Source organism: Pinus tabuliformis, chromosome J, assembly GCF_031772625.1.
Source record: "Pinus tabuliformis cultivar Carrire ecotype Pingquan chromosome J, CPIR1, whole genome shotgun sequence".
NCBI lineage: Eukaryota > Viridiplantae > Streptophyta > Pinopsida > Pinales > Pinaceae > Pinus > Pinus tabuliformis.
Window position 1 is genome coordinate 504587168 of NC_142295.1, and position 144179 is coordinate 504731346.

General features: G+C 38.1%; 1 protein-coding gene across 1 annotated transcript; it reads left to right on the forward strand.

Annotated features, from left to right (window-relative positions):
• Positions 1–141102: 141102 nt before the first annotated feature.
• LOC149227984 (uncharacterized) lies at positions 141103–142082 on the forward strand. Its single transcript, XM_089375613.1, has 3 exons — positions 141103–141257; positions 141337–141416; positions 141792–142082. The coding sequence occupies exons 1-3, from the start codon at positions 141188–141190 to the stop codon at positions 141975–141977; spliced, it is 336 nt and encodes a 111-aa protein (XP_089231739.1). The 5' UTR covers positions 141103–141187; the 3' UTR covers positions 141978–142082.
• The last annotated feature ends 2097 nt before the right edge of the window (positions 142083–144179 follow it).

Here is a 144179-nt window from a genome sequence, read left to right on the forward strand (position 1 = left end):
GGATGTCCCCGAGAAAGCCACAGCCTTCACCCAGCGGCCATACCACTTCAGGGTATGTACCTACTTCACCCAGTGCAAGAACCCCCTCTAAACCATCAGCTACCCTCGAAAAGGGGAGCCCAAAAATAACTTCCTGGACACGAAAGATAGGCCAGTCGCCTTCTGAAGCCCGACTCAAAGAAATAGAAAAAGGGAAGGAAGCATCACCCTCATCACCATCAGGGGCAGAAAAGGCAGGGCCATCAAAAGCAGAAAAGAAACAGCCTGTTCCGGTCCCGAGTCCTTGGCCAAGGACGAGGAGCAGGGGCAAGGTTGCTCAAGGATGAGCAAATGGTTCAGCTGGGGGGTGATGATGAGCCCCAATTTTGGTACAATTTGGGCTCATTTTTGGCCTATTTTGCTTGCTCAAACCATTCATTTTTATTGTTTATGCATACACTTCTTAGTTTATTCATGTTGTTTGTAGGAGAAAGGATAGGCACTTTATCTATGTAGCTAATGCATTGTGATTCCAGGTTTTGGCATTAAAAGGGAGCAAAAGACAACGAAAAGGTGGCAAGGAGACAACGAGTTGGCATTGCTGACGTAAGGAGAGGTTGTCCACGGTCTTGGGGGACATTCCTCGTGATCCTCACCAAGAACTCCAAGCCCCACTCCATCCTCCCTCCGAGCTTAATACACGGCCAGCTGTTCTACAGGAACAGCAGTTCAAAACTGCTCTACAGGAAACAACATTTATGATCATCCTACAGGATCAGCAGTTAAACTATAGATTGAACATCCGAGCTCCTAGAATCATGGATACTTGTTGGAGCATCGTTTTGTATAAGTATAGAGGCCTTAGCCTTGGTTAGGTTGTTGAAACTCTCGTATTACTATTGTAATTTTGGAGCACAGCTCAAGTTTCGTTCTCTTTTGTAAGCCAATTTGGCATGATATCAGATTATGAATAAAGAAGACAGTTTGTGATCTAGTTCTGAGTTTCTTAAGGAGACTATAGCTCTCAGGTTAGGGCCCAACCTGAGAGCCATAGATCCCCTCTGCTGTAGTGTTGTTCCCATTTCATTTCCAACACTTTGAGCTTTTCATTTGTACATGCAATTCGAATTACAGGTTGTTAAGTTGGTATTTTTCATGAGTAGATAGGATTTGCTTATGGTGAGTTTGTTTACAGTCGTTTAGTGTAGTAGAGGATAGATAGAGTCCATTGGAGCTCCAACAAAAAGGTTGTTAGGACTCACTGCCATCTTTCTTGAAGATTGGGGTGCAGCCCATAGCTAGCCACCAAAAACATGCATTTCTTCACTTGATGATTGCTGCAATACAGTCACTGTTACGTTAGATGCTTCCTTGTCATCCACTCATGCACTGCACTCCTTTACCACAGCTTCATGCACATTCTCCTTCGCGTTTTTGACTGCTGATCATTGAATTTATAAGCACAGGTAGTTAGGTTGATGCACTTTCGGTTTGATAACAGTCATAAGCATTTGATACATTTACACTTCTCCTTCTCGGCCCATTACCTTCTCCTCCACCTTGATCACGCATGCAACCACATCTTCTCGACCTTTACTCTGCTTTGCTATTTCCCCAAAGACTTTCACTCCTCGCATAGCTCCATTCTCTAGCCCCTCGTTGTTGACCTAGTCCTCTATCTTCCAATCTACTCCCTACAGTCACTCCCTATCCCATTCCTTCACTTCTACATCCATCACCAGCCTCATCCCCACCTTGCACATCTCCCCCTACCATTCCATTACTCCTCCATCACTCCAACCACTCACGGTAGGTCATCCTGTAGCCATTTGTAGACATCCTGTAGAAAACAGAGTATCCTGTAGCAACTTGTCCTATACCCTCCTGCCCAACCCTCTTTAGAGCATGACTTACCACTCTGGTTGGAAGAAGGAGAAGAAGACGAGGTGTATTCAGCACCTCTATGTACCATAGAAACCAATAGAAGAAATCCCCCAACCAAGGATGATTTGATCGAGAACTTGATCCAAAACCCACCTACCAGTGCACTACCTTTAGAAAAATTGGTGGAGGATGCCCAAGCCAGCACCTTAGTGGATCTTTGTACAACCAACCCTGTCACTCCCAGAGTTAAGAATGTGGAGTTCGGCCCTGAGAGAGCATTAAAGATCAGCTCCTCTCTATCTCCTTCCCAGGAGAAGGAGTTGTGTAGCCTATTGGCCAGCCACTTAGATGCTTTTGCTTGGAGCTATAAGGAGATGAAAGGAGTCCACCCCTCGGTCTGTACCCATCATATATACATCAAAGAGGATTGTAAACCAGTTAGGCAACCCCAGAGGAGAATGAATCCAACCCTTAAGGACATTGTCAAGGAAGAATTGCAAAAATTGTTGGATGCCGGATTCATTTACCCAATCTCAGATAGTGAATGGGTGTCCCCTCTAGTGTTGGTTCCCAAGAAGAATGGGAAGTGGAGGATCTGTGTAGATTACCGGGAGCTGAACAAATCTACCAAGAAGGACCATTTCCCTCTACCTTTCATAGATCAAGTGTTGGATGGACTGGCAGGAAAGAAGTTCTTCTCTTTCCTGGATGGGTTCAGCGGGTATAATCAAATCCAAATCAGCCCGGAAGACCAAGATAAGACCACCTTGACTTGTCCTTGGGGTACCTTTGCCTACCGAGTCCTTCCCTTTGGGCTATGCAATGCTCCTGCTACTTTCCAGAGAGCTGTCTTGAGCATCTTCTCGGAGTTGGTCCATGATGCAGTGGAAATCTACATGGATGACTTTACCCCTTATGGGGCCAACTTCCAGGAAGCATTGTCCAACTTGGGAAAGGTCCTAACCAAGTGCATCGAGATGAACTTGTCCCTCAGCCCTAAGAAATGTGAATTCCTAATGACTGAAGGGACAGTGTTAGGCCATACCATTTCTTCCCAAGGATTGCAGGTGGATCCTAACAAAATTGCTCTCATCAAGAGGGTTCCACCTCCTCAAAAAGTAAGGAATGTCCGGGGTTTCTTGGGATTAGCAGGATACTACCGGAGGTTCATTAAAGACTTCAGCAAGTTAGCCTCACCATTGTTTGGTTTGTTGGCAAAAGATGTGGAGTTTAATTGGACTGACGATTGTCAGAAGAGTTTGAATGAATTAAAAGACAAGTTAGTGTCAGCTCCAATCCTAAGAGGTCCAAACTGGGCCCTACCTTTCCACATCCACACTGATGCCTCGAACAAAGCCATAGGTGCAGCCTTAGGACAAGTTGAGCAAAAACTCCCATATGCCATTTACTTCGTTAGCAAAAACTTGTCCAAAGCAGGGCTGAATTACACTGTAACCGAGAAGGAATTCTTAGCTGTGGTTCATGCACTGAACAAGTTCCGACATTACATTACTGGTTACCAGACTTTTGTACATACTGACCATGCTGCTATTAGATACTTGATGAATAAACCAGATGTGAATGCTCGTATTATTAGATGGTTACTTTTATTGCAGCAGTTTGATCTAACCATTGTTGATAAACCAGGAAAAGAAAATGTTGTTGCTGACTTCTTGTCTAGATTGGATTTGTCTGCAGATGAAGATGGGACGGTGGATGACCAGATGCCTGATGAGCATCTGTTTTCTATCTCAGTACTCTCTCCATGGTTTGCTGATATAGCAAACTACCTTGTTTCAGCTCAGTTTCCTCTGCACCTCTCTTCAAAAGAGAAGAGCAAAATCATCAGAAAGAGTGCCTCATTTACATGGATTGGGGGCAACCTGTTCAAGCTTGGCCCCGATCAGATCTTAAGGCGTTGTGTAAGGGAGGAGGAAGTCTTTGACATTCTCCTCACCTGTCATGATGGGCCTTGTGGAGGACATTTTGCAGCAAAGAGAACTGCCTTCAAGATCCTGCAGGCAGGCTACTATTGGCCCACACTTCATCAAGATGTCAGGAGATATGTTAGCCAGTGTGACCAATGCCAAAGAATGGGGAAACCGACCCAAAGGGATGAGATGCCTCTCCAACCTCAAGTGACTCTCGAGCCATTTGAGAAGTGGGGCATGGACTTTGTGGGCCCAATCAATCCCTCTTCGAGGCAGAGATCCTACATCATAGTGTGTACTGACTACTTGACAAAGTGGGCAGAGACTAAAGCAATCAAAGCAGCAACTGAAGAAAAGGTGGTCGAATTCTTAAGAGAGAACATCTTCTACAAATTTGGCTACCCAAGAGAGCTGGTGACCGATCAAGGGAGCCAGTTCACCTCCAACTTGGTTGAAGATCTATTAGCTCATCACAAGATCAAGCATAGGACTTCCACCCCCTATCATCCTCAAGCAAATGGGCAGGTGGAAGTCACCAATAGAGCTCTAGAAGGGATCTTGACCAAAGTGGTAAACAGCAGCAGAAAAGACTGGGCAGATCACCTAGTTGAAGCCACATGGGCTTACAACACCACTTGGAAGACCACCACCGGTTTCACACCTTATGAGCTGGTCTATGGGAATAAAGCTTTGCTGTCCATTGAGTTTGAGTATAACACTTTGAGGTTGGCAGCTCAGCTGGACCTAGATCTCAGCCATGCACAGCAAGAAAGGTTATTGCAGCTGAATGGACTGGATGAACACCGCATGCAGGCCCTCCTTCACTCAGAAGTGGTTCAACTTCAGAGGAAGGTGTGGCATGACCAACATCTCCATGACAAGCAATTTCAGCCGGGAGATTGGGCTTTGTTGTATGATTCCAGATTCAAAGATTTCAAGGGGAAGTTGAGAACCAGATGGCTAGGACCATATGTGGTGGAACAGTGCCATGACAATGGATCTGTCCTCATTCGAACCATTGATGAGGAATCCATTCCCATGCTTGTCAATGGGCACCGATTGAAGATCTATAGAAGATCTCTCTCAAGACAAGAGTTTATCAGCACTATGGAGAAATCTGTTTTGGTCATAGAGAAGGGTTCTGCCTCCACTTTGGGCATACCCTGAAGGATCTAAAACACAAAAAAAAAAAAAAAAAAAAAAGAGAAAAAAGAAAAAAAGAAAAATAAAGATCCTTGGGTGAAAACCTCTCTGAGGCGCCCAAGGCAGGCAGTAGGGGTGAAAACCTCATTGAGGCGCTCCTATTGTCTTTCGAAAAAGAAAAGAGAGAAAAATAAAGATCCTTGGGTGAAAACCTCTCTGAGGCGCCCAAGGCAGGCAGTAGGGGTGAAAACCTCATTGAGGCGCTCCTATTGTCTTTCTAAAAAAAAAAAAAAAAGAAAAAAGAAAGAAAAAAGGAAAAAGCAATCAACACCATAAAAGGTTTGCATGCAGATGTTCTATGGAGGAGAAAAAGCCTCTCCACTCCAAGCCAGGGGCCTTCATCATGCTAGCAAAGGATGTCATCAGCACCTCCTCCAAGAACAGCAATTTTTTTTAAGGTATGTGCAATTATTATCATGCTTTGGATCTTCTACAGGAGGATACAGTTTTTCTACAGGAACAGACAGTCTTCCTACAGGAAGACGCGGATCTTCTACAGGAAAGTGCCAATTTTCTACAGGAAGCTCTGTGTTCTACAGGAAACTTCCTGTAGAAGGTTACGATGGCCGAAATGTGTTTCAAATGAAGATCTAGCGACTGAGGAGTGGATTGAATGCATGCATGCCAATGATGGCACCCCTGAACATTGCCATTATCGTCCTCCACCATCCTCGTCGCCATGCAACCAAGATCCCTGCAGCAGCACAACAAAGTAATCAGTTCTCGTGAGAAAGCATCTGTCAAAGAAAAACTAGGCACCGAGAACCATACCACATCCACGTTGATACATCAGAAGCGCTGGGATCGTGATCGAGAAGCCAGAACCGCCAGCATGCAGCATACACCCGAGGAGAAAGAACGGTGACAAGACCCCTCGCGGGGATCCTGTAACAGTTCAACCTGCTCAAGTGAAGACCGTTCACAGCACCACCATCTGAGATCAAACACGGGCGCATGAACGTAGAACCATTCACTCCATCGCCAGCATCCTGTAACCATGAGCCTACAGGAATGTGCAGCCACATGCGGCAGGTAGATCCATCGCTCAAAAAACTGGAAATCATGTGCAGCCGCGCGCAGGTAAGTGTTCTAATCCTTCTCTCCATCAAACTGCATGATTATTACTTCGATTTGTTTTGCATGGCATAAAGGTGAATGGTTGAGTGGCCTAAAGGCCAGTGATTGGCCACGTCGGTTAGTAAAGGGATAGTCAGAGGACGAGGTGGCAGCCACGACGAAAGAAACACGCAGCAAGCACGTGAAGATCAGTCCCGTCAACCGAGAAGTGAAGTTTAACCGAAAAGGGCGGCGACAGATCTGTGGGAATGAATGCGGCAACAAACAAATGTGCAGGCGGATGATGGGTGACGTCACCCAACGGTCCGGCGGGAACAGCTCACCCCCGCGCCACGAGCTGCGCCGATTCAAAATCTAATCGGCTCGATTAAGCGTGTATCTCCATCAACCTCACTTCAAAACTCGAGTAGATCCTCTGCTTACCTCTGCATGTTGATACGCCGAGCTCTCGGCTACCTGAACGCTGGTAAAGCACCTCTCAATCGCCAGCCAACTAAATCTCTTCCCGAAGCCTGCGCACTGCTCCTACAGGAACAGTTTCTATAGGAACGCCGTCCTACAGGAAGCAGTTTCTACAGGAACGCGGCTCTACAGGAAGGTGAAGTCTTCACGTAAAAAAAGGTGGCAGAAAAGAGGTAACCCTGCAACTCCTTCCGCAATTGTTTTTTAAAGGTGGCAAGGCCATTAGTCACAGTGTGGTCATAAAAAAATTGGATTGCCGTGCCTATACTATCGCTCCTACAGGATAGCTGTATAATCAACTGTGGTCTGAAAATTCATTGCATGTTCTGTCTTTAAGACCGAATTTCCTGTGTATCCACCACCTCTGGTATAAACCACTGTGTTCATCATGCCTGGCGGGTTTATCAGGCGAGAGCCCACTAATTCAAATGCATTAAGGAGAAACCCGGCAGTGGTTGAGCTCTTCACTAGAGCGCAATGGATGCCTTTCTGTGATAAACTACAGGGCTACGATGATGAAGTAGCCGAGGAATTTTTGCAGGCTCTGCAGCCTAAATCACAGACATTGGCCACGATAACCTTCAGAGGTCTCAGCCTCGAACTCACCCCAGAGCATATCAGTCGGATTACAGAGCTGCCCATGGGTCTGCCGTGGGACAAAGAAGAGCGGAAGATGAGCCAGCAAGCAAAGAAGGATTTCTTCCCACCTGAGGAAGAATTCTCAGAGGATAAAAATGGGGTAAGAAGGACGAGCCTAACACCACCGTGGAATGAAGTCAGTTTGCAAATAATGAAGTATATTATGTGTGAAGGCCGGTTCAGTATAGTATATGCATATCATTTCCGGCTCCTCACTGAGTTAAGGCACGGAATTGACGATCCTCTAGACCAAAAACTAAGCATCCCTTATTATCTTCTACAGTCCCTCATGGAGTGTGCTACCAAACTAAGACAGGGCATCCCTGATCAGATAGCCCATCATGGGTTAATAAAATTGCTTGTGGAAGATGCCTTGCACTCATATAAAGTTCCCCTCTCCTGGGAGTCGTTTAGGAATCTGACACGAGATGGAGACATTAAAATGCTGATCGAAGAGAGTGGCTCCTCCAGCACTGAAGACAAGGAAGAGGTGGCTGAGGAAGAAGAGGCTAAAGAAAAAGTTGACTCCCCCATCCTGTCAGCAAGAGAAATAAGGTCAAAAAGCAGAAGAGACAGAGTCGGGGAAAGCCACGTCAGCCCAATTACCTCTCCAGCACTCGCAAGCAAACAAAAGGATCAAACCACCGTAGAAAAAAAAGAAAAAGGGAAGACACCTACCGCTACAGGAAAGGAAAAGCAGGCTTCTACAGGAAGCCCAAAAGCAAAGACCAAGGCTTCTACAGGAAGCCCAAAAGCAAAGACCAAGGCTTCTAAAGGAAGCCCGACACCAGCGTCTACAGGAAGCACAAGGGTGCAAGAACAGGCTTCTACAGGAAGCCATGCACAACCAAAATCTGAGAAGCAGAAGGTGGACGTTTTAGCCAGAGAGGCAGCGGCCGTATTAGCTGGCCTCAGTACGCCACCTAAGCCAAAGAGAAAAAGGAAGAGGGACCCTCCTCTCTACTTCAAAGCACGAAGGAGTGTTCGGATAAAAACAGGGAAACCACAGCAGCAGTCCAGCAGCCCAATTGTCATTGAGGACACCCCTGTTTCTCCCAAAGACAAATCCCCCTCAAAGGTCACAGTTACCTATGAAAAGGGCAGCCCGAAGAAGAGCACATGGCAAGACCGAGTGGACCTGTTGGACGAGAAAACCAGGCTACAGGAAGCTGAGAACATCCTACAGGATACCTTAGCTCGACTACAGGAAACCGAACAGAAAGAAGAAGGAGGACCTTCATCACCCAGGGTGGATGAGGCAGAACCCCCTCAAGAAACAGCAAGAGAGCATATACCTGTACCTAGTCCTTCACCCAATCTGAATTCATATTACACTTTCTTGGAGGCAGGCAAGATCATCCCACAAAAATTCACCGTACCTCTATTCTTCGAATTGGAGAAAGAAAGAGTCCGCTCCCATACCTGGATGCAAATTGCCAAATCAAAGGGGGTGGGGGACATAGGCCCTCTACAAGATCAGCTCAGGGAGGTCAGAAGTGAGTTCACTATGGCTAAACATGTGGCTAGCTGCCAGCAGGCACTTCTACAGGAAGAAAACCAAAAGCTACGGTTGCAGCTGCAAGAACTCCAGGCAAAGGTAGGACTATCCTCCAAGGGCATCACATCTGAACAAGAAGGCAAGAAGGAGCTGACCACCAATATTGAAGGACCAAAAACAGTTCTACAGGAAGAAGAACAGCAGTTAAGAATTGAGGTGCAAGCCTTAGAGGAGCAGCTGCAACAAAAGGGGACGCAATTGGCTTGCATGGCTAGTTGGGCCATGGAAGCCTTGCAGTGCAGACATCCTGCAAAGTCCTATGGGCTGTACTTAAAGGATCAGTGGCTACAATTCCAGATCAACACCCTAGCACAAAGAGGTATTGAGCAAATTCATGACCCACAGCAGTTTACTGAAGTATGCAACACTAGCTCAGCAGAGGATAAAGCTAAGCTAGCAGAATTTTATATCCACAATCTAATTCTGCCCAATGAGGTCTCTTGGGATCCCAATATCGCCTTGGGCGATATGCAACTAATGGCTTTTGCATCATGGCTGAATCATGAGAATCAGAGAGCCACTGAAGAGAAATCGGTCATGAACCGGGAAGTGAGTGAACCACTGTATATTCGGGCAGAACTAGAAGATCCGGTTGCCCTCACCTCAGCCCGCCAACAGTTATCCAATGATCCTGCAGCTTCCTTGAGATTTATAGACCAGCAAGCCCAAGCAATAGCCCATTTTGAAGACATGGACAGACTCTTGGGAGAAACTGCTGGCCATGCTTGTGCACGTAGATGGCATGCTTTGGCACATAGCTTGAAAATCAGGGAATACCATACCCCGACCAGAATGAGGGAAGCATTTGCAAGGGTGGACCTGTACAAGAAATCAGTGCAAAGACTTCAGGCCAGCTGGATTGGCCTCAAACTCAGCCCTCCATTGTTGCTAGGATTGGCTGAAGGAGGTACAGGAAAGGAAGAAAGGGCACAATGGGAAAAAGTGGAAAATACAACAGGGTTTCATATCAACCATGAAGACATCACCACAGAAGCTTGGGATGTAAGGGGAGCAGTAAAGGCCATGAAGGATGAGGATCTTGACTAAGTTGCTCAAGGATGAGCAAATGGTTCAGCTGGGGGGTGATGATGAGCCCCAATTTTGGTACAATTTGGGCTCATTTTTGGCCTATTTTGCTTGCTCAAACCATTCATTTTTATTGTTTATGCATACACTTCTTAGTTTATTCATGTTGTTTGTAGGAGAAAGGATAGGCACTTTATCTACGTAGCTAATGCATTGTGATTCTAGGTTTTGGCATTAAAAGGGAGCAAAAGACAACAAAAAGGTGGCAAGGAGACAACGAGTTGGCATTGCTGACGTAAGGAGAGGTTGTCCACGGTCTTGGGGGACATTCCTCGTGATCCTCACCAAGAACTCCGAGCCCCACTCCATCCTCCCTCCGAGCTTAATACACGGCCAGCTGTTCTACAGGAACAGCAGTTCAAAACTGCTCTACAGGAAACAAAATTTATGATCATCCTACAGGATCAGCAGTTAAACTATAGATTGAACAGCCGAGCTCCTAGAATCATGGATACTTGTTGGAGCATCGTTTTGTATAAGTATAGAGGCCTTAGCCTTGGTTAGGTTGTTGAAACTCTCGTATTACTATTGTAATTTTGGAGCACAGCTCAAGTTTCGTTCTCTTTTGTAAGCCAATTTGGCATGTTATCAGATTATGAATAAAGAAGGCCACTTTTGAGTTAGTTCTGAGTTTTCTCAAGGAGCTATAGCTCTCAGGTTAGGGCCCAACCTGAGAGCCATAGACCTCCTCAGTGTTGTAATGCATTTACCATTAGTTCCAGCACTTGAGTTTGTTTAGTTTCCTATGCAATTCGGATTTCCAGCTTGTTAGTTTAATTGTTTTCATTAGCATAGATAGGACTGGTATGATGCTTTGCTTTCAGTATTCAAGTTTGATAGGTTGGTAGAATAAATCTCTTGGAGCTCCAACAAAAACAGGTTGTAAAGGTTCACTGCCATCTCACTGTTTGGGATTGGGGTGTAGACCATGATCAGCCACCAAAAAGAACAGCAGTCGTTTCATCTCCACGCAAGCTGCCACATGAACGTTTGTATTGAAGATCCATTCATACATTCTCGACATTGATCCATACTGCACTCTCACGCATTAGTTTCATTTCTTGTTTTCCATTTCGGATTTATAGGTTTCATGGCATAATAGGTTAATGAATTTCTTGTTTTGATGCACAGGTCATTTGTTTCATTTACACTGCTCTTTCTCAAGCCACTTCCTTCATCGTTTTCTCCATCCACCTGCAAGTTCTATTCACCTTCTATCTCACTCACTTGCCCTCCAACTCTCTCATTTCACGTACAGCTCCATCTCCTTCACTCTCGTTGATTCCACCTTTCCAAAACATCAACCCATTGCATGCACCCTTCCTTCGTCTGACTTTCCATTTCCTGAGACATCATCAGGTCCATCTCCATCTCCCTTAGCCTCCCACACCACTCCAACACTCCATCAACTCCTAAAAACCTCCACGGCCAATCATCCTGTAGATGTGCACAGCCATCCTGTAGAAAACAGAGTATCTGTAGGATCCCCTGCAGCCTCCCTGTAGGAGGCCACTCACTTCGTTGCTGAGCTTCTGAATGTGAGGGACCTCTGTGGATGGGTGCTAAGGATCCCTAGGGACCTTTCCTAGCCTCCCCAACCTGTCCCACACTTTCCTTCCTTCTACATCCCACCTGCACAATCGAACCCTAATTAGGCCAAGTTCACACTCATTCCACACACCTAAAGGAAAAACACAAAAACACATTTCTCATGATGCAAGTAGCTTAGACCCATGCATTTACACTTGTTAGAGGTAATGACAGCATTCATAAGAGTTGCATCCACATTCTTTGCATTATAGAGGATAGACTAGTTAAATTAGGGTTTCATAGATTCACATGCTTTAAATTGCTTTTGATTCAGTTTGTCAAGTAGAGTAGCCTTCCTTTGAGTTAGCTTTCGTCCATCATTGATAAAGCTTCTTCTGTGAGCCTATAGAAGTTGGCTTAAGCCCTAGCAGACTTGTGCCAGCTGACCAAGTGACAGCTGCGACAAGGGCTAGTACTTGTGCATACAACACCGTCGCTTCCAAGTTTGTACGAACTACCGGGTTGATAAAATTAAGAGACAGGAAGCCCTAGGAGTTGTAGCATTATTGCTACAATACTGGAGCTCACCAACTTGGTTACCAAAGGATGGATAGAAACCTAGTTTTGTCCTCCCATATATACTCGAAAGTATGTGGAGGCCCAATCCGTATAAGCATTGTCTAATGCAAAACCACACAGTAAGAGCATTCCCATATACTTTACGTACTGTAACACCACCCTATATACCCGAAGGTACGTGGACAAGTTACGATATACTCATGTATGTGGAATAAGGTATCACACTCGAGATGTATTGCAGAAAAGTTAGCGACAACTGCGTTGTTTTACGACATTGGAACACGCCTCTAGCCTAGACCTCTAAATGTTTTTTGTTAGGTGACAAGGCTCCATTAGGTAAATTCAGATAAATTTTAAGTTGATATTCTTTAGAATTTCCCTTTTAAGGTTCACCACGTGATGTATGTTTGCAATTTCTAAAATGCAACTAATATGATAAGCATTCTTTCCATTCAAGTTAACAATGAAAATCCTTAGCTAGTAGGGATAGAGCAATCAGATCTTTGAGAAGGAGAAAATAGCATAACTAATGCAATTTCCCTAGCTATTCCTTTCAAGCGTTCACAAACTACAATATGAATGATGCAAGTTTTTCTTTTTGATTTCCTTAATGTGAATATGAACAAAAGAAAATATGTACATACAACCAATCAATCTTTAATAAGAACAAAGAATTTGATGACAGTTCTATTTCGAAGGAAAATAAGACTTTACGACACTTTCTTTCGATCAAAGATTAATCAACTATATTCTAAATTTGACTATAGACTGATAATGACAAAGAAAACATTAAAGAAACATTAATCAATCAAATCAAAGTAGGGCTGGCAAAGGAGATAAAAATTTGTTCTCTGAGACATGACATTCATTGATCAATCAACAAGCAAACAAACAGAGAAAATTTGGAAAAAATACTTTCCAAAGGTGGGAATTTAACCTAAGGTTGATCAGCGTAGGTCAAAGAGGGCCTAACTACACTATAGAGCACTGTCTCTCACTCAAGGGTGCTCTATAGATAATTGTCCCCTGACCAAGCCTCCGCTGATTTCTGAGAGGCCACTCAAGAGTCATTTAACGTCAAATTTTGACCAAAATTCAATGTAAAAGAGCTAAAATATAGTCAATGAACACAAGTAGGGTCTACAAGAATGTCTTGGGAGGTGAATAAGCTACTAGGAAAGGTGATAGTTCCCCAGTATGGTCGCCAATTTGTTTTGGAGAATTTAGTATCTACGAATAAATACCAAATCCCTAGATAAGTCGTTGTATCTAGAACAATAGTTTAAAGTGTTTTAGACTTTTCCTATAAGAAATATATAAGACGAGAAGATAGAAGGCCTACCTATAGTTCCGTTTTCCTCTCGTATCCCTTGTATTGATTCCGTCACTCCTTCCCATACTTAATCTGCTTGAGAAGTACCCTGTAAACACAACAAAAGAAAAAACCGATCAAAGCATATGATCTATTGAATATAAGTGAAAGGAATCGGATATAATTCACACACATAAGCATTATGAAACAATAAAAACATATGGGAAAAAGGTTCAAACTCTTTATTACATAGAAGAAGGAATTACAACCATCGGTGTCTGATTCAAAGCCATTCCTCCAGCTTGGATCCCATTCACATCACATCAAAAGCATGACAAACTTGTAGCATCACAATACTTGCTTCAAAGCCAAATCTCATAGCAACATTATCTCCTTACAATTCAACATAATCTAGCCCCTCATCACATAGATGAGTGGTCAATTTATAGGAATATGAAGGAGGTTTTATCATTAATGGTGGCATTGAATGGCCTTCCATACTTAGAAATAGTTCCATGGAGGAAGGGATGAGAGGATAGGATGCACCTTAACTCATTCATCATCCATTTTTGAGCTCATAGGAGTTGATAAGTGAGGAAAGCTTCTAGATGACTCCAAAATATAACAATATTCCCCAAACCCTATGTGAATTTCACTCATTCTCGCCCAACGCGGGTGAAAGGAAGCCTAAGTGCTCTGTAGAGCACCCTGGTAGTGGACTTAACTAATTTGCACCGCACCTTCATAAGGGATTGCCTGCACTGGTCCCTCTAGAGGCTATTTCTGGATGTCTTCAAGTCATGAAACTGTCTGGGAAGGAGGCATTCAAAGGGGTGGCTTGTCTAGGGCATGAAGCAACTGAAATTAGGGTTTGTTGAGCCCTAAGACAATAATCTAAATGTTGGGATTTGATGTGCCCAAATGGATATGTAACAACAAGATGTTCTTTGGCCCACCTATTTAGATAGTTGGTCATAGTGATTATAAATCTTTTTCCTTGGTGGATTGGTCGGTCTCACGAAATCAATAGCCCATTTGTCAAAAGCTTGTAATGTCACTTGTGGTACTAGTGACAATTCATCTCTTCTTGAAGGTTTTCTTGTTCTTTGGCAGATATCACAAGATTGAAAGTATTCCTTTGCATCTTTGTGTAATGTAGGCTACCATAGTCATGTTCTTAAAATTTTATTCGCTATGGTTTTCCCTTCATAATGTCCACCAGCTGTGCCACTATGAGATTCTGTCAAAATTATGTCTTTCATGCTTAGGAACATATCTGAATAGTGTTTCATCTGGTCCCAATCTATACAAATTCTCTGTTATTAGTGAAAAATCTATTGCTTTAAACACCAACTCTTTCTTCTGTTGTGTAGTGTATTATGAAGGGGCCATTCCTATGGTTAAGAACTGAATAATATCACTGAAGTTCTCATCTGCTACTCAGATCAAAAACAATTGCAGATCAAGAAGAATATCCTCTATATTTTTTGGTTCTTCTCCTATTTCTATCCCTGACAAATGATCAGCTCCAACATTTAGTCTTCTCAGCTTAACAATAACTTAAAAGTCATAGTTTTGAAATAATAATAGCCACCTGCAAATTTTTCCTCCTAAAACAGGCTTGTTTACCAAATATTTTAGTGTGGAGTGATTTGTGAACATATTGAAATGTGATCCCAACAAAGAATGTCTGAACTTCTATAATGCATATATCATGGCTAGACCTTCTCTTTTTATAGTTGTATATTTCTTCTTTGCTTTAGATAGTTTCCTACTTGCAAAAGCTATGGGGTGATCTATTTCTCATGCACCATGTTGTGCCAATACCACTCCTAAAGCCATGCATGAAGCATCCACATGAACATGAAATTCCTTATTCCATTATGGGAAAACCAAAATAGGTGCAACTACCATATTTTATTTTAGTGTGTCGAGGCTCTTTTGACACTCTTCATTCCATAGAAATGTTACATCTTTCTTCAATAATTTTTCCATTGGTGCAATGATATACACAAAACCTTTGATAAAATTTCTGTAATATCTTGTATGTCTCAGTGTGGTGCGAAGATTCCTAACTGTATTTGGTGGAGGTAAACTCACAATAATATCAATCTTCACAGGATCCAACCTCAATCCCTACTTGCAAACAATATGTCCTAACAATATACCAAAAGGTGTTGGAATTATGATACAAGTGTTGTCCTTGATGGCAACTCACTCACAGGTCAGTTCAGTTTTGATAAAAGGAAACTCACAGTGTAATAGGTTTGTTCAGAGGTAACATGGCATTGGTACAAAAGAAAAGGAAGATGGAACTAAAGTCTACTTATCAGAATGAAGAATTTGAAGGAAAAGGATGGTGTAAATCAGTTTAATATGTATATGGAGGTCCACTTCATCAAAACAACATATACACATTGGTTCACAACACAAAAGGAGCGTATACGTATACATGCACTTTCACAAGAAGAAAAGCACGTTTATGAGGGAAAATCAAGGAGATTCAAGAGTAAACAATACCAGGGGTCAATACCATGGTATTAACCCAGTGTATTGAGTAGAGTAATGACTATTTGATCCAGTCCAAGAATACCATGTGTCCTACGTGGTTCTGGTTCAAGTTTTTGGTCTGAGGTATTGGTCTGAGGATTTTTTTCCAAGGTATTGGTCCAAGGTTTTGGTTTGAGGTTTTGGTCCAAGGTTTTTGGTCCGAGGTATTGGTCAAAGGTATTGACAAAGGATCTAAGTATATAATGAGGAGAATATCAAAGGGCTAAGTGTACAATGAATGAATATCTTATGAAGTGTTAGATCAAAAGAAAATATGCTTGTTATGGCTTTCTGATGCTTTGCTTGATCTACACTAAGTATAACCTGAGTGTTTGATGATGGATGAGATCTAATGATGGATCACGACCATAACGACTTATCATTATGTGATATGATAATGGATAGGCTAGATCTGATTACTAACACACATTTTATCCTTTATATGTGATGATCTAGGTATGTCTGAAGTCGGGAATTGCAGCGAAGTTATAAGAAAGTATTTGCAGATCTATAGGCTGGTTCACTTTGGTGAAGGTCCGTATACACACTAGTTTGGCTCTTCCAAGTAGCGTATACAAAACAAAAGCTTGATGTTCAGGGATGACTGACCTATCATATCAATGCTTCTGGTTTATTATTGTTTGTCAATGATGTTTTCTTAGATCTGGAAGTAAAACTGAGTGTATAATGAATTTGAGTCTGATTGATTGATTGATTGAGAAAGAAGGGTGATCCTTGTTGCTATCTATTTATAACTCTATAATATGACAATAGATCTTTAGAATGTCATTGATTGGTACAGTTTGTGGTTCAGAGGTTTTATGATTTAGTATCTTTAGAGGTATACACAGGTTGGGCTAAAGGAAGTAGCGTATACATGTAGGTTGGCTTCATTGAAGGAGAGTATACATTTTGAAACATGACTTTTGATGTTACAATTGGTTCTGGTAGTTGATGTAGTGTTCTGGGTTTAGATCTGTGTACTGGTTATAGTGATCTATCTGTTCTAGTTGATTGGTTGAATTTTATTAAGTTTCAATGAATGGTTGATTATGTTGTGTCAGAGGTTCGGTGATTGTTTGATTCAGTTGTGTCAGAGGTTCAGTGATTTTTTGATTAGTATTTCAGAGGTGTCAGTGGTTCATTGATTCAGTTATGGTTGATTCAAAGATTGATGATTGGGTTTCGTTATGTCATAGATTGATGATTGGGTTTTATTTATATCAGAGATTGATGATTTGGTTTCAGTGATTGGTTGATGCAGATGTATTTGGTGGTTGTATTATAGTGGTGATTGATTTTGAGCTTCATTGTTACTGATGGGTCCACTATGAAATTTTGATGAAACATGGCCTACATATTGTGTTGTTTTGTACCAGGAGTATTTAGTCTAAAAATTTATGAAACGTGGTCCCTAGAGGATACTGAGGGTTGGAGCCTTTAGTGAGGAAGTCGAAGCTTCCTGCCAGTAGTGGCTGGTGATTTGATCAGGGGGTTGGAGCTCCCTCCCAGTAGCAACTGAAGAACAAGGTTTTAGCCTTATGTAGGCTGACGCCTATGTACTAGTAAACATATTGGCTAGTACAAGAGCTAGGGGGGTTGTAGCTCCCTTCCAGTAGAAGCTGGAGAATGAGAGAAGGTTGTAGCCTTCTACAGGTGGGTGCTTGTGTACTGGTATGAGTCTGCACTAGTACAATATTGTAAACATATTATTCTTTATATTAAAAGAAGACAGAGACAACATCAGCAGGTGGTTTTCCTCCCGCATTGGGTTTCCACCTTAAATCTTGGTGTTCATGTGTGTTGCTTTTGTGTTATGGTTTATTATTTTACTATTGCACATGGTTATTGTTCAATGTTTAATAAAGTACTGATGCACTAATTAAAAATCAACATCTGATGAATTAACTAAATCATAAGTTCACTGGATATACACTGGTTGCCTTAAGAACAACTGTGTGCACACGCGAGTTCCCCTGAAGTAGCATATATAAATTTAATTATGGAAATGAAAAATTATTGATCTGATAATACTGATTCAACCCGCCCCCGCGCTTAGTAGTATTTCCAATAAAAGGTACACAAAATATACACTTTTTGATATTTAGGGAAATTTGATCCTACCTGCATGTGTTGAGCATCAACCTTAAGCTCACAACATGTTTCTTCAATAACCCAAACACTCTCTAATAATCGAAGTATAATTCCAAGTACTTGTGAATATACTCTTTGAAATTTGCAACCACTACTCTTGAAAATATGGTAGGGGCATTCTTCAACCTATAAGAAATCACTGTGTACTTATATGAAACCCATTATGTAGCAAAGGTGTTCTTATGTCAATCCTTTGGTGCAATTATAATTTGATGGTATCCTGAAAATCCATCTATAAATGAATATGTTTCCTGACCTCCTACATTGTCCAATACTTCATCAATGAAAGGAGTAGAGAATGAATCATATAGACATGCATCATTTAACTTTCATAAATCAACACAAATCCTGATTTCACATTGTGTTTTCTTTTCTTATACTACCATAGGACTTACCCATTCTGATTCTTCCACAGGTTCGATGATTCCAACAACTATCATTTTCTCAAGTTTTTTCTTCACTTTTTCTTTGTATTTTGGATTCTGTCTATAAGGCCTTTTCTTAAGTAGCTTCGCATCACTTTGCTGACTGTGTATTCATCACAATAATCTCTTATGGTTTCAAACTCTGACTCATCTTCTGACCCTATATTCACCTTCTTTGTCTTTAATGAATTTTTTATATTAGGAACTTCTATCTCAATTCCATTCAATTCATAGTAACCTTCAGATTCTGCTATGTCAATATTGCGAGCGTATTCATCTTCTTTTGTAGTGATGTTGTTGCATTCTAGTACATTCTGTAGCTACGCAACCCAATCACACTGCCAAGTGAGTGGAATTTCATTCTCAAAGATCTTCTTTTTAGATATATGAAGGGATGAATTTATATATGGATAATTATCTTCAAAGCTAAATGTCAATATAAACACATCAACCATCTTTGTCTAGCTCATAGTACCATGTCAAAGTTCTATTTCCAAATACCAGTTTTGAGGAATTGTCTCTAGTGTATGGATGAACCCATTCACCCATTCTTCTCATGGAATCTATTTCCATGCTATCATGCAAAGTTGGATGTTATCTCTAGGATCCATTTGACCATCATATTTATCTGTCAATTCTATGTCTACCTGACCAAACCTTATCGATATCAACCTTCGACATTCTTGACAAGTTACTATGTTCTTCTTATGTGTACCCCACCATCTAGCAGAAGTATCTCTTAGGGCTATATCGAGGGCTAACAATCTTTGACATTCTGGTATCCATTCTTCATATTCTTAAAGAAAAATATTTATATCACCAAAAATATCATAGTAAGGGAAAATTACATACCTCATAGGCTATACAATGAAGTGATTTAGACATTCTTGCACATCGCCTTGTAAACACTTCATGTAACTTGTTTTGCCAATTTTCTAATTCTTCTTCTAAATATGAAGTATAGGAGTTGTCATGCTCCCAACTCAACTTTCCATCTATAGTAGGGTTGATCCATTCTTCTTCTTTGGCTGTCACTTGATAGATGTCATCTATATCAATGATGTTGTACTCCTCTTTAACTAGCTCAGTATAACTTACTCCTTTTGATGGATCTAAGGGAACTATCATGCTCATATTGTTTCTTTCAAATATTTTTCCTCTTCTTCAATTTGATTATAACCATGTTAGAAAATTCCCAATCCAATCCAAGTAGTGAAGGATAGGGGTTACTGTCATCCACAATTTCTATTACCTAAAAATCTATAGTAGTGCACACCCCTTTAATGTCCATTGTAATGCCTGATAATCTTCCTAGAGGAATAATCTTCAATTTACCCATTAGTTCCCATGTTTGGTTCATTAGAACATTAGATTAAAATCCTAAATCTAAAATAACTTGGTCCATATCATATTCTCCTATTTATGCACTAAGGCTCATTTCATTTCCAGTTCTATTTTGTCTATATAAATTATTTACTTCATGCATTTCACTTCGTGGTACTTCCTTAGATGCATAGGAGTCTATCAATTCTTGCAATCCTTCTACAACTTTCTGGTTTCTCAACAACTTCATACAAATTTGTAGGAAAGATTTTAAAATACGTGGATCCATATCTTTTGTCGCAACTGCTATTATGTCACTATTATTCTTCTGCTTCGGTTGTGCACTAGATGTAAAAGCCTCTGCGTCCATAAAGCTTCACTTTGCCTCCATAGTGACTTCTTTTTCCTTGTGAATATCCAACATCGGTGCTTTCTTTGTAGTTTTTCTAACCGATGTATCTTCAACTACTTTCTTCCCATCTGCTTTGTCATTTCATGTCATAGCTCCACTACTTGTTACAATATTGATGCGAGGTTCATTTATCCTTGGTTCTGTAGTCATCATCTTAATGTTATGGGTTAGCTATGGATTCTTCTTTTATTTCTTTTTCACTATAAGTGTCAGACACTCTTCAATGACATGATCAAAATCTTTGCAATACTTACATGTCGTAGTCAGATTCTAATAGTCTCTTGTGAAGTGACTTGCTTGGCCGCAATTATAACAAATAATCTAACCTCGACCTCAACCAGCTCCGCCACCTCGACCTTTTCCTGCATAGCTACCTCAGCTACCGCGCTATCCACTTCCTTCATTCCCTTGTTCTTCAGCTTGCATTCTATATGTATCAACACCATGATTCACCATCAATTCATAGGTTCGACAGTTATCTTCATCACGACCCACCAATTTACAGAACTTACAAAATAAGTTCTTCGCAATTTGCACATGTTTTTGTAACAAATAGAAATCTTCAGAGTGATTTTCACCTCTAGTTCTGCATATCTCGCACCATAAACTAGATCCAACATTCAAAGGATTAGGTGCACCATTAGCTATGTAATTTCTAAAAATAGGACATTTCTCTTTAGAGTGACCTTCTGCTTTGCATTTTGTACACCACACTTCATCGTAAACTTCTTTACTCTTCTTCATATCCTATAATTGTAGAGTCAAATTCGCCAACTAAATCTGGATTTGCTGCATGCCAACATTTGTATCAGCTATCGGCGAAGCTTCTAACTTCATTTCCAACTCCAAAGCTTCAGCTTGAGTCTTTATTTTCTGTCATGTCAAAGGTAATTTGATGTGCGGTAGCAACGCAATTGCAGAGCTATATCAAAGCTCACTTGAGCCAACAATACCTTGAACCTTTAATTAAATTCCCACACTGACTCAACCAACCTTTGTTTGATCTCCTTTAGTTTTGTGATGCAATGTGACTCAAATATTGGTTTCTTGACTTCTCTTACCAATGCTAATTTAATGTCTATGTAATACATGATCTGGTTCTTGAATATTTCATATACCAATTTAATGTTCAATATCTGAATGTTGTGGCGAGCTGTGCCTTTTTCATATTTTCATTATGGACCCGCTTCGTGGTCCATACTGCTTCTTATAAGAACCATAACTGCTCCAAATCCTCTGATCCAGTTCCTTTAAAGTTTTTCAACTTAATATCATTGGTCATTATTCCTCTTGGAGGGGAGGGGGAGGGGGAGGAGGAGGGAAATTCATAAGGGGAGGGTGTAGGGGGGTTAGGGGTGTGGGGAAAACAAAGATTTTTCTGAATCTGGCTAGATTCGGGCTTCGACACACTTTTAGGCTTAAAGGGTGAATAATGCAGAGTTCCTTTAGGATTCTTAAGGGGGTTTCCTTCACCTTCGGATTCACTCAGTAGAGGGCTATAGTCAGTCTCTACGAAAAGATTTAGATCTTAGCCACGAGATATCTTCTTAGTGTCTACTCTATACCTTTTTCCACTTCATGTTGTTCCAGTCTCTTCTTTAGATCATTTTCCAAACATAATCTACTAATCTAACTGCATTAAAATAACTCCCTTTCCACACAAAATCATTTAATCAAGAATTTCAAAGATCTTAAGTACTTACCTTGTGGTCCCTTGAAAAATTTTCGCTCAGCTTCATTGTAGGACACCATCAAGACTACTGCGAACTCATTAATAATCCTCCAAAAATGTTGTCAACCTAGAAATCAACAAATCTTGAAATTCTGTTATCAGTTTTCCTTAGTTTCTGTATCAATTTCGGAGTCCAATGCTTAGGTTCATCTCCTTAAAAAAAATTCTTTCTCTGTGTCAATATTGAAATCCATTCGTATAGCTTGATGTGAAGTGAACCAAAGAATATTTATTATTGATATTCAAAGATATAATTCTCCAACCACCTTTTAGATGACAATTTACGGTTTTTGTTCTCCTGATCTGCAAATTCTCGTTCCTTCTTTTCTACCCACTCTTAGATTTATTTTTTCGATGGACGCCAAAAAATATCCCTCAAACAGATCTTGGTTCTGAAAATGGAGCCATTTTCTAGATTAGGTGCGTTGGACCTAGGTTCAAAGTGTGTTGTGCTTGCACAAAACCTTGAACCATTGGACCTCTCAGCAACAACCTACAAGTAGATCGTAGTCTCACCCGAAGTGATTATGGGAGGTTGGAGAACCAGGTTTCTGTAGCGTGAGGGATAATGTTGTATTCTTTTTATTCTTTAATTCTTATAAACAACTTCACCTCAAAAATTACTTCATACGTATACATTACTTTGCATAATTACATTCATCTCCTAAGAATAACATAAACATTCATAAACTATGCAAAATTGAAATAGGTACAGATAATAAACAAATGAACACTGAGACACATATTTTAACATGGTTCATCCCAATGTGGGACTACATCCATAAGAATTGTTGCTTATAATATGGAATTTGATACAACAAACAATTATTCCCTATGCACATAGCTGTAGGGTGTCTACGCACTAAGCTGTAGACGATCTGTGCACTCAGCTGTAGACCCAGGCCTCCTCACACACAACTACAGAGCCTCACCCTTCCTCCAAGTACAAACCACAAAATTATCACATAAACATAGATATGATCAATACCTCATCATATCATGCCTTCTTCTTTATTAGTCATCCCTATATATACTATTACATGAGGGATTTATGTTGCTACATTACGATGGACCCGATACCATGGTTTCCGAATACAAGGGGCTATGTACCAAAACCAACAAATTTATAATTTTTTAATGCTTTTCCATAAAGGAAGGGGCTTTGCCACAAATCCCCGATGCTGCGTGGTGAGTTTTCTACTCGACCTTCATCATGCTCCATTGCTCTGCTGCACGGTTCACTTCGTACTCCGTGACATCCTTTCTACTGCACACTTCCACAAAACCTGGATTTCTTCCCAAAATAATCCCAAGTTGGGCTGCGCCCAACAGGTATAGTGACCTTGACTACCATTGATGGTTTTGGCATTTCTTTTCTTGCTAATGGACATCGACTCCACCTATATCATCAGTCACTTACACGAGAGTCTTTCTTCCATCAGATAAGAAATGATTCCAATTCGCAGATCATAGCTGATTGGGGAGGTAACCCTGCAACTACATCTAGTTGAATTTTTTTCAAAACTCCCTTATTTTGTACACAATGTATATATTTTCATGAAATTTATGTTTCATAAATTTTTTTTAATAATAATAATAATGAAATAAGGGGAAATGGTTGTTATTCTTTTTGTGACAGTTGTTATTCCTTTGGTCACAACTATTATTCCTTCACTTCTATTCCCTTAGTTGCAACTATTGTTCCCTTTCATCACAACTTCTTGTTCCCTTTTATCACAATTGCTTTTCTTTTGTTCACAATTGTTGTTCCCTTAGTTGTAGCCGTTTTTCCCTTTCATCACAACTTGTTGTTCCCTTTTATCAAATTTTTGCCCCTTTAGTCGCAACTGTTGTTCCCTTTGGACATGGTTGCTGTTCTGTTAAGTCACAACTGCTATTCCATTATCATTTTTATTTTCTTAGTTATAACCATTTTTTTCCCCTGAAATTATTCCAATTTTGAAGTAATTTTCTAATATCATGGTGACAAAATTATTTCATCCCAATGATTATCACAAGAGAATATTTTACTTGACTTCTCAACTTCATCAAAACTTAACAATCTTGATATTTTAAGTACCTAAACTATTCATAATATATCTCTTTAATTAACACCAAAGGAGTTTTTTTTTCTTCCTTATTTTCTTGTGATCTCCTTGAAAAATAAAATTTTGGGAAACAAATATAAAACTAAAAGGATAATTTTACAATACTTTTTGCACGAAAGATTTTATGATCCACCCCATTCACTAATCTCTTATCATAATGGGAAAACTACTAATAAATCAAATCAAAGAAGAAAATTGTACCAAAAGGATAGGAGGTCTCATAAGAAGCTGACCTACCATGATCATAGGACTTAATAAGGTGACATTACTATTATGGTCACCAATCTAGGGTAAGGGCCTTCGACACTTGGGGTGAAGGACAAGAGGTCTCATCACGAGCTGACTTGTTCGTCTCATTAAGATCTGGTGAATGGAATTGTTACTTTAGTCACCATGCCATAACAATGGCCTTTTGTCTATAATAAGAAAATTAATCTATGAATACTTCTTAGTAGAATGGAATACCGACATATCAACGGGGTAAAAGGAAACCCTGTCGAGGCTTTGGACACCCACTGGCAGCGGAGGCCATACCTATGGTATTGGAGTATATCTGAAATCACCTTATAAACAATTTTCTATATTGTCTTCCCTTTCCAATAATAAAGGGGGATCATCGAGCCATTATGGAAATTTATTACATAAAAAAGATGGTAATATCGAGTATGTGTGAAAAATCATCTATTCTAAATTTCATATATCAGGAATGCAATTCTACAAAGTTGTCAAGTCTATCTTTAACTTCTTTCTTTTGGTAATATTTTGGTGTGAATTTGTCTTAGCCATGATTGGAGCTTTAATTCTATCCCCATGCTTTAATTCTCATGAATATTTAATTACGTCAGTGCATTTCAAGATTCAATTCACCCTATAATCATGTCACATGTCTCCATTGCTATTTTCATGTTTTGATGGTCATCCATTATGGCATTTAATTTGTTTATAACTAGTTAATTATGTCCACCGTCCACCACATGATTGAAGGTTGTGGTTGAACTTTAATTTGATTAGGGGGTGAAGAATCACAAACATGATAAGACATTTAAACCATCGCAGTAACTATGTTTTGTATGTGTTAACTCTTGTATTCATGGAAATCTTAATTTACTTGTAATTTCTGAACACTGTTACTCCTTGCACTTGCTACCTACTAATTTCTACTGAGCACAATTCTAAATCACTTCCTAAGAAACAACTGAGATGGGTGGTCATTCAATTTGCAGTGAACTAGCCTAATTGAGAGTTTTTGAATAGGTACATAGTATTTTGGACTGGGTGGGATGGACATAATGTTTTAACTGATTATAGGGATTTGACAATGTGATTGCTCTGAATTCACACAGAATTTTAGTAATGGGATAACCACAGTTAAGGGTAGACAAGTATAGGTCAATTTAGAAATCTTGTCAGAATTCATAGGCCTTCTTATGGAAGGAAAAAATTGGGTTGACAAACATACTCCATTACAGAGCACAACATTTTTGTTCACATACCCTAGAGAAGAATTGATTATGAAAGGTAAGGGATATAACCATACTTCATTTCCAAAACCTAGGAAGGAAATGGTAGGAGTTGTGCAAATATATATCACTTGTGATGACCGATATGATGTGGTCAGACCTCGACACTTGAAATTGATGGCAGAATCAAAGAAAAAGGTAACTTTAGACTTATCTTACTTTTTAAATTCACTTCTTCATGAGACTATTGTAAGACTTAATAAGTCTAAAGACCAAGATTTAGTGGTAAGCCACCATAGTCTCATAAAACTAATAGTCATTATAGAACTGAGCTGAGTGAACCTAAGTTGGGAAGAATTTGTGGAAAACTCTGAGGTCCCACCCGAAATTGGAATAACTACTGAAGAACCTAACTGGTTGGTAAATAATGAGGAGGACAACATGGTAGGGGAAGAAAATACATAAGAACATGCCTAGAACTTATCTCCGCAATAGCTAACCAAGGAGAAAAGTGGCTTCCCTTCAGGGCTCTTTACCTACTAAATGAAGAAGGTTGGCCATACTAGCCAAGAACTTGAGTCCCACAGATCCTATTGTACATCCAATGGAACAAAGTGAATCCTAGAGACTTCCTGACATATAGGAAACCTACCAAGAAGCCCCCCCCTAAGCACATGAAATGGAAATAGCCGAAGTATTGGAAGGACTAGGAACCCTTTTAAGTTCCGTAAATTTTGAGGAAGTTGCAGGTTGTTCAGAAAATCCACCAGAACAAACCCTATCGCCCAATTCTTCTATTTCTCCTTCCAATTCAGCAACTACTCTCATTCTAGAGTCCTCAGGAGACCCTGAAGATACCCCTATTCAAGAGAATTCAGTAGAATCCATTGCAACCAACATGGAACCTTATTCTTCCTCAGAAGAAACAAATCTACAATCTCCTGTGGGACAGGGGATTAATGTTTATTTTTCTAGTATGCCCCAGTCCGATGAGGGATTTACAACCTATAACTACTACCTCAGCTGGGGAAGTAGTGACAAAACTACTGAGGTTATCACTGCTGCTCCCTCTTCTTTAGTTGTCCAGACCAAAAATATTGTTGGAAAAAGAAGAAGGGAAATCGGTCATGAAGCAGAGTTGCTAAAAAGAGAAAATAGGAAAATGAAAAGAAAAGTGTAGTAGCTTAGCAAGTGTTTAAGAAACATAAAGGCTCAGAGGTACCACAAAGAAAATAAAGAAACCCGAACAATTGAGACTCAAAAATTAAAAAATGTTATCTCCACAGGGACTCAAATAGAAGAAACTCTTGCTGTTACCATAGGAACACAAACCAACCTAGATGTATTAAGCATTAATGTGATGATTGTTGAGGTGCGTATTAAGCATTAAAGAGGGTGAAGACTGTAAAAGGCCATCTTGATAAAGCCCTTGAATAGATAAAGGAAGCCTATTCTATCTACTCTAATGCCCTGTCTTATAGATGTCCATCAAAAAAATATGCTCTGTTTTTATTGGAACAATATATTTTGCTCAAGATCAAGGCTGTCCGGTCTGGCTAGCCTTATGAATTCAATAGTGTTTATGATTTTATTAATTCTTTCCATCAACAGGATGATAACACAAAGAATTTCTTGTGTGAGTTGTATATACACAATTTCCTTTTGGAGGAACAAATAAACGAAAACCCCATTCCTTTCATTGGAGATGTGCAATTTCAAGCATTTATTTCATTTGCCAGAAATCAAATAAAGTGGTCGAAAGCTTATAACACCTTCCACGAAAAGAGTGTGGCCTTGAACTTTAGGTCAGAGGAGAGACAAAAGGCCCTTTGCGCACACTTGTTAAACACAAAAGGCTTATAGAGCATCCTAGCTTTGTTGTTGCCTTGGCACTTATCGATAACAATGTTTTGAAGTCAGGGTTAGAATATCTTGGGGATATTAGAGTGGAAGCTTTAAGAGTTGCTAAACAAAAATGGAAAATGTAATTTAATGAAATTAAAAACAAAGAACCCTTCAGTTTCAAGAATGTCAAAGCTGCAATAAGTAGGGTGCTGGATTATCTTCATGTGGTCCTAGAAGAGGGTCCCAACTGGCTTGGATGTAGGTACAAATGCCCCATAATTTTGTACCATCTAGATGGCTATAAAGTTGAGTATGAGCTAATAGAAGAAATTAAGTTTGTAGCATTCAAGGATGTTAGAAGTAGGAATGGATTCAAACACTATGGAGAGAATCCTTACCTTTCTTACTCTTTAACCTTACTTCATGTCAACCATCTCTTTGCATGAGGTCATTGTTGGCCCTCAATTTTGGTGATTTTTGCCTATCTTAAACCCATTCATTTACCACCATACTCCATCATATTTCACTTACATATGCTTCATTTCACTCTTATTTAGCATATTCAGGTAACTAAATTAAGTTTTTCAATTTTTAGAGATTTTTGTAAAAATTGGGATTTAAGAGTAAATTTAGATTGCACTGAAAATTCCTGTAATAACTTCGTTAAAGTCATATGTGCATGACACCTGGGTGAGAGATGAAAGCATATTTGGAAATATTGGGAACCACAAATGGATGAACACCTATTGGTTCGATGAAATTGAGAAAATACAACCCCGGTCAACATTGGTCAAACTTGACTTGTCATTCAGAAATCCCTATTAAAAAGGGGCATAATATTATTTTTTGGGGTTTTTCCTAATTTTTTGAACCAGACTTAATGAGTTCAACTTGGATGGATGGATTAGGATAGATGAATACTATTAGAGCTATTGTAGCTAAGTTTGTTTATAATTGGCTTATTTAAACTGAGTTTATGAACCATTCATGTATGTAATTTGTATTCAGACTATTGGAGACCTTTTGATAATTTGAAGAATACTTTCTACTGTTCTAAGTTGTTGTTCATGTTGTGGATATTTTCATAAGTTAGCTATAGCTGAGAGCTCCTTAGGTGTACAAGGCTTGGAGGCCTCCCATACCAAGCTAAGTACACTTTGATTACATTAGCATAATTTTTATTTCAGTATTTCTTGTTTCAGATTTATGCTTCAGTTATTTATATGTGTGATGTTTCTTGTGTGATTTTGGGATGATGATAGTTTAAAACTAAATTTGTATATGAAAGGACAAACAAGAATTTAAGTTAAATTCTCTTTCTAACAAGTTATGAATCATAGCTAAAATCATCCTTTTTGCATTTTTTGTATTATTTCTTGAATTTCAATTTTTGATGCAATGGTAATGATATTGGAGCAGATCTATGAGGAAGGAAAACCAAGATCTCCTAAGTTAGGAGCCTATTCTCTTGCTTTTTGCATCTCGAACAAAAAACTTCTTAGTCTTTAAAACTTATATTATATTTGTAATATGCATTTTCTTTAACTTTACAATCTTTCCTTCCTAATTTGATTTCACCTGAAATCCGTATATTTTGGACATGCTTCCAAGTCTACAAACTTGGATTGACAAGTAAAACAAGTGTTAGTTTACTCAGTAAATTGATCTTACATTTTTGGCGTCGTTCTCGATGAAGCTTATTAAAAGTTAATCAAAATAGGAAGCATAAAATAAAAACATATAAAAAAACAAAACAAAAACATAAAAAAGTAAATAGGATTTTTCATTATGGTCATTTATGCCTAGACAAAGAGATGAAAAAGGTAGATACATAAAACAAGACCCCCCCAACTACTAAACCACTAGTAGAAGCAGGACTGCCTCCATTTGAATTAACTATGCCAATTGCTGGGAAACCAACCTTGGAAGAGTTAGAGGAAAAACAACGCCCAGGACAAAGGTTAGCTCTTGTTGAAAAACAAACTTTGTTAGCCTATGAAGTAAAGAGAAAACAAAAACATATAGGAACATCTTCCATAGGAAAAGAAAGAGAGACAAGAAAACCATTTGACCAACCTATTCTTGAACAAATAGATCAGCCTATGTTTGAACAAATAAAACAAGTTGAATCTCAAGTTGTTACTGGAACATTTGAAACTGCTAAAAAAGATATGGTAGAAGAAGGGCAAGGATAAAATATGCTCACTCTAGAACAAAGGTTACAATATGAAAAGAAACAAAAAGCATGGCAAAGAAGAAGGGACAGAAAGACAAGAAGAGAAGCAGAAAGGAAAAGAGAAGAAGATTTCAAAAGAGAATATGATTATAAGAGAAGACAAGATGTAGAAATAGAAAATGATGAAGAAGCTACTTTTGGATTTCCAATTGTAGACACTAGAGCAATTCTAGGAGAAGAGGTAAAAATGAAGAATATTCCACCTTCAGTTTTACTAATTTTTTTATGGAATGTCTTCTGAAGATCTTGATTCATTCATGTTTGAATTTTACATCTTATGTATAATTTATGGTTATACTGATGATACACATAAACTTCGTCTTTTTCCTGCTACTCTTAAAGCAACTACCTTAAAATGGTTTATGGGATTACGAGAACACTTTATTACTTCTTGAAAAGAAATGAAGAAAATTTTTCTTAAGAAATATCAAGCCTATTGCAGGACTATAGATTCAAAAGAAGATATTTTTAGAATTTCTCAACAAGAAGATGAGAGTTTGGAAGAATATTTGGAATGATTTCTTTACAATTTGCAAAAATCCAAACAACATTCTCTAAATCTTGATACCAGTAGAATAATTTTTCTTAAAGGAATAAGAGATGAGTATCTTGATATTATTAATGTAATGGGTAAAGGATATATTTCATACTTACCATTTGAGGAAATTGCTGAATTTTGTCAAAAGTACTCTAGAGGTAGATCCAAAATAGGAAGAAGAGATATAACTTCTAGAGCTTCTAAATCAGCAACATAATGAGTAACAAGAGCAGAAATAGGGAGTTTGTTAGCAAACTTTAAAACAGATCTTTTGAGCACCTTAGGAATACAAGTTGATGTATTAAAAGAAAACAAGAAACAACAAGAAGAAGAACAAACAATGTCAATCTTTTGTCCTAAGTGTAGGAAGAAACATCTTTTATGAAAATGTCCTTTGGATAATATACCTGTTTGTGGACTTTGTACAAAAAAACATGTTACAGATGATTGTCCAACATTAAAAGAGTTGAAAGCATGTCAATCAGAAGAAACTCAAGGATTTTATTTTATGAAACCAAGAAGAGCTTGGAAACCATGTTTTGTAGGTACATCTCAACAATTTCCTCAACAAATCCCCGAGAATTTTCAGTATCAAAATTCATGGAATAATCCAATGTTATGGCAGGTTTGGCCTCCTCAGCAAAACCAAAACCGACCTTCACAAAGTTGGTGAGGATATCCTTATGGAGCTCAATCTCCCCAACAATTTTACCCTCAACAATATCATTCTTATCAGCCATACCAACAACCATATCCTCAACTATCATTCCCATATCAACAATTCCAACAAACCCCTCAATCAAATCCATTCACATAAAAATCAATGCCTGCACTAACTCAACCTCAGTAGCTTCAGCTACCTTCTAACCAACCACCACCTAGACCAACTCAATTACCAGCTCAACCAATAGCAAATCCAAGTAACAGAGTGGAGAGGCCAGCTTATAATGTGGAAGAAACAACATTATTTCCTACATATTCTATTCTTCCTATTCAATATATCCACTTGAGGTCAGGGAAAGTTCTCCAAAAATATTCTCCACCAATCATAGAAGAAAAAATTGAAGAAGGAGAACAATATGAAAAATCTAATCCAAGGAATAAAATTCAAAAAGCAAAATTATTATGACTCAGACACCACCTTTCCTAGAAAAGTTAGTTGATAAAAAAGCTTCAATTTATCTTCCTGAATTTGATATGATAAATGAATTAAATAAATATTATGTCAAAATTCCTTTGTTGCAAGCTATCAAAGATATTCCAATATATGCAAAAACAATAAAGAAATTATGCATTAAGAAAACTGGAAAAAACAAAAGAGATCCACCTACAATCTAAGTCATTGGCAAACTAGCTAGTCTCATGTCTACAAAAACAACAATTGAAAAATATATTGATCCACGGATACCTATGGTTACCATTTCAATCAATATTTTCTTAGTTCCTAAAACATTAATTGATCTAGAAGTTGCTATAAATGTCATGACAATAGAAACTATGAAGTATTTAAAACTGCCAAATATCCAACCTACTACTACAATTTTAGAACTAGAAGATAGATCTAAAGTAGTACCGGAAGGAATACTTGAAGACATCATTGTTTCTTTGGATTCATGGGAATATCCAGTTGACATTCTAATCTTGCAACAAGAAACTAATCTAGGAGGCCATCCTTTAATTCTTGATAGACCATGGTTAGCCACAACAGATGCCTTCATTAGATGCAGATCCTGAAGCATGATCATAGCACATGTAGATGAAAGGAAACATATCACACTCTACCCTCCTACTCAATCAACTTCTTTACTATCATGGTTTGATGATCAAAATGAAGAAACTCTACTTGTTTTAAGTATTAAGCAAGCCTTTAATTTTAGAGAAGAAGAAGAAAATGAGGATTTAATAGACCTTTTTATCTTAGAACAAGATATTTTTGAGCAGCTAAGAATAACACAATATGAAGCTGCACATAATATTTTAAATCAATGTTTTCAAGAAAATTGTACTATTCAATCATTGCAAAATTCATTTGAAAGAATTTTCCTGTCAATTCAATTACCAATTCTCAAAGAAAAATCATTGAAATCAGTCTTGGAAATAATTTAAATATTGGTAATAATCTACAATCATCACAAGAACAACAGGTAATTGCATTATTACAAAAATATTCAAAAGCTTTTTCCTGGGACTATACAGACATGCAAGGAATCCATCCAAAAACATGTATCCATCACATTTACACAGATAAAACAATCAAACTAGTAAGACAACCACAAAGAAGAATGAATCCAATGATGAAGGAGATAGTGAAAGAAGAGTTGCAAAAACTATTACAGGTAGGATTTATCTACCCTATCTCTGATAGCCAATGGGTTTATCCTTTAGTTGTGGTACCAAAGAAAAATGGCAAATGGAGAATATGTGTATAATATAGGGAAATGAACAAAGCAACATTGAAAGATCATTTCCCACTACTATTCATTGATCAAGTACTAGACTCATTATCAAGGAAAAAGTTATTTTACTTTCTTGATGGATTTAGTGCATACAATTAGATCAAGATAGCATTGGAAGATCAGGATAAAACTACATTTACTTGTCCACGGGGAACATATGTTTATAATGTTTTACCTTTTGGACTATGTACTGCACCTGCTACATTTCAAAGAGCAGTCTTAGCTATCTTTGCAGATCTTATACATGAAAGTGTTGAAGTCTACCTGGCTAATTTTACTATTTATGGAAGTACATTTGATGATTGTTTAAATAATCTTGAAAAAGTTCTAAAAATACACATAGAAACAAACTTATCCCTCAACAATGAAAAGTGTTTTATAATGTTAACATAAGGGATAGTGTTGGGACACCACATTTCTTCTTCTGGAATTAAGGTAGACCCAGTAAAGATACAAGTCATTGTAAAATTAATGCCACCAAAAACAAAGAAAGAAGTAAGCAGTTTCTTAGGATATGCAGGCTACTAGAAAAGATTCATTGAAAGCTTCAACAAGATAGCTTTACCCTTGTTCAAACAACTTTCAAATGATATTGAATTTCAATTGGTTGCAAATTGTCGAAATGAATTTGAAAAACTGAAAGAAAAACTGTCTGTAGCACCCATTCTTAGAGGAACAAACTGGTCATTGCCATTTCACATATCCACTGATGCGTCAAACATAGCTATAGGAGCATCTCTAGGACAAAAAGAAAACCAGTTTAACTATGCCATCTATTTCATAAGCAAAAATTTAACTTTGACAAAATTAAACTACAAAGTAACTGAAAAAGAAATGCTATTTGTTGTCCATGCAGTCAATAAATTTAGGCATACATAACATGCTATGAAGTATTTATTCATGCAAATCATTCAACCATTAAATATATAATGAAAAAACAATAACTAATGGCCAAATTACTAGATGGTTGTTACTAATTCAAGAATTCAATATCACTATTCTAGATCGACCAGGAAAAGATAATCAAATGATAGATTTTCTGTCAAGACTTAATTCTCCTCATGATCTTATCCATGTTTTAGACAATTTTCCTGATGAGAATATATTTTCTCTAATAGCTAACCCAATGGTTTGTAGATATATCAAATTATTTGTCATCTGGAATATTATCATCCCATTTCATTAGCAAGAGGAAAAGGAAAATAATTAAACATAGTGATAGATATACTTGGGTCAATGGTGACCTCTTTTATACTAGTCCTTATCTTTTGATAAGAAAATGTGTGAGAGAAGATGAAATTCTTGATATACTAAAAGCATGTCATGATGAACCATTTGGTGGCCATTTTGCAGATAAATGAACAACATATAAGGTGTTCAAACTTGGCTACTACTGGCCAACAATTTTCAAAGACTCAAAGACCTATTGCAAAAGATGTGATAATTGTAAAAGAACTGGAAGACCTATAGTATTAGATGAAATTCCATTGAAACCACAAGTACTTATAGAACCATTTTAACAATGGGCTCTAGACTTTGTGGGACCAATTAACCCGTCTTCAAATGGAAAGAATTACATCCTAGTATGTACAGACTATGTTGCAAAATGGGTTGAAGCAAAAGTAGTGACAAGAGAAACAAAAGAAACAATGGTTTCTTTCCTCTTTAAAGAAATCTTTGTAAGGTTTGGAGTTCCAAGATAGATTGTTCTAGATCAAGAAACACAGTTCACTTCTAAACTTGTTCGAGATCTTACAGAAAAATATAAAATCAAGCATAGAAAGTCTACTCCCTATCATCTGCAAGAAAATGGACAAGTAGAATCCACTAATAAGGTTCTGGAAAACATCATGACAAAGACAATACAAATGAACAGAAAAGATTGGTCAGACAAATTGAAATATGCATTATGGGCATAAAGAATTACATGGAAAAACACTACTGGATTTAGTCCATATCAATTGATATATGGTATAGAAGTTTTGTTACCAATCGAATTTGAAATTCATACATTCAATATTGCAATAGAATTAGGATTGGATTTGTAAGAATCTCAATGGTAGAGGCTTATGAAATTGAATGAACTAGATGAGATCAGACAACAGGCAGTTGAACATACCTCACTAGTATAGCAATAGAGAATCAAATGGCATGACAAATTTATCAAAAACAATTTTTTTCATAAGGGAGACTCGACACTTCTTTTTTACTCCAAGTACAAATATTTCAAAGCTAAGTTCACTACTCATTGGCTTGGGCCATATGAAATAGAAGAAATCTTTGACAATGGAGCAGTCAAGATAAAAACAATTGATGAAGCAACAATTTCATTTCTAGTTAATGGTCATAGACTCAAAGTTTACAACAAACCTATCAAAAAACAATACTTTCTGAATAGAGTCTTAGTAGAAGATAATATGGAAGTATTGGAAAAGCATAGTAATATGCCTTCCCTATTTCCAGAAGAATAAAAATAAAAAAAATTTAAAAAATAATAAATGAGTTTGGTTGTGAAAATCCAGGATACTGGCACAATACAAACTCGAATTCATATAAGAAAACCAACTTGTTTGGCCAATATGAATTCTCTCTTTTATGTTTTTGATTCTTGCAGGATCATCCTCCAAAAACTTAAAGACTTGAGGACAAGTCTTAAGATCAACAAGGGGGAAGATTCATAATAAAATCAACAAACTATGCAATGGTTTAAAATCAAGCAGTTGTACTATAGTAGAGACTTGTTTCAAACATGATCAATAGTTATTAGTAAGGGACTTGTTTCAAATAAGACTAATATCATATACAGAAGGGATCTATTTCAAATCAACATCAAAGGGACTTGAAAAGCAGCTATAAGCATCTATTTACAGTCCAGTATTAACAAGAATTCATTTTGAAAAATTCAAGTGTTGACAAAAGAATCAAAGCATTGACAAGAAACTATCAAGAAAAAGGGAAAAGTATTGTAAGTTTAAAAGAATTCTTAAAGCCTTTGATTTTGAATTTTTTTTCTAAATATTGATAACTTAGTTTGAAATTTGAATATGCAATACTTCTAGCCATGTACATTGTACACTATCCTATACTACCCTACATATTCATTCATTTCATCACTTAACCACATATCCATATCTTATTTCCTCACCAAACACCATACATTTACATCTCATTACTCAATTATATCATTTGCAATTTTTGAATAATATTGTTGGCCACATCTCCTTGTGAAACTATTTTTGTGCATCATGGATAAATTTTTTGTACAACTCGAAGGATTTGTTTATGCATCTACAAAACAAGAAAAAGAAGTTAGTATCATTATAAAAATATGAAGAAAATTTGGTTTGAAATGACCTAAAACTATGGTCATTTCAAAATCAATTACATAAGGATATGATGAAAGAGGACAAAAGTTACAATGATAAAAATATGCATATGTAACATGTATATAAGTATAATAGACAAGAAAACAATGATGAGCTAAGGTTTCATGCAATACGAAATCATAAGCTAAGGTTGTATAAAAAATGAAATTATAAACTAGCATCCTAATGGTTATGAGTATTCAAAACTCTAAACATGTAAACTATGATGCAACCTTAGTGATATAACACAAGTTTCGAAGGGTGTATAAAAGGTAGCATGATCATAATTAAATGAACCATGATGAATCGTGATGCATTGACAAAAGTGGAAACCCGCATACAAAATGGACAAGACAACTAAAATAGTGAAACGATAAAAACCATTTCAAAGAGACAGAGACTCTGTGTATTCTCCTTCATCTTCATAGCCAACCTCAACTCAGAGATAGAGATAAGTATTACGCATTCACCCATAGTGTAATGTGTACAAAGTAAAGAGAGTAAACACAGAGAGTAAAGATAAATGTGTAAAGAGTAAACCCTGGGTCGTGGAGAGACTATGTGAAAGAGCAGTATGAAAAATTGAAGAGAAACATGGTGAAATAAGGAGAAGAAGAGTCCTAAACAATGCGGAGAAATAAGGAAATGAAAACCCTGTGTGCTGAAGAGAATTTAAAGGAACGTGGTTGTTTGAGGAAGGAGAAAACAATTGGGATTATCTCTACGCCAAGCTCCAAAAAAATCAATAAAATATGAAGATAACTCCTCAATCAACGTAGTAACTCAGTGATAAGGTAAGCACCAAAGACTACTTAAACAACTAGAATGATTTCGAAGAAGTTAAACTCCAGATTTGCTTAAGATGTGTCACAATGGAGAAAAATACGACTTCAGTTCCAGATTTTAATGATTTTTCATCTTCAAAATCCTCCACCACCTATAGAATCCACGATTTCTTGAGATATTAGAAAAGAGTTTAATTGAAACTATATGTTTACATAGGGAAGACAAATCATTAAAAAGAGATTTCTACGAGTTTTTCTACAAATTCTTCTTACAATTCAGGTATTAAAACCACGATTTCCTCATGCAATTTTTGTAAAAAACATTGCAAGGTGAATATTATTTCAAAAACACAGTATGCAATTTCTTAAACAGAGGAGGATTTTTCATAAATTTTATGAGGAAACACGATTTACAGAAATAATGAGAGGTTTTCTTATAGTGGAGATTTTTCTTTGGGTCTTTTTACATAGTCAGAATCTTTCTTCAATCAAGATTTATAAATAGAGAACCTTGTGTTGATACTATTTGCAATAGTAGTGAAGAAAATTGAAGATTTATAGGAAAAGGAAGTAATCTCATTTGTTTTCAAAAGCTAAGGAGATTTGGTAAGTGAATTTACCAAGATTGTTATTGCATGAATAAAAAAAACAAACATTTTGTTTATTATCTTCATAATGAGATTATTTACTGGGCAAGGTTATATAAATTGGTATACAAAGCATATGAAAATGGAAACAAAAATGGAACCCAAAGAATTCAAAGTAGAAAATTGGAGTAAGGAAGTAGTGGATAAATTGTTTCAAGCATGACTATTGGAGTTCCTTAGGAAGTTTAATGGCCACAATGACAAAATTACACAAGAATTCATAGAAAATTTTGAAAATGGGCAAACTAAAGTGGGTGAACTTCCTATACCAGCGAATCCAACTTGCATATCTCAAGTATTAGAACTTCCTCTAATAGGAGAAGAATATCATAAAGGTTTACATTTTAAGGAAAAATGATGGATATTTTTCCTAAAAAACAAAGGAAAAGGACATTTGATAGGACAAAAGAAATTTTAAGGGGATGGTTCAAAGAGCCTTAGTTAGAATTAGTTGTGATCATCCAAAAATGTTTTACTTGTGACAATAAGCACAATATAGTCTACCTTTACCATATAAAATTGTTGCAACATATAAAAGGAGACTGTAAAATCAATATTCCTTCTTTTCATAGAGCTTGACGAAAATGATAAAAATTGTTAAAAACAAAGTTGAAGATAAAGAGGCTAATGTCTGTCATTGTGGTTTGATTAAGATCCTTATGGAGTATCAGGAAAAAAACAGAGGGATACTTTGGAATGAATTTTTGGTCAAAAATCACTTTGAAGACCAATTAACATGGAATGAGGAAAGGCTTGAACAATTACATGTCACAAAAATCATCATGAATTATCCTTTATATCCAGGGACAAGATTGGAAAAGAAGAAGGATGGTGCTATTATTGAGAAAGATAATTTTTGTCCATTCCTAGGAGATCAATAGGAAAGTCACAAGAATATCCAAACAACCAAGGGAAAGACCCAGAAATTGAGATTGTTGAAACCGAACCTCCACAAACATCAAAACAAATTGATGAGATCATTCAGAGATTGGAGGAGGAAGCTAGGGAAGAGCCCATAGAAAAAGGATCTTATTTTGAGGATGCTTGGGTTGGAGCTACATCATCACATTCATATGCTAAATAGGCAAGGGAAGAATCCAAAGAATTGCACACTGAGGAATACTTGAAGAAAATAGCAGAGTTGATTAGTGAGCTAGAGGACAGTAAAATCATGGAAAGTCACTTGAAGGGAGAGAACAAAATGTACAAGGGAAACAATAAAAACATAGTCCAAGAAAACAAGAAATTGAACAGGAAAATAAAAAAGCTTGAAATACAAAACATGCTCATTTCTAAACAAGCCTATGGATGGCTACAAGAGAAGATGGTATGGCAATATAAATATGAAAAACAAAATGTAAAAGCTGACATCTACAAAGCAGAGGAACATGAGGGAATTGATATTTTACTTCAAGCTACATAGGAGGAGGCTACAAGTTCAGGTACAACAAGGTCAACATCACTCAGAAGATCTAAACAAAGGAAGCAACCATGAGGACATGCTTGAGTATCAGCAAGGGGGAGATGTTGGCCCTCAATTTTGGTCATTTTTTCCTATCCTAAACCCATCCATTTACCACTATATTCCATCATATTTCACTTACATATGCTTCATTTCTCTCTTATTTTTCATATTCAGGCAACTAAATTAAGTTTTTCAATTTTTAGAGATTTTTGTAAAAATTGGGATTTAAGAGTAAATTTGGACAACACTAAAAATTCCCGTAATAGCTCCATTAAAGTCATATGTGTAGGACACATGGGAAAGAGCTGAGTGAATATTTAGAAAGATTTGGAACCATGGATGGATGAACACCTATTGGCTCCGTCAAATTGAGCAAATATAACCCCGATCAATGCTGGTCAAACTTGACCTGTCATTTAGAAATCCCTATTAAAAAGGGGTATAATATTATTTTTTGGGATTTTGCCTAATTTTGTGAACAAGACTTAATGAGTTTGACTTGGATGGATGGATTAGGATAGATGAATAATGTTAGAGCTATTCTAGTTAATTTTGTTGATAATTTTCTTATTTAAACTGAGTTTATGAACCATTAATCTATGTAATTTGTATTCAGATTACTGGAGACCTTTTGATAATTTAAAGAACACTTTCTACTGTTCTAAGTTGTTGTTCATGCTGTGGATATTTTCATAATTTATCTGTAGCTGAGAGTTCCTCAGGTGTACAAGGCAAGGTTGGAGAGCCCCCATACCAAGCTTTGATTACATTAGCATGATTTTTATTTCAGTATTCTTGTTTCAGATTTATGCTTCACTTATTTAGATGTGTGATGTTTCTTGTGTGATTTTGGGATGATGATAGTTTAAAATAAAATTTTTCATATGAAAGGAAAAACAAGAATTTAAGCTAAATTCTCTTTCTAACAAGTTATGAATCACAGCTAAAATCATCCTTTTTGCATTTCTTGTATTATTTCTTGAATTTCAGTTTTTGATGCAATGGTAATGATATTGGAGTAGATCTGTGAGGAAGGAAAACCTAAATCTCCTAAGTTAGGAGCCTCTTCTCTTGCTATCTACACATTACAGACCATTTCTCTTTAGTTTCTCTTCTTGGGGATAGTATTGTGAGGAAGGACAACCATGATCTCCTAAGCTAGGAGCCTCTTATGTTGCTTTTTGCATCTTGAACAAGAAACTTGTTAGTCTTTAAAATTTAGATTATATTTGTAATATGCACTTCCTTTAACTTTATAGTCTTGCCTTCCTAAATTGATTTCACCTGAAATCCATATATTTTGGACATGCTTCCAAGTCTACAAACCCGGATTGACAAGTAACACACATGTTAGTTTACTTAGTAAATTGACCTTACAGTCATGCAAAAAGGTAATATTTGAGGTGATGTTGGGCCTTGGAATTGGTATAATTCTTCACCTTATTTCCTTAGTTTATAGTTATTTTTTCAAATCCTTCGAGCATATATTATAATAATTTGAATGCTAAAGAGTTATAAAAAGGAGCTAGTAACTATTTTGCTATTTTACCTCATTAGTGAATCGATTTGAATCTTGAAGATGTCATTAACTCATAATTTGGGTAAATATTTGGACATAAAATATTTGCTGTTGATTCTGGTTCCTTGAATATCTGAGGAAGGCCAAGCCATGAGGAAATCGTTCCATCTATTTGTGACCTTTTGACCATGGATTAATGTATTATGTGCACGATATGGTTGAAAAGAGTATCATGACCTACTATTCTAAGGAAAACATTGTAGATTTCACAACTTGAATTAATCATCCTAAGTCTCCTGATTCTCAAGATAGATTTACCATTTCAAATTTACGATTATTTTGTAACATAAAAGTAGGATTAAACTCCAATAAGGTAGTTAATTACCCCTGTTAATTGTAAAACGAGACTGGAGAAACAGATTGTGTAACACCTTCCTCCCACATCTACCTAAGCAAACGTCCATCAGGGGTAAACATGTATTGACAGGACACTATGATATGATTCGACCTCCTCAGTCATGTTAAGGAAGTGGAACTGAAGGAAACACACTATACCAACATTAATTATCAACACATGGTCCTCAGGAGACATGTAAACCACTTAGACAGCCTGTCCTTGGGTCCCACTAATGTTCTGGATCTCTTAGGCCACAGTAGCTCTCAAGTTATGGGCAAGGGAGCGACCAGAAACCAAAAGTCACTCTCACAGTTTTTCTTGCCAGCGACCATAGACCAAAGTTGTCAGTGCTATGATAATGACTCTAGATTTGAACCACTTTTTCTGGCCTAGAGCCCAGGTCATTGCCCATAATTGAACCATCTCTTCAAATCAGTAAAATAACATGGAAATGACAGTATTAAATAAAATACTTGTTCAATACCTTGATGGGACCTCTACTAACCATGACAGGTACTTCATCAAACATATTGCAAATGTGTAATCTACATGTGTAATTAAAAGTTCTGAACATAAGGGTCTCATACTTAGCTAAGAATCGCTAAGAACCATTGATGCCTTAACACATCAACTTCCATTCCATCCATTAGGTCATAGATAATTTCATCATTCAATTACAAGTAAAACAATATGATATCCACACATGGTTGTTGTCATAAAACACATACATAACCAACATAATAGTGACAAAATTACACATGAAAGTATAGCCATATAGACCGCATACAATCCATAAAAATGCTCATAGAAATACAAGGAGAAATAACCTTTCATTAATGATGAAAAATCCAAACTCGGGGTGGGACTTACACGTTCCACTCGACCGCAGAATGGTTGAGTCAAATATCTCTTTAGTCATTCACCCCTGTGCCATGTTCCAAGCATGAATCTGGGATCCCATAGAACAACATATCAATCAAAACTCATTCAGGGCTTCTAGAGGCCATCCACCTCAACCTATCAAATAGTAATTCCACTTCATGGTCAGACATCACAAAACCATCATTAGAATTGTCTCCATCCAAGCCTTCCAGGGTTTCCAAAGCATTTGTCCAACCAAGGCTTCTAAGACTAGTAAATCAACCCACAACTTATTCAGGGCTTCCAGAGCATTTTTCCAACTAAGGCTTCCATGACTAGTAACTCAACCCACAAAGGGCTTCCAGAGCATTTGTCCAACCAAGGGTTCTAGGAATAGTAACTCAACCCAAGCTGTTACAGGGATTCTAGAGTGTTTTTCCAACCAGGTGTTCCAGGACTAATAACTCAAACCAAGCTAAGGAAACATAAGAACCAACCAAAACAAAACAATGCAAGTAAAGCCACAATCACCATGGCTATCTAAGAAATAGAAACTCTAGGAAATCCATTGTCAATCCCAACCATCCTACATGCCAATGAAATCTCACAACAAAGAATCCACATGCATATGCCATGCATGCCAAAATTAGTGAAGGAAACATACATTCAACTTGTTACTTGCAAGAAAATATGATGTAGCTATTGTTCCCGATGCCCTCTTGCACTTTGCTGCTCTTCCTTTTCCTTCTTGCTCCAAAAATCCAAGTATGCCACACCCTCCAAGAGTGATCCAAGAAAAGCTATAAGTCTCCAAGACTCAAGAGTATGAGAGAGAGAGAGAATAATGAGAGAGCTCCAAAACTGAGCTGACAAAAGGTTACCAACTGATCCTCTAAAGCCTTTTTATGAATGGGGCCTCTATTTTCTTCATTTTCCATTATTTTCCTTCAATTTCCTCCTCACATGCAACTTGTGACCTTTCACCTCCCTTTTCTCCTAATTTCCATTATTTTCATAAATAAATGTGCCAAAAATTCCATTTTTCCTTTCTAAAGACTTAGCCATTGCCTTTGGCAATTTCCCTAGCCATAAACAATCACAAGTGATCCCCATCACTAGGATTTTTCCCAACATTTAGCTTGGAATAAATATCACATCATCTATGGTTATTATTTCACATTTATTTACTTTTATTACACGGAATTTTCACCACAGTTGTTATAGATTGTCTTGAGTTTTTATAGACTTCTCATGTAATTTACTGTGCATGTTAATGGAGATTTCAATGATTCAGTTTTAATCTAGTGCATTGAGTTAACTACAAGGCGGTTAAATTCCAGTGACTGTGGGCCCAGTCCTGGGATGAATATTGTCTTCCTCTGTATTATTATTGGTTCTTACTTGCAAATTTTGAATGATTAATCATTTCTTAGATTAAATCAGTGCTTGCCAGATTTACTGTTACTGTTTACAAGCAATTGTAGCAAATAACGTTAAATGATATTTCCTTTACATCATTATCTTTTGTTATTATTTTCTGCAACAAGTGTGAATTTTTAGCTTCAAATACGTAGCATTTTTTAGATAGATGCATTTCAGTTCCTTTATCATAGTTATCCTTCCCTCGGAAACAAATTGAATTTCTCTACCATTATCGAATAGGAACTTAACAATTTATTTTTGTTATTAGTTTGATTGTAGTTTAGAGGTAGAAAGCGAGTGTTATTTCAATAAAGATTTCGTTGTTCCTTTCATTTCTCGGCATTTTCTTCTTATCAGTTTCACCTAGATCAAGATAATCTCAACACTACCCTTTCATCAATTGTGTGGACAACCTTGCAATAAAAATATGAAATCCCAGGTTGACAATTTAATCTATAGAGGTTTAAGTTTATTCTTTAGGAACAACTTAGTTCCCAAAAACAACATTTCTCATGCAAGAGTGCATTCTAACATCTTTATTAGTGTATCATGTTAGTGTGAGCACTTGTAGATTCCTATTATTAGAGTGTGTCACTAATGTGCAAGTGCATTGCTTATGTAAGTGTGTTGAATTAATGTATGATTGTGATGCATGTTTATGGGTGAATCACTTATGTGTAGGCATATTTATCATGTGTGATTACTTCACTTATGCGAGTAGGCGTATCACTTATGTGCATGAGTGGGTTGCTTATGTTAGATGAGTCAGTTAAAAATGTAAAGAGTGTTTTGCCTATGTGTTTTATGTGTTTCTTATGTGCATCAATGCATCCATTATGTGTTATTGTATCTTATATTTGTTTGGATTCATTCATGATGATGCGAATTCTTAATTATTTTTTTCCCCAGTTTTCTAGTCAAGGAATAGGGAGACAATTTAGAGAATGAATAGGTTCTAAAAAGAGAGGTCACTACTTTATAGTGATATATTCCATCTAAAAGATAATTTATTTAATTGTGAGATTTATTTGTGTTAGTGTGTTTCTTATATGTGAGTACATTTATTATGTGTGAGTGTGTCACTTATGTTAGGGGAGATGTTTATGTGCATGAGTATGTCATGTATGAGCATGATTGTGTCATTTATGTCTTTGGTACATTCCTATATTTGTGTCAATGTGTCACTAATGTCAGGTGTGTCTTTTATGTGCATGAGTGAGTTTCTTATGTTCATGAGTGCATCACTAATAAAAATTACTACATCACTTATGTGTACTAGTACTATCACTTATGTATATTAGTAGTACATTATGCAACACTCCCTCCTACCCCCTTGTACCTTCTCGGGCTATTAAAGGTGTTACTTTATAGTTAAATTAACCCCTAGGGTCTGTTATGAAGATGGGGTTACAAAAAAAAAATCCTCTTTTTCCAACTTCATCAAAACTAAAAAAAATTGCCACCACTGCATTCGTCTCATCCAAACATTTATGGCAATATAAATTTTATCTCAATCCAACTACCAAATTGAAAATTATGCCCCTTAATGTTTAACAAATTAATCCTTGTTGTGTCAGTAGGACAATACCACGTGGAACCCACATGGTGCTTCCATATCACCATAAATAATGCCACATCACCCATAACACTGACATGCACCCACATTGACATACCCATGAATTCATGGAACTTACTACCTTATCCTAGTTCACAGGACCCATAGGGTTTGACCCCTTTGTGTTTTTCAACATTTCTACATTATATCCAATTCTAAGGGGAAATCCGAGTTCACAGGATTTTGCACTTTGGCATACTTTCTAGACCCCCAGACTTTGGATCACCACAATTCCATAAGTATATTTACTCTTGACCCACCATCCAGGGTTTCACAAGTTTTCACTATCCCTTACCAACCAAATGTTTTGGAGACTGGAGCCCACCTTGGATATACTACACTTCCTCCAAAATACAGTTAAACAAATATCTATCCCCACATAACCAATAACCCAAATGGGCCTCACATCGGATGCTTCCGCTAGTTGAATAGATATCTAGCTTCACCAAGATTTTCCATGGAAATCCGGGACCATTCACATCTGGTCCTTTTTAAATAATGCACAAGTGTTGGGTGGTCAGATGCTTAGATATTCAAATACATTTTCTAGACCTTTAATTATCTAACCATTTTATATATCTGAATGCACCTAAGTGTCGAAGCCTAAAAACACATCCAAACTTAGATACAAAACCATATCTCTTCAATACTTAGACTTATAAATTTGAGAATTTCAAAGAACTTTGCGAAGGTTCTCCTTGAAGCAGGGAATTTCTTTGAACACCCATTTTACAAAGATAAAACCATTTTTCCAATAATGATCATGCCAAATATTATACATAGCCATAATACAATCGATGGACTCATCAACATTCCTACTACTATCAAGCATTGAAACAAGTTAAGTCATAGCTAACACTACTTTGTAAATTCAAATACAAGAACAACACATTATACCACAAAGGCTGTCCCAAGAAAATATTATTAAATCTACTAATATATCAGGGGTTTCCCCAATCATATCTCCTTTCCATGAAAGATAATCACAACCTTAAAACAAACAAACAACCATAATATCCATAGCATACCAAACAATGGAATTCACACTCTATGAAATTCTAGCTAAGCACATCAAGTAATCATACATGACCATATAAATCTTCATTTCATAAAGCATCTCATCATAGACAAATAGGAATATCACATTCCTCCAATGTTGACACATTCACTGCTATAACATGTATCAAATAGTATTCATCATTCACAATGAAAACATGTATCAAATAATATTCATAATTCATAGTGCAACATATATACAAGTAAACACACTTATCTATATAACTTGAATGAATGAAAATTGAGGGAGGGACTTTAACTCTCAACACAACCATACAACAACTACACTACAATATTTCTTGTAGCTAACCATCCTCGAGCTAGATTTAGAGTCTGAGGAGTTAAGTGCTAAGGGGAATTCACACCCACACCAGTCAACTAGATCACACATGAATCTAGAGCACACAATGTATCCACCTACTAATCGCAATTGGAATCTAAAGCACAATGTCTCCACCTACTAAGCACTACAAGAATCTAGAGTCCATAGTGTCTCCACCTCTAAGAATTATAGGAGGCCAGATTCCATCGTGTCTCCACCTACTAAAAAATATAGGAATCCGTAGCACACAATATATCCACCTCATGAGCACTATAGGAATCCAGAGTCCACAACATCTCCACATACACTTTTCTTCTTCACTTCACGCCATGCCCCTCTGCATGCTCCTGCAATTTTTTATCTTCACATCGAGCTTCTCTCCTCTGTGAGCTCTCTGATATTCTTCCATATGCATATGTCATTTTGTCTCCCTTCCCATACTTATATCTCATTTTTCTTCTTATCAATATCTTTTTCTTTTGCTTGTTGACTCTCCCTACTTATCCCATGAGAATGAGCCTTGTCCTTTACTGTAGGTTACCCATACATAACTTCAATTCTTGCACCAACAAACTATTTAATCCATCAGGGAGATAGGTCGTAAAATAAATGAAGTAGATTAGGTTTAATCACTTCCCAAGCATCTCCTCCTCCTTAGACCTATGAAAGCAAGTCCACTCCTCTAGTCTAGTCATTATTTCTATTTCCACATTATATAACTGAATAAAAATTCATAGTGACATTTACAAGAGGGGTAGAAAAAAAGGGTTGTCATAGACCTCAACCCCTTAGAGGAGTACCATCCTTGGTGTTCTATACACACACAAAAAATTCAATACTGATCTTTATATACACACAACTCCTTTTACATCATTTACATAGTAAACAAAAATGGGTAAGATACCCTAATTTGATCAACCATTTCCCAAGCTTCATTTGGTCTAAAGTGCTTCCACTGTGACTCGACCTACTTGGTTACTCTATTCTAAAGCATGATATTCCTCTGATACAGAATGCACTATGGCTCTAGTTGGAATTCTCCCTTGGATTCCACAATGCATTAGAAACATATCCCATGTCCTCAATTTTCATTTCTAGTCATGTCATTCAGTGTGGTTAGGGATCCTCCAAGGAAAAAATTTAGCTCATTACTTCCTGGGACACACCTGATGAATTTATGATTTCAATGAGTATGCACATGATCCTTTGAAAAACTATTCACTCAAGTTTCATCTTCCGTGTAGTCACACACCTTCAAATTTTAGGCATCCCTGTTATGAAACCAGCTCAAGAAAAGATAGAAAAGAAAGATCAACGCCTTAGAATTCAGCCTCTTCGAGGGGGCAACCTCCTTTACATTACATAAATGAAAAATTCTTGGATGATACAAATGAAAAGACCTCCTTTCTATATATAGGAGTCTAAGGGGTTATAACATAATCAGAGCCGACATAACAATAATAATGTAAGGGCACAATAATAACAATAGTGGGATTCTATGTGGCACAATAGTAGCAATATGGTCACTACATGGGTACATCAATATAATAAGTGGGTTATACTAACAACAATAGGGGGTTACACTAGTAGTATAGGGGCCTAACATGCCCCTCTCCTTCAAAAAGCATTGTCCTCAACGCTTGAGTAGTTCTTGATGCTTCTGTATAAAATTCTTGTCCTCCCATGTGGGTAAGTTCTTCCACTTGATGAAATACTCTGAAATTGTTCGATTTCGTAGCTGTCGGGTTCTTATTTCTGTGACTGCTCCAGGTTCCAATATGATTTTTCATTCCTCTTCTATTTCTGACAATATTGCTTGAATTGGGATCTTTTGCAACTTTTGAATAAGTGGCCATACTTCTTCGTCCTTATTCCATTCATCCCTTGCTTTGTTTATCCAATTTGGTTGGATAATATAAATAGCAAAAAGCAATGCTTCCACATCCTCATCCTTGAAGAGTATTCTCATTCGATAAGGTCGCCATTTTTTAAGTGCATGTAGTATTGCCAACATTTCCTTCTCATAAATAGCTTGCTTGAGATGTAGCAGTAAAAATACCCAATCACCTACATCAAAACATTTTTCACTACGATGTTGATCTACCTGTTGTTTCGTTTGATTTTGCACCGAAGTGGTGTTATCCTTTAAAAGTTGGAGAACTTGTTGTTGATGCTTGATGTGATCTTTCTCTGCTTGAACCTTTTTCTTCTTGATATGTCCTTCTATCTTTTGAGGAGTGGTAATTTCTTCCCGTCCTTTACAAGATATGGTCGGATTCATTTCTTGATGCTCAATGTGATCTTTCACTTCTTGAACATTTTTCTTCTTGATGTGTCATTCTATCTTGATAGTTTGAGGAGTGGTAATTTCGTCCATTGAATTACAAGATATGGTTGGATTCATTTCTTCTTTCTCGATGTGATCTTTCACTACTTGCACCTTTTTCTTCTTGATATGTCCTTCTATCTTGAGAGTTTGAGGAGTGGTAATTCTTTCCAATGCTTTACAAGATATGGTCTGATTCATTTCTTCTTTCTCTGGGGTGGTGTCCTGGCGTATATCCTCTTCTTTTGATGTTTCTTGATCCTTTTCTTCCTCCTCTTCATATTCAATGTAAAATAATTTCTTCTTAGCACACCTATGACCTTTAGTGCATTTTCTATCACAATTGTACCAAAGCCCTTTTTCTCTTTTTTCTTCCAATTGTTGTGGTGTAACCCTTGTAGGTTGTGGAAGGCTCGGAGAAACAACACTTCCATCTTTATAGTTGTGAGGGGTATGCTTCCTGGTTTCCATAATTTTTCTTTCCATTATGTCACAAAGCCCTTTTACTCTTTCCAATTGTTGTGGTGTTGCTCTAAAGAAGGTGTTTCTCTTTGTATCATCATAATGTGCTATCATTTCCTCCGTGAAAATTGACCATGTAACAAGTTTTTTACGAGAACAAAGCCCTTCATACCATAAAAATTGATCTGGTTCTAAATATGAAGATGCAATACATACCTTTTGTAACAGTTGTACACCATGCAGATCAAAATATTGCTCCATTTGAAGTATCCAATTTACCGGATCCTTGCCATCAAACTTCCTCATCTTGCTTTTTCTTGATTTTAGGAGCTCGACCTTGAAATGATTGTAACTCTGTACTTTTCAATCATCTAGTTCTAAATTTGTGACCTGCAGTAGCCCTCTGTGTCCTCTTTCCAATGTTATAAGTCTGACCCAAATTGGATTCTCCAAGGAAGAGTTATGCGAAATCTCCCACAGTGACTTGATTATAGACTAGTTCAGTAGAGCGAAATTGTACGACATGCCACGAGTCACTATTTCAACCTTTGGATCTGAAAAACACCCACAAGAAACTACAGTCCGTCCTCTTTTATACCTTCTTACGAAACTTCAATCCGATCCCCAGAGAGAACGTTATGACGATTTTCCCCAGGTCACTTGTTTTGAGTGTAATTCAAGAGTCTGTAAAAAGACCAACTTACTCAGATCATATCTCCGAAAATATCACGCTAAAGGCTCTGAAATTCGGACCCAAGGTTCAGCGTGATTTCTTCTCAAATGGGTTTTTTTTGTGACTTCTGAAACGTCACAAAAAAAAAGTTATAGCGAAAATTCCATGATGACCTGTTTGGAGCAGCGAAACCCTAGAATCCAAAGCTCTGATACCAAATGTTATGAAACCAGCTCAAGAAAAGATAGAAAAGAAAGATCAACGACTTAGAATTCAGCCTCTTCGAGGGGGAAACCTCCTTTACATTACATAAATGAACAATTCTTGGATGATACAATTGAAAAGACCTCCTTTCTATATATAGGAGTCTAAGGGGTTATAACATAATCAAAGCCGACATAACAATAATAATGTAAGGGCACAATAATAACAATAGTGGGCTTCTATGTGGCACAATAGTAACAATGCGGTCACTACATGGGTACATCAATATAATAAGTGGGTTATACTAACAACAATAGGGGGTTACACTAGTAGTATAGGGGCCTAACAATCCCCTTCTCTTCTTCCTCAATCCCTCAGGTGATCCATCCCTTGGCAAATATTCCTTGCACCATAATTTCTTGATAGCCAAAAAAATCCCTCTGCCTTTCTTTCATAACACAACACATTTGTCATGGCATACCTCATGGTTTTCAATGCATACAACATGGTTTTAGTTTCACCACAATGGCCTAGTCCCGAAGTTCTTTAGCTCCATTATGCTACTACTATTCACTCAGATATAATTAAGCTAATATTGCTTTCTTTATAATCAACCTTGTATTTTTTTACTAGAGAGTTCAGTATTTCACCTACATTATAAGAACATGATTCTTATAAGACTAATCATAATTTTTTTAAAACAAATTAAACCACACTCTCATTAGAAAATTCTTCATGAGGTTAACCATAACATTTTAAATCAATTCAAATCACAACTTAAACAAAGAAATTATTTAAATTTGTGGGTTTTAACCCCGTACAAAAATTCCCTGCTTACGAATTCTAAAACACAAAAAATAAATAATGCGAGAGCATAACACATAAAACACATATACACAGATATATTCCCCTGGATCCTGAAATCAGGACTACTAGATTGATTTTTTTATTATGTTCCTTTCAATGTTACAATACATATTTATACATGCCGAAGCATCCAATACCATGGACTGAAAACCATCGTGTCCAAAACCATGGATCGAAAACCATAGGTAGGTCCACCCAACATAATATAGGGTCCAAAAACAAAAAAAAATTGGTCGCTACCCCGAACCCCATACAGTGGGGTTATTTGCACCCCTCAAACCCCCTGTGACACCCCCCCCGCTACGCACTCGACACAACAAAGGGGGGACCCTGTGCCCCTTCTACCCCCAAGTTAACTACGTGGGATAGTCATGGAAAGAATATAACACAACCCAACATTCTCCCACTTGTTGTTTTCTTTCCATAGGGGGCCACAAGAGAGCTTAGTCATTTATCCAGCCCTGCAATGCACATTGTTTCTCTACATCAAGGGAACTTCTCAGAGCTCACAGATTTTGTCAATGCTACTATAGTATTCTTCAAAGTTTCCACCTTTAACAACAACACCTTTTTGTCTCTATCATATCCCTCACAAAGTGATATTAAACATCAATGTGCTTTGTCTTTGAATGATATGCAAGGTTCTTTGTCAAGAAAATTGCACTTTGGCTGTCACAGTCTATCCTTATAGCTCCTTGTACTAACCCCATACTTGAACACAATCTCTACAACCAAACTGCTTCCTTACTTGCATGAGTGGCTACCATGTATTCTGCCTCTATAGTTGATAGTGCCACTACAAATTGTTTCTTACTCATCCAACTGACTGCACCTCCAAATAGGTTAAACACATACCCACTTGTATGTCTTCTTTGATCTAGATCTCTAGCCTAGTTTGCATCGACAAAACCATGAATATCCAATGCTCTGTCCAATCCTGGTCTTCCTTTGTAGCACAAACCATAATCACTAGTGCCACGCAAATACCTGAAAACCTGCTTCACTGATGTCCAGTGCTCCTTCCCTGGTTTTGACATAAACCTACTCAATACTCCCACTGCATGTGCAATGTTTGGTCTAGTATAGACCATCGCATACATCAGGCTACCGACTGCACTTTCATATGGAACACATGACATGTCCTCTTCCTCTTCTAGTGCCTTGGGACACTGTTCAGCATAAAAATTTACACCTATAGGAATATGAACCTTCACTAGTTTACTATTTTGCATATTAAACCTCTACAATATTGTCTCGACATACTTCCTCTGGTTTAACCAGAGCTTCCTCTTTATCTGATCTCTTTTAATTTCCATGCCCAAAATATAGTTTTCAGTGCCAATATCTTTCATGTCGAATTTAGAGGACAAATGGGTCTTCAAATCATGGATAATTTCTTTGTCATTTCCAACCAGCAACATATCATCGACATGCAAGACTAGATAAATAACACGGTCACCAATTAATTTAAAATACACACCTGTCACACAGTGATCTGCTTTGCTTCTGGTGAAGCCAAGTCCCCATATAAACGTATCAAATTTCTGATACCACATCCTTGGTACTGTTTTAAACCATGCAGAGACTTCTTTAACTTGCATACCATTTCTTTCTTACCCTTCACCGTAAAACCTTCAAGTTGCTTCATGTAGATCTCCTCTTCCAGATCCTCGTGAAGAAATGTTGTCTTCACAACCATCTATTCTACCTCAAAATCAAAGAAAACAACAATAGATCAAAGTAATCTAATAGAAGTTACCTTGGCAACAGGAAAAAAAATATCACCAAAATCAATTCCTGGCACGTGGGAATAACCTTTTGCTACCAACCAATCTTTGTATTTCTCCACCTTTCCTTTTGCATTTGTCTTCTTCTTGAACATCCATTTGCTGCCAATGGGTTTCCTTCCAGTTGGCAACTCCAATAGATACCAAGCCTCATTTTTGTGCAAAGATGTCATTTCATCAACCATGGCCTCTTTCCAGAGTTTTCCATCCTCTGAATCTACTGCTTCCTTCAGATTTCTGGGATCATCATTAGTAACAGATAAAGAAAAATTTGAATAGAAAGTAGATGGACTATACCTTTCTAGCTACCTTCTTTCTCAAACTGATCTTCTCACACCTGAAGTTTGTGGCTCTTCATGTTTGATTCCTCCTCTGCTGTAGAGTCTGATTCTTCCTCCTTAAGCTCAAACTCTATCTTCTCAGGTTCCTTTGGTTGGACTTCATGTTTAATAACATCTTTCACCTCTATGAACACCACATCTCAGCTATACACAACCTTCCTTGTTAATGGGTTCCAAAGCTTATAACCCTTTAAACCATCCTTATACCCAATAAAGATGCACTTTTCAGATTTACTATCCAACTTGGTTCTTTTCTCCTTTGGAACATGTACATATGCATCACATCCAAATACCCTCAGATGTGAAATAGAGGGTTTCTTACCAGTCCATACCTCTTGTGGAGTCTTATCTTCCAATGCTAATGAAGGTGATTTGTTGACTAGGTAACATGCAGTATCCACCGCCTTTGCCCAAAATTTTTGTCCTAACCTGACACCACTGAGCATGCTTCTTTCCCTTTCCATCAACATCTTGTTCATTCTTTCTACAACTCCATTTTTATCAGGTGTGTATGGAGTCGTCTTCTGCCATGTTGTACCACACTTCTTACATAATTCTTCAAATTCCTTGCTACAAAACCATCCACCATTATCTATCCTCAACACCTTTATCTTCTTCTCTGTTTGGTTTTCCACCAGAGCCTTAAATTCTTTAAGCCTGTCAAAGACTTTAGATTTCTTCTTAAGGAAATATATCCATGTATTCCTTGAGAAGTCATCTATAAATGATACATAGTACACAGACTTACCTAGTGATGGAACCTTCACAGGTCCAAACACATCACTGTGCACAAGTTCTAATATATGTTTCACCCTCTTAGCACCAGAGGGGAAACTCACCCGATTCTCCTTCCCATATACACAATTTTCACAGAAATCAAATTCCAGAGAGTTATTACTCATACCTTCTACCATACCTTTACCATGAAGTATTCGAAGGCCCTTCTCTCCAATATGTCTAAGCCTTTGATGCCACATCATGGTCTTCTCTCTAGAGACACTAGATTTTCTGCTCCACTTTCAAGAACCACAGAACTGTTGCACCCATCAACAAAAGTGCTACCTTGCAGCTTGTATAGAGTTCTAATTCGAACACCCCACATCAATATCAGTGCTCCCCGAACCATTTTGCAGTTATCATTCTCGAACACTATTTTTACACCTGAATCATCCAGCTTGCTTACGAAAATCAGATTTCTAGCAAATTCAGGAATATTCAGAACACTCAGAAGTGCTCTAACCCTTCCACCTTGAAAATTTAACTTTACTTTTCCACGACTAACGATTCTAGGCTTCTTGTCATCCCAAAAGAAGACATCACCACCATCATATTTCTCATACTCACAGAACCACTCTCTATGGGAAGTGAAGTGAAAGGATGCACCAGAGTTAATTAACCGTGCCTCATGATCTACATGTGTACTTGAAGAAACCAAGTACACATCCCCACCTTCATCTGAGGTGGTTTTCACCTCTGCAAAAGGAGCATCATCAGATCCCTTTCCTTTGTCAGGAGCTTGATTTACAATTCCTTTTGTAGTGCCCTTCCTTTCCGCATTTCCAGCACACCACCTTTACAGATTTTCTTGGAGATTTAAATCTCCCACTCGATGACTTATTTTTGTTTCTGTTATGGGACCATCCTCATACAGACAAGGCATCACCATTCTGTCTCTCCATATTTTTCCATCTCATCTCCTCCATCAACAAGGATGAGACTATTTCATCAAACTACAAGGCAGTTGCATTGCTACCTATTGCAATAACTAGACTATCCCACGAATCTAGTAGAGAACACAACAAAATGATGCACTTATTTTCATATGAAATTTTAATATCAACAAATAATAACTGACTTACCACAATATTAAATGCGTTCAAATGTTCTCTCACTGAGTCTCCATCTTTCATCCTTAGGTTATACAACCTTTTCCATAAGAATAGTTTATTCACTAGATACTTATATTGGTACAAAGTCCCTAAATTGTCCCAAAAAGCCTTCACCGTAGCTTCCCTTGATACATTCAGCAATAGTGAATCTGAGACACACAATCATATTGTGCTCTTAGCCTTCCGATCCAACTTCTTCCATTCTTCATCGGAAACTCCCATTGGTTTAGTACATGGATCGACCACGACCCACTGATCTTTATCCACCAACAGATCCTCCATATTGAGTTTCCATAACTCAAAACTCTGACCATTAAATTTCTCGATCTCTATCTTTCCATTGCTCGCCATCCTCTTTCACCACCATGATTGGTCCCGCAGATCTCCCACTTAACAGGGTCTACCACAGGCCCGATCGAAACCCCTAAGAAACAAAGGCATCCCCTTAAAGCCAAAACAACTCTAATACCAAATGTAGGTTTTAACCCCGTATAGTAATTACCTGCATACGAATTCTATAACGCAGAAAATAAACAATGCGAGAGCATAACACATAAAACACATATACATAGAGATTTTGTCCTGGATCCCAAAAACAGGACTACCAGCTTGATTTTTTCATTATGTTCCTTTCAATGTTACAATACATATTTATACATGTCAAATCATCCAATACCACGGACCGAAAACCATCGTGTCCAAAACCATGGACTGAAAACCATGCACAAAACCATAGGTAGGTCCCCCAACCTAATATAGGGTCCAAAAAAAAATTTCCAGGGCGCTAACCCAGGCCCCATAGAATGGGGTTACCTGCACCCCTCAAACCCCCTATGACCCCACCCCTGACCCGCTATGCAATCGACGCAAAAAAGAGGGGGCTCTACCCCCCTTCTAACCCCCTAGTTAACTACATGAGCTAGTCGTGGAAAGAATATAACACAATTCAACAAAATTGGTAGTTGGTACTTATATCTATAGTTACTCTTTTCTTTCTCTAGCTCACAAGCCCTAAGTGATTTCACATACAAATCAAATACTTAATGTTTCATAGTTCCACATAGTTTTTAGCCAGCTCTGTCTTTAAATCTAGCTCACAAGAATCCAAAGCACACATTTGTCGGCAGGATAAATCATTCTTGCGGACAAATTGGCAACTCCACTGGGGAACTTGAATTTGGTTTTTTGCCTTTCCTTTTTTCTTTGACTTGAGAAACTTTTTCTTGTTTCTGGTTTTTGCTTGATGTGTGTGGGATTGGGTAGTTTTTAGGATCTGGAGTATATTTTGTTTTTTCCGAAATTTTGAAGAGGACCGCACATTCTTTTTGTAACACAGTGCAGACATCCTCGCACTGTTACTTTACTACACAGAGCGGTACCCCATCTAGTTCTACTGGAAGCCTACGGACCCTGTCAAAATTTTGAAAAACCCAAATTGTTTTCCTCTAGTTAAGTTAAGTTTTATTTTATGCTTTTTAGTCTCTGCCCAGATCTGCATGTGTCCTGTCAAAAATTTCTTGTAAGTGAGTTCCATTGGCATTTTGGTTTTAGGTGATTTTCTAGAAGTTTTGCGTGCCTGGTTTGATTTTCGCTTGGTCTTTGTAGTAACTTAGAGATTAGAAGCCTAAGAAACCTTAGATTACCCTGGTCTTCTTGATGAGTCCAAATGATTTGTGAAATCTGCCCTTGGTGAGAAATAGATCTTGTTTTCTCTTTGCGAAGATTTGAAAGAACTTGCTTGAAAGTTTTGAATTTCATTTTTATAAAAAAAAACATAGCTGGGTATTTTTGATTAATTTGTTATTCTGAACGAATTAGTCCTTAGTTTGCTGAATAACTAAGTAAAATTTCCTCAAAAAGTAATTTTTTAAGCTTTTACTTCAATTAGGTTTTTAGAAATTTTTAGATCTCAAGCATAGTTTTTTATAGTTTTGAGTGTTTTCTAGAAATTGTAGAATCTCTTTTGAAAGAAATTGTTTTCTATAGTTTTTGAGTGTTGAAAAAGAAAAGGATTTTTCGTGAGCATAATTAGTAGTCTCATTTTGAGTTTATTGAAAAATACAAAAGATTTTCTTTTCATTTATATGTTAAAGGAAAGTTTTGTTTTTCAAAGAATTGCATTCTCAACTCTTTCTTTAGCTAGAAATTCATTGAAGAAAAAGAATTGTTTATCATCTTAGGTGCATTTTTAGTGTTTTGGAGTCGAGTCTTCATACCATAAAGTTTCATCTCCATTCTTGTTGACTTAAGAACCAACCTATAAAAGTAACGCTTAAAATAAAATTGATCTAGCAATGTTTTTATTTCTAGGGCTCTTATTACCAATATAGCTTAGGCTAGTATCTTGGAGTAGGGAGTAATTAACTCTTCAAGATAGTTAAAACAAACAAGTAGCTATATCTTGCGGTAGGAAATAAATTCCAATTATTACATCTATGCTCTGGGAAGCTCCTCTTAAAGGAGTCAAGCAGGAGATCATATCCGAACCAGTGAGGTAATCAATCCTTCCTCATTGGGAACGATAGCAGATATACACGTATTCAAAACGATAAACCTCGGATTGACCATTGTCGAGGAGCCTGGGGTCACTTGTTGGTAAACCTTGGATTATGTTAAGGAGCCTTCAAGGGGATTGAGCTTTGTTACTCTGCCCTTGCATGTGTATCGGATTGTAGACTGTTCCCCCAGGTATATTTGTTTCTGTTGGTAACCATAGTGACCATAATCTATAGGATTCTTTCCTAAGGTGACGGTGGAGGGAAGATCACATTGTACCTGGAGTAGATGTCAACTAGACTCACTTGGACTCTCTGGGGGGTTCTCTTCACTCGAGATGGTTTTGTGAAGAAACTTGTGCCAGTCTGTTTCATTAAGTAGGTTGTCGGGGTAACTGTTCCAACGACCCTTTCTGTATTGAATTCTGTGACGTTGGATTTCATCACCAACTAGTGTTTTTGGTACAGAAAGTTACTGTTTATGTGTGGTTTGACCTCTTATATTTTTTAGGCGTGTGATTCAATTGTTTGTTTCTTTAGAGACTTTAGGTGGTTTTATTGAGATTTTCTTTGTTTGTGTGTGAAGTAATTAAAATATTTAATTGTGGCTGAAATACCGAGACAATCTCGTAGACTTCGGGGGCAACCTCCCGAATATTCACCAAGCTAGCTTGAAGGGCTACGAGCTCTCTTAACTCCTAGTGACAGTAGAGTTGGGTCACTGGAAGATAGAGAATCTCCTTTAATTGTTCATCTTGATTATCAAGTTCAAGCAACAGAGTATATTTCTGAACCAATTTTGTTTTCTGAAGTTACTGGTAGTTTTTTTCTACTAGTGAATTAGCTGAAGAACCTGAAATTTCTGAGCCTGAAACTGAACCTACTGCTACTCCATCGTCAGGATTTTCTTCTCCAACTTCTAGTGGTCCTGGTTCACCTAGGGTACGAAGGATCATTACCCAAAATCTTCCCTCTAGACTCATTTCTATTGAAGAACTTGTTAGTCCGGAAGAAGGTATAACTATCCCTGAAAATCAACCAACTTTAGAACTTAGGGAGCGTGAATCAATTTTCTACAGTCCACCTAGGAGGGACGCTTGGTACGTCTCATTGACTAATTTTTTAGAAAGTCCAGGTCTTAGTTTTTCACCACCTCGAATTCCTTTTCATCCAACACCTAGAGGTTATTATCCTCCTTTGAATATGTCGAGACATTCATCCATGTTTTCCCAATCACCGGAAACATTTTTATATGGCGGTCCTTCTATTCCTTCTCGGTATCAGTCGCTCACTGGTACTTTTTCAGGAGCATCTCCTCAACCCATTGGACATGGGATATCAAATGGTAATAACGGAACTCAACCGTTGAGCGTAGAAGAAATTCTTATGATGTCTAATACTATTCCAACTCTACAACCTCAAGGTAGTCAGTTACTGCCTGGGGGGCAACCTCAAGGTAGTCAGTTACCGCCTGAAGGGCAACCTCAAGGACAGTACATAACTTCGGGATAGTACATACCTCAAGGTCAACCCCAGACTCAGTACATACCTCAAGGTCAACCCAAGTATCAATATGTACCTTAAGGTCAACCCCAGTTTCAGTACATGCCTCAAGGTTATCAACCTCAAGGTCAGTACCCAACCCAAGGTTTCCAACCGCCTTCTGGTCAATCATTTGTACAAGGAGCTGGAAATGTACCTTTGAATTATCAGCCCTACCCTCAACCCGGTTATGGTCCTCAATATGCTCAACCTTCTATGGGTCGATACCCCATAATGAACATGATGTGGGATCCATCTCAAACTCAACAGATTTTGCAACTTAATGTGCAGTTGTCATCTCAATCTGGACAACCTTTGTTTTCTGGTTCAACCCAGCAACCTGTCCAACCTACTATTCAAACGTCTACACTTGGTGTAGCTCATCAGTCTAGGCCTCGTTCGCCTCGAACTCCGACTCAAACGACTACTGCAACTACTGCAGCTTCTGTTCAATCTACCCCACCTACTTCTGGAGTATCGACAGCTCCGATTTCTACTGCCCCTGCATCAACTCCTCAAGCATCTTTACCTCAGTTGGGACCCACAATTCAGACTTCGGTTCAGATGCCTTTAGGACAACCTCGTCCAAGTACAGTTGTCACAAGTCAACTGCAATTCACTTATCAACCATACTAGGGACAGTACCAATTTGGTCCTACTGTGCAAAGCCAGGTTTACCAGTATCAACCGTACCTTGGATATACTTATCAGCAACCTCAACAACCCCAGTTTGGTCTGATTAATCCTGGTTTTCTGGGAGGATATAATATTCCAAATTTAATTCCAATTCGAAGTTATCCTGGATATCCTCCTCCTGGGGCTGGTCTTATGACCCAGTGTTTTCGTGACCCTAATTGTAAGTTACCATTTATAGCAACTTTGGACTTGCCTGATTTGTCGTGCCTTATGAACGATCTGACTAATTATCTCTCGTTTTGGCCACCAATGCCGAATATGTTGCCCAGTGATATCCAAAATTTTGAAGGTAAATCAAGAGAGGATCCGTCAAACCATGTGATGACTTATCACCTCTGGTGTGCATCTAATTCCATTATAGATGATTCAATTCACTTACGTCTTGTTCAATGCACTCTGATTGGTCTTGCGGCCAAGTGGTATATTGAGTTACCGCGAGCCTCTTTTTATAATTTTAGTTAGTTAGCCACTTCATTCTTAACTCATTTTCAGTTGCTTGTCAGATATGACAATGGCACAGAATTATTAATTTCATTAAAACAATCAACATCCACATATATTTCAGATCATATTCATGAATGGTGACATCGACGACGTTTAGTGAAAGTTTTTATTCCAGATCAAATTTTAGTAGAATGTTTTGTTAAATCATTATTACCTAAAATCACTAAGGATGTAGCTAAGGTAGGAGTTGTTACTGAAGAGCAAGTAATTGCTCAAGCTCAGTACCTTGACCTCGTTTATACACAGTCAGGTACTTTACACGAAAAAATCCTCGACCTTCCGAAACAAAATCAAATAACTACAGCTCCTTGAGGGTCTCATGCCGTAGATGGTATGATTGGTTCAGTTAACACCAAAAGTAAGAAAAAATCTTCAAAGAATTCTTCTCCTATTATAACTTTACCAGATTCCCCGATTGGAGACTCTTCCATTGAAATTCCTGCTGATATTCATGTCGTAGGATCATCTACGGCAAAATCAAAATCCGGTGGTAAAAAGAAAGGGAAGAAGAAAAATAAATAAAACCCAAAAGAGAAATCAGATAAAATTGAATCTACTGACGAGAAACATAAACCTCGCTATTCTTGTCTCATTTGTGACGAAGAGCATTTTACAAGAGACTGCCCTCATCGTGTTGAGGTTGCGAAAATCGTCAAAGGTTCTCAAACGCCTGCTATCTTGAAGGATCCTTTTCCTAGTCAAGATAGTAAGATGATTGGTTCTTCCTCAAATTCCTCAGAAGAACCCATAATGATGATGTCTCATGTTAGGATTGCGACGCGATCGCAAGATTATGGTAGTAAAAGTCCTGTTGGTGGTAAGGAAGCAGAATGTTCTAATTCAAACCCATCAACTTCAACTCCTTCTGGTTTTGATCCACTACAGATCGAGAAACCTAATCCAGACTTAGTAATCAAACCGCCTACTAAAGGTATACTTCAAAAGTCAGCTTTCAATCTGCATGCGAGAGCTGCTCAGAATTATAACATTGTTGAAGACTTAGCTATTTCCCCTTCAACAATGTCGGCTTTGGAGGTGCTACAATCATGCCCAGCACAACGTAAATTACTTTTGTCGGCTATAGGAGCTGTTGATATTTAGGACTCGAACCTTATAATCTTCGATTTAGAGAATAGTACACCTTGCTTACCTCATCACTTTCCAGATTCCAGTGTTAGTCAAAAATAGACCTTGCTTTACGACTGTAATTGATGAGGGAGCTTCTACGTGCATTATGTCAATCCAATGTTGGAGGTCGCTTGGTTCTCCTACACTCAATCAATCCCCGATGATTCTAAAGGCTTTTGATGGCCATGGGTTCCATCCTTTTGGCATTCTACAGGATTTACCTATAGGGGTTGAAGGCAAAACTATTAATCTAGATGTGGAAGTGGTTGATGCCCCTCTAGATTACAACCTTCTTTTGGGTCGCAGCTGGTCTTACGCTATGAATTCTATTGTTCCATCAGTCTTTCGGCTTATCAAGTTTCCTCATAATGGAAAGATCATAACCATAGACCACCTGACTTATTTTTCATCTGACCCAGCCTCTTCTGAAAGTATCCAACATGTCGGTAAAACAACTATCCCTTACAAGGATGTTGGGGTAGGATTGATTAAATATTCTGGTTTACTAGGAACTTTTTCCTTTCCTCCTCCTAACGTATCACCTTCTACTACAACCATTCATATGATTTCATCAAACACTATTGCTTTTGATGATCCTTGGATCGTACCTTCCGAATCTGAAGTGGATTCATTTGGTGATGTGATGCCTTTGAGTCCCTATGAAATTGCATATCAGGCTGTACAGTCGTTTTCCGACCCTTGTTCAATCGAAACTGATCTAATGAATGTGGTTCATGGAGAATCACTTTCAATATCAACCTCAGATTCAACAACATTTTCTGAGTCTGTTCATACGGATGAGCAGATTCGTGAAATTTTGTCTGTTGATGATTTACCATGGGAAGATCTTCATCATCGATCTTCATTCTTACCCGAACTTGATCATTTTGAAAATGATTTTTCATCTATTTTTACTACTGATTATGTCAAAGAACCACAGAATCCATTGCAACATCCTGATTCTGAGTTAAATTTAGGAAATATTTCTCAAACGGTTCCTATTGACATTTCAGTTAAACCGGGAATTGTTGAAAACATTCATATAGGTGCTTCATGTATGGACAATGAACTCCGAAATTATCAAGCCCTATTTCAAGAATTCCGTGACGTGTTTGCCTGGTCATATGAAGAAATGCCAGGAATCGATTCATCAATTGTTATTCATGAAATTAAAACATATCCGGATGCTAAACCTATCCGACAATGTTTGCGTTAGATACGTCTGCGAAAAGCTGCTGCTACTAAAGTAGAAATTGAGAAATTACTTTGAGCAGGTTTCATTTATCCAATTCCCTTAACGGATTGGGTGTCGAATATTGTTCCTATTAACAAAAAGCAAGGAATGATAAGAATATGTATCGATTATAGGGATATTAATCGAGCTTGTCCTAAAGATAATTACCCAACTCCCTATATCGATCAAATCATTGATTATTGTGCTGGCAGTGAAATATTCTCCTTTATGGATGGTTTTTTTGGTTAAAATCAAATCAACATACTCCCTGCTGATCAACCAAAAACGGCTTTCATTTGTCCATGTGGGACATTTTCTTATTGCAAATTACCTTTTGGATTAAAGAACGCTGGAGTAACTTTTCAAAGAGATATGTCTTACGCATTTCATGACATCAAGCACATTGTGCAGCCCTATCTCAATGATTTACCTTCCCATTCATTATGTAGAGCCGATCATCTCACTCATTTATGAGCAATCTTTATGAGATGTAGGCATTATTGAATTAGGCTGAATCCACACAAATGTGTTTTCTGTATAGAAACAGGTTTTTTACTGGGATTTGTTGTTTCAAAAGCCGGCATTCATGTCGATCCCTCGAAGGTTGAAGCTATTGTCAAATTGCCTCCTCCTTCGACTCTTCGCCAACTCCAAAGTTTGCAAGGGAAAGCAAACTTTTTACGTCATTTCATTCCTAACTACACCGAGATAATAAAGGGTTTTACCAGGTTGTTGAAACAGAATACTCCATTCTTTTGGGATGAGATAGCTGACAAATCTTTTGATGCACTTAAACATGCATTGACCCATGCATCGTTATTGCATCCTCCCAATTACAACCAAGATTACTTCTTGTACCTCGCCGCTTCTCATTCCACCATTGGGATGGTTTTAGTTTAGGAAGATGAATTCAATAGTGAAAATGTGATATACTATCTTAGTCAAACTTTGAATCCAACTAAGCTTAAATATTTGCATGTGGAGAAATTGGCCTTGGCGGCTGTTCAAGCTGTCCAAAGATTTCGTCATTACATCTTACTACGTAAAACTACCATAATTTCTGACTGTAACCCTATGATATATATTATAACCAAACAATTGCTAGGGGGCAAGTATTCCAAATGGATTTTTATCCTGCAATATTTGACTTGGAATTTGAAAAATCCAAGGCAAAGAAATCTTTGGTATTTGTGGAACTGATGTGTGATTTCCCGCGTGCTGATACTGAAACTGTGGCGGAAGAGCCCATTGCAGACGAAACCTTGTTTCTTATCAGTACTCTTGATCCATGGTATGGAGATATCATTGTTTATCTCCAAACCCAATCTTTTCAGCCTAAAATTTCATGATCTCAACAACGGAAAATACGTTTCTAATCCCAACAATACAAAATTATTGGAGATACACTCTATCGTCGTGGGTGGAATCTATTTTCCGACACTGTTTAACTCATGAAGAAGCTAAAAAGGTTTTAAATGACTGTCATTCTGGAGCATGTGGCGGTCATATGTCTGGGTATGCCACAGCCCAAAAGATATTGCGCGCTGGTTACTTCTGGCCGTCTTTATCTAAAGATTGTATCTATGCAGCCTGAAAATGCCACAATTGTCAAATTTTTGATCAAAAGATGCATGCTCCACCTGCTCTCTCCACCCTATAATTGTCGTCGGTCCTTTTGTAAAGTGGGGTATCAACTTTATTACATGTAACCCTCACTCGGCCGGGGGGCATGCGTATATCATCCTTGCGGTAGATTATTTTACTAAGTGGGCCGAGGCGATGCCTACATTTTTGGTAGACCTCAAAATTGCTGCAATTTTCATTTTCAATCATATAATTACTAGATTTAGTGTTCCTCAAGTGATTATTACCGATCATGGGAGTCATTTTCGAAACATCATGATGACTGAACTGACAGATCGACTTGGCCTGCGTCACGATAGTTCTACTCCATATTACCCACAGGCTAATGGTCTGGTTGAAGCTATCAACAAAGTTCTAGTCATTATGATCTGAAGAATTATTGGTATTCATAGGTTGAATTGGCAAAACATGTTATTTTCAGCGCTTTGGGCATATCGAACCTTAGTAAAAACATCAACTGGTTTCACTCCTTTTCAATTGGTTTACGGTTTGGAAGCTGTGTTACCCATTGAATGCAAAATTCCGTCATTACAAATAGCCATAGAATTACTCCCAGCCACTTCTGAAGAGGAGAAATGTTTTTTGTACTTAGATCAGTTAGATGAGAATCGACGTGATGCTGCATTAGCAATTGAAACTCATGCCAAACGAATTAAAGCTCAGTACGATCAAAATGTCACACCTCGTAATTTTTTGGAAGGAGACCTAGTCTTACTATACGACCAAGCAAATGATAAGCTAGGGGTTGGAAATTTTTTACCTATGTGGCATGGTCCTTATGTTGTTAAGTGAAAGATGGTGAAAGGGGCCTATGAATTGGTAGATTTTTACGGTGACTCTTTGGGTAAACCCAGAAATGGTCTTTATCTGAAGAGATATTATGCTTAGATCTGGGTGTGGAGATTTTAGTTAGATTTAGTTTCTTTCTAGCTGGTGTGTTTTAGATTAGAAAAGTGTGCTTAGTTTAGAGAGTGTTTTTATCATTATTCCTGCTTATCTTGATTTTACTCTTGATATTGCAGATGTCGACGTCTCTTCAAACATACATTGGTTTCACTGATGGTGCTTGTCATAATACATGGAACATTTCTTTTGTAGCTTGGGTTATCTATTCACCCTCTGATGAGTTGGTATCTATTCATGGGGTAAGCCTTGGTCAAACAACAAACAACATTGCAGAGTATAGTGCAGTGATTGAGTTATTATCTGAATCCATCTCATTAGGGATTCGGAGTTTGATTCTTAGATTAGATTCTAAACTCGTTGTATTGCAGCTTAATAGAGTTTATGCTATTAGAAATCCGGTGTTATTAAGATTATTTTTGAGAGTTCGTCTCTTGGAATGTGAATTTGACTACATTGAATATCAGCATATTCCAAGATATTTAAATACATTAGCAGATGCAATTGCTTCTCGAATGTTAAATAGACATTTGCAATAATCAAACAGTAAATTTAAAAACATTCCATAACATGTTATACAAGATAGCTAGTAATAGTGATATAACATAGCATAGAAGTGTGTCAAATATACAACGTCTTCGATCATAGGTTGAAAGACACCTTATGATTGGCAAAAATGATATTATGAAAAGAAAAAATGTCATATGAGCCTACAAAGGCAATCATCCTATCACTGGTGATGATCACGATAAGAAACTACTGCTCGGGCCACCCTACAAAGGAACCTCCTAAAAGGTCCTGGGACCCCAATCACATAGCGCTGTAACCTAAGTGGAATATCATCTATGCTAGTCTCTGGAATATCTGCTGTCAAACGCTCTAGATGATTTTCCAATTCAGTGAGGGTCTCTGTATATTCGTCCCGTGGGGCCGGTACTATTGCAGCTGTGTGTCTCCTCTCATAGGGCCGGAGAGTGGCTGGTCACCGTGGACCCACATCTGCATTTGAATATTTTACTATCAGTTTTGGACGATTTAAAAACAAAAAAAAAAATAGTTAAAACTTAGAAAATGTTAAGAATGATTTTACCTAAATCATCCCACTGCTCTCCTGGTGGAAGAGTCATGTCTGGGTCACCACGATAATCCATCCCAACATAAGGAAAATCCTAAATCACGAAAAGTTGGTTTTCCAACGAATGAAAATACTTAGGCGGAAATCGAACAACTTTTGAACCCTCCTCAGGATGATGGGCCATAATTGTAACCCAACACATCAGCTTAGGCTCTTGGGGAAGTCCAACTCCAATGGAAAGATGTTGTGGGACCAACATCGGGACCCTCTCTAGACCAAAGCTCACAACTAAGAAACCATATCCAAAGTTTTTTAGTTGTTTTTTCTTTTCTCTAGTTAGTTGGCCTTTTACATTCGCCAACACAGCTTCACACCAGTTGAAGATGGTGCCTCGATAACAGTCTACTGCCATTCGCATTTGGGATATGGTAGCTACATGCAATGCTACACTTCTGCAGAGTCTAGTGACAGTAAATGCAATCACTTTAAGTTCAAGACGGGAGATAGTTTTGATATCAATCCCTTTGTCCTTTGTTTGGTCATTACAAAACTCTAGTCAGAGACTATCGATAGACTGGCCACCTGGCCTAGTCCCGAATAGAGATAATCATTCACCTCTCTTGGGCAAACCAGTCAGGAAATAAATGTCCTTTAGCTCGATTTCAAGCCGGTGCCCACCAATAATGAAACACTGGTCCTGTATATTCCATCTGTCCACCAGCCACTCTAAAAACTCTACTTGGGCCCTCATGCCAGGTATGGCCCAGAATTTATATAGCCCGCATGCTTTTAATGCCTGTATTGAAGGTGGATGAATTAATGCGGCTAGGTCCACATCTTCGTGCTCCCGTTCTCGCCAAATGAGCATTTTCTATACCCTACATTGCAAAAACAACAGATTAGAACATTTTAGTTCAAAAAACTTTTGGGCGGAAATGGAAAAAATTGAAGTTTTAAAAACTATTTCGTGGGGTCCGCACTCACTAGTTAGGGACAGTGCGTAGGTCTGCACTCTTCCCAAACAACAGGTGCGGGCCCCTGGCTCTTTCCTTTGTAAGAAAAATTCGAGGTCTCCAGGTTTCACATGTTGCACCTGCAGACCCCTGTGAGTGGTTTTGTAAGCTAATTTTTCCTTAAAAAATCAAAATGGAAGCCTAAAAACGAAATTCAAACGGTTGAAATGCAAGATTAAAGTGATGTGGATTACCTGGAGCTGATGGTTTTCGATTCCAACGGACGGATTTTCCGCAATATTCACAGAAAGTTTCTTACCCAAAAACTCTCTTTTCTCACTCTGAAGTTAAACGGTAAAAATGAATTTACAAAAGCCCTTTTTATAAGCTTTTTTGAATAAATGAATTTTTAATTTGTTTATTTTTCACTTTAAAAAGGTAACTTTTTGATTCATTTTTATTTATTTTAAACAGGTATGAGTAATGTTTGAGTTTTTATGTAGAAAATCAAATTTTCAGGGGAAATTGATCATTGTCAACAAAAAACATTGGAGTCCTCTTTAAGCTCTTTTCTGACTCGTAAAATATGAAAAGATTGCCGAGTTTTTCTTTTTAAGCTTATTAAAATGGAATTAAAGGACGGTCCACTTACAGCTCTTTTTTGACCATATAAACATGAAAGGATTGCCGGGATTTTGTCGTTTCAAGTTCGATATTGGTTATAAAACGATGTATCATTGATCACTTTTTTACTTTTTCGGATTAGAGACACTAATTATGAAAAGTTCTCATTGATCGTAATGGTCAAGCTATTCTCTCAAGTATTATTTTATACTTTTTCAGGCTTGGGAGACACAAATTTACGAAAAAGGACAACCATGGAGTTTTCTTAAGTTTTTCTTCTGACTCCCTAAAATTGAAAAACGCCAAGTTTCTCTTATACTGGATTCGTTAAAATTTAACAATAAAGGACCTGTTCAATTTTAAAATAGGAATGAAACACTCATTCTTAGGGTTCAAATTTTAAACTAAGTTGGACTCATCCGAAGGGTGAGCTTATAACCAAGCAAATGTTATCCTCCTCAAGCTTGTCAAAAATAAAGAGGTACTTGCCAGAAATGGTGGGGGAAAAGAGAGAAAAATGAACCTGTTTGTTATACTTTGTGTCTCAGAAAAGCATTTAACCACTCTTGAATATGACACTTTTTATTCTCCTAGGTTGGGAAATCCTTTACCTAACAGTTAGTCAAACCATATTGAAAGTCTTGAACTAGTTTCTGGGTATTACCTTTGGGTCAATTGTCACCAAACCATCTGCAGTGTCATTATGTGTTCAAGAGGTCAGTTTGAATAAACCATTCATCTGCAAAATATCTGTCATCCATCTTGACCATCCCTGAGTTAGTCCTTGCAAATATATTTCTTCAAAATTGATCTATGATTTTGTGTTGTGGGCTTGCCTACGACGGATCACTTTCTATCGAATTTAGCTCATTATCTAGAAAGATGATCTAGAAATCGTCAGTACCTTGGAATCTGCATGCTTCAATGGTAGGTTTCTCGCCTTCGACGATAGGTTGCATCATTGACCTTCGATCAAAGGATTCTGTGACATGTTCGACATCAACTCATCTATTCACATTTCATGGATTGTACTGAGTACTTTGAGATCCATTGACATTACTGGTGGTTTCTCTCACACTTGTTAACAGTTCACATCATTGATTGGTAATCAAGTGGTTTCTACCATGTTCGACTTCGACACATTCATTCACATGGATAGAATCGTACTAGTTCAGGAAGCAGAAATCAAGACCCTGGATCTAGTTTCCACCATCCAGGCTGTGAGGAATTTTGTTATTCATTATACAATGGAATATTCATAAACAGATGGTTGCACCCATATTGTGCCTACATATGTCAATACTTGTGATGTATTACAAAATCATTCCTATATCAAAGCAGTTTAGTTTGCTTTCTAGTCAATTTTGATATGAGTATGGGATTGCCTACCTCAGCGATGATATGTTCACATATATAGTTTGTATTGAATGTTTTTACAGGTTCCAACCAGGCTGTCCACAGGATGATCCTTGAAATGATAAAGTACTTCACTCTTCGTAGATGACAAATACTATCCTCATCTATTACAGACTTCGCACTTTAAGGGGCAATCTGTTGCACAAAATATTGTCACCATGACATTCCGCAATCAGTGTGAGTCTATCACCACTCATACTTTCCTCCTTTGCAAGTCTTAAACCTCAGCTCTTCATGTCAAGCCTTGAAAAATAAGAGAAAGCCCTTAAAAATCTATAAAACTCTAGTTCTGCACTTTCTCTTAACATTACCTGTGGTCCCGCACCCACTGGTCATGTCTCCTGCGTACCTGACCGCTCTGTTTCTGTGTAATGGGTAAAAGCCCCTGTAAAAGTAAAAAATGCGCAAGTACATTCTTAAAAACTCACTTTGGGTTATTTCTGAAAGCTTCTAGAGGGAATCTTGAGGTGGCAAGTTCGCTCCTTTAAGGTTCATGCATCCCATACCTTAAGGAGCTAACCCCTTGATGTGAGGAGCTTATCCCTTTGAAGGAGAACTCTATCCCTTTATAGGTGGACCTGTAACTTCCTTCCTCTACACTATAAAATGAGGCATTGGGCTGGTTATTGGGGAGGTTAAAAGTTGATTATTTGTTAGGGGAAATGTTGTTGGAATTTAGTCTTCCTAATTGAGCTTGAGAGGAGAGATTACATACCTTTTTTATGTCATTGGGAAGAGTGTGAGGCTTGTCAAATTAGAGGAGGTTCCTGCTTGGACCCTGGGAGGAGCTTGTACAACATCAAGGCACCAAAGGTTGTAAAGTTTTTCTTTGTTCAAAGTTAATACAATCAAGTTTATTTTTCTCAATAAACTGTGTTTTATGGTTTATTTCATGGACTCCTTGATCACCATGATGAATATGATTTATTATATTAGCTATGCAGGTATTATTTGATGTGTGCTTGTTTGTGATTGCAGGTTCTCAAAAGGAAGCTCATTCGGACGGTCGGAGCGTGGCTACCACAAACTAGCATTGGACTTAAGGTAGGGTCTAAAACACCTCTTAGTTTTTATTTCTAAATCGCAATATTTAGAGAAAGGTAGATTTGCTTGTTCTGCTTGTCGCTAGATATCTGTTGATACTAGGGAGCAGAACAAGCAAATCTACCTTTCTCTAAATATTACGATTTAGAAATAAAAACTAAGAGGTGTTTTAGACCCTACCTTAAGTCCAACGCTATTTTGTGGTAGCCACGCTCCGACCGTCCGAATGAGCTTCCTTTTGAGAACCTGCAATCATAAACAAGCACACATCAAATAACACCTGCATAGCTAATATAATAAATCATATTCATCATGGTGATCAAGGATTCCATGAAATAAACCATAAAACATAGTTTATTGAGAAAAATAAACTTGATTGTATTAACTTTGAACAAAGAAGAACTTTACAACCTTTGGTGCCTTGATGTTGTACAAGCTCCTCCCAAGGTCCAAGCAGGAATCTCCTCTACTTTGACAAGCCTCACACTCTTCCCAATGAGATCAAAAAGGTATGTAATCTCTCCTCTCAAGCTCAATTAGGAAGACTAAATTCCAACAACATTTCCCCTAAAAAATAATCAGCTTTCAACCTCCCCAGTAACCAACCTAATGCCTCATTTTATAGTGCAGAGGAAGGAAGTTACAGGTCCACCTATGAAGGGATAGAGTCCTCCTTCAAAGGGATAAGCTCCTCACATCAAGGGGTTAGCTCCTTAAGGTATGGGATGCATGAACCTTAAAGGAGCAAACTTGCCACCTCAAGATTCCCTCTAGAAGCTTCCAGAAATAACCCAAAGTGAGTTTTTAAGAATGTACTTGTGCCTTTTTGACTTTTACAGCGGTCTACACCCATTACACAGAAACAGAGCGGTCAAGTACGCAGGAGACATGACCAGTGGGTGCGGGACTGCAGGTAATGCTAAGAGAAAGTGTGGAACCAGAGTTTTAGAGATTTTTAAGGGCTTTCTCTTATTTTTCAAGGCTTGACACGAAGAGTTGAGGTTTAAGACTGGCAAAGGAGGAAAGTATGAGTGGTGATAGACTCACACTGATTGCGGAATGTCATGGTGATAATGTTTTGTGCAACAAAATTGTCTCCACTTTCTAGTCACCTCAGGAATCTAGAGCACATATTGTCTCCACATGTTAAGCACTCACTATGTAGTTTCACCACCAAGGGAATATCTCAGTGGTTCATATATTACTCCCTCTAATATTTTCATACAACACCATCCTCAAGTCTAGTTCATTGAATAGTTTCACCACCAAGGGAAACACTCAGCGGTGGATATTATTCTCCACATTGTACAACTCCAAACAAGCGCCCCCCCTCACACTCAGCTCCCAATGAGCATGGGAATATCATTTACCATCAAGGTAGTCATTTGTCAATAGGAATATCATCATACATCCAATATCATCACACCTCCAGGACCAGGCAATTCCCATTCTGGATAGTCTACCTATACAAAGGTTTTCCCACATGGAGTATTCATTAGAGTCTCACGGCTAAGTACCCATATGGCATGCTCTAATGACATGTGCATGGAATATTATAGAAAAGTACTAGTCTGGCATGCTCCATCGCACTGCTCATGGAGTCTTATAGTCAAGGTATTAGTAATGAATTTCCCCCATGAAATAAACAAAGTGCCACTTATCTCAATTATACCATGACAATATTGTTCATGAGCTCCCAACTCCATCATTTCAACTATGTCAAAACATTAAAGTTCCATGAGATACACAACAAAATTTCAAATTAGAAATTTTAATTACCCAGCTTTGCTTCATTCAGAAGCTTGATCTTATATGCATGATATATTGTTTTGATCATATTGTTTGGATATTTTGTAGTTGATGTTAATCCATCATGGTACCTTTGATCTCACACCCCATTTCACTTTTCCTACAATATGATCTCTCAATTAGCCAACACTTGTCTGTGCATATATATATATATATATATATATATATATATATATACATATATATATATATATATATACATATATATATATATATATATATATATATATATATATATATATATATATATATATATATATATATATATATATATATATATGCAATCTTCTTATTGTTGGGTTGTGCTATATTCTTTCCATGACTAGCCCACGTAGTTAACCGGGGGGTTAGAGGGGGGGGCGGAGCCCCCCCTTCATTGTGTCGATTACATAGCGGGTGGGTCATAGGGGGTTAGAGGGGTGCAAGTAACCCCCCTCTATGGGGTCTGGGGTAGTGCCCCTAAAAATTTTGTTTTTTGGACCCTATATTAGGTTGGGTAGACCTACGTATGGTTTTGTGCATGATTTTCGCACATGGTTTTGGACACGATGGTTTTCGGTCCATAGTTTTGGATGTGATGGTTTTCGGTCCATGGTATTGGATTCTTTGACATGTATAAATATGTATTGTAACATTGAAAGGAACATAATGAAAAATCAAGCTGGTAGTCCCGGTTTTGGGATCCAGGGGAAAATCTCTGTGTATATGTGTTTTATGTGTTATGCTCTCGCATTGTTTATTTTCTATGTTTCAGAATTTGTATGCAGGTAATTTCTGTACAGGGTTAAAACCTACATTTGGTATCAGAGCTATTTTGGCTTCAAGGGGACGTCTTTGTTGCCGAGGGGTTTCGCTTGGGCCTAGGGTAGACACTGTTCAGTGGGAGATTTGCAAGATCGATTCTGGTGGTGAAAGAAGATGACGAGGAGTGGAAAGATAGAGATCGAGAAATTTAATGGTCAGAGTTTTGAGTTGTGGAAACTCAATATGGAGGATCTGTTGATGGATAAAGATTAGTGGATTGTGATAGATCTGAGTACTAAACCAATGAGAGTGTCTGATGAAGATTGGAAGAAGTTGGATCGGAAGTCAAAGAGCACAATACGATTGTGTGTCTCAGATTCAGTATTGTTGAATGTATTAGGGGAAGCTATGATGAAGGCTTTGTGGGACAAGTTAGGGTCTTTGTACCAATATAAGTCTCTTGTGAATAAACTGTTCCTATGGAAAAATTTGTATAACCTGAGGATGAAAGATGGAGACTTGGTGACAGAGAATCTAAACGCATTTAATACTTTGGTAAGTAAGTTATTATCTGTTGATATTAAACTTTCAGATGAAGATAAGTGCATCAATTTGTTTTGTTCTCTACCAGATTCGTGGGATAGTTTGGTTATTGCAATAGGTAACAATGCAACTGCCTTGCAGTTTGATGAAATAGTCTCATCCTTACTGAAAGAGGAGATGAGATAGAAAAATATGGAGAGCCAGAATGGTGATGCCTTGTCTATACGAGGATGGTCCCAGAATAGAAACAAAAATAAGTCATCAAATGGGAGATCTAAATCTAGAGAGAGATCTAAATCTCTAGGAAAACCTATAAAGGTGGTGTGCTAGAAATGCAGAAAGGAAGGGCACTAAAAAGGGATTGTAAATCTAAAGCTCTTGATAAAGGAAAGGGATTTGATGATGCTCCTTCTACAGAGGCGAAAACCACCTCAGATGAAGGTGGGGATGTGTACTTGGCTTCTTCAAGTACAAATGTAGATCATGAGGCATGGTTGATTGACTCAGGTGCATCTTTTCACTTCACTCCCCATAGAGAGTGGTTCTGCGTGTATGAGAAATATGATGGTGGTGATGTTTTCTTAGGGGGTGATAGGAAGGCTAGAATCATTAGTCATGGAAAAGTGAAGTTGAGGTTGCAAGGTGGAAGGGTTAGAACACTTCTGGGTGTTCTTCATATTCCTGCATTGGCAAGAAATCTGATTTCTGTAAGCAAGTTGGATGATGCACGTGTAAAAATAGTGTTTGAGAAGGATACCTGCAAGATGGTTCAGGGAGCACTAGTATTGATGCGCGAAGTTCGGATTGGAACCCTGTACAAGTTGCAAGGTAGCACTGTTGTTGATGGGTGCAATAGCTCTATGGTTCCTAGAAGAGGAGTAGAAAATCTAGTGGTCTCTGGAGAGAGTACCATGTTGTGGCATCAAAGGCTTGTACATATTAGAGAGAAGGGCCTTCGAATACTTCATGGTAAAGGTATGGTAGAAGGTATGAGTAATAGCTCTCTGGATTTTGATTTCTGCAAAATTTTTGTATATGGGAAGGAGAATCAGGTGAGTTTCCCCTCTAGTGGTAAGAGGGAGAAACATATATTAGAACTTGTGAACAGTGATGTGTTTGGAACTATGAATGTTCCATCACTGTGTAAGTCTATGTACTATGTATCATTTATAGATGACTTCTCAAGGAATACATGGATATATTTCCTTAAGGGGAAATCTGGAGTCTTTGACAGGCTTAAAGAATTTAAGGCTCTGGTGTAAAATCAGATAAAGAAGAAGATAAAGGTATTGAGGATAGATAATAGTGGAGAGTTTTGTAGTAAGGAATTTGAAGAATTCTGTAAGTAATGTGGTATAGCATGGCAGAAGACTACTCCATACACACCTTAGAAAAATGGAGTTGCAGAAAGGTTAAAAAAGATGTTGATGGAAAGGGCAAGAAGAATGCTTAGTGGTGCCAGGTTAGGATAGGAATTCTAGGCAGAGGCAGTGGAGATAGCATGTTACCTGGTCAACAGATCACCTTCATTAGGGTTGGAGGATAAGACTCCACAAGAGGTACAAATTGGTAAGAAACCCTCTCTTTCACATCTGTGGGTATTTGGATGTGATGCATATGTACATGTTCCAAAGGAGAAACGAACCAAGTTGGATAGTAAATCTGAAAAGTGCATCTTTATTGGGTATAAGGATGGTTTAAAGGGTATAAGATTTGGAACCCAGTAACAAGGAAGGTTGTGTACAGCTGATATGTGGTGTTTAGAGAGGTAAAAGATGTTATTAAACATTAAGTCCAACCAAAGGAACCTGAGAAGATAGAGTTTGAGCTTAAGGAGGAAGAATCAGAATCTACAACAAAGGAGGAATCAAAAGATGAAGAGCCACAAACTCCGGGTGTGAGAAGATCAGTTTGAGAAAGAAGGCAACCAAAAAGGTATAGCCCATCTGATTCCTATTCAAATTTTGCTTTATCTATTACTTACGATGATCCCAGAACTGTGAAGAAAGCAGTAAATTTAAAGGATGGCAAACTCTGGAAAGAGACCGTGGTTGATGAAATGGCATATTTGCACAAAAATGAGGCTTGGGATCTGGTGGAGTTTCCGGTTGGAAGGAAACCCATTGGTACCAAATGGGTGTTCAAGAAGAAGAAGAAGACAAATGCAGAAGGAAAGGTGGAGAAATACAAAGCTCGGTTGTTAGCAAAAGGTTATTACTAGGTGCCAAGAATTGATTTTGGTGATATTTTTTCTCCTGTTTCCAAGGTAGCTTCTATTGGATTACTTTTATATGTTGTTGCTGTTTTGATTTTGAGGTAGAATAGATGGATGTGAAGACAACATTTCTTCACGGGGATCTGGAAGAGGAAATATACATGAAGCAACTTGAAGGATTTGTGGTGAAGGGTAATAAAGAACTGGTATGTAAGTTAAAGAAGTATCTGTATGGGTTAAACCAATCACCAAGGATGTGGTATCAAAATTTTGATACATTATTATGGGGACTTGGCTTCACCATAAGCAAAGAAGATCACTGTGTGTATTTTAAATTATTTGGTGACCGTGTTATTTATCTAGTCTTGTATGTGGATGATATGTTGCTGGTTGGAAATGACAAAGAAATTATCCAGGATTTGAAGACCCAATTTTCCTCCAAATTCGACTTGAAAGATCTTGGTGCTGAAAACTATATTTTGGGCATGGAAATTAAAAGAGATCAGGCAAAGAGGAAGTTCTGGTTATACCAGAGGAGTATGTCAAGACAATACTATGGAGGTTTAATATGCAGGATAGTAAACCGGTGAAGGTTCCTATTCCTATAGGTGTGAAGCTATCTGCTGAACAGTGTCCCAAGACACAAGAAGAGGAAGAGGACATCTCCTGTGTTCCATATGAAAGTGTAGTCGGTAGCTTGATGTATGCAATGGTCTATACTAGACTAGACATTGCACATTAAATGGGAGTATTGAGCAGGTTTATGTCAAAACTAGGGAAGGAGCACTAGACAACAGTGAAGCGAGTTTTCAGATATTTGCATGGCACTAGTGATTATGGTTTTTGATACCAAGGAAGACCAGGATTGGATAGAGTGTTGGATATTCGTGGCTTTGTTGATGCAAACTAGCTGGAGATCTAGATCAGAGAAGATCTACAAGTGGGTATGTGTTTAACCTATTTGGAGGTGCAGTCAGTTGGATGAGTAAGAAACAATTTGTAGTGGCATTATCAACTACAGAGGTAGAATACATGGAAGCCACTCATGCAGGCAAGGAAGCAATTTGGTTGCAGAGATTGTATTCAAGTGTGGGGTTAGTACAGGGAGCTATAAGAATAGACTGTGACAACCAAAGTGCAATTTTCTTTGAAAAAAACCCTACATATCATTCAAAGACAAAGCACATTGATATTTAGTATCACTTTGTGAGGGATATGATAGAAGACAAAAAGGTGGACACTTTGAAGAATACTGCAGATTCATTGAAAAAATCTGTGAGCTCTGAGAATTTCTCTTGGTGTAGAGAAACAATGGGCATTGCAGGGATGGATAAATGACTAAGCTCTCTTGTGGCCCCCTGTGGAAAGAAAACAACAAGTGGTAGAATGTTGGGTTGTGTTATATTCTTTTCATGACTAGCCCACATAGTTAACCAAGGGGTTAGAGGGGGGCTGAAGCTCCCCCTTCGTTGTGCCAACTGCATAACGGGGAGGTCACAGGGGCTTTGAGGGGTGCAGGTAACCCCCCTCTATGGGTTCTGGGGAAACACCCCGGAAAATTTTGTTTTTTGGACCCTATATTAGGTTGGGTGGACCTACCTATGGTTTTGTGCATGATTTTTGCACATGGTTTTGGACGCGATGGTTTTTGGTCAATGGTTTTGGATGCGATGGTTTTCGATCCATGGTATTGGATGCTTTGGCATGTATAAATACGTATTGTAACATTGAAAGGAACATAATGAAAAATCAAGCTATTAGTCTCGGTTTTGGGATCCAGGGGAAAATCTCTGTGTATATGTGCTTTATGTGCTATGCTCTTGCATTGTTTATTTTCTGTGTTTTAGAATTTGTATGTAGGTAATTTCTGTATAGGGTTAAAACCTACACTTTTTGTGAAAATTCACAATAGCCTAAAGTGACCCATGAATTATTATACTCATAATCATTCTACCACTTCAACTAAATTCAAATGAATTGAAATGACACTACCATTCACTTTACATGTGCATCACAATTATTTGAAGAATTTCATAATGCAACCAAACATACATTTTAGCAGACCAATGAGTTTGAAATGAGAAATACATCTCTAAATTCGTGAGAAATATAGTTCTTTGTTTCATTTAGCATGCTTTAAAAAATTCATTGTACTATTTTTAGGTTGAAGACTTCTTGCCTTAACCATAGCACTTCTTGGTATCCACATAAAGAAAACATTAATTTGAAACTATAGTTCTCAAATTCAGTTGAAGGAATTCTTACCCAATTTCTCTTCTTTACCTGTTTACCTTGTCTCACTGCTTGCCTTATTTACTTGGATGCCATTACCAATGTTTTCAGTTGAAGAATTTTGAAAGGCCAAACTAGTTGATAACCTTCCTATTATTTAAATATTCAACAATTACCATGCATATTCATTTTGACAAGCATGTGTCACACATGCACACATCCCATGTTATTCATATGCTGTCAATTTATAGCCTTTATTATTTTCATTCATGCATACAACAAATGTAAGAAGTACAAGCATAAGCATATTCATAATGGTAATTGATAACAATAGGTCATTCCTGCACATTTTCCCAATGGATATTACATGTGACATGGAATCCATTGAATAAATTCATTTTTGTAGGCCATTTTGTCACATCCAACGAATAGGCCTCTTAATGGGATCAATCATCATCCCATTTCCCCTTTACATCATCATTGCAAAAATCCCTATGCATGAATCTCCCATTCCCTAGAGTTTCTACCCTAAAATACATCATTTGAGCCAGTTTTAGGACCAATGCACCCTAGCCTCTTGTTGGACAACATTCACCTAGGGGTTGCTCCACTATGGCATGCGTTGATCACCTAGAGGTTGCTCCTCTTTGCACCTATGTTGGTTCTAGAAATTCAGGAAAAGGAGAGATAATCCTGAAGCCTCCATTTCTAGAAGCTTCCAGGATCTCTTGTAACCATTTATCTCAGATAAAAAATTTGGATCCTATCCTATCCTACCTTGGAGTTTCCATCCTGTATCCTTAGATCTCATCCTCCCATCAAGAGTGGATCACAATCCCATTATTGGTAAAAGGATAAGAAATCCCAACTTACCCCACCCCTCTATATTTTAGAACCTTCCATATGCAAGAGGTTGGATTTTGGAGAGTGGTTCTACCCTTATGCTGCTATTGTGAGAGTGATATTTTCATGCATTTGGGGTGATTGGAGGTACACTTTGTGACAAAGTAAGGACAAGTCAACAACTTGGAGGATATCTTCTATAAGATCAACACCTATTTATGGTTGTAACTCACTCCATTTATATCAATACAAATATTTATTTGTTTTCATATATGTGATGTTGTTATTTCATGTATTTCAATAGCATGTTGATATGTTAAATAAATTAGATAGGTGATGCTACATAGATCTCATATTTTCTTGGCTTGTTTTGTCTGGTTTTCCAAGTTCTAATTTTGGCAGCTAGAGATAGGATTGGAGCATTCAAACCAAAGAAGGAATGAACATATGAAATATTGTAAGTAGGTTTCATCCCTTCATATACACACTTTAAGAAAAAAATTGGGTCCTTTGTCTCTCTGTTGTTCTAGGTTAGCCAACAAACCTAGGGAAAATACTTTTGTCCACAATCGTAAATTCCACATAAAAAATTGGTGATTATACTAGGGAAAAATGTATTCCCTTGGTGGTTTATTTGTACATTGTGTTTTCCTTAACTCTTTCATAGAGCTTTGCTACTTTAATCAGCCAAGAACAAACCTAGGAAGTAAATTCATTGAGTTCTATTTGCAATTTCTGCGTCGAAATCTTCTTCCCCTTGAACAACACACCATCTAGTCTGCTAATAGAGTGTTGCACCCCACTTGGTCCCTCTCTATGCCTGCGTTGCAAAGAAGTGGCGCCTCTTCTGCACCTGCATTGCTCATTGTTTTTGCACAAAATTTGCCTTGTTTTCTCAGTGTTTCTTTGATCATCCTACTTCTAGCTAAGCTTCCCTGAGTCTTTAGTGTCATGTGGTCTCTATGAAGCCTCCATTTGGTTTGGATTTGTGTGATTTCCTTTGGTAAGAATTGGTTTCAGTTTTTTCTTTGTTCTTATCATTAGGTCACTTGCAAAGTTGTTTCATTTGATCATTGATCATTTGGATGAATTGTTATTCTAGTCATCTTTTTGGAAAGTGCATTTGAATCAGTGATTAAAATATACATCTTATTTTTCCTCGTTTTCGAAATTTAAGTGTGGTGAAAAGGAAAAAAAATGCATTGGAATTTAGGGTTTTGCGTTTATATGGATTTAGGAACAATTGCATGAAAAGGGACTTGCATTGTGCATCTTGTTTGCTTTATTTTCTACGCCGCATACTGTTTATCTCTTCCCTTCCTTGGCTAGATTTTCATTTTAGGGAATTTAGGTGAATTCGTGGTCAGCCATAAAACTGAAACTTAATTCAAAATAAACTTAAAATTTATTGAATCAACTTAAGGAGTATTTGTGTCATTAACGCAAACACATAGAGGTCTAAGCTAGAGACATGTTTTGGTGTCGTTAAACGTAGGAGTTGTAATTGTTTTCCAATGTTATATCCTGAGGATGAAATCCTATTCCACATTTGTTAGTGTATAGGATTGTTCTTCACATACCTTTGGGTATATTTATGGTGCTCCATGCACGTAAAGTATATGGGAATTCTCTCATTGAACGGTTACGCATTAGGCAACAGTACTAGAGATTTCACTCCCACGCATCATCGCGTATATTTTGGGAGTCCCCATTAAGTTTCTATCCATCCATAGGTAGCTGAGTCTACCACCTTGTATACTGTGATATATCGAACATAAAATTCAGGGAGATTAGCTGTCGTATGTTATGTCCTTGATTCATCAAGGTGTGTATTGTAGTTCATGGTTGCCTGGTAATCCTTTATGCCTAGATTAACCTCTTTTTTATTTTTATTTTTTTTGTGTTAGAAAAATCTATTATCCAATGTGGAACAAAAATATCCCCCACTCCATCGTTCACATAGAATGCAAAATAAGCCTCCTCTTCCACCAAAGGCTACTCTTGGCTGTCGTCAGAAGCATAAGAACATGCAGACTACCAGATCAGGAACTTCAAGAACCACTTCTGGTCTTCCTCCTGAATCTGATCTACCAAAATCATCTGTCCCCTTGAGTACCGAACCTGAAGTTACATCTACTTTTGTCAATGAAGCTAACATAATCGATACTGGATTATCTCAAACTTTGTTGCCTGAGGTTATAGAACCTGACCTTCCTGAGTCATAAACTTTATTTCCTAAGGTCAATCAAACCTAAGGAGCCTTAGTCATCTTTACCTGTTACTTCAAGTATTCTATTGTCTCTTTGTCTCAGGCAGATCAACCTACGATATATCTCGGCTCCAATGGAGAATCGCTTCCACCTGGACTTGTGATTATTGAGGAGATCCCATAAGAAGATCCATATTATTCTACTCATACTCATTTGGAGGGAATTTTACTTTATCCAACCCATCCTCTTATTCCTCCTCTGCCTCCTATACAAAATCCTTTACCTGGTTCTTTTGACTCACCCGCGAATTTCACGTGGCAATATACCTTAGGATTCTTGACCATGACTGACAATGATATGGCTTCCCAGCCTATGGCTACCACTATGGTTGAAACATCAAATGTCGCTTCCAAATATATGTTTTCGACATCACAAGAGGCAGATATTTATGGTGGCCCATCTATCCCACCAGGTTGTCAGTCATTATCTGGTACATTATGTGGTGCATCTTCTAGTTTATGGACATCCCCCATGTCTTCCACTTCAGGAATTCCATCTGGCACTGCTCTTATGAATGTTGCTCAACCTGCTCCTTCTGCTTCTCCTAGACCAATAATTGAGCAACAAGATGGTCCTTATGTCAGCAAGCAAGGTCCTCTTCAACAACCTAAGTATCCTTATGTTGGGTACCCTCCACATGGGGGCCAGTTACCTCCATCATCCCCTCTTCCTTTGGTAAGGTGGGAATCTATTGTTGGTATTCATCAAATTGGAAACCAACCTTATTATAATCCTCCTTATCTTGGGATGGTTGTTATTGTTTGGGAGCCTAATTTTCCCGTTCAACTTGGTTCAACGTTGGGTTCATTTTTTGTTTCCCAACCTGTTCCATCTTCATCTCAAGTTCCTATTCCTTAATTTGTACCTCAACAATCACAAATTCATGTGACTCAACCTGTACAATATGTGATTGCATCTCAACCTATTCCTTCAGTATCTGGTACCTCTTAGGTCCCACTTACTTAGACTTTACAAGTTCCTTTTCAATCTCAATCGCTTGCAGAAGGTATTCCTCAAATTTCAGTAGGATAGAGTATTTATGGCATGGAACAACCTCAATCGAACCCTCTTTATCATGGGACAATGAAAACTCCCGTCGAGCAACGATATAGACCTTATCAAAATATTCCTTACATGTCTTTCCAAGGCCAACAAATTCATGGTTAGCCTGGGGCTGGTCAACAAGGTCATTTGTATTCTAGTTGTCAAAATCCTCCTTATTCTGGTACCCATGTTCCTTATTATCAGAACCCTCCTTACCTAGGGATGCAAATTCCTATTGCCCAGACTATTCCTTCATATTCAGGTCATACCCTGCTAGACTTTTATCAATAGTTCTTTTTTGTAGCCACTCTCAAGTTTCCAAATTTGATTTGGCTCACGAATGACCCCATCACTCATTCGCCTTAGTGGCCAATTATTCCCACCAAATTTCCTTCTGATATCCCTAAATTCAATGGGAATCTAGGAGAAGACCCGTCGATGCATATCATGACGTATCATCTATGGTGTTCATCAAACACCCTTAACGATGATTTTATTGGACTTCGTCTTTTCCAAATAACGCTTATAGGTACCACTGCTAAATGGTATATCAAGTTACCTAGAGCTTCATTCCATGATTTCAACTCCTTAGCCAGGACCTTACTCACGCATTTCCAATTTTCTATCATATACAAAACTAGAATGAAACTCTTAACCAACTTCAAACAATCTGGTTCCACTCACATTTCAAGTTACATTCATGAGTGGAGGTGTCATCGTTGGTTGGTCAAAACTTATGTTCCCGACCAATTGTTGGTAGAATGCTTTACCAAATCTCTATTGGCACCCATAATAGAAGATGTGGCTAAAGGTGGATTCGTGACTAAAGATCAAGTAATTTCTTGTACACAATATTTGGATATGGTTTACAACCAATCTGGCATGCTCTATGATAAGATACCAAACACTCTGAGACCTTCGAATATTGTTCCTCCTCTACCTGTTAAAGAATCTCATGCTTCTAATGGAATTATTGGTTCTACCATCTTGCAGACGACGAGTAAACCATCTGGTATTTCTCCACCCGCATCTTCTCAAAACCCTCAATCCCACCCTCCTGTCGTTTCTTCTTCCAAGATAAATGTCGTTTCATACAACAAAGGAAAGTCTCAATAGTAAATTGGAAGCAAGAAGAAAGGGAAAGGTAAGAAAAAGAAAGATCCCTCTCTACAAGATAAACAAACAATTCAGTCTTCTGATGAGAAACAAAATCCTCAATATCCTTGCTTGATTTTCAATGAGGAACACTTTACACATGACTATCATCACCACAGTGAAGTGCATAAATTTATTAAAGCCTCCACTTCTCTCGTAGTGTTGACTAACCCATTTCCTAATCAAGAGACTCATATGGTTGCACAAGACCCATCTTCCTCTGACACAGTTTTGATGCTTTCATCCTCAAAGCCGAGATCTGATGTTATGATATCTACTAAGAATAAGGATTATGGTAATGTGAATCCATCAAATGGTTAGGCCATTAATCAACCTGCCATTTTGATGCCATAGATCCCAATATGTCTTCCATTCCTACCAAATTGACTATTAAACCTCCAAAGGGCGTTATTCATAAGTCTGCTTTCAACCCTTGGGCAAGAGCTGCTTAGAATTATAACGTAGTTCAAGACTTGGCTCAGTCTCAATTAGCTATTTTGACTGTTGAGGTGTTGAAAAAATTCCCCGCCCAAAAGAATGCTTTACTTGTCTATCAGATGTGTGGTTCCATCAGATTCCAACCTTGTTTTTCTCTCTCATGAAAACTATACCCCTCAGCTTCCAGTTCAATCAGCTTTTATAATCCAATTCATTGCACGTGGTAAGAATATTCATCATTATATTGTGGATGAAGGAGCCTCAACTTGCATTATGTCCATGTCTTTCTCGAAGATGATTGGTTCTCTTCAACCAAGTCAGTTGACTACCACACTGAAAGCCTTTGATGAGAGAACATACAAATCTTGTGGGATTTTGAACTCCCTACAAGTTGAATTAGGTGGGAAAATTGTGTCCATAGAAGTCCAAGTTATTAATGGACCTCTCGATTACAATCTTCTATTGGGATGTATGTGGGTTTATGCCATGGTTGTTGTTTCAAATTACTTTCAAGAAAACCTTTCCTCATAAAGGCGAGACTGTAGCCATATACTAACTCACATTTTTCACCTTGATTAACATGTTATTGGAAGTGTCCCTCTTGTATTGGGATCACTACAGTCATATCAGCATGTCGGAGTTGAATTGTTGAAGGATTATTCACTTATGGTAACCTTTTCGCTCCCTCCTGCTCTCCTTCTTGACAACTCATCTTTAGTAGGCTATACCAACATGATATCATCTTCTACTATCCTATCTGATCCATGGATTGTACCAGATGAAACTGACATCCAAAGTTTTGTTAATTGAATGCCGCAAAGCCCCATTGAGCTAGATTACAAAACTATTTATTCGGTTTGTGTAGTTTCTTCCTTTCATTTGATTAATTGGGTAGATAGATCATTGGAGTATGGTACGTCTTCCAATCCTTTCTCACATGCATTCCCTACTGATGAAAGCATCATGGAGATCGTGATTTCAAATGATACACCATGGGACGAACAACACCATCGTTCCTCCTTACCTGATTCAATTGAGGATAGTCTCAGTGATGTATACCTACATAATGTTTTCGAGCCTTATATGCATCCCGTTGTCATTGTTGGTCCTTTTGTGAAATGGGATATCGAATTTATGACATGTAACCCTACCTCAAATAGGGGGCATGGTTATATTATTTTTGCAGTTGATTACTTTACTAAATGGGTTGAGGCGATGCCTAAATTTAACAACACTGACTAAATGCTACATACTTCTTTTTCAACCACGTCATCGCACAATTTAGTGTTACACAAGAAATAGTTACGGATCATAGAAAGAATTTCCAGAATCATATGATGACCAAACTAACTGCTAAGCTGAGAGTTTACCATGAAAGCGCCACTCCTTATGATCCTCGAGATAATAGACAAGTTGAGGCCATCAACAAAGTTATTAAAAAGATGCTTCATTGCATGGTAAGGGTCCACAAATTATACTGCTATTTTCTTATTTATGCTTCTTTGTGGGCATACCAAACTTCAATCAGGACCACTACCGGATTTACACCCTTTTAGTTGGTATATGGTTTGGAAGCTATCCTTCTAATTGAATGAAAATTCCATCATTGAAACTAGATATTGAACATCTTCCTGCCACTTCCATAGAGGAGAAGTGTCTTTTACATTTAATTCGTTTAGATGAAACCCGACGCGATGCTACTATAGCTAATGAAGCTCATAAAAAAACACATCAAGGCACAATATGACAAAAGTGTCAAGCGTGGGGTCTTCTTAGAAGGTGACCTTGTTATATTATATGGTTAGGAGTCTGATAAGTTAGGCTTAGGAAAGTTTCAACCAATGTGGTTAGGCCCATACATTGTCAAGAGAGTCATTGCAAAATGGGCCTATGAGTTAGTAGATTTTGATGGAATTCCCCTGGCGCAGCATAGAAATGGGTTGTAGCTCAAAAAATACAATGCTTAATCTCAAGTATAGTTTCATTATGTACATATTATCTATAGGTGCGTTGAGTGTGTTTGGAGTGTGTCTTTTCAGAGTTTCACATGGTTTCTATTGATCCCCTTTTACGTTTGGTTTTCCTATGTCAGTATCTCTTGAAACTTTTATCGGTTATGGTGATGGTACCAGTTGTAGTACTCGGAACCTATCTTCCACAGCATGGAATATATTTCCTCTGAATGACAAGTTAGTGAGTCTGCAAGGGTTGGGTGCTCCACCAACAACATCGTTGAGTCTAGTGCAATGGCTGAGCTACTGTATGATGCTATTGCACATGGTATCCATCATTTAGTCATCAAACTCAAGTCACAACTCATAGTACTACAACTTTCTAGTGTCTATTCAATTAGAAGTTCCACCATCTTATGCATGGTTTTAAAAATTCTCCTTCTAGAAAGACATTTCGATTTCATACAATATGAACACATTTCTAGAAATGTAAACACATTGGTAGATGCCTTAGTTGTAACACCCTCCTCCCAGGCCTACCCAAAGTAACCATGCAAATCGGGCTAAACATGAGATGAGAGGCTACTATGATCATATTTGACCTCCTATGTGACCTTAAGGAAGTGGAATCGATGAAACATCACATACAGTCATCCAACCTCATCAACAGGACCCTTAGGAAAGAAGTTAGCCACTGTGACAGCCTGTCCCTGGGTCCCACTTTTATTTTTGACCTCTTAGGCCATATTTACTCTCATGCTATGGGAAAGGGAGAAACTAGAAACCCAAATTCACTCTCATAGGCCTGCTTTCCAGTGATTGTGAACTAGAATTATGAGTTTTGTGCCAATGACCCCAAGATTTAAGTCACTTTTGCAGGCCCAGAGCCTAGACCATTGTCCAGAATGGAATGATAGCTTAGAATCAATAAACATACATGGAAAAAATGATGCAAAAGCAATAAGTTGATCAATACCTTAACCATACCCCTACTAGCCATGATAGGAATTTCATCAAACATGTCATCAACATGTAACCCAGAGTTGTAAACAACAGAATTATGTGTAGGGATAACATACTTATCTGAGAATCGCTATAAACCATTTTTCCCTCATGCTATTTGCTGCATTATCATCTATTAGGTCATAAACACATTATCCATTCATATAAAAGTAAAAACATGCTAAGAGCCATACATAGTTGCTGTCATAAAATGTACATATAACAAGCATAATAGGAACAAAAATACCATGAACATATCAGCCATCATAATCCATATATACATCAGTACATTTTCACATGAAAATTAAGGAAATGAATTTCTCATTAATCAATGCAATGAACGAAATGGAGATGGGACTACCATGTTCCACCCAACCTTAGAATCACTGAGCCAAATCTCTGTTCATCCATTCATGCCCATGCCATATTCCAAGCATGAATGTGCGACTCAAACCAAAAGAACTCAACCATGGCATACTGAGGCTAAACCACCTCACTGTCATCAATAGAAACTAGGCTTTATCGTAATCCATCCTGGATCACTAGGCCAACACAATGAACACATCATAATAGGATTTACCGTGATATCCACCCGATCACTAGGCCAAACAAGCATGGATGCCACCAGATTTCTCCACCTACACCATGAGGAATTTTCTTGTCTCCTAGTCTCTCAAGGTTTATTGCAATTCAAACCTAGATCACTAGGTCCTCAACCGAGAACCACTCTCCAGGATTTACTTGATATCCCAAACCTAATATTACTAACCCCAATGGAGAGAAAACCACCTCTTGGATTTACCGTATATCCTTCCATTCACAAGCAAGGATTCCTAGGCCCACCAAGGCAACATAATATTGGCTTTACCGCAACCCACAATTTGGCTCAAGGGTCACTAGGCCAGTGGCTTTACCATGATCCACAGTCCAGTTTAGGGACCATTAGGCCATGTTCTCTATCATTTGGAGATCCACCCCACTATACTTCAAATCCATCTGAAAATCCAACTCAACCAAAACATTAGAACCCCATCACACCATGACTATCCAGAAATGGAAGGGCTAGGCTAAAAAATATGGTTACACCTGGAAAAACCCATGCCATGATAGAAAAGAACCAAATGCAATACCATGCATGAAAAATCTAGCGAGGAAAATAAACATGAAAGTTGATACCTGCAATGAAGCTCATTGTAGCTGCTTGATCGTGCCTTTCCCTGCTTGTTCTTTTCTTCCTCTTTCCTTCTTTTCCTCTCTTGATCCCATGCATAACCATAGGAGGAGCTTGAGCCAAGAGATTACATTTAGTAAGAGCTGAACACTAAAAATAAGAAGCTTTCCAACTGATCCTTAGAAGCCTTTTTATTAATGAGGCCTCTATTTTCTTCATTTTCCATTATTTTCCTTCAATTTCCTCCTCACATGAAACCTATGACCTTTCACCTTCCTTTTCTCCTAATTTCCATTATTTTCACAAAAAAATGTGCCAAAATACATTTTTTCCTCTTTAATGCCTTAGACATTGCCTTTGCAAATTTCCTTAGCCATAAACAACCAAATGAACACCCACTAGGATGTCCTGGCCAACATTTAGCTCGGAATATGTGTCCCATCATCCATGGCATTTATATAATTTTACATGGAATTTTGTTATGAAAACAGCTCACAAAAAGATAGAAAAGATAGATCAACGCCTTATAAAATAGCCTCTTAGAGGGGGAAACCTTCTTTACATTACAAAAATGAACAATTCTTGGATGATACAAATGACAAGACCTCATTTCTATATATAGGAGTCTAAGGGGTCATAATGTAATCTGAGTCAAAATAACAATAATAACGTAAGGGAATAATAATAACAATAGTGGGCTTCTATGGGGCACAATAATAACAATATGGGGACTACATGGGAAAACCAATATAACAAGGGAGTTGCACTAATAACAATAAGGGCTTAAAGTCCCCTCTCCTTCAAAAAGTGTTGTTCTCAACACTTGAGTAGTTCTAGATGCTTCTGTATAAAATTCTCATCCTCCCATGTGGAATCTTCCCTGGGTAAGTCCTTCCACTAGATGAGATACTCTGAAATTGATCGATTTCGTAGTTGTCAGGTTCTTGTTTCCGTGACTTCTTCAAGTTCCAATATGATTTTTCCGTCCTCGTAAAGTTTCAAAAATATTGTTTGAACTGAGAGCTTTTCACTTATAAACATCTTTAAGAATGAAACATGGAAAACTAAGGGCACTCAGGAAGATGTAGGAAGCTCCAGCTTGTATTCCATAGTACCAATCTTTTGCAGCGCCTTGTAAGGACCATAGTACTTTGGTGATAATTTATTATCCTTCGTAGCTTACTTGAGGGAAATTTGTTAGTATCGTTGTATTTGTAAAAATACCCAGTCGCCTATATCAAGAATTCTTTTGCTATGATGTTGATCTACGTGTTTTTTCATTCGATTATGTGCCAAAGTGAGGTTATCCCTTAAGAGTTGGAGAATTTGTTGTTGTTGAGGGTCTACCTTAACACCTGCATGAGATACAATAAGACCCAAGTATTCCACCTCTTGTACTCCAAAGAAAAATTTGGAGGTTTTTGCATATACTTGTTTCTCATCCAATAGTCTGAGCACTCTAACAACATGTTGAACATGATCCTTCGAAGACTTGTTGTAGATTAGTATATCATCAAAAAATACTAACACAAATTTTCTAAGGAAGGTTTTGAAAATGGAATTCATCAAAACTTGGAATGTAGAAGGTGCAATGGTAAGGCCAAAAGGCATGACCAAAAATTCATAATGACCCTCATGAGTTCTAAATTTTTTTTTTGGAATGTCTTCACTCTTCATTCTGATTTGATGATATCCTACATGAAGTTCCAATTTGCTGAAGTAAATTTCTCCATGCATTTCATCCAATAATTCATCAATGAGAGGAATAGTAAATTTATCTTTAATAGTGGGCTTGTTGAGCCCTCTATAATCCATACACATGCACCATGATCCATCCTTCTTGTGCACCAATACTACTGGAGAAAAGAAAGAACATTGACTAGGTTGAATTATACCAGCTTCTAGCATTTCTACAACCATACGTTCAATTTCACTCTTTTGTGCAAAGGGATATCTATAAGGCCTCATGTTTGGAGGAAAACTTCATGGAAAATGAATAGCATGATCATGATCACAAATAGGTGGGAGGCCTTTGGGAGTATCAAATACCTTGGAACAATTGTCCAAGACTTTTTGGAGATCTAGAGAAATAGATTATTTCGACATGGGAACCTCTAGCGAACATAATTGTGAAATTACGCCACATTGTTCTTCCTTTAGAAGATTTTTCATGCCATTAGAGCTGATTATCTTTCCAGGTTTCCTTGCGATACCCTTTAATTCAACTTCATTTCCTTCTGAAAAAATTCAAGAAGAGTTCTTGAAAATCAAAAGTTATCGTCCCCAAAGATTGTAGTCATTGGACTCCTAGTACAACATTAGTAGCACCCATTGGAATGGAAAGCATTGGAATATTAAAAACATATTCAACCATGGATAGCTTGATATTATGGAACTTTCCAGAACAATTTATGGTTCTTTCATTTGCAACCATCACTTGACACTCTAGTGTTGGATATAGGAAGCAATTCAATTCCTTCACTATCTTACAATGAATAAAATTATGGGTACTTCCCGAACCAATCAACACTATTACCTTTTTCTTCTTGATATGTCCTTCTATCTTGATAGTTTGAGGAGTGGTAATTCCTACCAATGAATTACAATATATGGTCGGATTCATTTCTTGATGCTCGATGTGATCTTTCACTTCTTGAACCTTTTTCTTCTTGATATGTCCTTCTATCCTGAGAGTTTGAGGAGTGGTAATTCTTGCCAATGCTTTACAAGATATGATCGGATTCATTTCTTCTTTATATGGGGTTGGTTCCTAGTTTATATCCTCTTCTTTTGATGTTTCTTGATCCTTTTCTTTCTCCTCTTCACAATCTATGTAAAATAATTTATTCTTAGCACATTTATGCCCTATAGTGTATTTTCTATCACAAATGTAACAAAGCCCTTTTTCTCTTTTTTCTTCCAATTGTTGTGGTGTAAACCTTGTAGGTTGTGGAAGGATAGGAGCAAAAAAACTTCCATATTTTTTGTTGTGAGTGGTAGGATTCCTTGTTTCCATAATTCCCTTTTCAATTTTTCTTGCCAACCTGAATGCCTTCTCCAATTAATCAGGTTCCCAAAGATGAACCTCATGTTGAATGTTATCCTCTAAAGTCCCTATGAAGACATCAATCCTTTGCTTCTCTATTTTACCCTTATATTCAATTTTTGGAAGTCCTCAATGTGCTCTGCCATTAAACCCTTTTGTTTGAGATTTATCAATTGGCTAAAGAAGGTGTTGCTCTTTGTATCTTCATAATGTGCTATCATTTCCTTCGTGAAAATTGACCAAGTGGCAAGTGGTTTATGAGAAAAATTCCCTTTATACCATAAAAATTGATTCGATTCTAAATATAAATATGCAATATGTACCTTTTGTAATAGTTGTACACCATGTAGATAAAAATATTGTTCCATATGTAGTATCCAATTTACCGGATCCTTGCCATCAAACTTCCTCATATAGCCTTTTCTTTATTGTAGGAGCTTGATCTTGAAATGACTATAACTCTATCATTTTATATCTCCAAGGTCTAAAATTGTTACCTATAGTAACCCTCTGCGCCCTCTTTCCAATTTCATCAATCTGATCGAAATTGGATTCTCCAAGAAAGAGTTATGCCCAATCTCCCAATATGAATTGATTATATAATTTTTCAGTAGAGCTAACTTGTACGAAGTTCCTTGTGTTACTGTTTCGATCTTCAGACATGAAAAAAATACAAAGAAGAGTACAGTCCGTCCTCTTTCTGTATCTTGTTACTAAATTTCAATCTGATGCTCAGAGAGAAAGTTATGACGATTTTCCCCAGGTCACCTATTTGGGATGTAATTCGAGAGCCTGTAGAAACCCTAATGTCTTGGACTTTATCGCAGAAAATATAGGGAAACAAGAATTGAAATTCGGGCCCAAGTTTCACCACGATTTTGGCTCAGATGGGTTTTAATTTTAGAGTTTGAACCTTCATAGAAAACAAATTCTGGCGAAAATTTCATGACAACCTATTTGAGATGGAATTCTGGAGCTTGCAAAAACCCTAACTTCCTCACATCATATCTCTGAAAATATAGCGAGAAAAGAACTAAAATTTTCTCCTGAGGTTCAGAACAATTTCAGCTCAAATGGTTTTTTTTTAGATTCTGAAACTTCGTAGAAACAAATTTATATTGAAAATTCTACGATGACCTGTTTGGAGCAGTGAAACCCTAGAATCCAAAGCTTTGATACCAAATGTTATGAAACTAGCTCACAAAAAGATAGAAAAGATAGATCAATACCTTATAAATTAGTCTCTTTGAGGGGCCAACCTCCTTTACATTACACAAATGAACAATTCTTGGAAGATACAAATGACAAGACCTCCTTTCTATATATAGGAGTCTAGTGGGTCATAATGTAATCAGAGTCGACATAACAATAATAATGTAAGGGCACAAAAATAACAATAGTGGGCTTCTATGGGGCAAAATAATAACAATACGGGGACTAATGGGAACAACAATATAATAAGGGGGTTGCACTAATAACAATAAGGGGTTACACTAGTAGTATAGGGACCTAACAAATTTTCACCAGGACTGCTACACTAGCTAATCATGTTTTAGATATAAATTTGCAACAAATGTAATTAATTTTAAATTCACATCACATCATATATATATAAACTTTGGTTTTACAAAATTTGTGCCTGAGACACATATGGTTGCATCGCCCATATGAAAAACTACATGTAAAGATCTAAGTAGACAAATCAAAGGTGTTCATGATAGAATGACACTGCACGAGCCATCTTGTGCAGTAGTCAACCAATATGATTAGACACTCATATATATATATATATATATATATATAAACTTTGGTTTTACAAAATTTGTGCCTGAGACACATATGGTTGCATCGCCCATATGAAAAACTACATGCAAAGATCTAAGTAGACAAATCAAAGGTGCTCATGATAGAATGACATTGCACGAGCCATCTTGCGCAGTAGTCAACCAATATGATTAGACACTCCTATAATGTATTGCTATAGTCATAATGGAATCTGGTCGACCATGATTTCATCAATCTTGTGTGTCAACCCTTCCATGTGGTGCTCTACCTCTGATAGGACCTCTACTACATCACGATCCCGTAGTATATCCCTTCCTACTATAATGACCTGTGCTGGTTCGACTGCCTCCTTCTGTTGTCGTTCCTCTGTACAATGGAGATACGAAGCACCAATAGGTCAAACTGGTTCCATATCTGCATGAAACATCAATAGTTTAGTCTCAAAAACATTTAAAAACATGAAAAAATTTGTAAAATTTTCAAAACTTAAAATGTCAAATTTTATTTCCTAAAGCACCCTATTCCTCACCCTTAGGGAACACACGCTGAGGGTCATCACGAAAATCCATGCCTGCGTAAGGATATTCATTGATCACAATAAATTGTCTGTGAAGCCATTCGAGGAAGGGTTGTGAGAAGTTGATCACCAACGGCCCTACATGTCGAGACATGTGATTTATCCACCTCCTCATCTGTGGTACCCTCAGATCAATGGGCTCGAGTATAATTCGTTGAGGATGAAGTAATGGAACCTGTTCTAGTGCAAAGGAAACTAAGATCAAACCATCTCCAAAGTTCCTTTTTTTTTTCCTTCCTTTACTTTAGATAGTTGTTCTTTCATATTGACTAGAACTCCCTTGCTTTAGTTTAAAAGTGTTGAGTCTATACAGTCCAACCCATATTGCATGTATGATCGGCTTACTACATGTAATGTTGAGCTACCTGCCAATCTTGCGATAATGAATAGGATCATTCTCAAAGTTAATTGGGTCACATATTTAATGCTAATATTTGCATCCTTGGTTAGCTGAGCTCAAGGTATGCAATAGGTAGTTATGTAATATTTCACAGTTTCTCCACCCCTTCTCCCAACTAAGAGAGAGATGGGGGCATCTCTCATGGAAAAACCTGTTAGAAATAGATGTCTTCTACCTTTATCTCAAGCAGATCTTCCCAAAACCTAAATGCTTATGCCTGAACATCACATGATCGAATAATATATTTCAACAATTCCATCTATTACCTCATAACAGGAAGCCAAAATAATTCTAGCAATCCACAATTCCTTAATGCTTGGATGGTAGGAGGATCATTTGTCGCATTCAACTATTATTCCTCATGATCTCTTTTTCTCCATACGAAAGCCATTTTATGTTGATGAACCCCTGAAACATCAATAAGAGATCCATTAGGATCCTTTTTATGGAAAAAACTTGACATATTTTGAGCAAAAACTATTGATTTTTTTTTTGTGCCCAATGCACTATAGAAGATAAAACTAGAGCATTGCACCCCTTCCTATAGTTTATGAATTCTTAGTTGCAATGAAGTTTTCAACCATCTAGGCTTGAGTTGGTCCCAGGGCGAAATTTTGGAACCGTAGGACCCTCAAAACTTATAAATTTTGCATGAGATCATAAAATGGAACCACAGAAAGAGGGAGAAAGGTTTTATCTCCTACCTGGAAGCAAAGGTTCTCGAAATGGTCCACTGGATTGGCCGCAATTAGTTGCATAATATTGACGGAAAAAGTACTTAGAACCTCACTGTTGAAGGTAAATGTGAAATAGTAAAGACGAACATTAATTTTTGTAGGAATTTACAGGGTAAGTTCCTCAGAAAGAACACCAAAAGGACACCGCTCACAACCAGATCACAGATCAATACACCAGTATTTTTGACGTGGTTAAAACCCTCAAAGAGGGAAACAGTCCACGGCCTGAGCCAACGCGGCCACTTCAGGCAATTTATTAATCAAAGAATGAAAATTTACATAAGCTTCTCTCATGCATGGATTACCCTACAAATGACCCTCCATGCGCTTTAAATAGAATTCATGGACCAATCGGGTGTCAAGCCACGGATCAAGTGTCGGTAATACCGAGGAGAGAATGAACCGTCGGATCACTACATATCATGACCATCGGATTGTAAGTTACAAAATGTACAACGGTAAAGAAACACACTTTACCCAACTCTATACCTAACTCTACACTAGACCAAGTTGTACTTAACTATTTCCTATGTGTCAGAATATCCTAACATCCCCCCTTAAGAACAACTTGGGATAGGATTGAAGGATTTACAAATATGACACAATAGGAGAAGGAAGGAGGCACTAGAGCCTATCCCCCCTTAGTGACAACTTCCTGAACTCCAACAATAAATCGAAGTTTAGTGAACTTCGCCTCTGTGAGAGCCTTTGTGAAGATGTTTGCAACTTGATCATCTGTTGAACAATATTGCACTTCAAGAACATGGTCGTGAATGAGCTTTCTGATGAAGTGCATGTGCAGTTCAATGTGTTTGCTGCGCTGATGTTGGACTGGATCTTTGCATAGCTGAATGGCACTTTGATTATCACACCAAAGTGTAGTTGGATGCTGCTGCTCAAAGCCAAATTCTGACAGGATTTGACGAAGCCACAAGGCTTCCTTACTAGCTTCTACGGCACCACGATACTCTGCTTCTGCTGATGAAAGAGAAATGGTAGCTTATTTCTTACAAGCCCATGTAATAGGTCCTGAACCAAGAGTGAACACATAACCGACAGTAGACTTCTGATCATCAGGGTCACCAGCCCAATCGGAATCAGTGAAACCAACCAATAGAGGAGCTGCTTCGGCACTGTAATGAATCCCAAACTGAACTGTACCTCGAACATAACGAAGTATTCTTTTAGCTGCTTTCCAATGACTTTCACGGGGGTTTTGCATGAACCGAGCAACAAGGCCAACAACAAAGGAAAGGTCAGGACGAGTATGGGTTAAATACAAGAGTTTTCCTACAAGTTGACGGTATAATGTAGCATCAACTTCAGGAGAAGTACAAGTGACTGAAAGTTTGACTCCAGACTGAAAGGGAGAAGGGGCTGGCTTACAGTCTTCCATGTGAAAATGACGTAGAATATCACAAGCATACTTTGACTGGGAAAGGGAAATACCCTCCTTGGATTGCAAGACTTGAAGACTGAGAAAATAATGTAAGTGTCCTAAGTCCGTCATTTCAAATTTCCTTTTGAGGCTAGACTTCACATGGTTTATAAGGTTGGGATCACTACTAGTAAGGATAAGATCATCAACATAAAGAACAAGGATGATAAGAGAGTTGCCCACTTTCTTGGTGTAGACAGTATTGTGAGAATGACACCTAGAAAAGCCAGATTCTAAAAGAAAGCTATCCATTTTGGCATACCAAGCCCGAGGAGCCTGCTTGAGACCATAAAGGGATTTATTAAGTCGACAAACAAGGCTAGAGTCTGTTTGTATGAAGCCAATGGGTTGTTCCATATAGATTTCTTCATGCAAGTCCCCATGCAAGAAGGCAGATTTAACATCCATCTGATGGACTTCCCATTTGAAAGAGGCAGCAAGGAAAGAACAAGGTGGATAGAGTTCATTTTGGCAACAAGGGAGAAGGTTTCAGTGTAGTCAATGCCTTCAACCTGTGAAAAGCCCTTAGCAACAAGACGAGCTTTATGTTTATCAACTTTCCCATCTGGTCCATACTTGGTTCTGTAAACCCATTTGCATCTAACAAGTTTTCGTCCCTTTGGTAAAGGAACAAGATCCCATGTATCATTTGCCAATAATGAATGATATTCTTCATTCATAGCTGCTTCCCAATCTGGATGGACTGAAGCTTCTGCAAAGGTGTTAGGATCATAATTTACTGGAGCTTGAGCCAGTAAAGAAGAGGCTCTCTCGAACTGAGAACGTGTGCGTCGCTGATCTGTAGAATCACCGGCAAGATCACCTATTGCATCTCGAGTAGCACGAACCCATTTTGGAAGCTCAGGAGCTGAAGGAGGATCCTGAGATGGTGGGGGAGGATTGTCATCCTCACTTTCATCATCTGAAGAAGAAATGTTTTCAAAGGTAGAAGAGATAGGGAGAGGTGGCACATCCGCCGGACTAGGCTCGCAGGCCGATATATTTTCATCAAATTTTACATCTCTTCTAATGATAACATTTTTGGACTTAAATGGAATAAGTCTATAGCCTTTGACATCTTCAGAATATCCAACAAAAGTACATTTTTCACTCTTAGGTTCTAAAGCTTTATGCTTTTCATCTGGAATATGGGCCCACGCTTCACTTCCAAAAACACGAAAGTGACTTACATCTGGTTTGATTGAGCTCCATGCTTCTTCTGGAGTGATATTATTTAAAGCCTTAGTAGGAGTGCAATTTATTATGTAATTTGCACAGTTAATTGCTTCTGCCCAAAAACTAAGACCAAGTCCTTTAGATTGTAGCATACAATTAGCCATTTCCTTTAAGGTGCGATTCTTCCTTTCAGCTACACCATTTTGTTGTGGAGTATATGGAACAGTATGTTGCATTTGAATTCCATTCTCAGTGCAATAGTTGATGAATGTGTTTTTAACATATTCTCCGCCATTATCAGATCTTAACTTAAGAATTTGATGTCCAGATTGTTTTTCAACAAAGGCCTTGAAGGCCAAAAAAGTGTTAAATACTTCACTCTTGAGTTTTAAGAAGTATACCCAAGTGCGTCTGGAGAAATCATCAATGAAAGTTAAGAAATACTTGCAACCAGAGAATGACACAACTGGAAGTGGACCACATAAATCACTATGCACAAGCTGTAAAGGGGCTGAGGCGTGCCAAGAGGCACGTTTTTCAAAACTGTCCCGATGATGTTTTCCGAGTACACATCCGGAACAAACACCATCTCTGCAAGATACCATAGGAAGACCTGTCACCATATTTTCTTTACATAGATGCTGAAGGGAGCGATAGTTTAAGTGACCAAATCGCTCATGCCAAAGTTTGCTCACTTCATCGTTATGAGCAACAAATACTGAGGGAAGATTTGATGACCCAAAGTTGTGAAACTTATACAACCTTGTAGAATCATCAGCAATGCCAGTAGCCAAAATCTGTTTAGGATCTTTTAAGTCCTTGATTACAACATCATGAGGTGAAAATTCAATGATTTTACCTTCACCTGAATGAGTTATCTGATATACAAATAGAAGGTTGCAGGATAAGGTTGGAACACATAATACATCATTAAACTGACCATTGTCTAGATGAACAGTTCCAGTCCCTACAACATTAAGAGATCTATCATCACCAACATATATATTTTTGGTGTTACAATCATTTAAAGAAGAAAACATGGCTTTGTTTTTGGCCATGTGATAAGAAGCTCCAGAATCAATGAGCCACTCATGAGAATGAGAAGAAGAAGATACATTTAATGCATAGCCAGACCGAGATGCTTGACAACCACATGCAGAAAGTGCCATTCCTGAAGATGAAGTTGAAGTTGAAGATTGCCCCAAATGGATGTTATGCTTCTTCATTGCTGCTTCCAAGGCTTCCATCTTTTTAAAGCATTTTGATTCTAAGTGGCCATCTCGATTACAAAAATTGCAATGTCTATCAATCTTCTTCCCTTTGTTTTTATTTATCTTATCATTTTGTTGAAATGATTTTTCATTTTGGGGCTGAAATTGCTTAGGACCCTTGTTTGGTTTAGGACCATTCTTTTTAGGATATGACTTCTTAGGATTCTTTGAATTTGGTTGCTGCTGGGCGGCTAACGCTTTCTTGGAAGAGTTTCCAAGATTAAGAAGACCAAGGTGTAAGAGTTTTTCTTGTTCTCTTATTAAAGAATCACAAAAAAGAGTCAAAGGAAGGGGGCTTGTAGTCTTTTCCTTGAGAAATGAAGGCTTCTCTTGTAGAATGGAAGGTGGAAACAAATACAGAGTAGGCTGGTCCCAACTTAGTAAGGATGGAATAAATAAGGTTACTATCTTCTTTCTTAACCTTAACACCTTCCAAAAGATATCTAAGGGTCTTGAACTTAGACAAGAAATCTTCAATACAAGAAAAATTATTAGGGTCCAATGTAAGCAACTCATTTTCAAGTTGATGGGCTCTAATTTCATTTTTAATCCCAAAAACTTTATTGATTTGTTCCATTGCTTCATGAGGAGTTTCAAGTTCTGCAATATGGAATCTAAGATCTGGAGAAATAGACATCCCTATCAAACCACGTGCTTGATCTTGTCTATTTTCCCATTTAGTAGCCTTGTCTTCATCTTTCGGTTTCTTTTCTTGGCCTGTGGCTATTCGGTAGAGACCTTTACTTCTAAGTAAATCCTCCATGTAGGACAACCATTGGAAGTAGTTGGTGCTGTCAAGGGTAACTTGGTATTGACTTTCCATTTCAACATAAAATGAAGCTGAAGATGCTGAAATTAAGTGTTCCAATGGATAGATCTTGAAAAATTAGGCTGGTTTAAAAAAAACGGCTCTGAAAAAGGCTTCCCGATGAAGAAGTTATGGCTTTTTAAAAAAAGTTGTTGAAGTTGCCGATGAAGTGCGCGAATGTACGGAAATGAAAAAGTCTGCCCCCAAAAAATCGAGACTTGAACCCAAGACCTCTACTCTCTTAAAATAGCTTTGAACCAATTGATCTATACAAAAAATTTGAGAGAGAGAGAGAGAGAGAGAGAGAGATATAGAGAGAGAGGGGGGGGGCCTTGGGTTGCATGCTTGCTTTGAGAAAACACAAAACCCAACACGGACATGCAAAGAAAACGAACCTTATGGCTCGAAGTTAGCTTTACCAAAAAAACTAAATATTTTCAAAAATTGAACCTTGCGGCTCAAAGTTAGCTTTAGCCGAAAAACTAAATATTTTTCTCAATGTTTCTGATTTTCCGAGATCACACTAAGGTGCAGGGAAAAGAGCATACGCATGAGAAAAATCCTTCCTTTCTGTTTCTGATTTTCCCAGATCGCACAGAGTCGCAGGGCAAAGAGCATACGCAAAAATGAAAGGTATAGATCCGGTTAAAAAAAGCTAAATAAACCGAAACCGAAATAAGCAGAGAGAAAATAACAGTAAACTGCAAATAAACACTGTATACCTCCAGATCTTAAAAATGACGCAGCTAGGGCTACCGGAAACCTTTTCGCGTGAAACAAAAGGGGTTCCTCACTGGAACAGATGCTCCAAACACAACAGAGCAGTCCTCTCGGCCTGAAAGCAGTCAGAAACAGCAGATCTAGGAAACGGCAGTCGGATGCAGTTCTATCGGCTTTAGATTTGGATCACCAACGGACGCGACCCTCAAATAGCTCCGATACCATGTAGGAATTTACAGGGTAAGTTCCTCAGAAAGAACACCAAAAGGACACTGCTCACAACCAGATCACATATCAATACACCAGTATTTTTGACGTGGTTAAAACCCTCAAAGAGGGAAACAGTCCACGGCCTGAGCCAACGCGGCCACTTCAGGCAATTTATTAATCAAAGAATGAAAATTTACATAAGCTTCTCTCATGCATGGATTACCCTACAAATGACCCTCCATGCGCTTTAAATAGAATTCATGGACCAATCGGGTGTCAAGCCACGGATCAAGTGTCGGTAATACCGAGGAGAGAATGAACCGTCAGATCACTACATATCGTGACCGTCGGATTGTAAGTTACAAAATGTACAACGGTAAAGAAACACACTTTACCTAACTCTATACCTAACTCTACACTAGACCAAGTTGTACTTAACTATTTCCTATGTGTCGGAATATCCTAACAATTTTTAGGTATATGTGGTCATATTTTTCATCATTGTATTCATATTTAATGTTTTTACCTAGTCATGATTCATTTTTTACTATGAAATAGGTATGTTTAATCCTTATTGTGCTATTCTGAGTAGGTCAATAGCTGTTAATGGATTTTTTGTGCTTTAAACAAGTTATTTTGACCGAAGAGTACACTTTTATTTCTTCTTTGGGCTCTTTAAACCTATGAAAAATAAATCCCCTTGGAGTCCTCTTTTAGCTCTTTTTAGACTCCCAAAACATGAAAAGATTTCAAGAACTTGTCTTTTCGAACTCGTAAAAGTAAACGAAAATATGTCTACTCACTATAAGTTTACCCCTTTTCTAAAATGAGATAGACTAACTATGAAAAAGGAAAAACTTAGTTGAACATGGCTAATAGGTTCCCTTGAGTATTTTTTTCTACCTTTTTAGACTTGAGATACTATATACAAAAAGTGACATATGAAGTTTTCTTTTTCGTCTCTTTTTCAAACTCTCTAAACATGAAAAAGATGTTGAGTTTTACCTTTGGTGGACTCGTTAAAACAAAACAAAAAATGATGGTATTTTTGAACATGATAAGGCCGAACCACTCCTTCTTGGGGTTTGTTAAATATACTTGGAGGGATCCATATGAAGGATGAACTTATAGATCAAGCATATGTTATCCTCCTCAAGCTTGTTAAAACATAAATAGGTACTGACCAAGATGGTTCGAGAAATTGGGAAAACATGGTGTGTCACTTGTTAATGGAAACGAGTCGCTCTTGAACACGACGCTCTTCAACTTCATCTCTGTGGCTGTTGGGTTGGGTAATCTGCTTTTATTTCTATTTATCATACCTTTTCAGAACCTCCATTTTAGTTTTGGGTCAATGCTACCAACTCCATTCAATGTCACCATTATATTCAAGAGAAGTCATTTAGTCAATACCTATTACAATACTCTTAAGCCTTCATTCCATGTTTTTCTTTCCAGATCGATTTCCATATCAACATCATTTTGATCATTCTGTCTCCATCATCATACCCATTTTGTGTCATTGATGGGGGATACATTAAGGCCTTCCTACGATGGGTGGCTTCCTATTGACGTCATCACATTAGCCAGGAAGTTGACTTAGAAACAACCATCAGTGCCTTCGTGCTTGCATACATCAATGGAAAGTGTCCTTGCTCTTGGTGACAGGTTTACATCATTGGCCTTCGACCAAAAGACTTTGTGTGGTCTTCGATATAAACTCATTTATTCACATCATACTGATTGTACTTGAGTACCTTAAGAGCCATTAACATCATCAGTGGTTTCTCTCGCATACTTTAATAGTTTACATCATCATAAGGTAATTAGATGGTGTCTACCATGTTCGACCTCAGCTCATTAATTCACATGGTTAGACTCATGTGTTGGTTGGTTGTGTGAATGAGATAGAAGACCCCAGATCTAGTTTTTTCCATCCAGGCTAAAATTTAAGGATTATACAAGATCACTATATATAATGGATATTATCATACTGACAGCCTTCCAGTCATGGGCCCACCATCAGTCATCAGTGTACATGACTTTTGATCATTATACATGTAATGTTAGCTTATGTGTTGAGTATGGGTATGCCTCTCTCAACAGAAGGATGTCATGATGTAAATGTATTGTAACAAAAGATGAAGCTTGCTTATTGTTCTCGATCTCAATTTATCACAAGGTAAAGAACTTTAATCAGCAGTTATAATCTCTAACTTTGCGCTTTAGGAGGCACTTTGTTATAGGCCATTTTGTCACATCCTACCAATAGGCCTCCTAATGGGATCAATCAACATCTTATTTCCCCTTTAGATCATCATTGCAAAAATCCATATGCACGAATCTCTCATTCCCCAGAGTTTCTTCCCTAAATTGCATCATCTGAGCCAGTTTTAGGACCAACATACCCTCACCTCTTGCTAGACAATTTTCACCTATAGGTTGCTCTGCTATGGCCTGTGTTGATCACCTACAGGTTTCTCCTCTTTTCACCTATGCTGGTTCTATAAATTTGGGAAAACGAGTGAGAATCCCAATGCCTCATTTTCCAGAAGCTTCGAGGATATATTGTAACCATTTACCTTAGATAAAACATTCAGATCCTATCGTATCCTACCTTGGAGTTTCCATCCCTTATCCTTAGATCTCATCCTCCCATCAAGAGTGGGTCTCAATCCCAAGATTGGTAAAAGGATAAGAACAACCAACTTAGCCCACTCTTCTATATATTTACAACCTTCCATATGCAAGAGGTTGGCTTTTCGAGAGTGATTATACCCTTATGATGTTGTTGTGAGAGTGATATTTTCATGTATTTTGGGTGATTGGAGGTACACTTTGTGACAAAGGAAGGACAAGTCAACAACTTGGAGGAGCTCTTCTATAACATCAACACCTATTTATGATTGTAACTTACTCCATTTATTCAATACAAAGAGTTATTTGTTTTCCTATATGTGATGTTGTTATTTCATGTATTTCAATACCATGTTGATCTATTGAATAAAGTAGATATATGAAGCTACATAGATCTCATGGCTTCTTGGCTTATGCTGTTTGGTTGTTCAAGTTCTAGTTTTGGTAGCTGGAGCTAGGATTGGAGCATTCAAGCCAAATAAGGATTGAAACATATGACAAATTCCAAGTAGGTTTAATCCCTTCATCTAAATACTTTAAGGAAAACATTGGGTCCTTTGTATCTCTGTTGTTCTAGGTTAGCCACCAAACCTGGGGGGGTAATTTTGTCTGTAATCATAAATCCCTCATAACAATTATGTTACCCAAAACATGGTAAGTAAAAAATTTATTTACATACCATTTACATAGTCATGATATTTTTGGATATTAATCACTTATATTTCTACTATGATGGTTCTTAACAAATGACTTTTCAAACTGAAAAACATCATTATGCCTTCATTTCATTTTTCACATATTCATAAGATGCAGATATATATATATATATATATATATATCATCCATGCACAATTTTAGTTAAGGCAACTTCCTTCTAATGCTATTTTGATAATTTTCATGTCACTATATATTTTGTTCCTAGGACCAAATGGGGTCCACTTTAACTATTATGTCATCTTCTTCTACCCTCTATTTCCAGTTATCTTATGCACAGGGTCTAGCCAAGGTCTCACACTTCTAGTTAGATTTTATTTAGCTCTTCTCCATGAGCTCCTATTATTTCATTTCCCACACCCAAAAAAAAACAAGACCAAACCACAAGAGGCAAGAAGAAAGAATGAAAAAAAGAGAAAGACCACAATAGAGAAACATGACAAAAATATAAAGCAACATGGGCAGGCTCAAAGCCAAAAAACAAAACAAAAATATGAAGCCAAAAATAACAAGAGATACACACAAAAGATTTGTTGTACACCTCATCCATTAGTTTCCAACAAACTCAATCCCTTGAGTTTTTGTGTTCAGTGTTTCCATCACCATCATATGCACAAAAAGAATTTAGAGTCCTTCCCAAGGTTTATAGCAACCCCAAAATTCCAATATCACTCTATATAGTTCAAGAAGGAAATTTTTATTATTTCAGAGGATGCTCCATCATCTCTTTCTACGTTATGGGTAGCTAGTCTAAGTGTATAGAGTTTGCATGGGATTTTCTTTCTTGTAACATCCGTGGGTCCCTCCCCCTTGCACTCTAGTGCATATAAACTATCTCAACACACATTATATTAGTATAATTGTCTTATAACATGATCATTCATTCATGAAATATTATAAGTATATACTCATATCATGCACTTAATTAGATATTCAAATAATACTCTAAGTGTGCATATATCCAATCGTCATAATAAATAATTCTTAGAAGTTTTATATGGAGAAAACCATCAACTCGTAGAAAACCTATTATTTTCTCTTATCCATAGACCCCTCTACTCCTCAATAGCCTCCAACCAATAATCTCACATCCCCGTACTATCCCATTGGACCCAAGGTAGTGCATCCCCTTCTCTGATCGCAATAGTTCCTTAGGTTGTGCCACTATGCTCCAAGCGTCTCCAACTAGTGTTGGCCAATGATGTCTCAAGGTTTGTGGTTTATTAGAGTTTCATCTCCCTTCAGTGCTCTAGGTACTCTCTAGAGCCCACAGGGTTTGTGGTTTATAAGAGTTTCATCTCCCTTCAGTGCTCTAGGTACTCTCTAGAGCCCACATAAAAGTTTTCCCCTACACACTTCCCTCCAAGGATTTAGCCATCCATAAGGAAACCCAATGAGCAGTGCACTCACAACGCTATCAAAACATGCATATGGCATGCGTAGGTGTCACATGTACCATTATCTCATTAAAACCTTATCTTCCATAGCCTTGATTCTACACTACTACATAAAACACCTTCATTGGTTTCCCAATCATGCTATCAACCTCGTCCTTGTTACATGTTCACCATTAACCACTATTAGTCCTCCAAATCATGTTATCACAACAACATGCTCGAAGTATTTATGCATGCAATCCATTATTATATGCACCTACCATATCTTCATGCATCTAGCATCATTATTTAATACCTATTCATTGTACATGCATCTTTTAACTATTTCATCTCTTTCATTTTTATCGTTCCTATGCTATTATTCATCAACATATGACAACTTCTCAAAAACATTAAAGAAAAGTATTAAACCAACAAGAAATAAGTTAAGAGATTCACCCTCATAGATATGGCTGCATCACTCCACCATGAACTTTTGCAATCTTTTTGGGTTTTTTAGGGAACCTAATCAACATCCTACATGTTTATCTTGTCTATTTATATTGTTGCATCAAACTCAAATCAATGTTCAAATAACATCAATGTATTTACATATACAAAAAAATAATTCCACATAAGTAAACATGCATGCATAGATATTAGTTTTAAAACTTAAATTATTTCTTGTATTTGAACCCAGCCAGGTTTAGTGTCAAGCCTTAGCTTTGATTCTAAAATTCTCTTCCATGGCCAATTTGGTCCAATTATTGAACCTGCACACTTTGATGCCATTATGTAACACTCCCTCACACCCCCTTGTAGGATTCTCAGGTTGTGGAGGGTGTTACTTTATAATTAACCCAATCCTCAAGGTCTGTTATGAAGATGGGGTTACTAAATAAATCCTTTTTTCCCAACTTCATCAAAACTCAAAAAAAAATCCACCATCATGTCTTCTCACAGAGAGCTTTTTTACGATATAAATTTTATCTCAATTTGACACCCAGATGGAAAGTGATGCCCTTTTAAAGTTTAACTAGTTAAGCCTTGCCACATCAGTAGGAAACTACTACATGGTAGGCACATGTGATGCACATGGCTCTACCACATCACCGTGAATAGTGCCACATCACCAGCAACACCTATGTGGCATCCATGTTGTCATATTCATGCATTGATGGCACTTGCCACCACAACCAAGTTCACGGGTCCCATAGGGTCTGACCCCTTCATGTTACGAAAATTTATACATCATATCTCGTTCTGAGGGGAAATATGGGTTCACAATATTTTTAATTTTGGCATACCTCTCGAACCCCTATAACTATGAATCACCATTCCTTCCATAAGTATATTTGGTCTTGGCCCACCATCCGAGGTTTCACAAGTTTGCACCATGCCTTACCCACTGAATGTTCCAGATATCAGATTCATCTCCACATAAGTCAATCCCACCTCATGTCGATAAATATTCTAATGGATCCCATGATCTATAAATTGTTGTGGATATTCCACTTGATAGTTTGTCACAACATATCTGACAATATTATATTTAAAATCTAGAATTTTACACTATTACAGTTTTATTAGATTTTTAGTTCTATAGATTTTACTATAAATAGTGCATGCATGCAAATAAAACTTATGCAGAAAATAGAGAACAAAAAGATAAAAATTTCACACACACATAAGGCACAAAATTTTCTCTAGGAAACCCTTTCAGGAGAAAAACCCAGCTGGAAAGTGAGGTTGCTCTAGTCCCTTTCTCTGTTTAGAAATATAGCTGTGAGTACAAAGAACTATGGTTTATGGCCTATGGACTGCTACAGTGCACAAATCCTCTCTATATCCTCTACCTCATATACGTCTTAGCTATTTTTTCTCGACTATGGAACAATATCACTCGAAAGAATGTAATACCTCTTCCTCCTAGTGGCCTGGTTATAACATAGTCTGGTAACTTACTAGTGGTTAAGTTTGACTACCTCAACTCTTAACAAGAGTTAAATATAGAATATTATATGTCTTTTACATCATAATCACGTGGATATCCCCTTTTCCATGAATAATTGGGGTTGGGGCTAACACGAAATCCTCTCAAATTATGGGTGTGAAAACAAGGAGGTCAACTTCTGAGTGGCATAACTTTCGCATACAAACTCCGAATTGATGTGCTTCTTATGCCATTAGAAATATCTCACTGTGTAGAATACTAGGAAAATATGTCACATTGAAGTGGTAAATTTTTACCACCAAAAAACTTTGTTTGATGCCTCAAAATGCTCTCAAAAGGTTTCAGACCCTGTTTTTCCAAACTAGGTCTCACCAATAATAATAGTCCCATCAGTTGCTTCCTATCTTTTTCCACTTTGAATGCATTGAGGTGGAAGAAAAAAATATAATGATCCATTCCGGATCATCCAAACCCATATTTATTGTTATTCCTAAAAAATATATTTCAGTGCATATCTGGCACCGCATAATTAATCACCTAAGTGGGCCACACACCAAATTCTTCTGTCGAATGAATATAAATCCAAATTCACCAATATATTCCAAATAAATTTGGGACCATTTGTATTCAGTCCTTTTCAAATAATGCATAAGTGTTGTCTGGTCATATGCCTAGACATCTAGATACATATACCATACCTTTAAGTATCCAACCATTTTGCATATCCAAATGTGTCTAAGTGTCAAATCCTGAAAACACATCTGGTCACGGATAGAAAACATGATCTCTGCAATATTTAGACTTTTAAAATTTGAGAATTTTAAGGAAATTTTCCAAGGTTCTCCTAAAAGTAGGGAATTTCTCAGAACACACATTTTAGAGAGATAAAACCCTTATCCCAACATTGAACATTCCAAATATTATACATAGTCATAATACAATCAATGGGCTCATTTAACATGCTTATTATTAGGAACTGAAATAAGCTAAGTCATATCTAACACTTGTAGATTAAAATAAAACAACATCATATTATACGACAAGGATTGTACCAAGCAAATACTCTCAGATATACTGATCTATCAGGTGTTGCATCAATCATAGTCCTTTTCCAATAAAGACAATAATAGTCTTTAAACAAATAGACAACCATGATATCCATAACATACCAAATAATTCAATTCACACACCCTGATAATCTAGCTAAACACATCAAGTAGTCATACATAACCATATAAATATCTCTACACTTCATGAACATGTCAACAAAAAAAGAGGCCTCAAAGCCCCTCATAACCATGAGAACACACATATAAATCATCTTATCATAAAAAAATGAGAATATCACACTCCTCCAGTGATGGCACATTCACTACTATAACACGTATATTTGAACAATATTCAACCTTCATAGTGCAACATATATACAAGTAAATACACTTATTTGTATAAATTGAATGACTAGAAAATGAGGGAGGGACTTCAACCCACCACCTAACCATAGGCTAGCTACACTGCAATATATATTGTAGCTAACCACCCCCAAGCCAGATTCAAAGTCTAAGGAGTTAAGAGCTTAGGGGAATTCACACCAATACCAATCAACTAGAACACACAAGAATCCAAAGCACATAATGTCTCCACTTTCTAAGAAATTTAGGAATCTAGAGTCTGTAGTGTCTCCACCTACTAAGAATTATAGGAATCTAGAATCCATAGGGCTCCACATACTAACCACTATAGGAATCCTGAGTCCATAGTGTCTCCACCAACTAAATAATATAGGAATCCAAAGAACACAATATCTCCTATTGTTAAGCACTAAAGGAATCCGTTCAAAATGTCTGCAAATTCTCTTCTCTTGTATTCGCTTCACACCATACTCCTCTATGTGCTCCCACAATTGTTTATCTTCATGCTGGGATTATCCCTTCTACGATCTCTATCATGTTCTTCCCTCTGCATATTTCTATATGTCTCCCTGCTCATACTTCCCTCTTATTTTTATTCCCATCGGTCTCTTTTACCCTTGCATGTTGACTCCCACAACATGTCCCATGAGATAGGGAGGAAAAATGTGCCTTGTCCTTTATTGTAGGCGACCCATACAAAACTTCAATGCTTTCACCAACAAACCATTTAATTTTTTAGGGAAATAGTTGGTAAAATAAATGAAGTGGCTTGGTTTTAATAACTTCCCAAGAAACTCCTCCTCCTCATACATCTGAATGTGTCCACTCCTCAATCCCAATCATTATTTGTATTCCCATATTATTTACATGAATTGCAATTCATAGTGACATTTACAAGAGGGGTAACAAAGAAAGGGTTGTCACTTGTTAGTTATATTGGGTGTGTCGCTTATGTGCATGAATGTGTTGATTGTGTTATGTTTTGCACTACCATTGTTTTGCAGGAAGGTTGGATTGGTTTCCTTCTCTGTGTGCAGGTTCCTTGGGAGATCCAAGAGAAAATACCTTAAGGAGATCTTCCTAGAGCATTATTAAAGGCCACATCAACATCCATGCAGATCCATGTCACTTTTTTCCCATATCTCATCACTGCATTAGTCCATGTCATTATCTAGACTAAATCAATTCACATCATCATGCTAGGTTGTGCCACAACAAGCCCATATTAGGCCCAAGAGTAGCCACTTAAACCTGCCAACACCTGATGATAGATGACATATACCCATTGCCAATAGATAATGGAGTTTTAGGTTCTGCCAGTATCAAGGAAATGATTAGGACATTGTCTTGATTCTTTCAAAATCCCGACGTCCAACCACCTATCATTTGACACAACAAGACTAAAACTCCATCATTTAATTCTCTTTGACTCTAGAAATTAATAATCTATAGGGTTACATTAGCATCGAGGGTGAATTTGATATGGGGCCCAAAATTCATAAAATACCAAAAACTAATATCAATGACACTTGCCACCTAGCTACCTTGTGGTCATCTCTTGCTGTGAAATTTAATCCACATGATTCCACATAACCTTGCCACCTTGATCATCATTTCACCATAACACATCAACATGTCGTGTCATTAATGAGCTATGTCCCATTCCATGTCATTGTTACACATAATTTTCTATATCACCCTACCTTGTGCAATGTCACACCATATTTCACATCATCATGCCACATCCACCAATAGTATCAGGTGTCAATGGTATCAATGTGATACCAAAATATTTGTTTTTTGATTACTTGACCTTTGAATGCTCGATACCTTACACCCATTTTTATTAACTAACAACTCCTTAACTTCCCATCATGTGACAAATAGTGCAATTTTTTTGCATCAAGGCTTCATGTAAATAGACTCCACCATGCTCTCTTGATACATCAAAATACAAAAAGAGGACACTTGAGATGTTGTCACTTGATATATCCAACCACCCATCTACGTTAACTGACAAATTATTTTGGTTTTGTTAATATGAGAGGATTTTACAGGTGTGGTTTGGTGAAATAGTCGATCTTTGAGGAACAATAGCCCAATGCCTAACAACTAAAATCCTAGAACCATTTTTTTGGCTAAGCTCTTTGTTTTTATCCCTTACTAGCCCATATGGCTAGTGATCGGGGATGAAGATCTCCAATCCATAAATTTTCAAGACTGTAGAAACTAAAGGAGAGTTAGTCCCTGAATTTCCAAACCACCTGATACCAAGGAAAAAAATGATCGCAAAGGGAACTTATCAACTTATCTCCAAGGCTAGAAGAGAATTTTATAAGGCAAGGACATACCCCAAAGTACTTTTAAAACTATAAATGTCCTTTATAGCCCTGAGGTATCCAAAATATTCCATCTCTCTACCTTAATTCTAGGTATTCCTTCACATTATTCAATATACTTCCACAAGTTCTAGAGTTCCCCAGTGAACTATTTGATACTTTCCATCAAATGTTATGAGAAGAAACTTTCCTATTGAGTCTGCTTTTTAATCAACATTTTTCTCTTGTATACAAGTTCGTATAATCGATAAGATCCTATAGTAACTTCAATAGGATTAGAGCTTCTCTAGTTTCTCAACTAGTAAACCATGGAGTTTATTCATAACTAGGACTAAAATGCTATCAATCCCATGCTTAAGTGAACCATTTAATTCCTATCCATAAATATGGAAGACATAAAATAGGAGTACATTAAAGATGGATTAGCATGCATTAAAATACTATATAACCATTCCATCTAGATCTACTAATTCTCATCATAAAAATACATCAAACAAATCATAACATCCATTTAGTAGATTAGCACATAATTAGCTCATTTGATCAATTGATGTAAATTCCTTCTTGTTAAGATGATTTACATTATATAAATGAAGTCCAAAAGGGTAATTATTTGATCAAATTATATGTTATTTGAAACTAATGAAGGGTGATCCACCTTCTAACCCCCCATAGGCTTAGTTGCACTGCATTCTTTCTTGTAGTTGGCCACCCTTGAGCCATACTAAGAAGACATGAAGGAAGTTCTAACTCAACATTACAAGGTGGAGACATGAAGGCCACTCTCCTTCAGCAAGTCATGCTCATTAGTTCCCTTAAGATCACACCAAGATAAAGTCATGCCTAATTGTTATTGGTGGCTTACTGGCTACTTTGCACAACCAGCACCTGTTGACGGTGTTGGGCCTGCTAACACCTCAGGGGATATCCCCAGTAAGGAGTCCCAACTAGACCTCAGACTATTTGGTGTAGGAGTCCCAACAGTGGGGTAGTACAGTATTGCCTTAACCATGGTTGCACGTAGAGGTAAGTAGGATATCCTTGTTGGTACCAAGGGTGTGACCTTTGCAGCAAGTCAAGGAAGGTGCATGAAAGGATCTAACACATGGAACGCAGTGATGAGTGTGCACCTTAGAAACTTGTGATAGCACATAGCTTGAAAGGGAACACATGAGGAGAAAGACATAACAAGATGGAAAGTAGGATAGCCAAAAATCCAAAGTGATGGCTATACCAAAAATACATTTCGATAAGATTCATACAAATATATACAGAATAGTCCATAAATACATGCATAATTAACAACTACATATATCATTAGAGTAACCAAGATAGCCGAACTATAATAACAACATATGCATGAAACATGTTGGCTCTATTATATTAAAAGAGTGAAAGATCCAATCATAAATACAACCATAACCAACCACTAGTCCTGATAGCAGAATGCTACAGTTGCTGCTGCCTACTCCTCCAAAGATATATACTAGCTCTGCACTGTGGAGAATCCAAGGCTCATTACAATACACTACAAGCTTTCTCTAATTTACACATATAGGAATCTTAGCTCCCAAAAGCCTATACAATGAGTTATGAGGTTCTATAAATAGCAAGGGTGGGATGACCCTTGACATTCCCTTTGTGACGCTTCCCCTACCCTCATGACTCTTCAACTACTATATGACTATTACATTCTACTATCGACACTTGGTCTTTCACTTTTACAGCATGTTACATTACAATCTGCACATGTACCCATGTGAGACAAAAATAGGCTTGAGTAAGCCATGTAAGACTTCACTAAGACTCAATGTTATGCTCTTAACCTGCAAGACCATACCAAAATACCAAATATGTGAATAAATATACCCAGAACATAGAACAATGAGAAATAACAGTGAGTATTTTATTATTCAGAAAGCAATGTTCACTTGCCTCTTCGAGGGGGCAACCTCCAATAGAGCAGATCTCGATTACAAAATAAGACACGATGCTCCTCGAGGGGGTTCTCTATCCTTTATATAGGATTCATACATGCAATACCTTCATTAAATGCGGGTTAACCACTTACAATTATTAATGTGGACTTTATTGACTCTTTACTTAACTATAACTATGACTTGATCTTATTACATAAATAAGGGGGTTAGGGTGGGACACTAACATGCCCTCCCCCATAAGAATGGCCTTGTCCTCAAGGCTGAAGCTACGGAAACTACTGAAGAATAGTGGCTGGTTCCCAGGTTGCATCTTCCGGAGAGGTGTCTTTCCACTTGACGCGGACTTCCTTGATCATGCGGCCACACAGGTGCCTTTCTCGTGTATCAAGAACTTGTTCAAGTTGGAGCTAGATTGACCCTTCTTCATCCAGTTTAGGTAGATTGGTTTGAATTCTGCAATTGTTCCTAATCACTTTATTGAGGCATGAGACATGGAAAACTAGATGGATTTTTGCAGTGGGTGGCAAATATAGCTTGTAGGCAACTTCTCCAATGCGCTGAAGTACTTGATACAGTCCGTAGAATTTTGGAGATAGTTTCTGACAACCCTTGTCTTCGAGTGATGTTTGCTTAAATGGTTGCAGCCTCAAAACTACCTGATCCCCTTCTTGAAATTTGCATTCTGAGTGATGTTGATCTACCTGTTGCTTCATGTGATTTTGAGCTTGATGAAGATTCTCTCTAAGGTGAGCCAGCATGGTTGTGCGGTTTTGTAGGAATTGATCCACTGCTTGTACCTCCGAGCATCGCTTGATATAAGAAGTAGGGGAAGGAGGGAGTTGACCATAAACTACTTCATATGGAGTCATTTTGGTGATGGCATGATAGTTGGTGTTATACCACCATTCAGCTAGAGGTAACCACTGTACCCAGAGATGTTTCTTTTCTGAAGTGAAACACTTAAGGTATGTTTCTAGACATTTGTTGACTGCTTCAGTTTGACCATTATTTTGTGGATGATAGGAAGTATTGAGTTGTAGTTGGGTAACTTGTAGCTGGAAGAGTTCCTGCCAAAAGTTACTAGTGAAGACTGGGTCACGATCAGACACAATGGAAGTGGACATGCCATGCAATTTGAATATCTGATCCATGAAATATTGAGCGACCAAAGTTGGTGTAAACGGGTGGGGTGGGGCGCAAAAATGAGCATACTTAGAAAGTCTTTCCACAACCACCATGATGACTGACTTGTTTCCTGACTTTGGAAGACCTGTAATGAAATCCATAGAAGCCTCCTTCCAGATTGAGGTTGGGATGGGCAATGGCTGTAATGTGCTTGGGGATTTGACTGTTTCTCCTTTGTGGCATTGACAGACGTTACATTCAGCTACAAAATTAAGAATGTCCTTTTTCATGCCTATCCAAAAAAATATCTTCGAGTGCGAGCATATGTCTTCTGAAAGCCTAAATGTCCTACAGTGGGAGATGAGTGCAACTCCACCAAAATACAGCTTTTGAGGGTGGATGTTGGCGATATTATGACTCTATCCTTGTTGCGAAGAATCTCATCCTGCCATGAGTAGCCTGCTGTGGAATTTGGATCCACCTGCAATTGATTAATGAGTTGGGAGAGCTAGGGATGTGAAAACCATTCCTTGCGGGCCTCTTCAATCCATTCGGGAATGGAAAGGGAAATTGCGAGCAGGGTACTTTCCTCCTCAAATTAGCGGGATAACGCATCTGCTACAATATTTCTGCGCCCTTTCTTGTAAATTATCTCATAATCATATCCCAACATTTTGGTGAGCCACTTATTTTGTTGTGGAGAGGATAGGCATTGCTCCAAAAAATATTTAAGGCTTTGATGATCAGTGCGGATTTGGAAACGTTGCCCCAATAAGTATCATCACCAGGTATCTACTGCATGTAAGATGGCCATCATCTCCTTCTCATAGGTAGATTGTCCCAGATTCTTCCCACTTAGTTGTTGGCTCGTGAAGGCCAAGGGTCGACCTTCCTGCATTAAGACTGCCCCAATACCTGTACCCGAAGCATCACATTCAATCACAAAATATTTGGTGAAGTCGGGTAGTGCTAAGACTGGAGTGGAACACATGGCATGTTTGAGAGCTGTAAAGGCCTGTTGTGCTTCATCATTCTAGAGGAATGAATTTTTCTTGAGAAGTTGAGTGAGGGGCCTAGCAATGCAACCATAATTGTGGACAAATTTGCAATAGTAGCCTGTGAGACCCAAAAATCCTCTCAGGCTCTTCAATGTCTTAGGTTGAGGCAAATCCTGCATGGCCTAGATCTTTTTGGGGTTCACCCTGACACCTTCACTCCCCATATTGTGGCCCAAATACTCAGCTTCTTCCATGACAAAAGAACACTCGGACATCTTGACAAATAATTTATGCTTGCGGAGCAGTTGCAAGAGCAGATCTACATGCTGAAGATGTGCGACCCAGGTTCGACTGTAGATGAGGATGTCATCAAAGAAAACAAGGACAAATTTTCTAAGATATGGTTTGAGCAGGTGGTTCATAAGGCTCTGAAAAGTGGACGGGGCATTACAAAGACCAAATGCATGACCAGGAACTCATAATGGCCTTCATGAGTTCGGAAAGCAGTCTTTGGGATGTCTACCTCTTTCATACAGATTTGGTGGTAGCCAAAGCGAAGGTCAAGATTAGTCAAGAATTGAGCCCCATTTAGTTCATCCAACAAATCATCAACAACTGGGATGGGAAATTTATATTTGACTATCAACTTATTAAGGGCCCTGAAGTATGGACACATATGCCATTCCCCATCTTTCTTGAGCACCATGACCACTGGCAATGAATAAGGACTAACGTTGGGATGAATGATGCTTGCTTCCAAGAGTTCCTTGATTATTTTTTCTATTTCATTCTTTTGGGAAAACGGGTTGGGCCCCTGGGACCAAAGTAATGTTATGATCGTGTTCCCCTCTCAAGGGTGGAAGCTCATGAGGCTTGTCAAGGACTCGCAGATGGCTGTTTAAGATCTGTTGTATCTCAGGATGAATATGAACAGGCTTGGGTTCGCCAGCTTGGATGGCATTAAATTGAGCTATGACTCCCTGGTGGCCCTTTTTTAACAATTTTTCCATCCAATGTGAGCTGATGTTAGAGGGAGCTCCCGCCTGGAGTCCGTGGAGGGTATGTGTGTGTTTGTTATGCTTAAAGCTCATATATAACTCCTAGAAATCCATTGTGATTGGGCCAAGTGTGCGAAGCCATTCAGCACCAAGGATAACGTCGCACCCTCCCATGTGTATGGAAAATATGTGGGTCTTTAATTGATAATCTCCCATTTGAAGTTTGACATTTTCACAGTGGCCTTCACATTTCATTGTTCCCCCATCAGCAATTTGGAGCTAGAAGTTAGAAACTGCTCGGACAAAACAATGCACTACTTCCGCGACTCTTTGATGGATAAAATTATGTGTACTTCCACTATCAATCATGACTACTATCGGTCTATGCTTCATAAAACCACTGATTTTGAGAGTTTGAGGCGAAGAAATCCCTGCCAAAGCATGCAGTGAGATAACTGGTCCTTGAGGTATATTGTCCTCCTGGTTGTCCTCTTCTTCCTACTTTGGTTGCTCAAGTGGTGGGGCTTCCTCCGATTCACTGTGATCAGTAGCATCAATTTGAAAAAAATTGGGCTCCTTGCATTTATGCCTGGGGGAGTATTTCTCATCACAATAGTAACATAATCCTTGCTTTCTTGTTTTCGCCATTTCTGCTGGTGACACCTTTTGAACCTTGAGTGTTTGGGTAGTGCTTTGAGCCTATGGGAGGTGACCCTTGGTGATGAAATTTGGGCAATTGGACTCGACCGCCATTGCATGTTCGACTTCATGAGCTATCCTGCAAGCCTGTAGCCATGAGCTAGGGTGGTGTAGTCAGACGTGGGCTTATATGGCTTCATTGAGACCACTGACAAAACATTCCGTGTAGAACTCATCTTGTAAACCTCCAGTGTGGAAAGCTAAGGCTTCAAAGGCTGCAATATATTCATTCATTGTTCCTGTCTATCTGAGCTTAGTGAGACGGCCCAAAAAATTAGAGTCATGGTCAAAGAAATCCATAAGAGATTTTTTGAATGTATCCCACGTCAAGGGCCTTCCATAGCAACGTTGATGCCATTGCCACCATTGCCATCTTTCATTGTCCAAGTACATGATACCCACACTAAGCTGAGTCGCCTTATCCAGGATGTAATTCAGTGTGAAATATTGCTCCATTTGTGCTATCCATGCGGCTGGGTTAGAGCCATCAAATTTATACATTTCCAACTTGGGAGGCCGCGAATGGGATGGTTGGGGGGTGCCAAAGAGGTGAAGAGACTGGCTAGACTCACCCTCACTATTTTCATTGCCAATATATGCCTCCTCGCATACAACCACCTTGCCCTTAGAGAGTGTTGTAGTTATTTACTTCAGCTACACTTGGATGTCTTTCAAGGATGATTCAAGGCTGTCCATCCTCTCACTCACCATAGCTTGATTTCTAGTTTGTACCATGCACCGAGCCAATTTACTTGAAATTTGGGACTGCTCGAATTTTTTGGCACTAACAATTGAATGGTACCACCTTGCTCAACTCGTCATCCTAATTCTTATGGGTTAAGTAACCAATAAGCACCCCGGGGGGTCTCAGACTCTTTCTTTTCTTTTCTTTTTTTAACTCCTAACAGAGTTTTACTCCTTGCTTAGGAATAATATAGTCGCCGAATCCCGGAAATGTAAATGCTTCCAAAAGTCCTGCGAAAATCATGCCTAGGTATAGGAATCCACACAACTACTCAAATCTGGATGGTAGATATGATGGATCTGAGAAATGTGAATGGCTGATCTGATAGATTTGAATGGCAGAACTGATTTCTGCTATGGATCTGATGGATCTAATAGATTTGGATGGTTGTTCAGATAAATTTGAACGACGGAACTGATTTCTGCTGCTGCTGCAAAACCCCACTTGTGAGATCTGATCTAGCAGAGATTATGCGTGATCCCAAGATAGAGAAGGGAACTATGGTCTCCAGGAGTGTCAAGTGCTATAGATCACAATATACATGAGGGTCTAACAGTAGTACTCGACCCAATTTTTCTGGGCACTAACCAAGGAGGATCAACCGTACCCTTAGCTGTACAACCCGACTACACTATCGTATGGGCAAGTAATCTCTCTAAGTGTTGTTCTCGGTGTACTGTAACAACAAGACGGCCGACGGTTTATCTATGGCGAGGTTTCATGGGAGCTAGGGGGCTTCTGATATACCCTGAGGGTACTTGGAAGACAGTTCGTGCGCGGTTCAGTCTAATGCGCTACTACTCGAAGGGGTACCCACAGGGTTTACAATGGAGTCCAACAAGCATGACCACCTCTTGTATTTCTTGCATGCATGCCTCCCAAAATCCACAGGTTTATGCGCTCAACGACAGATCTCGTGGTTTAAAGACACCGGAACACGTCTCTAGCCAAAAAAAAAATTGCTAAAAAATGGGGGTCCCACCGGCCCTGGAAAGTGCTCTGATACCACTTGTTATGCTCTTCACCTGCAAGACGATAAAGGACTACCAGATATGTGAAGAAATATAACCAGAACATAGAACAATGAGAAATAACAACAAGTATTTTATTATTCAGAAAGCAATGTTCACTTGCCTCTTTAAGGGGGCAACCTCCAATAGAGCAGATCTCGATTACAAAATAAGACACGACACTCCTCGAGGGGAGTCTCTATCCTTTATATAGGATTCATACATGTAATAACATGGGGCAATACCATGGTTCTTATTAATACCATCTATCTAATACCATGGCCCATTTGCAACTAACTGTGGTCCCTTCATTAAATGTGAGTTAACCACTTACAATTATTAATATGGGCTTTATTGACTCTTTACTTAACTATAACTATGACTCGATCCTATTACATAAATAAGGGGGTTAGGGTGGGACCCTAGCACTCAGATAGTTGTCGGAAGACCAACTCGTCAACATCATCACAATGATCGATGGTGGCAAACTGAAGCCAATCTTGGTATTTTGTTATGGTGTTTGCATGCTCTATGGTGACATCTAGCTGAAACTGAATTCTTGCCTGCGTTGCATCTGGGTACACTGATTTGGCACCTCTATACAACTCATTTGATAACATGTGCATCATAGTCTTGAGTGCAACTGGACCAGCAACAAATTGATGCATAGTGTCTGCCTTGATATCCAAGTCTGTGCTGGTGGCTATGCACATCAACTCATCAAAGTACATGTCTAGCTCTAGTTAGACTTGGTTCTTTGACTTCGCCTCGGTGAGTGTGCCAATGGATGGGATCACATGCATGCGCACAATGACATCCATTCTCCTAAACACCCATGCATGTGAAGCCTACAAATTAGTGATGAGTTGCGGGAGTTGATCATAGTTCTGGATCTGACTATGGATGTGTGCCTTCAACTCTACCGCCTTTGGCTTCATCATATTTGGAAAGTTTAATGGGCCTCCTTTGTACCTCATTATCCATGTTTTCATGCAATCGACATCAGTGTGCATATTTGACAAGATGCGTGCTCTCCTAGCACACCGCTGTTACCATTCGTTGAGATGGACAACTGAATTATGCATGGTGACAAATCTAGAGTACAACGTCTGCGTGACTGTCTCAAGAGATGATACTTCATCCAGTATCACTCTCCTGAACTCTACTCTGGAAGATGCTGCAACCTTTCTCCTCCTTGCTTGGCTGCTTGTAACCCCTTAGCCATACGCTCATTCTTAGTTATCAAGAATCTAACACGTGACTTGTTATGCTCTTAACCTGCAAGACAATACTAGAATACCAAATATGTGGAGAAATATACCCAGAAAATAGAACAACGAGCAATAAAAACAAGTATTTTATTATTCAGAAAGCAATATTCACTTGCCCATTCGAGGGGGAAACCTCCAATATAGCTGAGCTTGATTAGAAAATATGACACAATGCTCCTCGAGGAGAGTCTCTATCCTTTAAATAGGATTCATACATGCAATACCATGGTTCTTATTAATACCATCTATCTAATACCATGGCCCATTTGCAACTAACTGTGGTCCCTTCATTAAATGTGGGTTAACCACTTACAATTATTAATATGGGCTTTATTGACTCTTTACTTAACTATAACTATGAATTGATCCTATTACATAAATAAGGGGGTTAGGGTGGGACCCTAACATGCCCTCCCCCATAAGAATGGCCTTGTCCTCAAGGCTGAAGCTATGGAAACTGCTGAAGAATAGTGGTTGGTTCCCAGGTTACATCTTCCGGAGAGGTGTCTTTCCACTTGATGAGGACTTCCTTGATCATGCAGCCACACAGGTGCCATTCTCGTGTGTCCAGAACCTATTCAAGTTGGATCCAGATTGACCCTTCTTCATCTAGTTCAGGTAGACTGGTTTGAATTTTGCAATTGTTCCCAATCACTTTCCTGAGGCATGAGACATGGAAAACTAGATGGATTTTTGCAGTGGGTGGCAAAGCTAGCTTGTAGGCAACTTCTCCAATGCGTTGAAGTACTTGATACAGTCCGTAGAATTTTGGAGATAGTTTCTGACAACCCTTGTCTTTGAGTGATGTTTGCTTATATGGTTGCAGCCTCAAAAATACCTGATCCCCTTCTTGAAATTGGCATTCTGAGCAATGTTGATCTACCTGTTGCTTCATGTGGTTTTGAGCTTGATGAAGATTCTCTCGAAGATGGGCCAGCATGGTGGTGCGGTTCTGTAGGAGTTGATCCACTGCTTGTACCTTTGAGCATCCCTTGATATAAGAAGTAGGGGAAGGAGGGAGTTGACCATAAACTACTTCATATGGAGTCATTTTGGTGATGGCATGATAATTGTGTTATACCACCATTCAGCTAGAGGTAACCACTGTTCCCAGAGGTGTTGCTTTTCTGAAGTGAAACACCTAAGGTAGGTTTCCAGACATTTGTTGAATGCTTCAGTTTGACCATCATTTTTTGGATGATAGGAAGTACTGAGTTGTAGTTGGGTACCTTGTAGCCTGAAGAGTTCCTGCCAAAAGTTACTGATAAAGACTGGGTCATGATCAGACACAATGGAAGTGGGAATGCCATGCAATTTGAAGATCTGATCCATGAAAGATTGGGCGACCAAAGTTAGTGTAAAAGGGTGGGGTAGGGCACAAAAATGAGCATACTTAGAAAGTCTGTCCACAACCACCATGATGATTGACTTGTTTCCTGACTTTGGAAGACCCGTAATGAAATCCATAGAAACCTTCATCCAGATTGATGCTGGGAAGGCAATGGCTGTAATGTGCCTGGTGCTTTGACTGTTTCTCCTTTATGGCATTGACAGACATCGCATTTAGCTACAAAAAGAAGAATGTCCTTTTTCATGCCTGTCCAAAAAAATGATCTTCGAGTGCGAGCATACGTCTTCTGAAAGCCTGAATTTCCTGCAGTGGGAGATGAGTGCAACACCGCCAAAATGCGGCTTTTGAGGGTGGATGTTGGTGATATTACGACTTTGTCCTTGTAGCGAAGAATATCATCCTACCATGGGTAGCCCTCTATGGAATTTGGATCCACCTGCAATTGAGTAGTGAGTTGGGAGAGCCAGGGATGTGAAAACCATTCCTTGCGAGCCTCTTCAATCCATTCTGGAATGGGAAGGGAAATTGCAAGCAGGGTACTTTCCTCCTCAATTTGGCTAGATAATGCATCTACTACAATATTTTCGTGCCCTTTCTTGTAAATTATCTCATAATCATATCCTAGCATTTTGGCAAGACATTTATTTTGTTGTGGTGAGGATAGGCGTTGCTCCAAAAATTATTTAAGGCTTTGATGGTCTGTGCGGATTTGGAAACGTTGCCCCAATAAGTATGGTCGCCAAGTATCTACTGCATGTAAGATGGCCATCATCTCCTTCTCATAGGTAGATTGTCCCAAATTCTTCCCACTTATTTGTTTGTTTGTGAAGGCCAAGGGTTGACCTTCCTGCATTAATATTTCCCCAATACCCGTACCCGAAGCATCACATTCAATCACAAAAGATTTGGTGAAATCAGGTAGTGCTAAGACTGGAGTGGAACACATGGAATTTTTGAGAGCTGTAAAGGCCTATTGTGCTTCATCATTCCAGAGGAATGAATTTTTCTTGAGAAGTTGAGTGAGGGGCCTCGAAATGCCACCATAATTGTGAACAAATTTACGATAGTAGCCTGTGAAACCCAAGAATCCTCTCAAGCTCTTCAAGGTCTTAGGTTGAGGCCAATCCTGTATTGCCTGGATCCTTTTGGGGTCCACCCTGACACCTTCACACCCCACAATGTGGCCCAAATACTCAACTTCTTCCATGCCAAAAGAACACTTGGACATCTTGACAAATAATTTATGCTTACAAAGCAGTTGTAAGAGCAAATCTACATGTTAAAGATGTGTGGCCCAAGTGCAACTGTAGATGAGGATGTCATCAAAGAAAAAAAGGACAAATTTTCTTAGATATGGTTTGAGTAGGTGGTTCATAAGGCTCTAAAAAGTTGATGGGGCATTACAAAGACTGAATGGCATGACCAGGAACTCATAATGGCCTTCATGAGTTCGAAAAGCAGTCTTTGGAATGTCGACTTCTTTCATGCGAATTTGGTGGTAGCCTGAGCGAAGATCAAGCTTAGTAAAGAATTGAGCCCCATTTAGTTCATCCAGCAAATCATCGACAACCGGGATGGGAAATTTATCATTGGCTGTCAACTTATTAAGGGCCCTGAAGTCTAGACTATGCCATTCCCCATCTTTCTTGAGCACCATGACCACTGGCGATGAATAAGAACTAATGTTGGGACAAATGACGTCTGCTTCCAAAAGTTCCTTGATTATTTTTTCTATTTCATTCTTTTGGGCAAACGGGTATCTATAGGGCCACACATTTGGTGGTTGGGCCCCTAGGACCAAAGTAATGTTATGATCGTGTTCCCCTCTCAAGGGTGGAAGCTCATGAGGCTTGTCAAAGACTGGCAGATGGTTGTTTAAGATCTGTTGTATCTCAGGATGAATATGAACAGGCTTGGGTTCACCAGCCTAGATGGCATTAAATTGAGCTATGACTCCCTGGTGGCCCATTTTTAACAATTTTTCCATCCGATGTGAGCTGATGATAAAGGGAGCTCCCGCCTGGAGTCTGTGGAGGGTATTTGTGTGGTTGTTCTACTTAAAGCTCATATATAACTCCTAGAAATTCATTATGATTGGGCCAAGTGTGTGAAGCCATTAAGCACTGAGGGCAATTTCGCACCCTCCCATGTGTAAGGCAAACATGAGGGTCTTTAATTGATAATCCCCCATTTGAAGTTTGACATTTTCACAGTGGCCTTCACATTTCATTGTTCCTCCATCAGAAATTTGGACATGGAAGTTAAAAACTGCTCGGACAAAACAATGCATTGCTTCCGCGACTCTTTGATGGATAAAGTTATGTGTACTTCCACTATCAATCAAGACTACTACTGGGAAATGCTTAATAAAACCTCTGATTTTGAGATTTTGAGGCGAAGAAATCCCTGCCAAAGCATGCAGTGAGAAAACTGGTTCATCAGGTACATTGTCTTGCTGGTTGTCCTCTTCTTCCTCCTTTTGTTCCTCAAGTGGTGGGGCTTCCTCTGATGAACTGTGATCGGTAGCATCAATTTGAAAGAATTTGGGCTCCTTGCATTTATGCCTAGGGCAGTATTTCTCATCACAGTAGTAACATAATCCTTGCTTTCTTCTTTCTGCAATTTCCACAAGTGACACCTTTTGAACCTTGAGTGTTTGGGTAGTGCTTTGAACCTGTGGGGGGCGACCCTTGGCGATGAAATTTGGGCGATTGGACTGGGCCGCTAACGTACATTATACTTCATGAGCTATCCTGCAAGCCTGTAGTCATGAGCTAGTGTGGTGCAGATGGACGTCGGCTTATATGGCTTCTTTAAGACCACTGACAAAACATTCCATGTAGAACTCATCTTGTAGACCTCCAATGTGGAAAGCTAAGGCTTCAAAGGCGATAATATATTCATTCACTGTTCCTGTCAGTCGGAGCTTACTGAGACGACCTAAAAAGGTAGATTCATGGTCAAAGCGATCCATAAGAGCTTTCTTGAATGTCTCCCAAGTCAAGGGCCTTCCATAGCAATGTTGATGCCATTGCCACCATTGCCATCTTTCATTATCCAAGTACATGATACCCACACTAAGCTGAGTCGCATTATCCAGGATGTAATTCATATTGAAATATTGCTCCATTTGTGTTATCCATGTAGTCAGGTGAGAGCCATCAAATTTATACATGTCCAGCTTGGGTGGTCGTGGATGGGATTGTTGGTGGGTGCCAAAGATGTGAAGAGACTCGCTAGACTCACCCTCACTGTTTTCAGTGCCAATATATGCCTCCTCGCGTGCCTCCACCTTGCCCTTAGAGAATGTTGCATTTAAATCCTTCAGCTGCGACACTACCTCTTTCAAGGATGAAGGTTTTCCATCCTCTCATTCGCCATTGCTTGAGCTCTAGTTTGTACCATGCACCGAGGCGATGTACTTGAAATTTGGGACCGCCAAAATTTTTTGGCACTAACAATTGAATGGTACTACCTTGCTCAACTTGTTGTCCGGATTCTTATGGGCTAAGTCACCAATAAGTGCCCCGCGAGTCCCTCAGACTTTTTATTTTTTATTTATTTTTTTACTCCAAACGGATTTTTACTCCTTGCTTAGGAATAATGCAGTAGCCGAATCCCAGAAATGTCAATGTTGCCAAAAGTCCTATGAAAATCACGCCTAGGTATAGGAACCCACACAACTACTCAGATCTGTATGGTGGATTTGATGGATCTAAGAGATTTGAACAACAGAACTAATTGTTGCTACGACAACAAAACCCCACTTGCAAGATCTAATCTGGCAAAGATTATGCATGATCTAGAGATAGATTAGGGAAGTATGGTCTCCAGGAGTGTTAGGTGCCATAGATGACAATATACATAAGGGTCTGATAGTAGTACTCGGCCCAATTTTTCAGGGCACTAACCAAGGAGGATCAACCATACCCTTAGCCGTACAACCCGACTACCCTATCGTACATGCGAGTAATCTCTCTGAGTGTTGTTCTCTATGTATTGTAGCAGCAAGACAGCTGACGGTTTATCTATGCGAGGTTTCAGGGGAGCTTGGGGGCTTCCGATATACCCAGAGGGTACTTGGAAGACAGTCTGTGTGCGGTTTTGTCTAATGTGCTACTACTCAAAGGGGTACCCATAGGGGTTACAAGGGAGTCCAGTAAGCGTGACCACCTCTTGTATTTCCTGCATGCATGCCTCCTCAAATCCGCAGGTTTATGTGCTCAACGACAAATCCCATGGTTTAAAGATGTCGGAACATGTCTGTAGCCAGAATTTTTTTTGCTAAAAAGTGGAGATCCCACTGGCCCTGGAAAGCACTCTGATACCACTTGTTATGCTCTTAACCTGCAAGACGATACTAGAATACCAAATATGCGAAGAAATATACCCAGAACATAGAACAATGAGCAATAATAGCAAGTATTTTATTATTCAGAAAGCAATGTTTTCTTGCGTCTTTGAGGGGGCAAGCTCCAATATTGTTGAGCTCGATTACAAAATATGACATGATGCTCCTCGAGGGGAGTCTCTATCCTTTATATAGGATTCATACATGCAATACCATGGGGAAATACCATGGTTCTTATTAATACCATATATCTAATACCATGGCCCATTTGCAACTAACTGTGGTCCCTTCATTAAATGCGGGTTAACCACTTACAATTATTAATATGGGCTTTATTGACTCTTTCCTTAACTATAACTATGACTCAATCCTATTACATAAATAAGGGGTTAGGGTGGGACCCTAACACGACTTGTTCACTTCGGCATATGCTTTGGTAGCATCAAACAATGTTGCTAGATATTTGTGCACATCGGATATGATCACTCATTCTTCAAATTGCCCAAGAGATATATGGACATTCGGAGTGGGCACTATGCACGACTACATAATTCTGTGTTGTGACTCATCGAAAGATATGTTGTGCATCTCCACTTCCGGATTATCTTCAAAGATCTCTGTGTCTCCTTGATCGCTTGGGACTTGCTCTGCTTCTGGATTTGGTGAAGTCGATGGGGTGACCTATTGGTTCTGAGGCATGAGGTCAGTATCTTGATCTGACTCTGGCTGAAACATATATGTGTCCATCTTCTCTAGCATCTGTTTAATCTCTTCAGAAAGGTCTTGATCCTACGACTGCTCGCCCTGTCTGCACTGGGCAAGCTATTCAGATGAGTCTATAACCTGTATGGGTACAGATTTATCAATCTATGTAAGTTGCACCTCCTGCTATACCTATTCCTGTTGCAATTCCTTCTCTCTTATGCGTAGCTCCTGTTCTTCCCTGAGTTTCTGCTTCAACTCCTACAACTCCTTTTCTATTTCCTCCATCCTCTATTTCTGTCTTTGCCTTTGTGCGATCCTCCCGTCACACTATCACCTCTTAGCCTCAATCTCCAAAGTTGATTTCAACACAAGTGGATCTTCTTTGAACTTGCATCTTTGCTTTGCCTCTGTGCTATCAATAACCTTCCTCTTACCTTTGTCACACGCAAGTCTTCTACCCTATGTTGCTATTGATGATGCTGCTCTCTGAGATGTTGCTTCCCTCTGCTTTGCTAACCACTCTACAGCTATGCTAACTGGTTCATTATGATTGGAGAAGTGATAGAAATATCTCCATGGGTCCTCCTCAGGCCAATGACATGCCGCGTGAATCCAAGGATGTTGCACTCTAGCACAGTGGTCCTTCACTAAGAAATGTGGGTCATACAAATTAAAAATTCTAGTGCCGAAGGTGAATCTCTTGAATTTCTCCATCTCGGCCTCAACATGCTTGAGATTTTGAATCTCATATAACCCGATCCGCAAAGGAAGAGTGGGCCAAGATGCCTTCTTCTTCCTATGTAGTCTCACTGAAAAACCCTGTCGAGATGTGATATGACACTTCTTGCATGACGAGTGTCCGTGGAAAACTTCGATAAAACATGCAGTGCCTTCTCTGCATTGTACATCCGTATGAAGGTGCCAAGGGGTGAGGCATACCAATATCCTATGTCAATCAATGCCTCCATGGATTCCTGTGACATGCAAGGTGGATCCTGCTCAAATATCATTATGTACACCGAGGTGACGAAGTGGTCTGATAACTGTATGATAACTCCATGGATGATGCATTCAGAGAACAACTTGTAATAAGTCTACATAGAGGTTTCCGAAGGTGTCCATGCCCAACCCAAGCCTGGGAACTTATAATGAACAAAAATTACATCCAGTATGTAAGAGAACATGTATATATTCACTTTTTGACCCTTGGCAGATGTTGAGCTTTTGTTACCTATTCCTTTAACTTGAGAGCCAACATGTCAGACCAGTTGCAAGGTTTTCCTTCACTCGCCAGTTGATCCAACATGACCACCCAACTTTGCGGGAAGGTTTCTGTGCTCTATTTTCCATATAAGTGACATGCAAATATGACCAAGAATTGATATGCCTTCCGCAATATCTTCGTCTTGTAAACCTAGTTGGTTGTTGTCCTAAACTTGGATGACTCTTTGACCTTGCTCTTCAAGATGTCTCTTGAGTTTGCACTTTTGCTGGGTTTGCTGAAGGGTTTCTCCATCGTGATCACCAGCTATGGTAAGTGATACATCTCCTGAAAGTCCTTCGCCCTAAAGGTCACAAGTTGTGTTCCACTGACACTGCTCAACACTATTCTCCCTATATCAGTATGTGATACAATCCAGTGGATCATGTCCGCACATGGAAACACAGGATACCTGCATGCAATCCGGTACAAGCCAGACTTGAGAATGTTGAAATAGACCCTACAATCTTCCAGATTTTCCTCAAGCGTGCCTGAGAATATATCATTGATGTCCTGCCATTTCAAATTGATATCCTTGTCTATGAACAACTTGGTGTATTCATTGATAGGCAAGCTCATAGACACTTTCTCAACTGCATATCCAGTTACACTCTCAATGATTTCCTTTGACCCTGCTCTCTTGGAGGCCATTGTACCTATACTGTTGAGAGATAAACGAACACCTCTGATACTTGGAGACACAACAACACTCATGGAAATCAATCTTTCAATTGAAAAACCAAAAGCTACTTGAGGAATGACATGCAACATACCCAGGTGACTAACAGGGAAGATTGCATAATTTTCACCGAGAGGCTGGGAGACTAATTACCAAAACTGCACAAAGCACAGTCCGCGCTATCAAGAGGCCGACTGATTGGTGAAACTGTGCAATGCATAGTCCAACCTGGTTTCTTAAGGATTGAAACTACGAATGCGTAGTTTCAGTTAGCAGGAACTGCAACCCAACAACTGCATTTGTGCAATTTTTGGGGCCAACAAGGCACTGGCTTGTAGAATTGCATAGAGAAAACCTGGAGGTCAATGCTAGGCAAGATTTGTGTAGTTTTTGGGGAAGGAAAAGATTTCACTCTTAGAAATGTGCATTGCCATCTGGGCAAGGCAAGGTCCAAGCCAAGGCATCCCAGACCCATCGATGGGCGACTAAAAAAATGAAAAGTTCTGAATGCATGGCTAAGTTGAGTGAAAACTAGAGTGAATGATCATGCATGCAAACAATGAGTATAAGATTCAAAAAATGGGGAAAAAACATGGGTGTGAAGCGGGTCGTCATAACGATGAATGTCAGTGCAGAAATAGTGTCATGCATGTGACAACAGTGAGATGCAATGAAGAATTTGAAACAATGCTTCTACAAGCTAACATGCATTAAAACGAAAACAAGCGTTCATTGAAACCAAAAAAAAACACACACACAAAGGGAAATACAAAAAACGACAAAAAAGTAGCAAAAGACATGAAGAGCGGACTTACTTGGAAAAAGTTGAGATGAATGTGTCAAATGCTCCTAGATACAATGTGGGATGTCAGATCTCCAAGATCGATGTCGGGAATGAGCTCTGAAGCATTGAATAAATAAGTTTTGATAATATCGAGGCTTATGATGCACATTCCACAAATCTAAGAAAAAGCGACACTTGGCGGGAGGTTTCTAAAACAACTTTTGCATGTAACCTCCAACTGCTAAAAATGGATCCCTAAAATCAAGGGATGTTTTTTGCTTTTTTGATTTTTTACATTTTTAGGAAAAAAAATCCTATGCATGCAAATCAAGATCGGTTAGTCCTGGAGGGAACTAGTCAACCTGTGAACACATGCAATGACCTGCAAACCTGGGAATGACATTTGCGCAGTTTCTGAGCTGAGCAAGTCTGGTTTTCCCTCATGCATTGTGTAATTTTTGGACTGAAGCGCTAGCTGTCAGTCAGAATTGCTTAATTTTGGAGATGAAGCCCAGTTTTGGGCTGCATTGCGCAGTGTTTGGAGGGAAGGTTGCCTGGTTGGATTGCACAATTTCCTAGATGAGCATCACAACCAAAAAATGACTAAGTCCCAGAGTGTCAGCCTATAGGTGGGAGCCAAACAAGTTGACCAGTACAAGCTGGGAAGACACTGAAAGTCAGTTGAAGCATATGTACTTGGAGAGTGCAAGACATGCTGCTAAGGATGGTTGGTAGGGAGGCTGAAAAACAAAGCTAAGGCAAAATTTAGGAGGGTGGTTGTAGCCGCTACAACACTTGATGACACGCTAGTAGAACTCCAATTCTTTGAATGGACCTTGTTTCATGAAAAGCAAGTCTAACTCCAAAAGTATTGTTTAGTTCTTAGATCATCTTGGTTTCCACACTATTTTGATTGAAAGATGTAGCACATGCCTTGTTCTTGGTCGGTCAACACACATCCCAAGCCAAGTCAACACAATTGTTTCGATTGGGGATGAGGGATATATTGGTACACAAGAAATATGACAGTCAGAGTTTAAGTTTCATCTCTGGTGTTGCTCTGCTGCCAGCAGGCTTAGACAATACCCCGGTAGAGTCATGCAGGAACACAAGCATCGTCCTACTTCCAGTGAGGCTAGTTAGTACCCCAAACAGAGTTACTTGCATCACTTCTCTATGAAAGAAGCCTTTCTCTTCTTTTGCCTTATTCATTTTCAAAATTTTCACATTTTCATTTTTTCAAGAACTATGCATGGCGCTTATTTATTTCATAGGTGGAAGAGGGATCCTGACTTATTGAGAATAGAAGAGGTTGTCCCTTCATAGAAGTATTATGTATATACCTCTGACATACTTGTTAAGGTTTTCCCCGTAACCTTACTATACTTGACTAAGCTGAAAATGGTTAACCAAAAATGACCGACTATAGTAGGTGGTACTAGTTCACACACAAGCTTTGTGTTTTCATCAAGGTTTACTTTGAAAGAACGTATTTTCCGTTGGTGTATCATTGACTGAAGACAATAAGCTCTACATAAATAGATGGGATAATAGATAACTAAGTATTGATAGTTGTACAAGTCCTCTTGTACTTCACCCTACTTGTTTCAAGAGTCATGCACAGTTTCATTCGAAAGTAACCTACGGGTGTAAACAAACAAACAAAAAACAAACAAAACAAAGAGCAGAAGAAAATGCAAAAGAAAACAAAGTAAAAAAATTAAGAAGACAAGCAAACAAACAAGAAAGAAAGAAAGCAAACATGCATGCAAGAAAACAAGACAAAAGAAAACACTACTCCTACTCCTAAGCTAATGGTGCATGGGTCTGATCACGTGAAATGATATTTCTAATGCAGCTACTGGTGCATTGATTGAACCATGTTGGTGAATGCATGGTTCGCAAAGAGAGCAGTCAAGCGAACCAACAAACATGAAAGATATAACAATGAAGACAAACACACTCCGAGTTTAAATGCATCCACAGAAAAGTAAAATGTGAACGCATGACATGCACTCTATGGAATTACCATGGTGTTGTGCTACACTGCATGCAGATGTTAAGCATATGCATTCTCTTGATTGTGACATGCAAGAAAACGTGATAAACATAGACAACTTCTATCGCACAAGTGTGCTTGCTGTGTAAGATTCCTCCAATGCATGAGTGATGGGATCATATAGCTCAAGTGGAGGAAGAAAAATATATGTGTTAGATTGATATTCAATGCATTTAGATGAGTGATGAGGAGCATTGGGTGTTTCAAAAATTTCCTAATCAGAAGTGACACTAACTTTAGGACAACGAGGGCCTGACATAACCATTAGCTTAGGTTGAAGTGCCTCAATAGCTTGCAGGGCTTCGACTTCATCAATAGATAGCTCATTATAAACAGATGGCTTTTAAAGATCAACAATGATAGAATAAACATCATGATCGTTTACGGGAGTAAATAAATCATGACAACTACGATCACAAAAATGAATGAGTTCATCAGCATCCTCATGATTTGATAATGTTCACCCTATGCATTTTCGGAAAAAGAAGATGAAAAATTAAGTGGATTTTCAATGAAGAATTTTTCCTCTCCATTGTCAAATCATGAACTGACATCGGGTGTGTTTTACGAATGATCAACAGTGCATGCATCTGTGGATGGATTTACACAAGGAAAATCATAGATAGCAGAATCACCAAAGATGTCAGGAAAAAGTGAAGGAGGCACAGACATAAGGAGATCATCCTTCACCATGGGTTGATGTTTAGGTTCCCAGTCATACTCATCATAAATGACATCGCAGGTTGGTTGTGCAAAACCAACTCTGTCGGTGGCTTGATCCTAGTTCACAACAGGTGTAGAGTCCGGAACAGAAGAAAAAAAGACAATACAATCCAAAGGATCAATAGAACGTGAAGATGAAGGCTAAGGTAACAAATTCATATGACAACCCATGGGATTCCCAACCAATTCCATGCAAAAATTGAGAGTAGTGGTGATGGGAGGATGTGACAATTTAAAAAATGTGTGCGCATGTTCTCCCACATCACTCTATAGTGGTGGAGCTATTTGATGAGGGGAAGGCAGACAGTCACTTGTGACAATGACTATGCCCTCTTGTGGTTGTACAACTTCATCATCGAAGTATGTTGAGTGGGGTTTGAACTTCAACTTCATTTTAGGATAGAATGATTTGTGAAGGTAATACTCAAATTTGTTCCAAAGATATTGAAATTTCATCTAGTTTTTGGGAGCTTCTAACTGAAGTACATGGAAACGTTGCAAAAACTCCATAGGCGATTCATGTATATTCTTCCATTGTTTTAACATTTTTTTTCAAGAGGTTCAGGATCAAAATGATGGAAAGTATATTCAAGTAGATCATAGAACTGCTTAATTGATTGCACACAATTGTGAGGTAGGTTGTGGCACCATCGTTTTGGGGATTCGCGAAGTGTGTGTGAAAGCATCAAGATGACCTCGACTTCATCGAACTCATATGCATCCTTCAATAATGCAGGGAAGTCATGTAATTTCTCAGGCCTGGCCACCTTTCCTTCACCATCGTACATGAATTCTGAAAAGAGATCATAAAACTCCTTTATGATGTCGACGGGTTGAGTGTTAGACAAACATTGCAGAGGGAGGAATCTAACGATATCAATGACAGATGTGCGAAGATTCAAGACAAGATGTGAGGACTTAGCTTGTCATCTAGCCCTCCTTCTAGCATCAAAAATGTTGACAGTGCTGGACCTGCCAACACGTCAGAGGATCTCCCTAGTAAGAAGTCCCAACTAGACCTCAGACTGTTTAGTGTAGGAGTCCCAGCAGTGAGATAGTATGGTATTGCCTTAACCACGGTTGCACATAGAGGTAAGTAATATTTCCTTGTTGGTAGCAAGGGTGTGACCTTTGCAACAAGTCAAGGAAGGTGCACGAAAGGCTATCACACACGGGATGGGGTGATGAGTGCGCCCCTTAGAAACCTGTGATAGCACACAGCTTGAAAGGGAACACATGAGCAGAAAGACATCACAAGTTGGAAAGAAGGATAGCCAAAAATCCAAAGCAATGGTTATACCAATAACAAATTTCGATAAGATTCATACAAACATATATAGATAGTCCATACATACATGCGTAAATAACAACTGCATATATCATTAGATTAACTAGGATAGTAGAACTACAATAACAACATATGCATGAAACATGTTGGCTCTATTATATTAAAAGAGTGAAAGATCCAATCATACATACAACCATGAACAACCACTAGTCCCTATAAAGGAACATTATAGTCACTACCACGTGCTCCTCCAAAGAGATATACTAGCTCTTCACTGTGGAGAAACCAAGGCTCGTTAGAATAGACTCCAAGTTTTCTCTAAGTTACACCTATAGGAAGCTTGGCTCCCAAAATCCTGTACAATGAGTTATGAGGTTCTATAAATAGCAAAGGGTGGGGTGACCCTTGAGATTCCCCTTTGTGACTCTTCACCTACCCTCATGACTCTTCAATTACTATATGATTGTTACATTCTACTATAGACACTTGGCCTTTCACTTTTACAACATGTTACATAACAATCTGCACATCTACCCTTGTGAGAAAAAAATAGGCTTGAGGAAGCCATGCAAGACTTCACTAAGACTCGGACAGCTGTGGGAAGACCAACTCTTCAACATTCACATGATGATTGATGATGGTGAATTGATGCCAAGCTTGGTAGTCTGTTATGGTCTCCGCGTGCTCTATGGTGACATCCTGCTAAAAGTGAACTCTTGCATCCATTACATCTAGGTAAATTTATTTTGAACCTCTCACAAACTCATTTGATAACATGCACATCATAGTCTTGAGTGCAACTGGGCCAACAACATACTGATGCATAGTGTCTGTGTTGATCTCCAAGTCTGCGTTAGTGGCTACGTGCATCAACTCATTTAAGTACATGTCCAACTCCAGTCAGACTTGGTTCTTTGACTTTGCCTCGGTGAGTGTGCCAATGGATGGGATCACATGGGTGCGCACAATGACATCCATGCTGCTAAACACCCATGCATGTGAAGCCTGCACATTGGTGATGAGTTGCGGGAGTTCCTCATAGTTCTAGATCTAAGTCTGGATGTGTGCCTTCAACTCTACCGCCTTTGGCTTCATCACCTTCGGCAAGTGTAATGGGGCTCCTTTGTACCTCATTGTCCATGTTTGCATGCGATCGACAACATTGTGCAGATTTGACAAGACGCGTGCTCTTTTAGCACAACACTGCTGCCAACCATTGAGATGTACAACTGACTTATGCATGGTGACAAATCTGGAGTACAACATCCGTATGAACATCTCGTGAGACGATACTTCATCTAGTATTGATCTCCTCAACTCTGCTTTGGGGGATGCAGTAACCTATTTTCCTCCTTGCTTGGTCACTTGTAACTCCTTAGTCATACACTCGTTCTCATCTATCAAGAATATAACACTCGAGCTGGTGGCTTCGGCATATGATTTGGTAGTAGCAGCAAATGTTGTTGGATGCTTGCACATATCGAATACAAGCACTCGTTCTTCAAACTAAGTAGGAGATATATGGACGTCTGGAGTGGGAACTCGCGTGACTCCACAACTCTATGTTGTGAATCGTCAAAAGATATGTTGTGCATATCTACTTTTGGATTGTCTTCAAGGATCTTTATGTCTCCTTGATCACTTAGGACTTGATTTGCTTCCGGATCTGGTGAAGCCGATGGGATGACCTCTTGGTTCTGAGGCATGAGGTCAATATATTGATCTAACTCTGGCTGTACCATATCTGTTTCCATCTGCTCTAGAATATGTTCAATATCTTGAGCAAGATCCTTCTCCTATGACTTCTCACCTTGTCTACTCTGGGTCGGCTATTTAGATGAGTCTATAACCTGTATGGGCACAATTTCATCAATTTGTGCATGTTGTGCCTCTTGTTGTACCTATTCATGCTGCACTTAATTCTCTTTTTTGTAGAGCTCCTGTTCTTCCCTGAGTTGCCACTTCAACTCTTGCAACTCCTTTTATATTTCCTCCAACCTCTGTTTCTCTCTTTTCCTTTACACGATCCTCTTGTTTCATTGTTGCCTCTTAGCCTCAATCTCCAAAGTTTCTTTCAACACAAATGGATCTGCTTTGAACTTGCAGCTTTTCTCTACCTCTGTGTTGTTAACAATCTTCCTCTTGCCTTTGTCACGTGGAGGTATGTTACCCTCTATTGCTGTTGATGATGTTGCTCTCTAAGATGTTGCTTCCCTCTCCTTTGCTAACCACTCTATAGCTATGCTGAGTGGTTCATTAAGCCTAGAGAAGTGATGGAAGTATCTCCATGGGTCTTCCTCAAGCTAATGACATGAACTGTGGATCCAAGGATGTTTCACTTCCGTACAATGGTCCTTCACTAAGTAATTCGGGTCATACGAATTAAAAATTCTAGTGTTGAAGGTGAATCTCTTGAATTCCTCTATCTCAGCCTCAACATGCTTGAGATTCTGAATCTCATACAACCCAATCCGCAAAGGAAGAGTGGGCCAAGGTGCCTTCTTATTCCTATGCAGTCTCACTGACAACCCTGTCGAGATGTGATACGACACTTCTTGCATGATGAGCTTGTCCATGGAAAACTTTGGTAAACATCCAGAGCCTTCTCTGTGTTGTACATTCATATGAAGGTGCCAAGGGGTGAGGCATACAAATCTTCTATGTTGATCAATGCCTCCATGGCTTCCTGCAACATGCAAGGTGGATCCTTCTCAAATATCATTCTGGACACTAGGGTGACGAAGTGGTCTAATAATTGTATGATAACTCTGTGTTAGTTGAATTCAGAGAACAACTTGCAATAAGTGTGCACAGAGGTTTCCAATGTCTCCATGCCCAACCCAAGCCTGGGAACTAGTGACGAGCATAGACTGCATCCAGTATGTAAGCAGACATGTATATCTTCTCTTCCTAACCCTTAAGTGGATGTTGGGCTTATGTTACCTATTCCTTCAACTTGAGAGCCAACATTTCAGACCAGTGGCAAGGTCTTCCTTCGCTCACTAGTTGATCCAACACGATCACCCAACTCTACGAGAAGGTTTATGTGCTATCTTGGCCATATAAGCGGCATTCAAAGATGACCAATAACTGATATTCCTTCCACTGTATATTCATCTTGTAAACCTGGTTGGGTGTTGTCCTGAACTTGGATGACTCTTTGACCCAGCTATTCAAGATATCTTTTGATTTTGCACTACTGTTGGGTCCACTGAAGGGTTTCTTCGTCATGATCACTTACTATGGTAAGTGATACATCTCCTGCATTCCTTCACCGTAAAGGTCACAAGTTTTGTTCCATTGACACTGCTCAACACCATTGTCTTTGGATCAGTATGCGAGACAATCTAGTGGATCATGTTTGCGCATGGAAATGCGAGATACCTGCATGACATCTTGTACAAGCCAAACTTGTGAATGTTGACATAGACCCTGCAGCCTTCCATATTTTCCTCAAATGTGCCTGATAATGTATCATTGATGTCCTACCGTTTCAAATTGATATCCTTGTATATGAATAACTTGGTGTCTTCATATATAGGCAAGCTCATATACACTTGCTCAATTGCATCGCCAGTTGCACTCTCAACGTTGTCCTTTGACCCTACTCTCTTGGAGGCCATTGTACCTGTACTGTTGAGAGATAGACGAACACTTGTGATACTTGGAGACAGAGAAACACTCATGACAAGAAATCTATTAGTTGGAAAACCAAAAGAAACTTAAGGATTGACATGCAATATACCCAGGTGACTGACTGGGAAGATTGCATAATTTTCAACGTGAGGCTGGGAGAGTGACAGCCAAAACTGTGCAAAGCATAATCCAAACTATCAGGAGGCTGATTGACTGTTGAAACTGAGCAATGCAAAATCCAGCCTTGCTTGCCGAGGATTGAAACTGCGCAATGCGTAGTTTAAGTCAGCAGGAACTACAAACCCACCAAATGTATTTACGAAATTTCTGGGGCCAGCAAGGCATTTCCTTTCATAATTCTGCATAGAAAGCCTAGAGGCTAGTGTTGGGCTAGCTTTGCATAGTTTTTGGCAGGAAGGGTGAGCCTTCACTCTCATAAATGCGCATTTCTAGCTGGGGAAGGCAACCCAGACTTGTTGATGGGCGACAAAAAACATGAAAAGTTCTGAATGCATGACGAAGCTAAGTGCAAACCATAGTGAATGATCATGCATGAAAACAATGAGTGCAGGTTTCAGAAAATGGGAAAACAAGCATGTGTGTGAAGCAGGTCACTGCAACGGTGACCGTTAGTGCAGAAATAGTTTCATGCATGCAAAAATAGTGAGAAGCAATGAAAAATTTGAAACAATGCTTCTACAAGCTAACATGTATTAAAACAAAATCAAGCACTCATTGAAACCAAGCAAACAACACTCACACAAAGTGAAATACAAAAAGTGACAGAAAAGCAACAAAACACATGAAGAGTGGACTTACTCTGAAAAAGTTGAGCTTAATGTGCCGAATGCTCCTAGATGCGATGTGGGATGGAAGATCTCCAAGATCAATGTGAGGAATGAGCTCTAAAGCACCGAATAAATAAGTTTTGATAAGATCAAGGCTTATGATGCGCATGCCACAAATCTAGGAAAAAGTGAGAGGTTTCTAAAATGGCTTCTGCATGTAACCTCTAGTTGCTAAAAATGGATCCCTGAAATCAAGGGATTCTTTTTACTTTTTTTTCTTTTTTCCTTTTTCGAGAAAAGTAGCCTATGCATGCAAATCAAGATTGGTCAGTCCTGGAGGGAACTAGTCAACCTGAAAGCACATGCAAAAACCTGCAAGCCTTGGAATGACATTTGTGCATTTTCAGAGATGAGCAAGTCTTGTTGTCCCTCATGCATTACCCAATTTCTGGACTGGAGCCCTAGCTATTAGTCATAATTGCACAATTTTGGATATGAATCCCAGTGTTGGGCTGCATTGCGCAATTTTTAGAGGGAAGGTTGCTTGGCTAGATTGCACATTTATGGAGCCCAGATGGATTGTGTAATATCAAGAGGGAAATCTAGTTCCCCTCCAAAATTGCGCAATTTCCTAGGTGAGCATCAAAACCAGAAAATGACTAAGTCCCAGAGTGTCAGCCTATGGGTGGGAGGCAAACAAGTTGACAAGCATAGACTGGTAAGTCATTGAAACTCAACTGAAGCAAATGTACTTGGAGATTTCAAGGCATGCTGCTAAGGATGATTGGTTGGGAGGCTCTAAAATGAAGCTAAGGCAAAATTTTGGAGGGTGGTTGTAGCCGATACAACAACACCCAAGGGGGGGAATGTATTCCAAGCTACCAATGGTGTAAGAATGAAAACCACTCTCCTTCATCCATTTAGATTTCATTATGGAGTCTTTCATTTTATCAATATATCACCTATTCACATTCACAATGTGGCCACAACAGGGCCTGCACAACACAACGAGAGCCCTTCACTCAGTCAAGAGTCCATTAACGCCTCTCTTTGGTGCTTTGGTGCATGGTTTTCATGGAAAATTTCTTAGTATATGGGCCATTATGAGTTGACACAACATGAAATGGGGCCTTCTCTTAGTCAAGTGTCCCTCCACACTTCCCTCTAGTGTTTCATGCATAACATAGACATATTATTTAGTGTTCTAGTCGGTCATCTGCATCATGCAAAGAATCATTCCATGACCTTTCTCACAGTATTTAGGCCAGGGACCACACAAAAGTTTTTCTTCGGATTCACACGAGAGCCTCCTCTTGTCTCTTTTCTCTACTCTATGCTTCCTTTCCTTGACTTCCCTCTTGCTCTCTCTCTCTCTCTCTCTCTCTCTCTCTCTCTCTGCACTTCCCTTTGATTTGTCCCTCTGATGAGATTGTGTGGATGGTCAAAAGTATCTAGAATATAGGGTATATATGCCATACTTTTGGGAAGTTTGTTAAAACTATCCCACTCATCTCATAACTGCTAGTAGTCCCCTTAGATATTTTTAGCGGGAAACTTGACGTTCTCAGAATATTGCCTTAGCCAAATAGTTTATTGGTAAGGATTAATTCCATAAACCCATTATGTTGGCTTCATTCCTCTCATGGCTTCTCATGGTCCATATCAAGAGTTCACCTCTTCATCACTTGATATTAATTCTAATTACAATTATTTTGACTCTTTTTCATATTTACATTTTCATGTCTATATAAAAATTCTTAAGATAATTATTACAATTACAATATTAATAAAATTAAGTGCTAGGAATGTTACAATTATCTTTAAACCCAATCAATTAAGTGTTGAAATATTACAATTATCTTTAAACCCAATTAATTAAGTGTTGAGATATTATAATTATCTTTAACCCAATTAATTGTCTTACAGAGGAAAAAAAATTAACTGCATATGATTTTTTTTTCATAATAATCCTTAATAAATAATTTTTTTTTTTTTTTGTGTCATAAATCTCTATTACAAGGACTCACTAAAAAACAACATCATAATCCACCAATACTCAAATATAATAAAACCATAATTTTTAATATTATTATACCCATTGAACAACAATGACTTCCTTTCAAGTAGGCAACAACATGTTACTTGGGCACATCTAAACACATTGACAACGTTAGACCATTCTTTAACTAATCTTTAGTTTGCTATATCTTTATTGAAAGCATAGTTTTAAAACTCCGACTCCGACTCCAACTCGGCCGAGGATCGACTCCGACTCCAACTCCGAAACGGTAATGACTCGGCCGACTCGATTTCAATGACTCGGTCGTTGTAAAAAATACATTAAATATTTATTTTTTTTATAAAAAAACATAATTTTAAATATTTTAAACATAATTTTAAAGATTTTCATTCATGTTTCCAAACACACAGCATTATAATATAGATGGAAGACAACATATGATCAAAGTAGGCTCATGAACCAATCCATTATATCAAAATGGTACCCAATGGCAATACATAGTCAACTGTCATACATGATCGAAGACTCAAAACAAAAAACACATAACCAAGGAGGCTAGAAATGGCCTCTACAACAGAAGTAAACTGTGACCAGACTCCAGTACTAGTACTACAACTGCTACTGGCTAGTAGCTACTGCCAGAGGAGCCAAAATCATGTCGATCAACCTCTGGATCATCATCAGAGTCGGATAGGGGGCCCCATGGCTCCTCCTCCTCATCATCATCTCCAACTACAGCTGTAAAAGTGGTACCACTAGCAGGTTGTGCAACTGCAGTAGATGCAAGCTGAGATAGAGTAGATATGCGGCTGTGCTTCTGTCGTGGCTGAGCAGAGGAAGCACCTACAACTGGAGTCCTTGCTGGCTGTGAGACTGAGGCTGGTGGATTGGGATTTGTATTCAACTGAACAGCATGTTCAAGTTCAACTGATGTCTTAATATCTAAATCTAAATCAAGATCCTCATCAGGATCAAACTCTATTGGACGACTCTCCACTACCCAATTTGATGTTGGATCAATGTCTTCCAACACAATGGGATCTGAATCAGGTCTTTTGTTCAGCAAATGGTTTTGTCTAAGCTGGAGGTTGTATTGGACATAAACTAGATCATTTAACCGTTTTTTATCCAAACGGTTTCTCTTCTTCGTGTTACTTGGGAGCAGGAGCGAAAACGGGAGCGGGAGCGACATTTTCAGAAGCACCTGGTTTGGGAGCGAATCCCAGAGGAGTTCAACAACCAATGTCACTAACATCAAGGTACATAGAGGGATTGGTGCTCTTGATTAAATATGAGTTCCATACCCTAATACATGACAAAATTCAATGGAAACATTGCAATCCTCCAATCTTGAAATCCTGAAAAACTGATAAGTCTGCTGGATTTTGAATGAAATCTAAAATTCTACTTTCTCCATATGAAATCCAATGAGGCCGAAACCACTCTCAAACATCCTGAGTCATTTCATGGTAATGTTAAAAATTTAAGTAAAAGGATAAAAATGAAGATTAAGGAGAATGCCACTTTTACTTTAAGAATTTCACATTACCATGAAATTTGAATAGCATATCAATAGTAGAGAGCATTTGAGTGTGTTAAATAGGGTTTGGGAGGGGGAAATGGACCCCAAATAACATTTAGCTAATTCATAAAACACCTTGAAGTCCAAACCAATCAGCAAACCCCTTAAAATTTCATTAAAATAATGTTAAATCACTGTTTTAGTGGGTTACGGGCTTCTGTTTGTGACTCGGCCAAGTCAGTACAGGAAACGGCGGAGTGACTGACTCGGCCAACCGAGCCGTTTTTTGTACCGAGTCACTCCGGAGGGCAATGGAACGGACCAACTTGGCCGTTTCCGTTTTGAAACGACCGTTTTTTAAAACTATGATTGAAAGAGGATTGGAAACCATTATTATCCACGAGTGCAGAGACTTAGGTCATTCTACATTATTAAAGCATGGATTTGGTTTTTGATTTTGTTATATATTTATTTTAATTAAGTTTTTATTTAAATATTTTTTAAGTTTAATTTTTTTATTATTAGAATTTGTAAATATTAATTATTAAAATTATGAATATTAATTATTGATAGTGCATTATTCAAAGATAATAAAAATATTTATAAATTATAAATATAAATGATTAATATTATATCATTTAAATATAATGAAAAATAATATATATATATATATATATATATATATATATATATATATATATATATATATATATATATATTATTTAAATAATAACTATATAATTAAATTTCAATAATAATACTTAAAAATTAAATCCTAACATATATAATGGTTAATAAGAGAAGAACTTAATACCTCACAACACCCTTGTGTGGAAAAATATAGGAATATGGAATGTACAAAAGTTAAAAGTATGGAATGTACAAAAGTTAAAACATATCACTTTAGTTCTAATCATGGCAATGGGATTAGAGGGAACCTAAGTATTGGAATGGATGTTTTAACATGAAAATACTGTCAAACCCTCAAAAAATTTAATGACAAAAAGATACCAAGCATGTTTGTGCAAAATAAAGTTAGAATGAAGCAAGGGGAAGGGGAATGGGAATGGAATATGAAGCAAGGGGAATTAAATATTTCATGAAGTTCAGTAAGTTGAGCCATTTGTTTTTTCACTTTGGCATCGATGTGATGGTCTCTACTTTAATTGTACCATTCTCCTCCTAATTGTCCTCATCCTAGCCTATCCAAGGAAAGTGCTCTACATCCTTTTCATTTTTTATAATTCAGCCTGGCACTTATAATCCCACTTGTCATGGGGATCATTGCCAGCAAAAAAGCAACCCAAAAGATACAACAGGATAATAAAAGAGAATATTATTAATTAAAGCTTCCAAACAGCATGATGAATGAATCTATGCCATTAGCAATAAAAGGCGATAAGTAGAGCTGCTGGGTGACCAAGGTAAAGCAGCACCAGAACTCTTATCTTTGGCTTATATTTGAACACCAGGACGATGAAGCAGCTTACGGCCATTAGCTTTAATGCTGTAATAGGTTTCTTCCTTTTCACAGTAGCCTGTGCAGGTATATAATCTCACAGGGTTTTGAGTGCCTTAATTTATGTTTTCATATTTCTTGAATTTGAAAAAAAAATTGTTTGCAGGTGATTTCTCCAAGCCTGGTGTCATGGTAACTCAGCAGAGTATTCCGCAGGCAAGGGTGACGAAGGCAAGGGTGACAAAGGTTGGTATTAATGAAATTTTGAATTTAGTTTATAAGAGCTGTAACGATTTAAGAGTATGTGTTTCTGTAAGAGTAATTTCGGCCTAAATCACATGTGATTTACGCTGAAGTTACTCTTACAAAATATTATGGATCACAGAAGCCTCATTTTCTTCTTAAGAGATTACATATTTAAATTATATGTTTTTTTAGACTTTAACAGTTAAACGACGGTACAGAAATGAATTTATTCTCTCTACAAACAAAGAATTCCATAAACTAATTTAATGTGTGGCTTAACCCTGACTTTAAAATTAAATTATTAAATAATACTATTTGTGAACATCTGATAATAAAGTTAAGCCATAGTTTCAATCGGTGGTGATGGTGTTGCAGGAACATGATCTCCATTCTCCTTTTGGGACTAGTAAGGATTCAGCCACCAGCAGTAAAACAGGTAGAAAAACTTTCAGTGGAAGTGGACAAAGAAAATTAAATGAAGTGGACAATAAAGACTATGCGTCCTTGAAACCCCCTCCTGCTCTCAGAAGGCCACCGCCAAAATTGATCCCAACGCACTGAGAATCGTTTGCTTTTCATGGGGTTCGGATACATCTATGGCTGCTTGATTGTAGTATTTAATGATTTCTCAGGTGACATAAAAACTATTATTTCCACTGGTTGCAATATCTCTATTAACATATAAATACTTAAGCCATGTGCTTATTACATGCCAGTGATCCTTGAATTAGTATATGGTTTCGTTTGATTAGTACGTGTTTTTAACTTCTCTTCATGTTAATTAAGAGGGTGATAAATTATATGATATAAAAAATAGTTATATTTATATATGAAGTGTAGATTTTGTATGAGGTTTAGTTCATTATATTTTAAATTTCAACTTTAGTGACAGTGAGTTGTGAAAAATAAATCAATAACCACATCCTTTATATATTCTACTATAACATTTCTCAAAAAAAAAAAAAAAAGATAAAACCAAAAAAAAAGATAAAACCTAGTTTGGGAGTAACATTTTTTATGTTTTATTTTTTCAAAATAATAATTAAAAATATTTTTATAATTTTTAAATTCGGGTTATAATTGTTATTTTATTTAGATTGTTATTATTTTATTATTTAGAATATCAAAACTATTACATCAATTTTATTTTTATTAATTTAATTTAATTTTTTTACCGTTAAATCTTAAATTTTTTTATTAATTTAATTTAATTTTTTTACAGTTAAATCTTAAAATTTTAATATATATTTGTATCATTATTATATTTAAAATGGTTTTTTATTTTCTAATTAAAAAAGGTGTATAATCAATTCTTCATATAATTAAAAGTTTTTTTTTTTTAACTAATTGGTATTTTTATAAGAGAGATGTGTAATACTAATTCCTTATATGCTAAACATTGAGTTAACATGCCGTGCAATCCCATACACATACATAAAGAATTAGCTTAAATCTATTTTAACTCTAATAAATGACATTTTAAAAATATATTAATAACAAAAAAATATTTGAATACTAGCCATAATTCCCAATATGGGAGAGATTTATAATTTCTCTCACATTCATAATGAAATGAAATTTGGCATTTTAAAAAATACTAATAAAAAAATAATGTAATATCTACTATAAATAAAAATATGATATAGCACACCTATGTTATTAAGAGTTCTCTCTTACACTCTAAGGGTCAAGCTTTGTGGTTGAGTTGCCATTGTTAAAACACCTATGTTATTAAGAGTTCTCTCTTACACTCTAGGGGTCAAGCTTTGTGGTTGAAATAGTGGGAAGTGATCCTTTTGGGTATATCTTCCTAGTATAGTTAGAAAAATATAATAAGATAAAATTTGGATGTCAACATAAAATATTTTATATTTTATACTAGTGTGAAAGAGGTGTAATCTCTTTCATTTTCATTCTCAACATTGAGTTGACACACGTGTGTGTGTGTGCGTATGGAAATATCTCTTAACTCCAAATATATTATGGGTGGAGAGGGATAAATGAAATATATATAAGAATCAATGTAAATCCTTCTCAACTCCAAATCTATCATTGGTGGAGAGAGATACATTCTTGAGGTGATTATTATTATTATTATTTTAAATTGAAAAAAATTGATAAAGGATTGCACAATCCAGATTTGATCCATCTTGCCATGATAGATGCAAAGTTAATATGGGTTTATGTTGTTGTATAAACAAAATCTCACCATTTTTAATAACTAATTGGTGGTTTGTATGGAGGTAGACTTCATCTCCTACATGTCATTAGGTCTTTTGATCCAATGACCTATTTTCTTATGTCATAAGAAAATGAGCTCTTAGTTAGAAGTAGTTTAAGGTCATACTCCAAGACCAAAAGATGATTTCAAACTAGATAAAAAATAATTGTAAGAAAGTCAATATCCCATGCTATCATCACTAAAACACTTTCAATTAAAGTCACACGATTTCGTTATTTATTATTGTGTCTTCAAATGCTCCATTAAAGTTCTTGTAACATTTACATGAATAATTACCACGCATGCTTTCATATGCTAATATCACACCTTCTCAACAAATCTATGCACTTGATAGTCAAATTGATTTCGCTTGACATTCAAGGTGTTTTCCCTAAGAATTCATCTTCTTACAAAGTATATGAACACCCAAATTATGATCATGCTTTTCTTTCTCTCAAACTAGACAATGAAAAAACCAAAATCCAAACCCACACGAGTCGTTCACGCAAACTATCAACTCCACACCTTCATCAATTTATTAT

What these genes read in the sequence shown, in the direction of transcription:
- LOC149227984 (XM_089375613.1), top strand. Translation starts at nt 141,188, where the DNA reads ATGAAGCAGCTTACGGCCATTAGCTTTAATGCTGTAATAGGTTTCTTC. An exon ending in TTTCACAGTAGCCTGTGCAG is followed by an intron (nt 141,258 to 141,336) that starts GTATATAATCTC and finishes AATTGTTTGCAG; the next exon opens with GTGATTTCTCCAAGCCTGGT. An exon ending in CGAAGGCAAGGGTGACAAAG is followed by an intron (nt 141,417 to 141,791) that starts GTTGGTATTAAT and finishes ATGGTGTTGCAG; the next exon opens with GAACATGATCTCCATTCTCC.